This window comes from Phyllobates terribilis, unplaced genomic scaffold (genome assembly GCF_046119375.1).
Source record: "Phyllobates terribilis strain yellow unplaced genomic scaffold, ASM4611937v1 Scaffold_8__6_contigs__length_399053987, whole genome shotgun sequence".
NCBI classification, from domain to species: Eukaryota; Metazoa; Chordata; class Amphibia; order Anura; family Dendrobatidae; genus Phyllobates; species Phyllobates terribilis.
The window spans coordinates 224,829,506-224,973,684 of NW_027362768.1; positions in this window are offsets into that span (position 1 = coordinate 224,829,506).

Here is a 144,179-nt window from a genome sequence, read left to right on the forward strand (position 1 = left end):
GGAACTGAAATCGGAACGCTCACTGACATTTGCCCTATCTGAAAGTCTGATGAACGCCGGAAAAATGACTGAGTCCCAAAAAAATTGTTTTTCAACTTTTTTCAATTTTACCCCTGTGGGATATATATTCTACCCACACACATTTGGAACTCTCCTGGGGTACCCTCACACATATTATTCCCTCATTTAGTGGATATTTTCACAAAAAAGTGAAATTTTCAAAAATCCAGAAAATTGGCTGAAAACGACTAAATATCAAGGACTCATTGGGCGAATCGCTCTGGAACTGAAATCGGAACGCTCACTGACATTTGCCCTATCTGAAAGTCTGATAAACGCCGGAAAAATGACTGAGTCCAAAAAAATTTTTTTTTTCAACTTTTTTCAATTTTACCCCCGTGGGATATATATTCTACCCACACACATTTGGTACTCTCCTGGGGTACCCTCACACATATTATTCCCTCATTTAGTGGATATTTTCACAAAAAAGTGAAATTTTCAAAAATCCAGAAAATTGGCTGAAAACGACTAAATATCAAGGACTCATCATGCGAATCACTCTGGAACTGAAATTGGAACGCCCACTGACATTTCCCCTATCTGAAAGTCTGATAAACGCCGGAAAAATGACTGATTCCAAAAAAAAATTTTTTTCAACTTTTTTCAATTTTACCCCCGTGGGATATATATTCTACTCACACACATTTGGAACTCTCCTGGGGTACCCTCACACATATTATTCCCTCATTTAGTGGATATTTTCACAAAAAAGTGAAATTTTCAAAAGTCCAGAAAATTGGCTGAAAACGTATAAATATCAAGGACTTATTGGGTGAATCGCTCTGGAACTGAAATCGGAACGCTCACTGACATTTGCCCTATCTGAAAGTCTGATAAACGCCGGAAAAATGACTAAGTCCAAAAAAAAAATTTTTTTCAACTTTTTTCAATTTTAACCCCGTGGGATATATATTCTACCCACACACATTTGGAACTCTCCTGGGGTACCCTCACACATATTATTCCCTCATTTAGTGCATATTTTCACAAAAAAGTGAAATTTTCAAAAATCCAGAAAATTGGCTGAAAACGTCTAAATATCAAGGACTCATTGGGCGAATCGCTCTGGAACTGAAATCGGAACGCTCACTGACATTTGCCCTATCTGAAAGTCTGATAAACGCCGGAAAAATGACTGAGTCCAAAAAAATTTTTTTTTTCAACTTTTTTCAATTTTACCCCCGTGGGATATATATTCTACTCACACACATTTGGAACTCTCCTGGGGTACCCTCACACATATTATTCCCTCATTTAGTGGATATTTTCACAAAAAAGTGAAATTTTCAAAAGTCCAGAAAATTGGCTGAAAACGTATAAATATCAAGGACTTATTGGGTGAATCGCTCTGGAACTGAAATCGGAACGCTCACTGACATTTGCCCTATCTGAAAGTCTGATAAACGCCGGAAAAATGACTAAGTCCAAAAAAAAAATTTTTTTCAACTTTTTTCAATTTTACCCCCGTGGGATATATATTCTACCCACACACATTTGGAACTCTCCTGGGGTACCCTCACACATATTATTCCCTCATTTAGTGCATATTTTCACAAAAAAGTGAAATTTTCAAAAGTCCAGAAAATTGGCTGAAAACGAATAAATATCAAGGACTCATTGGGCGAATCGCTCTGGAACTGAAATCGGAACACTCACTGACATTTGCCCTATCTGAAAGTCTGATAAACGCCGGAAAAATGACTAAGCCCCAAAAAAAATTTTTTTTCATCTTTTTTCAATTTTACCCCCGTGGAATATATATTCTACTCACACACATTTGGAACTCTCCTGGGGTACCCTCACACATATTATTCCCTCATTTAGTGGATATTTTCACAAAAAAGTGAAATTTTCAAAAGTCCAGAAAATTGGCTGAAAACGACTAAATATCAAGGACTTATCAGGCGAATCACTCTGGAACTGAAATTGGAACGCTCACTGACATTTCCCCTATCTGAAAGTCTGATAAACGCCAGAAAAATGATTGATTCCAAAAAAAAATTTTTTTCAACTTTTTTCAATTTTACCCCCGTGGGATATATATTCTACTCACACACATTTGGAACTCTCCTGGGGTACCCTCACACATATTATTCCCTCATTTAGTGGATATTTTCACAAAAAAGTGAAATTTTCAAAAGTCCAGAAAATTGGCTGAAAACGTATAAATATCAAGGACTTATTGGGTGAATCGCTCTGGAACTGAAATCGGAACGCTCACTGACATTTGCCCTATCTGAAAGTCTGATAAACGCCGGAAAAATGACTGAGTCCCAAAAAAATTGTTTTTCAACTTTTTTCAATTTTACCCCCGTGGGATATATATTCTACCCACGCACATTTGGAACTCTCCTGGGGTACCCTCACACATATTATTCCCTCATTTAGTGGATATTTTCGCAAAAAAGTGAAATTTTCAAAAATCCAGAAAATTGGCTGAAAAGGACTAAATATCAAGGACTCATTGGGCGAATCGCTCTGGAACTGAAATCGGAACGCTCACTGACATTTGCCCTATCTGAAAGTCTGATAAACGCCGGAAAAATGACTAAGTCCAAAAAAAAAATTTTTTTCAACTTTTTTCAATTTTACCCCCGTGGGATATATATTCTACCCACACACATTTGGAACTCTCCTGGGGTACCCTCACACATATTATTCCCTCATTTAGTGCATATTTTCACAAAAAAGTGAAATTTTCAAAAGTCCAGAAAACTGGCTGAAAACGAATAAATATCAAGGACTCATTGCGTGATTCGCTCTGGAACTGAAATCGGAACGCTCACTGACATTTGCCCTATCTGAAAGTCTGATGAACGCCGGAAAAATGACTGAGTCCCAAAAAAATTGATTTTCAACTTTTTTCAATTTTACCCCCGTGGGATATATATTCTACCCACACACATTTGGAACTCTCCTGGGGTACCCTCACACATATTATTCCCTCATTTAGTGGATATTTTCACAAAAAAGTGAAATTTTCAAAAATCCAGAAAATTGGCTGAAAACGACTAAATATCAAGGACTCATTGGGCGAATCGCTCTGGAACTGAAATCGGAACGCTCACTGACATTTGCCCTATCTGAAAGTCTGATAAACGCCGGAAAAATGACTGAGTCCAAAAAAATTTTTTTTTCAACCTTTTTCAATTTTACCCCCGTGGGATATATATTCTACCCACACACATTTGAAACTCTCCTGGGGTACCCTCACACATATTATTCCCTCATTTAGTGGATATTTTCACAAAAAAGTGAAATTTTCAAAAATCCAGAAAATTGGCTGAAAACGACTAAATATCAAGGACTCATCAGGCGAATCACTCTGGAACTGAAATTGGAATGCTCACTGACATTTCCCCTATCTGAAAGTCTGATAAACGCCGGAAAAATGACTGATTCCAAAAAAAATTTTTTTTCAACTTTTTTCAATTTTACCGCCGTGGGATATATATTCTACTCACACACATTTGGAACTCTCCTGGGGTACCCTCACACATATTATTCCCTCATTTAGTGGATATTTTCACAAAAATGTGAAATTTTCAAAAGTCCAGAAAATTGGCTGAAAACGTATAAATATCAAGGACTTATTGGGTGAATCGCTCTGGAACTGAAATCGGAACGCTCACTGACATTTGCCCTATCTGAAAGTCTGATAAACGCCGGAAAAATGACTAAGTCCAAAAAAAAAATTTTTTTCAACTTTTTTCAATTTTACCCCCGTGGGATATATATTCTACCCACACACATTTGGAACTCTCCTGGGGTACCCTCACACATATTATTCCCTCATTTAGTGCATATTTTCACAAAAAAGTGAAATTTTCAAAAATCCAGAAAATTGGCTGAAAACGACTAAATATCAAGGACTCATTGGGCGAATCGCTCTGGAACTGAAATCGGAACGCTCACTGACATTTGCCCTATCTGAAAGTCTGATAAATGCCGGAAAAATGACTAAGCCCCAAAAATTTTTTTTTCATCTATTTTCAATTTTACCCCCGTGGAATATATAATCTACTCACACACATTTGGAACTCTCCTGGGGTACCCTCACACATATTATTCCCTCATTTAGTGGATATTTTCACAAAAAAGTGAAATTTTCAAAAATCCAGAAAATTGGCTGAAAACGACCAAATATCAAGGACTCATCACGCGAATCACTCTGGAACTGAAATTGGAACGCTCACTGACATTTCCCCTATCTGAAAGTCTGATAAACGCCGGAAAAATGACTGATTCCAAAAAAAAATTTTTTTCAACTTTTTTCAATTTTACCCCCGTGGGATATATATTCTACTCACACACATTTGGAACTCTCCTGGGGTACCCTCACACAGATTATTCCCTCATTTAGTGGATATTTTCACAAAAAAGTGAAATTTTCAAAAGTCCAGAAAATTGGCTGAAAACGTATAAATATCAAGGACTTATTGGGTGAATCGCTCTGGAACTGAAATCGGAACGCTCACTGACATTTGCCCTATCTGAAAGTCTGATAAACGCCGGAAAAATGACTAAGTCCAAAAAAAAAATTTTTTTCAACTTTTTTCAATTTTACCCCCGTGGGATATATATTCTACCCACACACATTTGGAACTCTCCTGGGGTACCCTCACACATATTATTCCCTCATTTAGTGCATATTTTCACAAAAAAGTGAAATTTTCAAAAGTCCAGAAAATTGGCTGAAAACAAATAAATATCAAGGACTCATTGGGTGAATCGCTCTGGAACTGAAATCGGAACACTCACTGACATTTGCCCTATCTGAAAGTCTGATAAACGCCAGAAAAATGACTAAGCCCCAAAAATTTTTTTTTCATCTATTTTCAATTTTACCCCCGTGGAATATATAATCTACTCACACACATTTGGAACTCTCCTGGGGTACCCTCACACATATTATTCCCTCATTTAGTGGATATTTTCACAAAAAAGTGAAATTTTCAAAAATCCAGAAAATTGGCTGAAAACGACTAAATATCAAGGAGTCATTGGGCGAATCGCTCTGGAACTGAAATCGGAACGCTCACTGACATTTGCCCTATCTGAAAGTCTGATAAACGCCGGAAAAATGACTGAGTCCCAAAAAAATTGTTTTTCAACTTTTTTCAATTTTACCCCCGTGGGATATATATTCTACCCACACACATTTGGAACTCTCCTGGGGTACCCTCACACATATTATTCCCTCATTTAGTGGATATTTTCACAAAAAAGTGAAATTTTCAAAAATCCAGAAAATTGGCTGAAAACGACTAAATATCTAGGACTCATTGGGCGAATCGCTCTGGAACTGAAATCGGAACGCTCACTGACATTTGCCCTATCTGAAAGTCTGATAAACGCCGGAAAAATGACTAAGTCCAAAAAAAAAATTTTTTTCAACTTTTTTCAATTTTACCCCCGTGGGATATATATTCTACCCACACACATTTGGAACTCTCCTGGGGTACCCTCACACATATTATTCCCTCATTTAGTGCATATTTTCACAAAAAAGTGAAATTTTCAAAAGTCCAGAAAATTGGCTGAAAACGACTAAATATCAAGGACTCATTGGGCGAATCGCTCTGGAACTGAAATCGGAACGCTCACTGACATTTGCCCTATCTGAAAGTCTGATAAACGCCGGAAAAATGACTAAGCCCCAAAAAAAATTTTTTTTCATCTTTTTTCAATTTTACCCCCGTGGAATATATATTCTACTCACACACATTTGGAACTCTCCTGGGGTACCCTCACACATATTATTCCCTCATTTAGTGGATATTTTCACAAAAAAGTGAAATTTTCAAAAATCCAGAAAATTGGCTGAAAACGACTAAATATCAAGGAGTCATTGGGCGAATCGCTCTGGAACTGAAATCGGAACGCTCACTGACATTTGCCCTATCTGAAAGTCTGATAAACGCCGGAAAAATGACTGAGTCCCAAAAAAATTGTTTTTCAACTTTTTTCAATTTTACCCCCGTGGGATATATATTCTACCCACACACATTTGGAACTCTCCTGGGGTACCCTCACACATATTATTCCCTCATTTAGTGCATATTTTAACAAAAAAGTGAAATTTTCAAAAGTCCAGAAAATTGGCTGAAAACGACTAAATATCAAGGACTCATTGGGCGAATTGCTCTGGAACTGAAATCGGAACGCTCACTGACATTTGCCCTATCTGAAAGTCTGATAAACGCCGGAAAAATGACTAAGCCCCAAAAAAAATTTTTTTTCATCTTTTTTCAATTTTACCCCCGTGGAATATATATTCTACTCACACACATTTGGAACTCTCCTGGGGTACCCTCACACATATTATTCCCTCATTTAGTGGATATTTTCACAAAAAAGTGAAATTTTCAAAAATCCAGAAAATTGGCTGAAAACGACTAAATATCAAGGAGTCACTGGGCGAATCGCTCTGGAACTGAAATCGGAACGCTCACTGACATTTGCCCTATCTGAAAGTCTGATAAACGCCGGAAAAATGACTGAGTCCCAAAAAAATTGTTTTTCAACTTTTTTCAATTTTACCCCCGTGGGATATATATTCTACCCACACACATTTGGAACTCTCCTGGGGTACCCTCACACATATTATTCCCTCATTTAGTGGATATTTTCACAAAAAAGTGAAATTTTCAAAAATCCAGAAAATTGGCTGAAAATGACTAAATATCAAGGACTCATTGGGCGAATCGCTCTGGAACTGAAATCGGAACGCTCACTGACATTTGCCCTATCTGAAAGTCTGATAAACGCCGGAAAAATGACTAAGTCCAAAAAAAAAATTTTTTTCAACTTTTTTCAATTTTACCCACGTGGGATATATATTCTACCCACACACATTTGGAACTCTCCTGGGGTACCCTCACACATATTATTCCCTCATTTAGTGCATATTTTCACAAAAAAGTGAAATTTTCAAAAGTCCAGAAAATTGGCTGCAAACGAATAAATATCAAGGACTCATTGGGTGAATCGCTCTGGAACTGAAATCAGAACACTCACTGACATTTGCCCTATCTGAAAGTCTGATAAACGCCGGAAAAATGACTGATTCCAAAAAAAAATTTTTTTCAACTTTTTTCAATTTTACCCCCGTGGGATATATATTCTACCCACACACATTTGGAACTGTCCTGGGGTACCCTCACACATATTATTCCATCATTTAGTGGATATTTTCACAAAAAAGTGAAATTTTCAAAAATCCAGAAAATTGGCTGAAAACGACTAAATATCAAGGACTCATTATGTGAATCACTCTGGAACTGAAATCGGAACGCTCACTGACATTTGTCCTATCTGAAAGTCTGATAAACGCCAGAAAAATGACTAAGTCCAAAAAAAATTTTTTTTCAACTTTTTTCAATTTTACCCCCGTGAGATATATATTCTACCCACACACATTTGGAACTCTCATGGGGTGCCCTCACACACATTATTCCCTCATTTAGTGGATATTTTCACAAAAAAGTGAAATTTTCAAAAATCCAGAAAATTGGCTGAAAACGACTAAATATCAAGGACTCATTGGGCGAATCGCTCTGGAACTGAAATCGGAACGCTCACTGACATTTGCCCTATCTGAAAGTCTGATAAACGCCGGAAAAATGACTAAGCCCCCAAAAAAATGTTTTTTCATCTTTTTTCAATTTTACCCCCGTGGGATATATATTCTACTCACACACATTTGGAACTCTCCTGGGGTACCCTCACACATATTATTCCCTCATTTAGTGGATATTTTCACAAAAAAGTGAAATTTTCAAAAGTCCAGAAAATTGGCTGAAAACGAATAAATATCAAGGACTCATTGGGTGAATCGCTCTGGAACTGAAATCGGAACGATCACTGACATTTGCCATATCTGAAAGTCTGATAAACGCCGGAAAAATGACTAAGCCCCCCAAAAAATTTTTTTTTAACTTTTTTCAATTTTACCTCCGTGGGATATATATTCTACTCACACACATTTGGAACTCTCCTGGAGTACCCTCACACATATTATTCCTTCATTTAGTGGATATTTTCACAAAAAAGTGAAATTTTCAAAAATCCAGAAAATTGGCTGAAAACGACTAAATATCAAGGACTCATTGGGCGAATCGCTCTGGAACTGAAATCGGAACGATCACTGACATTTGCCATATCTGAAAGTCTGATAAACACCGGAAAAATGACTGAGTCCCCCAAAAAATTTTTTTCAACTTTTTTCAATTTTACCCCCGTGGGAGATATATTCTACCCACACACATTTGAAACTCTCCTGGGGTACCCTCACACATATTATTCCCTCATTTAGTGGATATTTTCACAAAAAAGTGAAATTTTCAAAAGTACAGAAAATTGGCTGAAAACGACTAAATATCACGGAGTCATTGGGCGAATCGCTCTGGAAGTGAAATCGGAACGCTCACTGACATTTGCCCTATCTGAAAGTCTGATAAACACCGGAAAAATGACTGAGTCCCAAAAAAAATTTTTTTCAACTTTTTTCAATTTTACCCCCGTGGGATATATATTCTACCCACACACATTTGGAACTCTCCTGGGGTACCCTCACACATATTATTCCCTCATTTAGTGGATATTTTCACAAAAAAGTGAAATTTTCAAAAATCCAGAAAATTGGCTGAAAACGACTAAATATCAAGGATTCATAGGGCGAATCGCTCTGGAACTGAAATCGGAACGCTCACTGACATTTGCCCTATCTGAAAGTCTGATAAACGCCGGAAAAATGACTACGTCCAAAATAAAAATTTTTTCAATTTTACCCCCGTGGGATATATATTCTACTCACACACATTTGGAACTCTCCTGGGGTACCCTCACACATATTATTCCCTCATTTAGTGGATGTTTTCACAAAAAATTGAAATTTTCAAAAATCCAGAAAATTGGCTGAAAACGACTAAATATCAAGGACTCATTGGGCGAATCGCTCTGGAACTGAAATCGGAATGCTCACTGACATTTGCCCTATCTGAAAGTCTGATAAACGCCGGAAAAATGACTGAGTCTAAAAAAAATTTTTTTTCAACTTTTTTCAATTTTACCCCCGTGAGATATATATTCTACCCACACACATTTGGAACTCTCATGGGGTACCCTCACACATATTATTCCCTCATTTAGTGGATATTTTCACAAAAAAGTGAAATTTTCAAAAATCCAGAAAATTGGCTGAAAACGACTAAATATCAAGGACTCATTGGGCGAATCGCTCTGGAACTGAAATCGGAACGCTCACTGACATTTGCCCTATCTGAAAGTCTGATAAACGCCGGAAAAATGACTAAGCCCCAAAAAAAATTTTTTTTAACTTTTTTCAATTTTACCCCGTGGGATATATATTCTACTCACACACATTTGGAACTCTCCTGGAGTACCCTCACACATATTATTCCCTCATTTAGTGGATATTTTCACAAAAAAGTGAAATTTTCAAAAATCCAGAAAATTGGCTGAAAACGACTAAATATCAAGGACTCATCGGGCGAATCGCTCTGGAACTGAAATCGGAATGCTCACTGACATTTGCCCTATCTGAAAGTCTGATAAATGCCGGAAAAATGACTAATTCCAAAAAAATTTTTTTTTAACTTTTTTCAATTTTACCCCGTGGGATATATATTCTACTCACACACATTTGGAACTCTCCTGGAGTACCCTCACACATATTATTCCCTCATTTAGTGGATATTTTCACAAAAAAGTGAAATTTTCAAAAATCCAGAAAATTGGCTGAAAACGACTAAATATCAAGGACTCATCGGGCGAATCGCTCTGGAACTGAAATCGGAATGCTCACTGACATTTGCCCTATCTGAAAGTCTGATAAATGCCGGAAAAATGACTAATTCCAAAAAAATTTTTTTTTAACTTTTTTCAATTTTACCCCCGTGGGATATATATTCTACCCACACACATTTGGAACTCTCCTGGGGTACCCTCACACATATTATTCCCTCATTTAGTGGATATTTTCACAAAAAAGTGAAATTTTCAAAAATCCAGAAAATTGGCTGAAAACGACTAAATATCAAGGACTGATTGGGCAAATCGCTCTGGAACTGAAATCAGAACGCTCACTGACATTTCCCCTATCTGAAAGTCTGATAAACGCCGGAAAAAAAAAAAAAACGCCGAAAAAAAAAAAAAGTCCAAAAAAAAAAATTTTTCAACTTTCTTCAATCTTACCCCCGTGGGATATATATTCTACTCACACACATTTGGAACTCGCCTGGGGTACCCTCACACATATTATTTCCTCAATTAGTGGATATTTTCACAAAAAAGTGAAATTTTCAAAAGTCCAGAAAATTGGCTGAAAACGACTAAATATCAAGGACTCATTGGGCGAATCGCTCTGGAACTGAAATCGGAATGCTCACTGACATTTGCCTATCTGAAAGTCTGATAAACGCCAGAAAAATGACTTGAGTACTAAAAAAAATTTTTTTTAAACTTTTTTCAATTTTACCCCCGTGGGATATATATTCTACCCACACACATTTGGAACTCTCCTGGGGTACCCTCACACATATTATTCCCTCATTTAGTGGATATTTTCACAAAAAAGTGAAATTTTCAAAAATCCAGAAAATTGGCTGAAAACGACTAAATATCAAGGACTCATCGGGCGAATCGCTCTGGAACTGAAATCGGAACGCTCACTGACATTTGCCCTATTTGAAAGTATGATAAACGCCGGAAAAATGACTAAGCCCCCCCAAAAAATTTTTTTCAACTTTTTTAAATTTTACCCCCTTGGGATATATATTCTACTCACACACATTTGGAACTCTCCTGGGGTACCCTCACACATATTATTCCCTCATTTAGTGGATATTTTCACAAAAAAGTGAAATTTTCAAAAATCCAGAAAATTGGCTGAAAACGACTAAATATCAAGGACTCATTGGGTGAATCGCTCTGGAACTGAAATCGGAACGCTCACTGACATTTGCCCTATCTGAAAGTCTGATAAACTCTGGAAAAATGACGAAGTCCAAAAAAAAAAAATTTTCAACTTTTTCAATTTTACCTCCGTGGGATATATATTCTACTCACACACATTTGGAACTCTCCTGGGGTACCCTCACACATATTATTCCCTCATTTAGTGGATATTTTCACAAAAAAGTGAAATTTTCAAAAATCCAGAAAATTGGCTGAAAACGACTAAACATCAAGGACTCATCGGGCGAATCGCTCTGGAACTGAAATCGGAACGCTCACTGACATTTGTCCTATCTGAAAGTCTGATAAACACCGGAAAAATGACTAAGCCCCCACAAAAATTTTTTTTTTACTTTTTTCAATTTTACCCCCGTGGGATACATATTCTACTCATACACATTTGGAACTCTCCTGGGGTACCCTCACACATATTATTCCCTCATTTAGTGGATATTTTCACAAAAAAGTGAAATTTTCAAAAGTCCAGAAAAATTGGCTGAAAACGTCTAAATATCAAGGACTCATTGGGCGAATCGCTCTGGAACTGAAATCGGAACGCTCACTGACATTTGCCCTATCTGAAAGTCTGATAAACGCCGGAAAAATGACTAATTCCCAAAAAAATTTTTTTTCAATTTTACCCCCGTGGAATATATATTCTACCCACACACAATTGGAACTCTCCGGGGGTACCCTCACACATATTATTCCCTCATTTAGTGGATATTTTCACAAAAAAGTGAAAATTTCAAAAATCCAGAAAATTGGCTGAAAACGACAAAATATCAAGGACTCATTGGGTGAATCGCTCTGGAACTGAAATCAGAACGCTCACTGACATTTCCTCTATTTGAAAGTCTGATAAACGCCGGAAAAATGACTGAGTCCCAAAAAAAATTTTTTTAAACTTTTTTGAATTTTACCCCTGCGGGATATATATTCTACCCACACACATTTGGAACACTCCTGGGGTACCCTCACACATATTATTCCCTCACTTAGTGGATATTTTCACAAACAAGTGAAATTTTCAAAAATCCAGAAAATTGGCTGAAAACGACTAAATATCAAGGACTCATTGGGCGAATCGCTCTGGAACTGAAATCGGAACGCTCACTGACATTACCCTATCTGAAAGTCTGATAAACGCCGGAAAAATGACTGAGTCCAAAAAAAATTTTTTTTTCAATTTTACTCCCGTGGGATATACATTCTACCCACACACATTTGGAACTCTCCTGGGGTACCCTCACACATATTATTCCCTCATTTAGTGCATATTTTCACAAAAAAGTGAAATTTTCAAAAATTCAGAAAATTGGCTGAAAATGACTAAATATCAAGGACTCATTGGGCGAATCGCTCTGGAACTGAAAAAGGAACGCTCACTGACATTTGCCCTATCTGAAAGTCTGATAAACGCCAGAAAAATGACTAAGCCCCCCAAAAAATTTTTTTTAACTTTTTTCAATTTTACCACCGTGGGATATATATTCTACTCACACACATTTGGAACTCTCCTGGGGTACCCTCACACATATTATTCCCTCATTTAGTGGATATTTTCACAAAAAAGTGAAATTTTCAAAAATCCAGAAAATTGGCTGAAAACGACTAAATATCAAGGTCTCATTGGGTGAATCGCTCTGGAACTGAAATCGGAACGCTCACTGACATTTGCCCTATCTGAAAGTCTGATAAACGTCGGAAAAATGACTGAGTCCAAAAAAAATTTTTTTTCAATTTTACCACCGTGGGATATATATTCTACCCACTCACATTTGGAACTCTCCTGGGGTACCCTCACACATATTATTCCCTCATTTAGTGGATATTTTCACAAAAAAGTGAAATTTTCAAAAATCCAGAAAATTGGCTGAAAACGACTAAATATCAAGGACTCATCGCGTGAATCGCTCTGGAACTGAAATCGGAACGCTCACTGACATTTGCCCTATCTGAAAGTCTGATAAACGCCGGAAAAATGACTAATTCCCAAAAAAATTTTTTTTCAATTTTACCCCCCGTGGAATATATATTCTACCCAAACACAATTGGAACTCTCCGGGGGTACCCTCACACATATTATTCCCTCATTTAGTGGATATTTTCACAAAAAAGTGAAAATTTCAAAAATCCAGAAAATTGGCTGAAAACGACAAAATATCAAGGACTCATTGGGTGAATCGCTCTGGAACTGAAACCAGAACGCTCACTGACATTTCCTCTATTTGAAAGTGTGATAAACGCCGGAAAAATGACTAAGTCCAAAATAAATTTTTTTTCAACTTTTTTCAATTTTACCCCCGTGGAATTTATATTCTACCCACACACATTTATAACTCTCCTGGGGTACCCTCACACATATTATTCCATCATTTAGTGGATATTTTCACAAAAAAGTGAAATTTTCAAAAGTCCAGAAAAATTGGCTGAAAACGACTAAATATCAAGGACTCATTGGGCGAATCGCTCTGGAACTGAAATCGGAACGCTCACTGACATTTGCCCTATCTGAAAGTCTGATAAACGCCGGAAAAATGACTGAGTCCCAAAAAAAAATTTTTTAAACTTTTTTGAATTTTACCCCTGCGGGATATATATTCTACCCACACACATTTGGAACACTCCTGGGGTACCCTCACACATATTATTCCCTCATTTAGTGGATATTTTCACAAAAAAGTGAAATTTTCAAAAATCCAGAAAATTGGCTGAAAACGACTAAATATCAAGGATTCATTGGGCGCATGGCTCTGGAACTGAAATCGGAACGCTCACTGACATTTGCCCTCTCTGAAAGTCTGATAAACGCCGGAAAAATGACTAAGCCCCCAAAAAAATTTTTTTTCAACTTTTTTCAATTTTACCCCCGTGGGATATATATTCTACTCACACACATTTGGAACTCTCCTGGGGTACCCTCACACATTTTATTCCCTCATTTAGTGGATATTTTCACAAAAAAGTGAAATTTTCAAAAGTCCAGAAAATTTCCTGAAAACGACTAAATATCAAGGACTCATTGGGTGAACAGCTTTGGAACTGAAATCGGAACGCTCACTGACATTTGCCCTATCTGAAAGTCTGATAAACGCCGGAAAAATGACTGAGTCCCAAAAAAATTTTTTTAAGCTTTTTTCAATTTTACCCCCGTGGGATATATATTCTACCCACACACATTTGGAACTCTCCTGGGGTACCCTCACACATATTATTCCCTCACTTAGTGGATATTTTCACAAAAAAGTGAAATTTTCAAAAATCCAGACGATTGGCTGAAAACGACTAAATATCATGGACTCATTGGGCGAATCGCTCTGGAACTGAAATCGGAACGCTCACTGACATTTGCCCTATCTGAAAGTCTGATAAACGCCGGAAAAATGACTGAGTCCAAAAAAAATTTTTTTTTCAATTTTACCCCCGTGGGATATATATTCTACCCACACACATTTGGAACTCTCCTGGGGTACCCTCACACATATTATTCCCTCACTTAGTGGATATTTTCACAAACAAGTGAAATTTTCAAAAATCCAGAAGATTGGCTGAAAACGACTAAATATCATGGACTCATTGGGCGAATCGCTCTGGAACTGAAATCGGAACGCTCACTGACATTTGCCCTATCTGAAAGTCTGATAAACGCCGGAAAAATGACTGAGTCCCAAAAAAATTTTTTTTCAATTTTACCCCCGTGGGATATATATTCTACCCACACACATTTGGAACTCTCCTGGGGTACCCTCACACATATTATTCCCTCATTTAGTGGATATTTTCACAATAAATTGAAATTTTCAAAAATCCAGAAAATTGGCTGAAAACGACTAAATATCAAGGATTCATCGGGCGAATCGCTCTGGAACTGAAATCGGAACGCTCACTGACATTTGTCCTATCTGAAAGTCTGATAAACACCGGAAAAATGACTAAGCCCCCACAAAAATTTTTTTTTAACTTTTTTCAATTTTACCCCCGTGGGATACATATTCTGCTCACACACATTTGGAACTCTCCTGGGGTACCCTCACACATATTATTCCCTCATTTAGTGGATATTTTCACAAAAAAGTGAAATTTTCAAAAGTCCAGAAAAATTGGCTGAAAACGTCTAAATATCAAGGACTCATTGGGCGAATCGCTCTGGAACTGAAATCGGAACGCTCACTGACATTTGCCCTCTCTGAAAGTCTGATAAACGCCGGAAAAATGACTAATTCCCAAAAAAAATTTTTTTCAATTTTACCCCCGTGGAATATATATTCTACCCACACACAATTGGAACTCTCCGGGGGTACCCTCACACATATTATTCCCTCATTTAGTGGATATTTTCACAAAAAAGTGAAAATTTCAAAAATCCAGAAAATTGGCTGAAAACGACAAAATATCAAGGACTCATTGGGTGAATCGCTCTGGAACTGAAATCAGAACGCTCACTGACATTTCCTCTATTTGAAAGTCTGATAAACGCCGGAAAAATGACTAAGTCCAAAAAAAATTTTTTTTCAACTTTTTTAAATTTTACCCCCGTGGAATATATATTCTACCCACACACATTTATAACTCTCCTGGGGTACCCTCACACATATTATTCCATCATTTAGTGGATATTTTCACAAAAAAGTGAAATTTTCAAAAGTCCAGAAAAATTGGCTGAAAACGACTAAATATCAAGGACTCATTGGGCGAATTGCTCTGGAACTGAAATCGGAACGCTCACTGACATTTGCCCTATCTGAAAGTCTGATAAACGCCGGAAAAATGACTGAGTCCCAAAAAAAAAATTTTTTAAACTTTTTTGAATTTTACCCCTGCGGGATATATATTCTACCCACACACATTTGGAACACTCCTGGGGTACCCTCACACATATTATTCCCTCACTTAGTGGATATTTTCACAAACAAGTGAAATTTTCAAAAATCCAGAAAATTTGCTGAAAACGACTAAATATCAAGGACTCATTGGGTGAACAGCTTTGGAACTGAAATCGGAACGCTCACTGACATTTGCCCTATCTGAAAGTCTGATAAACGCCGGAAAAATGACTGAGTCCCAAAAAAATTTTTTTAAACTTTTTTCAATTTTACCACCGTGGGATATATATTCTACCCACACACATTTGGAACTCTCCTGGGGTACCCTCACACATATTATTCCCTCACTTAGTGTATATTTTCACAAAAAAGTGAAATTTTCAAAAATCCAGAAGATTGGCTGAAAACGACTAAATATCATGGACTCATTGGGCGAATCGCTCTGGAACTGAAATCGGAACGCTCACTGACATTTGCCCTATCTGAAAGTCTGATAAACGCCGGAAAAATGACTGAGTCCAAAAAAAATTTTTTTTTCAATTTTACTCCCGTGGGATATACATTCTACCCACACACATTTGGAACTCTCCTGGGGTACCCTCACACATATTATTCCCTCATTTAGTGCATATTTTCACAAAAAAGTGAAATTTTCAAAAATTCAGAAAATTGGCTGAAAACGACTAAATATCAAGGACTCATTGGGCGAATCGCTCTGGAACTGAAAAAGGAACGCTCACTGACATTTGCCCTATCTGAAAGTCTGATAAACGCCAGAAAAATAACTAAGCCCCCCAAAAAAATTTTTTCAACTTTTTTCAATTTTACCACCGTGGGATATATATTCTACTCACACACATTTGGAACTCTCCTGGGGTACCCTCACACATATTATTCCCTCATTTAGTGGATATTTTCACAAAAAAGTGAAATTTTCAAAAATCCAGAAAATTGGCTGAAAACGACTAAATATCAAGGTCTCATTGGGTGAATCGCTCTGGAACTGAAATCGGAACGCTCACTGACATTTGCCCTATCTGAAAGTCTGATAAACGCCGGAAAAATGACTGAGTCCAAAAAAAATTTTTTTTCAACTTTTTTCAATTTTACCACCGTGGGATATATATTCTACCCACTCACATTTGGAACTCTCCTGGGGTACCCTCACACATATTATTCCCTCATTTAGTGGATATTTTCACAAAAAAGTGAAATTTTCAAAAATCCAGAAAATTGGCTGAAAATGACTAAATATCAAGGACTCATCGGGCGAATCGCTCTGGAACTGAAATCGGAACGCTCACTGACATTTCCCCTATCTGAAAGTCTGATAAATGCCGGAATAATGACTGAGTCCCAAAAAATTTTTTTTAAACTTTTTTCAATTTTACCCCCGTGGGATATATATTCTACCCACACACATTTGGAACTCTCCTGGGGTACCCTCACACATATTATTCCCTCACTTAGTGGATATTTTCACAAAAAAGTGAAATTTTCAAAAATCCAGACGATTGGCTGAAAACGACTATATATCATGGACTCATTGGGCGAATCGCTCTGGAACTGAAATCGGAACGCTCACTGACATTTGCCCTATCTGAAAGTCTGATAAACGCCGGAAAAATGACTGAGTCCAAAAAAAATTTTTTTTTCAATTTTACCCCCGTGGGATATATATTCTACCCACACACATTTGGAACTCTCCTGGGGTACCCTCACACCTATTATTCCCTCACTTAGTGGATATTTTCACAAAAAAGTGAAATTTTCAAAAATCCAGAAAATTGGCTGAAAACGACTAAATATCAAGGACTCATTGGGTGAACAGCTTTGGAACTGAAATCGGAACGCTCACTGACATTTGCCCTATCTTAAAGTCTGATAAACGCCGGAAAAATGACTGAGTCCAAAAAAATTTTTTTTTTCAATTTTACCCCCGTGGGATATACATTCTACCGACACACATTTGGAACTCTCCTGGGGTACCCTCACACATATTATTCCCTCATTTAGTGCATATTTTCACAAAAAAGTGAAATTTTCAAAAATTCAGAAAATTGGCTGAAAATGACTAAATATCAAGGACTCATTGGGCGAATCGCTCTGGAACTGAAAAAGGAACGCTCACTGACATTTGCCCTATCTGAAAGTCTGATAAACGCCGGAAAAATGACTAAGCCCCCAAAAAAATTTTTTTTCAACTTTTTTCAATTTTACCCCCGTGGGATATATATTCTACTCACACACATTTGGAACTCTCCTGGGGTACCCTCACACATATTATTCCCTCATTTAGTGGATATTTTCACAAAAAAGTGAAATTTTCAAAAGTCCAGAAAATTTGCTGAAAACGACTAAATATCAAGGACTCATTGGGTGAACAGCTTTGGAACTGAAATCGGAACGCTCACTGACATTTGCCCTATCTGAAAGTCTGATAAACGCCGGAAAAATGACTGAGTCCCAAAAAAATTTTTTTAAACTTTTTTCAATTTTACCCCCGTGGGATATATATTCTACCCACACACATTTGGAACTCTCCTGGGGTACCCTCACACATATGATTCCCTCACTTAGTGGATATTTTCACAAAAAAGTGAAATTTTCAAAAATCCAGACGATTGGCTGAAAACGACTAAATATCATGGACTCATTGGGCGAATCGCTCTGGAACTGAAATAGGAACGCTCACTGACATTTGCCCTATCTGAAAGTCTGATAAACGCCGGAAAAATGACTGAGTCCAAAAAAAATTTTTTTTTCAATTTTACCCCCGTGGGATATACATTCTACCCACACACATTTGGAACTCTCCTGGGGTACCCTCACACATATTATTCCCTCATTTAGTGCATATTTTCACAAAAAAGTGAAATTTTCAAAAATTCAGAAAATTGGCTGAAAACGACTAAATATCAAGGACTCATTGGGCGAATCGCTCTGGAACTGAAATCGGAACGCTCACTGACATTTGCCCTATCTGAAAGTCTGATAAACGCCAGAAAAATGACTAAGCCCCCCAAAAAATTTTTTTCAACTTTTTTCAATTTTACCACCGTGGGATATATATTCTACCCACTCACATTTGGAACTCTCCTGGGGTACCCTCACACATATTATTCCCTCATTTAGTGGATATTTTCACAAAAAAGTGAAATTTTCAAAAATCCAGAAAATTGGCTGAAAACGACAAAATATCAAGGACTCATTGGGTGAATCGCTCTGGAACTGAAATCAGAACGCTCACTGACATTTCCTCTATTTGAAAGTCTGATAAACGCTGGAAAAATGACTAAGTCCAAAAAAAATTTTTTTTCAACTTTTTTCAATTTTACCCCCGTGGAATATATATTCTACCCACACACATTTATAACTCTCCTGGGGTACCCTCACACATATTATTCCATCATTTAGTGGATATTTTCACAAAAAAGTGAAATTTTCAAAAGTCCAGAAAAATTGGCTGAAAACGACTAAATATCAAGGACTCATTGGGCGAATCGCTCTGGAACTGAAATCGGAACGCTCACTGACATTTGCCCTATCTGAAAGTCTGATAAACGCCGGAAAAATGACTGAGTCCCAAAAAAAAATTTTTTAAACTTTTTTGAATTTTACCCCTGCGGGATATATATTCTACCCACACACATTTGGAACACTCCTGGGGTATCCTCACACATATTATTCCCTCACTTAGTGGATATTTTCACAAACAAGTGAAATTTTCAAAAATCCAGAAAATTGGCTGAAAACGACTAAATATCAAGGACTCATTGGGCGAATCGCTCTGGAACTGAAATCGGAACGCTCACTGACATTTCCCCTATCTGAAAGTCTGATAAACGCCGGAAAAATGACTAAGTCCAAAAAAAAATTTTTTCAACTTTTTTCAATTTTACCCCAGTGGGATATATATTCTACCGACACACATTTGGAACTCTCCTGGGCTGCCCTCACACATATTATTCCCTCATTTAGTGGATATTTTCACAAAAAAGTGAAATTTTCAAAAATCCAGAAAATTGGCTGAAAACGACTAAATATCAAGGATTCATTGGGCGCATGGCTCTGGAACTGAAATCGGAACGCTCACTGACATTTGCCCTCTCTGAAAGTCTGATAAACGCCGGAAAAATGACTGAGTCCCAAAAAAATTTTTTTAAACTTTTTTCAATTTTACCACCGTGGGATATATATTCTACCCACACACATTTGGAACTCTCCTGGGGTACCCTCACACATATTATTCCCTCACTTAGTGTATATTTTCACAAAAAAGTGAAATTTTCAAAAATCCAGAAAATTGGCTGAAAACGACTAAATATCAAGGATTCATTGGGCGCATGGCTCTGGAACTGAAATCGGAACGCTCACTGACATTTGCCCTCTCTGAAAGTCTGATAAACGCCGGAAAAATGACTGAGTCCCAAAAAAATTTTTTTAAACTTTTTTCAATTTTACCACCGTGGGATATATATTCTACCCACACACATTTGGAACTCTCCTGGGGTACCCTCACACATATTATTCCCTCACTTAGTGTATATTTTCACAAAAAAGTGAAATTTTCAAAAATCCAGAAGATTGGCTGAAAACGACTAAATATCATGGACTCATTGGTCGAATCGCTCTGGAACTGAAAAAGGAACGCTCACTGACATTTGCCCTATCTGAAAGTCTGATAAACGCCGGAAAAATGACTAAGCCCCCAAAAAAATTTTTTTTCAACTTTTTTCAATTTTACCCCCGTGGGATATATATTCTACTCACACACATTTGGAACTCTCCTGGGGTACCCTCACACATATTATTCCCTCATTTAGTGGATATTTTCACAAAAAAGTGAAATTTTCAAAAGTCCAGAAAATTTGCTGAAAACGACTAAATATCAAGGACTCATTGGGTGAACAGCTTTGGAACTGAAATCGGAACGCTCACTGACATTTGCCCTATCTGAAAGTCTGATAAACGCCGGAAAAATGACTGAGTCCCAAAAAAATTTTTTTAAACTTTTTTCAATTTTACCCCCGTGGGATATATATTCTACCCACACACATTTGGAACTCTCCTGGGGTACCCTCACACATATTATTCCCTCACTTAGTGGATATTTTCACAAAAAAGTGAAATTTTCAAAAATCCAGACGATTGGCTGAAAACGACTAAATATCATGGACTCATTGGGCGAATCGCTCTGGAACTGAAATAGGAACGCTCACTGACATTTGCCCTATCTGAAAGTCTGATAAACGCCGGAAAAATGACTGAGTCCAAAAAAAATTTTTTTTTCAATTTTACCCCCGTGGGATATACATTCTACCCACACACATTTGGAACTCTCCTGGGGTACCCTCACACATATTATTCCCTCATTTAGTGCATATTTTCACAAAAAAGTGAAATTTTCAAAAATTCAGAAAATTGGCTGAAAACGACTAAATATCAAGGACTCATTGGGCGAATCGCTCTGGAACTGAAATCGGAACGCTCACTGACATTTGCCCTATCTGAAAGTCTGATAAACGCCAGAAAAATGACTAAGCCCCCCAAAAAATTTTTTTCAACTTTTTTCAATTTTACCACCGTGGGATATATATTCTACCCACTCACATTTGGAACTCTCCTGGGGTACCCTCACACATATTATTCCCTCATTTAGTGGATATTTTCACAAAAAAGTGAAATTTTCAAAAATCCAGAAAATTGGCTGAAAACGACAAAATATCAAGGACTCATTGGGTGAATCGCTCTGGAACTGAAATCAGAACGCTCACTGACATTTCCTCTATTTGAAAGTCTGATAAACGCTGGAAAAATGACTAAGTCCAAAAAAAATTTTTTTTCAACTTTTTTCAATTTTACCCCCGTGGAATATATATTCTACCCACACACATTTATAACTCTCCTGGGGTACCCTCACACATATTATTCCATCATTTAGTGGATATTTTCACAAAAAAGTGAAATTTTCAAAAGTCCAGAAAAATTGGCTGAAAACGACTAAATATCAAGGACTCATTGGGCGAATCGCTCTGGAACTGAAATCGGAACGCTCACTGACATTTGCCCTATCTGAAAGTCTGATAAACGCCGGAAAAATGACTGAGTCCCAAAAAAAAATTTTTTAAACTTTTTTGAATTTTACCCCTGCGGGATATATATTCTACCCACACACATTTGGAACACTCCTGGGGTATCCTCACACATATTATTCCCTCACTTAGTGGATATTTTCACAAACAAGTGAAATTTTCAAAAATCCAGAAAATTGGCTGAAAACGACTAAATATCAAGGACTCATTGGGCGAATCGCTCTGGAACTGAAATCGGAACGCTCACTGACATTTCCCCTATCTGAAAGTCTGATAAACGCCGGAAAAATGACTAAGTCCAAAAAAAAATTTTTTCAACTTTTTTCAATTTTACCCCAGTGGGATATATATTCTACCGACACACATTTGGAACTCTCCTGGGCTGCCCTCACACATATTATTCCCTCATTTAGTGGATATTTTCACAAAAAAGTGAAATTTTCAAAAATCCAGAAAATTGGCTGAAAACGACTAAATATCAAGGATTCATTGGGCGCATGGCTCTGGAACTGAAATCGGAACGCTCACTGACATTTGCCCTCTCTGAAAGTCTGATAAACGCCGGAAAAATGACTGAGTCCCAAAAAAATTTTTTTAAACTTTTTTCAATTTTACCACCGTGGGATATATATTCTACCCACACACATTTGGAACTCTCCTGGGGTACCCTCACACATATTATTCCCTCACTTAGTGTATATTTTCACAAAAAAGTGAAATTTTCAAAAATCCAGAAAATTGGCTGAAAACGACTAAATATCAAGGATTCATTGGGCGCATGGCTCTGGAACTGAAATCGGAACGCTCACTGACATTTGCCCTCTCTGAAAGTCTGATAAACGCCGGAAAAATGACTGAGTCCCAAAAAAATTTTTTTAAACTTTTTTCAATTTTACCACCGTGGGATATATATTCTACCCACACACATTTGGAACTCTCCTGGGGTACCCTCACACATATTATTCCCTCACTTAGTGTATATTTTCACAAAAAAGTGAAATTTTCAAAAATCCAGAAGATTGGCTGAAAACGACTAAATATCATGGACTCATTGGTCGAATCGCTCTGGAACTGAAATCAGAACGCTCACTGACATTTGCCCTATCTGAAAGTCTGATAAACGCCGGAAAAATGACTGAGTCCAAAAAAAATTTTTTTTTCAATTTTACCCCCGTGGGATATACATTCTACCCACACACATTTGGAACTCTCCTGGGGTACCCTCACACATATTATTCCCTCATTTAGTGCATATTTTCACAAAAAAGTGAAATTTTCAAAAATTCAGAAAATTGGCTGAAAACGACTAAATATCAAGGACTCATTGGGCGAATCGCTCTGGAACTGAAAAAGGAACGCTCACTGACATTTACCCTATCTGAAAGTCTGATAAACGCCAGAAAAATGACTAAGCCCCCTAAAAAATTTTTTTCAACTTTTTTCAATTTTACCACCGTGGGATATATATTCTACTCACACACATTTGGAACTCTCCTGGGGTACCCTCACACATATTATTCCCTCATTTAGTGGATATTTTCACAAAAAAGTGAAATTTTCAAAAATCCAGAAAATTGGCTGAAAACGACTAAATATCAAGGTCTCATTGGGTGAATCGCTCTGGAACTGAAATCGGAACGCTCACTGACATTTGCCCTATCTGAAAGTCTGATAAACGTCGGAAAAATGACTGAGTCCAAAAAAAATTTTTTTTCAACTTTTTTCAATTTTACCACCGTGGGATATATAGTCTACCCACTCACATTTGGAACTCTCCTGGGGTACCCTCACACATATTATTCCCTCATTTAGTGGATATTTTCACAAAAAAGTGAAATTTTCAAAAATCCAGAAAATTGGCTGAAAACGACTAAATATCAAGGACTCATCGGGCGAATCGCTCTGGAACTGAATTCGGAACGCTCACTGACATTTCCCCTATCTGAAAGTCTGATAAATGCCGGAAAAATGACTGAGTCCCAAAAAAATTTTTTTAAACTTTTTTCAATTTTACCCCCGTGGGATATATATTCTACCCACACACATTTGGAACTCTCCTGGGGTACCCTCACACATATTATTCCCTCACTTAGTGTATATTTTCACAAAAAAGTGAAATTTTCAAAAATCCAGAAGATTGGCTGAAAACGACTAAATATCATGGACTCATTGGGCGAATCGCTCTGGAACTGAAATCGGAACGCTCACTGACATTTGCCCTATCTGAAAGTCTGATAAACGCCGGAAAAATGACTGAGTCCCAAAAAAATTTTTTTTTCAATTTTACCCCCGTGGGATATATATTCTACTCACACACATTTGGAACTCTCCTGGGGTACCCTCACACATATTATTCCCTCATTTAGTGGATATTTTCACAAAAAAGTGAAATTTTCAAAAATCCAGAAAATTGGCTGAAAACGACTAAATATCAAGGTCTCATTGGGTGAATCGCTCTGGAACTGAAATCGGAACGCTCACTGACATTTGCCCTATCTGAAAGTCTGATAAACGTCGGAAAAATGACTGAGTCCAAAAAAAATTTTTTTTCAACTTTTTTCAATTTTACCACCGTGGGATATATATTCTACCCACTCACATTTGGAACTCTCCTGGGGTACCCTCACACATATTATTCCCTCATTTAGTGGATATTTTCACAAAAAAGTGAAATTTTCAAAAATCCAGAAAATTGGCTGAAAACGACTAAATATCAAGGACTCATCGGGCGAATCGCTCTGGAACTGAAATCGGAACGCTCACTGACATTTCCCCTATCTGAAAGTCTGATAAATGCCGGAAAAATGACTGAGTCCCAAAAAAATTTTTTTAAACTTTTTTCAATTTTACCCCCGTGGGATATATATTCTACCCACACACATTTGGAACTCTCCTGGGGTACCCTCACACATATTATTCCCTCACTTAGTGTATATTTTCACAAAAAAGTGAAATTTTCAAAAATCCAGAAGATTGGCTGAAAACGACTAAATATCTTGGACTCATTGGGCGAATCGCTCTGGAACTGAAATCGGAACGCTCACTGACATTTGCCCTATCTGAAAGTCTGATAAACGCCAGAAAAATGACTAAGCCCCCAAAAAAATTTTTTTCAACTTTTTTCAATTTTACCACCGTGGGATATATATTCTACCCACTCACATTTGGTACTCTCCTGGGGTACCCTCACACATATTATTCCCTCATTTAGTGGATATTTTCACAAAAAAGTGAAATTTTCAAAAATCCAGAAAATTGGCTGAAAACGACTAAATATCAAGGACTCATCGGGCGAATCGCTCTGGAACTGAAATCGGAACGCTCACTGACATTTCCCCTATCTGAAAGTCTGATAAATGCCGGAAAAATGACTAAGTCCAAAAAAAAATTTTTTTCAACTTTTTTCAATTTTACCCCCGTGGGATATATATTCTACCCACACACATTTGGAACTCTCCTGGGGTACCCTCACACCTATTATTCCCTCACTTAGTGGATATTTTCACAAAAAAGTGAAATTTTCAAAAATCCAGAAAATTGGCTGAAAACGACTAAATATCAAGGACTCATTGGGTGAACAGCTTTGGAACTGAAATCGGAACGCTCACTGACATTTGCCCTATCTGAAAGTCTGATAAACGCCGGAAAAATGACTGAGTCCCAAAAAAATTTTTTTAAACTTTTTTCAATTTTACCACCGTGGGATATATATTCTACCCACACACATTTGGAACTCTCCTGGGGTACCCTCACACATATTATTCCCTCACTTAGTGTATATTTTCACAAAAAAGTGAAATTTTCAAAAATCCAGAAGATTGGCTGAAAACGACTAAATATCATGGACTCATTGGGCGAATCGCTCTGGAACTGAAATCGGAACGCTCACTGACATTTGCCCTATCTGAAAGTCTGATAAACGCCGGAAAAATGACTGAGTCCCAAAAAAATTTTTTTAAACTTTTTTCAATTTTACCACCGTGGGATATATATTCTACCCACACACATTTGGAACTCTCCTGGGGTACCCTCACACATATTATTCCCTCACTTAGTGTATATTTTCACAAAAAAGTGAAATTTTCAAAAATCCAGAAGATTGGCTGAAAACGACTAAATATCATGGACTCATTGGGCGAATCGCTCTGGAACTGAAATCGGAACGCTCACTGACATTTGCCCTATCTGAAAGTCTAATAAACGCCGGAAAAATGACTGAGTCCAAAAAAAATTTTTTTTTCAATTTTACCCCCATGGGATATACATTCTACCGACACACATTTGGAACTCTCCTGCGGTACCCTCACACAAATTATTCCCTCATTTAGTGCATATTTTCACAAAAAAGTGAAATTTTCAAAAATTCAGAAAATTGGCTGAAAACGACTAAATATCAAGGACTCATTGGGCGAATCGCTCTGGAACTGAAATCGGAACGCTCACTGACATTTGCCCTATCTGAAAGTCTGATAAACGCCAGAAAAATGACTAAGCCCCCAAAAAAAATTTTTTCAACTTTTTTCAATTTTACCACCGTGGGATATATATTCTACCCACTCACATTTGGAACTCTCCTGGGGTACCCTCACACCTATTATTCCCTCACTTAGTGGATATTTTCACAAAAAAGTGAAATTTTCAAAAATCCAGAAAATTGGCTGAAAACGACTAAATATCAAGGACTTATTGAGCGAATCGCTCTGGAACTGAAATCGGAATGCTCACTGACATTTGCCCTATCTGAAAGTCTGATAAACGCCGGAAAAATGACTGAGTCCAAAAAAAATTTTTTTTCACCTTTTTTCAATTTTACCCCCGTGGGATATATATTCTACCCACACACATTTGGAACTCTCCTGGGGTACACTCACACATATTATTCCCTCATTTAGTGGATATTTTCACAAAAAAGTGAAATTTTCAAAAATCCAGAAAATTGGCTGAAAACGACTAAATATCAAGGACTCATTGGGCGAATCGCTCTGGAACTGAAATCGGAACGCTCACTGACATTTGCCCTATCTGAAAGTCTGATAAACGCCGGAAAAATGACTGAGTCCCCAAAATATTTTTTTAAACTTTTTTCAATTTTACCCCCGTGGGATATATATTCTACCCACACACATTTGGAACTCTCCTAGGGTACACTCAAACATATTATTCCCTCACTTAGTGGATATTTTCACAAAAAAGTGAAATTTTCAAAAATCCAGACGATAGGCTGAAAACGACTAAATATCATGGACTCATTGGGCAAATCGCTCTGGAACTGAAATCGGAACGCTCACTGACATTTGCCCTATCTGAAAGTCTGATAAACGCCAGAAAAATGACTAAGCCCCCAAAAAAATTTTTTTTCAACTTTTTTCAATTTTACCACCGTGGGATATATATTCTACTCATACACATTTGGAACTCTCCTGGGGTACCCTCACACATATTATTCCCTCATTTAGTGGATATTTTCACAAAAAAGTGAAATTTTCAAAAGTCCAGAAAAATTGGCTGAAAACGACTAAATATCAAGGACTCATTGGGCGAATCGCTCTGGAACTGAAATCGGAACGCTCACTGACATTTGCCCTATCTGAAAGTCTGATAAACGCCGGAAAAATGACTGAGTCCCAAAAAAAAATTTTTTAAACTTTTTTGAATTTTACCCCTGCGGGATATATATTCTACCCACACACATTTGGAACTCTCCTGGGGTACCCTCACACATATTATTCCCTCACTTAGTGGATATTTTCACAAACAAGTGAAATTTTCAAAAATCCAGAAGATTGGCTGAAAACGACTAAATATCATGGACTCATTGGGCGAATCGCTCTGGAACTGAAATCGGAACGCTCACTGACATTTGCCCTATCTGAAAGTCTGATAAACGCCGGAAAAATGACTGAGTCCAAAAAAAATTTTTTTTTCAATTTTACCCCCATGGGATATACATTCTACCGACACACATTTGGAACTCTCCTGGGGTACCCTCACACATATTATTCCCTCATTTAGTGCATATTTTCACAAAAAAGTGAAATTTTCAAAAATTCAGAAAATTGGCTGAAAACGACTAAATATCAAGGACTCATTGGGCGAATCGCTCTGGAACTGAAATCGGAAAGCTCACTGACATTTGCCCTATCTGAAAGTCTGATAAACGCCAGAAAAATGACTAAGCCCCCAAAAAAAATTTTTTCAACTTTTTTCAATTTTACCACCGTGGGATATATATTCTACCCACTCACATTTGGAACTCTCCTGGGGTACCCTCACACCTATTATTCCCTCACTTAGTGGATATTTTCACAAAAAAGTGAAATTTTCAAAAATCCAGAAAATTGGCTGAAAACGACTAAATATCAAGGACTCATTGAGCGAATCGCTCTGGAACTGAAATCGGAACGCTCACTGACATTTGCCCTATCTGAAAGTCTGATAAACGCCGGAAAAATGACTGAGTCCAAAAAAAATTTTTTTTTCAATTTTACCCCCATGGGATATACATTCTACCGACACACATTTGGAACTCTCCTGGGGTACCCTCACACATATTATTCCCTCATTTAGTGCATATTTTCACAAAAAAGTGAAATTTTCAAAAATTCAGAAAATTGGCTGAAAACGACTAAATATCAAGGACTCATTGAGCGAATCGCTCTGGAACTGAAATCGGAACGCTCACTGACATTTGCCCTATCTGAAAGTCTGATAAACGCCGGAAAAATGACAGTCCAAAAAAAATTTTTTTTCACCTTTTTTCAATTTTACCCCCGTGGGATATATATTCTACCCACACACATTTGGAACTCTCCTGGGGTACACTCACACATATTATTCCCTCATTTAGTGGATATTTTCACAAAAAAGTGAAATTTTCAAAAATCCAGAAAATTGGCTGAAAACGACTAAATATCAAGGACTCATTGGGCGAATCGCTCTGGAACTGAAATCGGAACGCTCACTGACATTTGCCCTATCTGAAAGTCTGATAAACGCCGGAAAAATGACTGAGTCCCCAAAAAATTTTTTTAAACTTTTTTCAATTTTACCCCCGTGGGATATATATTCTACCCACACACATTTGGAACTCTCCTAGGGTACACTCAAACATATTATTCCCTCACTTAGTGGATATTTTCACAAAAAAGTGAAATTTTCAAAAATCCAGACGATTGGCTGAAAACGACTAAATATCATGGACTCATTGGGCAAATCGCTCTGGAACTGAAATCGGAACGCTCACTGACATTTGCCCTATCTGAAAGTCTGATAAACGCCAGAAAAATGACTAAGCCCCCAAAAAAATTTTTTTTCAACTTTTTTCAATTGTACCACCGTGGGATATATATTCTACTCATACACATTTGGAACTCTCCTGGGGTACCCTCACACATATTATTCCCTCATTTAGTGGATATTTTCACAAAAAAGTGAAATTTTCAAAAGTCCAGAAAAATTGGCTGAAAACGAATAAATATCAAGGACTCATTGGGCGAATCGCTCTGGAACTGAAATCGGAACGCTCACTGACATTTGCCCTATCTGAAAGTCTGATAAACGCCGGAAAAATGACTGAGTCCCAAAAAAAATTTTTTTAAACTTTTTTGAATTTTACCCCTGCGGGATATATATTCTACCCACACACATTTGGAACTCTCCTGGGGTACCCTCACACATATTATTCCCTCACTTAGTGGATATTTTCACAAACAAGTGAAATTTTCAAAAATCCAGAAAATTGGCTGAAAACGACTAAATATCATGGACTCATTGGGCGAATCGCTCTGGAACTGAAATCGGAACGCTCACTGACATTTGCCCTATCTGAAAGTCTGATAAACGCCGGAAAAATGACTGAGACCAAAAAAAATTTTTTTTTCAATTTTACCCCCGTGGGATATATATTCTACCCACACACATTTGGAACTCTCCTAGGGTACCCTCACACATATTATTCCCTCATTTAGTGGATATTTTCACAAAAAAGTGAAATTTTCAAAAATTCAGAAAATTGGCTGAAACCGACTAAATATCAAGGACTCATTGGGCGAATCGCTCTGGAACTGAAAAAGGAACGCTCACTGACATTTGCCCTATCTGAAAGTCTGATAAACGCCAGAAAAATGACTAAGCCCCCAAAAAAATTTTTTTCAACTTTTTTCAATTTTACCACCGTGGGATATATATTCTACCCACACACATTTGGAACTCTACTGGGGTACCCTCACACATATTATTCCCTCATTTAGTGGATCTTTTCACAAAAAAGTGAAATTTTCAAAAATCCAGAAAATTGGCTGAAAACGACTAAATATCAAGGACTCATTGGGTGAATCGCTCTGGAACTGAAATCGGAACGCTCACTGACATTTGCCCTATCTGAAAGTCTGAAAACGCCGGAAAAATGACTGAGTCCCAAAAAAATTTTTTTTCAACTTTTTTCAATTTTACCACCGTGGGATATATATTCTACCCACTCACATTTGGTACTCTCCTGGGGTACCCTCACACATATTATTCCCTCATTTAGTGGATATTTTCACAAAAAAGTGAAATTTTCAAAAATCCAGAAAATTGGCTGAAAACGACTAAATATCAAGGACTCATCGGGCGAATCGCTCTGGAACTGAAATCGGAACGCTCACTGACATTTGCCCTATCTGAAAGTCTGATAAACGCCGGAAAAATGACTGAGTCCCAAAAAAATTTTTTTAAACTTTTTTCAATTTTACCACCGTGGGATATATATTCTACCCACACACATTTGGAACTCTCCTGGGGTACCCTCACACATATTATTCCCTCACTTAGTGTATATTTTCACAAAAAAGTGAAATTTTCAAAAATCCAGAAGATTGGCTGAAAACGACTAAATATCATGGACTCATTGGGCGAATCGCTCTGGAACTGAAATCGGAACGCTCACTGACATTTGCCCTATCTGAAAGTCTAATAAACGCCGGAAAAATGACTGAGTCCAAAAAAAATTTTTTTTTTCAATTTTACCCCCATGGGATATACATTCTGCCGACACACATTTGGAACTCTCCTGGGGTACCCTCACACATATTATTCCCTCATTTAGTGCATATTTTCACAAAAAAGTGAAATTTTCAAAAATTCAGAAAATTGGCTGAAAACGACTAAATATCAAGGACTCATTGGGCGAATCGCTCTGGAACTGAAATCGGAACGCTCACTGACATTTGCCCTATCTGAAAGTCTGATAAACGCCAGAAAAATGACTAAGCCCCCAAAAAAAATGTTTTCAACTTTTTTCAATTTTACCACCGTGGGATATATATTCTACCCACTCACATTTGGAACTCTCCTGGGGTACCCTCACACCTATTATTCCCTCACTTAGTGGATATTTTCACAAAAAAGTGAAATTTTCAAAAATCCAGAAAATTGGCTGAAAACGACTAAATATCAAGGACTCATTGAGCAAATCGCTCTGGAACTGAAATCGGAACGCTCACTGACATTTGCCCTATCTGAAAGTCTGATAAACGCCAGAAAAATGACTAAGCCCCCAAAAAAATTTTTTTTCAACTTTTTTCAATTTTACCACCGTGGGATATCTATTCTACTCATACACATTTGGAACTCTCCTGGGGTACCCTCACACATATTATTCCCTCATTTAGTGGATATTTTCACAAAAAAGTGAAATTTTCAAAAGTCCAGAAAAATTGGCTGAAAACGACTAAATATCAAGGACTCATTGGGCGAATCGCTCTGGAACTGAAATCGGAACGCTCACTGACATTTGCCCTATCTGAAAGTCTGATAAACGCCGGAAAAATGACTGAGTCCCAAAAAAAATTTTTTTTAACTTTTTTGAATTTTACCCCTGCGGGATATATATTCTACCCACACACATTTGGAACTCTCCTGGGGTACCCTCACACATATTATTCCCTCACTTAGTGGATATTTTCACAAACAAGTGAAATTTTCAAAAATCCAGAAGATTGGCTGAAAACGACTAAATATCATGGACTCATTGGGCGAATCGCTCTGGAACTGAAATCGGAACGCTCACTGACATTTGCCCTATCTGAAAGTCTGATAAACGCCGGAAAAATGACTGAGTCCCAAAAAAATTTTTTATTCAATTTTACCCCCGTGGGATATATATTCTACCCACACACATTTGGAACTCTCCTGGGGTACCCTCACACATATTATTCCCTCATTTAGTGGATATTTTCACAAAAAAGTGAAATTTTCAAAAATCCAGAAAATTGGCTGAAAATGACTAAATATCAAGGACTCATTGGGTGAATCGCTCTGGAACTGAAATCGGAACGCTCACTGACATTTGCCCTATCTGAAAGTCTGATAAACGACGGAAAAATGACTGAGTCCCAAAAAAATTTTTTTTCAACTTTTTTCAATTTTACCACCGTGGGATATATATTCTACCCACTCACATTTGGAACTCTCCTGGGGTACCCTCACACATATTATTCCCTCATTTAGTGGATATTTTCACAAAAAAGTGAAATTTTCAAAAATCCAGAAAATTGGCTGAAAACGACTAAATATCAAGGACTCATCTGGCGAATCGCTCTGGAACTGAAATCGGAACGCTCACTGACATTTCCCCTATCTGAAAGTCTGATAAATGCCGGAAAAATGACTAAGTCCAAAAAAAAATTTTTTTCAACTTTTTTCAATTTTACCCCCGTGGGATATATATTCTACCCACACACATTTGGAACTCTCCTGGGGTACCCTCACACATATTATTCCCTCACTTAGTGGATATTTTCACAAAAAAGTGAAATTTTCAAAAATCCAGACGATTGGCTGAAAACGACTAAATATCATGGACTCATTGGGCGAATCGCTCTGGAACTGAAATCGGAACGCTCACTGACATTTGCCCTATCTGAAAGTCTAATAAACGCCGGAAAAATGACTGAGTCCAAAAAAAATTTTTTTTTTCAATTTTTCCCCCGTGGGATATATATTCTACCCACACACATTTGGAACTCTCCTGGGGTACCCTCACACATATTATTCCTTCATTTAGTGGATATTTTCACAAAAAAGTGAAATTTTCAAAAATTCAGAAAATTGGCTGAAAACGACTAAATATCAAGGACTCATTGGGCGAATCGCTCTGGAACTGAAAAAGGAACGCTCACTGACATTTGCCCTATCTGAAATTCTGATAAACGCCAGAAAAATGACTAAGCCCCCAAAAAATTTTTTTTTCAACTTTTTTCAATTTTACCACCGTGGGATATATATTCTGCTCACACACATTTGGAACTCTCCTGGGGTACCCTCACACATATTATTCCCTCATTTAGTGGATATTTTCACAAAAAAGTGAAATTTTCAAAAGTCCAAAAAATTGGCTGAAAACGACTAAATATCAAGGAATCATTGGTTGAACCGCTCTGGAACTGAAATCGGAATGCTCTCTGACATTTGCCCTATCTGAAAGTCTGATAAACGCCGGAAAAATGACTGAGTCCCAAAAAAAATTTTTTAAAACTTTTTTTAATTTTACCCCTGTGGGATATATATTCTACCCACACACATTTGGAACTCTACTGGGGTACCCTCACACATATTATTCCCTCATTTAGTGGATATTTTCACAAAAAAGTGAAATTTCCAAAAATCCAGAAAATTGGCTGAAAATGACTAAATATCAAGGACTCATTGGGTGAATCGCTCTGGAACTGAAATCGGAACGCTCACTGACATTTGCCCTATCTGAAAGTCTGATAAACGCCGGAAAAATGACTGAGTCCAAAAAAAAATTTTTTTAAACTTTTTTGAATTTTACCCCTGCGGGATATATATTCTACCCACACACATTTGGAACTCTCCTGGGGTACCCTCACACATATTATTCCCTCACTTAGAGGATATTTTCACAAACAAGTGAAATTTTCAAAAATCCAGAAGATTGGCTGAAAACGACTAAATATCATGGACTCATTGGGCGAATCGCTCTGGAACTGAAATCGGAACGCTCACTGACATTTGCCCTATCTGAAAGTCTGATAAACGCCGGAAAAATGACTGAGTCCAAAAAAAATTTTTTTTTCAATTTTACCCCCGTGGGATATATATTCTACCCACACACATTTGGAACTCTCCTGGGGTACCCTCACACATATTATTCCCTCATTTAGTGGATATTTTCACAAAAAAGTGAAATTTTCAAAAATTCAGAAAATTGGCTGAAAACGACTAAATATCAAGGACTCATTGGGCGAATCGCTCTGGAACTGAAAAAGGAACGCTCACTGACATTTGCCCTATCTGAAAGTCTGATAAACGCCAGAAAAATGACTAAGCCCCCAAAAAAATTTTTTTCAACTTTTTTCAATTTTACCACCGTGGGATATATATTCTACTCACACACATTTGGAACTCTCCTGGGGTACCCTCACACATATTATTCCCTCATTTAGTGGATATTTTTTAAAAAAAAAGTGAAATTTTCAAAAGTCCAGAAAATTGGCTGAAAACGACTAAATATCAAGGACTCATTGGGTGAAGCGCTCTGGAACTGAAATCGGAATGCTCACTGACATTTGCCCTATCTGAAAGTCTGATAAACGCCGGAAAAATGACTGAGTCCCAAAAAAATTTTTTTAAAACTTTTTTCAATTTTACCCCCGTGGGATATATATTCTACCCACACACATTTGGAACTCTCCTGGGGTACCCTCACACCTATTATTCCCTCACTTAGTGGATATTTTCACAAAAAAGTGAAATTTTCAAAAATCCAGAAAATTGGCTGAAAACGACTAAATATCAAGGACTCATTGGGTGAACAGCTTTGGAACTGAAATCGGAACGCTCACTGACATTTGCCCTATCTGAAAGTCTGATAAACGCCGGAAAAATGACTGAGTCCCAAAAAAATTTTTTTAAACTTTTTTCAATTTTACCACCGTGGGATATATATTCTACCCACACACATTTGGAACTCTCCTGGGGTACCCTCACACATATTATTCCCTCACTTAGTGTATATTTTCACAAAAAAGTGAAATTTTCAAAAATCCAGAAGATTGGCTGAAAACGACTAAATATCATGGACTCATTGGGCGAATCGCTCTGGAACTGAAATCGGAACGCTCACTGACATTTGCCCTATCTGAAAGTCTAATAAACGCCGGAAAAATGACTGAGTCTAAAAAAAATTTTTTTTTCAATTTTACCCCCATGGGATATACATTCTACCGACACACATTTGGAACTCTCCTGGGGTACCCTCACACATATTATTCCCTCATTTAGTGCATATTTTCACAAAAAAGTGAAATTTTCAAAAATTCAGAAAATTGGCTGAAAACGACTAAATATCAAGAACTCATTGGGCGAATCGCTCTGGAACTGAAATCGGAACGCTCACTGACATTTGCCCTATCTGAAAGTCTGATAAACGCCAGAAAAATGACTAAGCCCCCAAAAAAAATTTTTTCAACTTTTTTCAATTTTACCACCGTGGGATATATATTCTACCCACTCACATTTGGAACTCTCCTGGGGTACCCTCACACCTATTATTCCCTCACTTAGTGGATATTTTCACAAAAAAGTGAAATTTTCAAAAATCCAGAAAATTGGCTGAAAACGACTAAATATCAAGGACTCATTGAGCGAATCGCTCTGGAACTGAAATCGGAACGCTCACTGACATTTGCCCTATCTGAAAGTCTGATAAACGCCGGAAAAATGACTGAGTCCAAAAAAAATTTTTTTTCAACTTTTTTCAATTTTACCCCCGTGGGATATATATTCTACCCACACACATTTGGAACTCTCCTGGGGTACACTCACACATATTATTCCCTCATTTAGTGGATATTTTCACAAAAAAGTGAAATTTTCAAAAATCCAGAAAATTGGCTGAAAACGACTAAATATCAAGGACTCATTGGGCGAATCGCTCTGGAACTGAAATGGGAACGCTCACTGACATTTGCCCTATCTGAAAGTCTGATAAACGCCGGAAAAATGACTGAGTCCCCAAAAAATTTTTTTAAACTTTTTTCAATTTTACCCCCGTGGGATATATATTCTACCCACACACATTTGGAACCCTCCTAGGGTACACTCAAACATATTATTCCCTCACTTAGTGGATATTTTCACAAAAAAGTGAAATTTTCAAAAATCCAGACGATTGGCTGAAAACGACTAAATATCATGGATTCATTGGGCAAATCGCTCTGGAACTGAAATCGGAACGCTCACTGACATTTGCCCTATCTGAAAGTCTGATAAACGCCAGAAAAATGACTAAGCCCCCAAAAAAATTTTTTTTCAACTTTTTTCAATTTTACCACCGTGGGATATATATTCTACTCATACACATTTGGAACTCTCCTGGGGTACCCTCACACATATTATTCCCTCATTTAGTGGATATTTTCACAAAAAAGTGAAATTTTCAAAAGTCCAGAAAAATTGGCTGAAAACGACTAAATATCAAGGACTCATTGGGCGAATCGCTCTGGAACTGAAATCGGAACGCTCACTGACATTTGCCCTATCTGAAAGTCTGATAAACGCCGGAAAAATGACTGAGTCCCAAAAAAAATTTTTTTAAACTTTTTTGAATTTTACCCCTGCGGGATATATATTCTACCCACACACATTTGGAACTCTCCTGGGGTACCCTCACACATATTATTCCCTCACTTAGTGGATATTTTCACAAACAAGTGAAATTTTCAAAAATCCAGAAGATTGGCTGAAAACGACTAAATATCATGGACTCATTGGGCGAATCGCTCTGGAACTGAAATCGGAACGCTCACTGACATTTGCCCTATCTGAAAGTCTGATAAACGCCGGAAAAATGACTGAGTCCAAAAAAAATTTTTTTTTCAATTTTACCCCCGTGGGATATATATTCTACCCACACACATTTGGAACTCTCCTGGGGTACCCTCACACATATTATTCCTTCATTTAGTGGATATTTTCACAAAAAAGTGAAATTTTCAAAAATTCAGAAAATTGGCTGAAAACGACTAAATATCAAGGACTCATTGGGCGAATCGCTCTGGAACTGAAAAAGGAACGCTCACTGACATTTGCCCTATCTGAAATTCTGATAAACGCCAGAAAAATGACTAAGCCCCCAAAAAAATTTTTTTTCAACTTTTTTCAATTTTACCACCGTGGGATATATATTCTACTCACACACATTTGGAACTCTCCTGGGGTACCCTCACACATATTATTCCCTCATTTAGTGGATATTTTCACAAAAAAGTGAAATTTCCAAAAATCCAGAAAATTGGCTGAAAACGACTAAATATCAAGGACTCATTGGGTGAATCGCTCTGGAACTGAAATCAGAACGCTCACTGACATTTGCCCTATCTGAAAGTCTGATAAACGCCGGAAAAATGACTGAGTCCAAAAAAAATTTTTTTCAACTTTTTTCAATTTTACCCCCGTGGGATATATATTCTACCCACTCACATTTGGAACTCTCCTGGGGTACCCTCACACATATTATTCCCTCATTTAGTGGATATTTTCACAAAAAAGTGAAATTTTCAAAAATCCAGAAAATTGGCTGAAAACGACTAAATATCAAGGACTCATCGGGCAAATCGCTCTGGAACTGAAATCGGAACGCTCACTGACATTTCCCCTATCTGAAAGTCTGATAAATGCCGGAAAAATGACTAAGTCCAAAAAAAAATTTTTTTCAACTTTTTTCAATTTTACCCCCGTGGGATATATATTCTACCCACACACATTTGGAACTCTCCTGGGGTACCCTCACACATATTATTCCCTTACTTAGTCGATATTTTCACAAAAAAAGTGAAATTTTCAAAAATCCAGAAAATAGGCTGAAAACGATTAAATATCAAGGACTCATTGGGCGAATCGCTCTGGAACTGAAATCGGAACGCTCACTGACATTTGCCCTATTTGAAAGTCTGATAAACGCCGGAAAAATGACTGAGTCCCCAAAAAAATTTTTTTAAACTTTTTTCAATTTTACCCCCGTGGGATATATATTCTACCCACACACATTTGGAACCCTCCTGGGGTACCCTCACACATATTATTACCTCACTTAGTGGATATTTTCACAAAAAAGTGAAATTTTCAAAAATCCAGAAAATTGGCTGAAAACGACTAAATATCAAGGACTCATTGGGCGAATCGCTCTGGAACTGAAATCGGAACGCACACTGACATTTGCCCTATCTGAAAGTCTGATAAACGTCGGAAAAATGACTGAGTCCCAAAAAAATTTTTTTTAAACATTTTTCAATTTTACCCCCGTGGGATAAATATTCTACTCACACACATTTGGAACTCTCCTGGGGTACCCTCACACATATTATTCCCTCATTTAGTGGATATTTTCACAAAAAAGTGAAATTTTCAAAAATCCAGAAAATTAGCTGAAAACGACTAAATATCAAGGACTCATCGGGCGAATCGCTCTGGAACTGAAATCGGAACGCTCACTGACATTTCCCCTATCTGAAAGTCTGATAAACGCCGGAAAAATGACTGAGTCCAAAAAAAAATTTTTTTAAACTTATTTAAATTATACCCCCGTGGGATATATATTCTACCCACACACATTTGGAACTCTCCTGGGGTACCCTCACACATATTATTCCCTCATTTAGTGGATATTTTCACAAAAAAATGAAATTTTCAAAAATCCAGAAAATTGGCTGAAAATGACTAAATATCAAGGACTCATTGGGCGAATCGCTCTGGAACTGAAATCGGAACGCTCACTGACATTTGCCCTATCTGAAAGTCTGATAAACGCCGGAAAAATGAGTTCAAAAAAAAATTTTTTTCAACTTTTTTCAATTTTACCCCCGTGGGATATATATTCTACCCACACACATTTGGAACTCTCCTGGGGTACCCTCACACATATTATTCCCTCATTTAGTGGATCTTTTCACAAAAAAGTGAAATTTTCAAAAATCCAGAAAATTGGCTGAAAACGACTAAATATCAAGGACTCATTGGGCGAATCGCTCTGGAACTGAAATCGTAACGCTCACTGACATTTGCCCTATCTGAAAGTCTGATAAACGCTGGAAAAATGACTAAGTCCAAAAAAAATAATTTTTCAACTTTTTTCAATTTTACCCCCGTGGGATATATATTCTACCCACACACATTTGGAACTCTCCTGGGGTACACTCATACATATTATTCCCTCATTTGGTGGATATTTTCACAAACAAGTGAAATTTTCAAAAATCCAGAAAATTGGCTGAAAATGACTAAATATCAAGGACTCATTGGGCGAATCGCTCTGGAACTGAAATCGGAACGCTCACTGACATTTGCCCTATCTGAAAGTCTGATAAACGCTGGAAAAATGACTAAGCCCCCAAAAAAATTTTTTTTCAACTTTTTTGAATTTTACCCCCGTGGGATATATATTCTACCCACACACATTTGGAACTCTCCTGGAGTACCCTCACACATATTACTCCCTCATTTAGTGGATATTTTCACAAAAAAGTGAAATTTTCAAAAATCCAGAAAATTGGCTGAAAACGACTAAATATCAAGGACTCATTTGGCGAATCGCTCTGGAACTGAAATCGGAACGCTCACTGACATTTGCCCTATCTGAAAGTCTGATCAACGCCGGAAAAATGAGTCCAAAAAAAAATTTTTTTCAACTTTTTTCAATTTTACCCCCGTGGGATATATATTCTACTCACACACATTTGGAACTCTCCTGGGGTACCCTCACACATATTATTCCCTCATTTAGTGGATATTTTCACAAAAAAGTGAATTTTTCAAAAGTCCAGAAAATTGGCTGAAAACGACTAAATATCAAGGACTCATTGGGCGAATCGCTCTGGAACTGAAATCGGAACGCTCACTGACATTTGCCCTATCTGAAAGTCTGATAAACGCCGGAAAAATGACTGAGTCCCAAAAAAAATTTTTTAAACTTTTTTCAATTTTACCCCCGTGGGATATATATTCTACCCACACACATTTGGAACTCTCCTGGGGTACCCTCACACATATTATTCCCTCACTTAGTGGATATTTTCACAAAAAAGTGAAATTTTCAAAAATCCAGAAAATTGGCTGAAAATGACTAAATATCAAGGACTCATTGGGCGAATCGCTCTGGAACTGAAATCGGAACGCTCACTGTCATTTACCCTATCTGAAAGTCTGATAAACGCCGGAAAAATGACTAAGTCCAAAAAAAAATTTTTTTAAACTTTTTTCAATTTTACCCCCGTGGGATATATATTCTACTCACACACATTTGGAACTCTCCTGGGGTACCCTCACACATATTATTCCCTCATTTAGTGGATATTTTCACAAAAAAGTGAAATTTTCAAAAATCCAGAAATTTGGCTGAAAATTACTAAATATCAAGGACTCATTGGGTGAATTGCTCTGGAACTGAAATCGGAACGATTGCTGACATTTGCCCTATCTGAAAGTCTGATAAACGCCGGAAAAATGACTGAGTCCAAAAAAAATTTTTTTTAAACTTTTTTGAATTTTACCCCCGTGGGATATATATTCTACCCACACACATTTGGAACTCTCCTGGGGTACCCTCACACATATTATTCCCTCATTTAGTGGATATTTTCACAAAAAAGTGACATTTTCAAAAATCCAGAAAATTGACTGAAAACGACTAAATATCAAGGACTCATTGGGCGAATCGCTCTGGAACTGAAATCGGAACGCTCACTGACATTTCCCCTATCTGAAAGTCTGATAAACGCCGGAAAAATGACTGAGTCCAAAAAAAAATTTTTTTAAACTTATTTGAATTATACCCCAGTGGGATATATATTCTACCCACACACATTTGGAACTCTCCTGGGGTACCCTCACACATATTATTCCCTCATTTAGTGGATATTTTCACAAAAAAAGTGAAATTTTCAAAAATCCAGAAAATTGGCTGAAAACGACTAAATATCAAGGACTCATTGGGCGAATCGCTCTGGAACTGAAATCGGAACGCTCACTGTCATTTACCCTATCTGAAAGTCTGATAAACGCCGGAAAAATGACTAAGTCCAAAAAAAAATGTTTTTAAACTTTTTTTAATTTTACCCCCGTGGGATATATATTCTACCCACACACATTTGGAACTCTCCTGGGGTACCCTCACACATATTATTCCCTCATTTAGTGGATATTTTCACAAAAAAATGAAATTTTCAAAAATCCAGAAAATTGGCTGAAAATGACTAAATATCAAGGACTCATTGGGCGAATCGCTCTGGAACTGAAATCGGAACGCTCACTGACATTTGCCCTATCTGAAAGTCTGATAAACGCCGGAAAAATGAGTCCAAAAAAAAATTTTTTTCAACTTTTTTCAATTTTACCCCCGTGGGATATATATTCTACCCACACACATTTGGAACTCTCCTGGGGTACCCTCACACATATTATTCCCTCATTTAGTGGATCTTTTCACAAAAAAATGAAATTTTCAAAAATCCAGAAAATTGGCTGAAAATGACTAAATATCAAGGACTCATTGGGCGAATCGCTCTGGAACTGAAATCGGAACGCTCACTGACATTTGCCCTATCTGAAAGTCTGATAAACGCCGGAAAAATGAGTCCAAAAAAAAATTTTTTTCAACTTTTTTCAATTTTACCCCCGTGGGATATATATTCTACCCACACACATTTGGAACTCTCCTGGGGTACCCTCACACATATTATTCCCTCATTTAGTGGATCTTTTCACAAACAAGTGAAATTTTCAAAAATCCAGAAAATTGGCTGAAAATGACTAAATATCAAGGACTCATTGGGCGAATCGCTCTGGAACTGAAATCGGAACGCTCACTGACATTTGCCCTATCTGAAAGTCTGATAAACGCTGGAAAAATGACTAAGTCCAAAAAAAATAATTTTTCAACTTTTTTCAATTTTACCCCCGTGGGATATATATTCTACCCACACACATTTGGAACTCTCCTGGGGTACACTCATACATATTATTCCCTCATTTGGTGGATATTTTCACAAACAAGTGAAATTTTCAAAAATCCAGAAAATTGGCTGAAAATGACTAAATATCAAGGACTCATTGGGCGAATCGCTCTGGAACTGAAATCGGAACGCTCACTGACATTTGCCCTATCTGAAAGTCTGATCAACGCCGGAAAAATGAGTCCAAAAAAAAATTTTTTTCAACTTTTTTCAATTTTACCCCCGTGGGATATATATTCTACTCACACACATTTGGAACTCTCCTGGGGTACCCTCACACATATTATTCCCTCATTTAGTGGATATTTTCACAAAAAAGTGAATTTTTCAAAAGTCCAGAAAATTGGCTGAAAACGACTAAATATCAAGGACTCATTGGGCGAATCGCTCTGGAACTGAAATCGGAACGCTCACTGACATTTGCCCTATCTGAAAGTCTGATAAACGCCGGAAAAATGACTGAGTCCCAAAAAAAATTTTTTAAACTTTTTTCAATTTTACCCCCGTGGGATATATATTCTACCCACACACATTTGGAACTCTCCTGGGGTACCCTCACACATATTATTCCCTCACTTAGTGGATATTTTCACAAAAAAGTGAAATTTTCAAAAATCCAGAAAATTGGCTGAAAATGACTAAATATCAAGGACTCATTGGGCGAATCGCTCTGGAACTGAAATCGGAACGCTCACTGTCATTTACCCTATCTGAAAGTCTGATAAACGCCGGAAAAATGACTAAGTCCAAAAAAAAATTTTTTTAAACTTTTTTCAATTTTACCCCCGTGGGATATATATTCTACTCACACACATTTGGAACTCTCCTGGGGTACCCTCACACATATTATTCCCTCATTTAGTGGATATTTTCACAAAAAAGTGAAATTTTCAAAAATCCAGAAATTTGGCTGAAAATTACTAAATATCAAGGACTCATTGGGTGAATTGCTCTGGAACTGAAATCGGAACGATTGCTGACATTTGCCCTATCTGAAAGTCTGATAAACGCCGGAAAAATGACTGAGTCCAAAAAAAATTTTTTTTAAACTTTTTTGAATTTTACCCCCGTGGGATATATATTCTACCCACACACATTTGGAACTCTCCTGGGGTACCCTCACACATATTATTCCCTCATTTAGTGGATATTTTCACAAAAAAGTGACATTTTCAAAAATCCAGAAAATTGGCTGAAAACGACTAAATATCAAGGACTCATTGGGCGAATCGCTCTGGAACTGAAATCGGAACGCTCACTGACATTTCCCCTATCTGAAAGTCTGATAAACGCCGGAAAAATGACTGAGTCCAAAAAAAAATTTTTTTAAACTTATTTGAATTATACCCCAGTGGGATATATATTCTACCCACACACATTTGGAACTCTCCTGGGGTACCCTCACACATATTATTCCCTCATTTAGTGGATATTTTCACAAAAAAAGTGAAATTTTCAAAAATCCAGAAAATTGGCTGAAAACGACTAAATATCAAGGACTCATTGGGCGAATCGCTCTGGAACTGAAATCGGAACGCTCACTGTCATTTACCCTATCTGAAAGTCTGATAAACGCCGGAAAAATGACTAAGTCCAAAAAAAAATGTTTTTAAACTTTTTTTAATTTTACCCCCGTGGGATATATATTCTACCCACACACATTTGGAACTCTCCTGGGGTACCCTCACACATATTATTCCCTCATTTAGTGGATATTTTCACAAAAAAATGAAATTTTCAAAAATCCAGAAAATTGGCTGAAAATGACTAAATATCAAGGACTCATTGGGCGAATCGCTCTGGAACTGAAATCGGAACGCTCACTGACATTTGCCCTATCTGAAAGTCTGATAAACGCCGGAAAAATGAGTCCAAAAAAAAATTTTTTTCAACTTTTTTCAATTTTACCCCCGTGGGATATATATTCTACCCACACACATTTGGAACTCTCCTGGGGTACCCTCACACATATTATTCCCTCATTTAGTGGATCTTTTCACAAAAAAATGAAATTTTCAAAAATCCAGAAAATTGGCTGAAAATGACTAAATATCAAGGACTCATTGGGCGAATCGCTCTGGAACTGAAATCGGAACGCTCACTGACATTTGCCCTATCTGAAAGTCTGATAAACGCCGGAAAAATGAGTCCAAAAAAAAATTTTTTTCAACTTTTTTCAATTTTACCCCCGTGGGATATATATTCTACCCACACACATTTGGAACTCTCCTGGGGTACACTCATACATATTATTCCCTCATTTGGTGGATATTTTCACAAACAAGTGAAATTTTCAAAAATCCAGAAAATTGGCTGAAAACGACTAAATATCAAGGACTCATTGGGCGAATCGCTCTGGAACTGAAATCGGAACGCTCACTGACATTTGCCCTATCTGAAAGTCTGATAAACGCCGGAAAAATGACTAAGCCCCCAAAAAAATTTTTTTTCAACTTTTTTGAATTTTACCCCCGTGGGATATATATTCTACCCACACACATTTGGAACTCTCCTGGAGTACCCTCACACATATTATTCCCTCATTTAGTGGATATTTTCACAAAAAAGTGAAATTTTCAAAAATCCAGAAAATTGGCTGAAAACGACTAAATATCAAGGACTCATTTGGTGAATCGCTCTGGAACTGAAATCGGAACGCTCACTGACATTTGCCCTATCTGAAAGTCTGATAAACGCCGGAAAAATGAGTCCAAAAAAAAATTTTTTTCAACTTTTTTCAATTTTACCCCCGTGGGATATATATTCTACCCACACACATTTGGAACTCTCCTGGGGTACCCTCACACATATTATTCCCTCATTTAGTGGATCTTTTCACAAAAAAGTGAAATTTTCAAAAATCCAGAAAATTGGCTGAAAATTACTAAATATCAAGGACTCATTGGGTGAATTGCTCTGGAACTGAAATCGGAACGATTGCTGACATTTGCCCTATCTGAAAGTCTGATAAACGCCGGAAAAATGACTGAGTCCAAAAAAAATGTTTTTAAACTTTTTTTAATTTTACCCCCGTGGGATATATATTCTACCCACACACATTTGGAACTCTCCTGGGGTACCCTCACACATATTATTCCCTCATTTAGTGGATATTTTCACAAAAAAATGAAATTTTCAAAAATCCAGAAAATTGGCTAAAAATGACTAAATATCAAGGACTCATTGGGCGAATCGCTCTGGAACTGAAATCGGAACGCTCACTGACATTTGCCCTATCTGAAAGTCTGATAAACGCCGGAAAAATGAGTCCAAAAAAAATTTTTTTTCAACTTTTTTCAATTTTACCCCCGTGGGATATATATTCTACCCACACACATTTGGAACTCTCCTGGGGTACCCTCACACATATTATTCCCTCATTTAGTGGATATTTTCACAAAAAAGTGAAATTTTCAAAAATCCAGAAATTTGGCTGAAAATTACTAAATATCAAGGACTCATTGGGTGAATTGCTCTGGAACTGAAATCGGAACGATTGCTGACATTTGCCCTATCTGAAAGTCTGATAAACGCCGGAAAAATGACTGAGTCCAAAAAAAATTTTTTTTAAACTTTTTTGAAATTTACCCCCGTGGGATATATATTCTACCCACACACATTTGGAACTCTCCTGGGGTACCCTCACACATATTATTCCCTCATTTAGTGGATATTTTCACAAAAAAGTGACATTTTCAAAAATCCAGAAAATTGGCTGAAAACGACTAAATATCAAGGACTCATTGGGCGAATCGCTCTGGAACTGAAATCGGAACGCTCACTGACATTTCCCCTATCTGAAAGTCTGATAAACGCCGGAAAAATGACTGAGTCCCAAAAAAAATTTTTTAAACTTTTTTCAATTTTACCCCCGTGGGATATATATTCTACCCACACACATTTGGAACTCTCCTGGGGTACCCTCATACATATTATTCCCTCATTTGGTGGATATTTTCACAAACAAGTGAAATTTTCAAAAATCCAGTAAATTGGCTGAAAATGACTAAATATCAAGGACTCATTGGGTGAATCGCTGTGGAACTGAAATCAGAACGTTCACTGACATTTGCCCTATCTGAAAGTCTGATAAACGCCGGAAAAATGACTAAGCCCCCCAAAAGAATTTTTTTCAACTTTTTTGAATTTTACCCCCGTGGGATATATATTCTACCCACACACATTTGGAACTCTCCTGGAGTACCCTCACACATATTATTCCCTCATTTAGTGGATATTTTCACAAAAAAGTGAAATTTTCAAAAATCCAGAAAATTGGCTGAAAACGACTAAATATCAAGGACTCATTTGGCGAATCGCTCTGGAATTGAAATCGGAACGCTCACTGTCATTTACCCTATCTGAAAGTCTGATAAACGCCGGAAAAATGAGTAAGTCCAAAAAAATAATTTTTTCAACTTTTTTCAATTTTACCCCCGTGGGATATATATTCTACTCACACACATTTGGAACTCTCCTGGGGTACCCTCACACATATTATTCCCTCATTTAGTGGATATTTTCACAAAAATGTGAAATTTTCAAAAGTCCAGAAAATTGGCTGAAAACGACTAAATATCAAGGACTCATTGGGCGAATCGCTCTGGAACTGAAATCGGAACGCTCACTGACATTTACCCTATCTGAAAGTCTGATAAACGTCGGGAAAATGACTGAGTCCCAAAAAAAAATTTTTTCAACTTTTTTCAATTTTACCCCCGTGGGATATATATTCTACCCACACACATTTGGAACTCTCCTGGGGTACCCTCACACATATTATTCCCTCACTTAGTGGATATTTTCACAAACAAGTGAAATTTTCAAAAATCCAGAAAATTGGCTGAAAATGACTAAATATCAAGGACTCATTGGGTGAATCGATCTGGAACTGAAATCGGAACGCTCACTGACATTTGCCCTATCTGAAAGTCTGATAAACGCCGGAAAAATGACTAAGCCCCAAAAAAAATTTTTTTCAACTTTTTTGAATTTTACCCCCGTGGGATATATATTCTACCCACACACATTTGGAACTCTCCTGGAGTACCCTCACACATATTATTCCCTCATTTAGTGGATCTTTTCACAAAAAAGTGAAATTTTCAAAAATCCAGAAAATTGGCTGAAAACGACTAAATATCAAGGACTCATTGGGCGAATCGCTCTGGAACTGAAATCGTAACGCTCACTGACATTTGCCCTATCTGAAAGTCTGATAAACGCTGGAAAAATGACTAAGTCCAAAAAAAAAATTTTTTCAACTTTTTTCAATTTTACCCCCGTGGGATATATATTCTACCCACACACATTTGGAACTCTCCTGGGGTACACTCATACATATTATTCCCTCATTTGGTGGATATTTTCACAAACAAGTGAAATTTTCAAAAATCCAGAAAATTGGCTGAAAATGACTAAATATCAAGGACTCATTGGGCGAATCGCTCTGGAACTGAAATCGGAACGCTCACTGACATTTGCCCTATCTGAAAGTCTGATAAACGCCGGAAAAATGACTAAGCCCCCAAAAAAATTTTTTTTCAACTTTTTTGAATTTTACCACCGTGGGATATATATTCTACCCACACACATTTGGAACTCTCCTGGAGTACCCTCACACATATTATTCCCTCATTTAGTGGATATTTTCACAAAAAAGTGAAATTTTCAAAAATCCAGAAAATTGGCTGAAAACGACTAAATATCAAGGACTCATTTGGCGAATCGCTCTGGAACTGAAATCGGAACGCTCACTGACATTTGCCCTATCTGAAAGTCTGATAAACGCCGGAAAAATGAGTCCAAAAAAAAAATTTTTTTCAACTTTTTTCAATTTTACCCCCGTGGGATATATATTCTACTCACACACATTTGGAACTCTCCTGGGGTACCCTCACACATATTATTCCCTCATTTAGTGAATATTTTCACGAAAAAGTGAATTTTTCAAAAGTCCAGAAAATTGGCTGAAAACGACTAAATATCAAGGACTCATTGGGCGAATCGCTCTGGAACTGAAATCGGAACGCTCACTGACATTTGCCCTATCTGAAAGTCTGATAAACGCCGGAAAAATGACTGAGTCCCAAAAAAAATTTTTTAAACTTTTTTCAATTTTACCCCCGTGGGATATATATTCTACCCACACACATTTGGAACTCTCCTGGGGTACACTCACACATATTCCCTCAGTGGATATTTTCACAAAAAAGTGAAATTTTCAAAAATCCAGAAAATTGGCTGAAAACGAATAAATATCAAGGACTCATTGGGCGAATCGCTCTGGAACTGAAATCGGAACGCTCACTGACATTTGCCCTATCTGAAAGTCTGATAAACGCCGGAAAAATGACTGAGTCCAAAAAAAATTTTTTTTCAACTTTTTTCAATTTTACCCCCGTGGGATATATATTCTACTCACACACATTTGGAACTCTCCTGGGGTACCCTCACACATATTATTCCCTCATTTAGTGGATATTTTCACAAAAAAGTGAAATTTTCAAAAATCCAGAAATTTGGCTGAAAATTACTAAATATCAAGGACTCATTGGGTGAATTGCTCTGGAACTGAAATCGGAACGATTGCTGACATTTGCCCTATCTGAAAGTCTGATAAACGCCGGAAAAATGACTGAGTCCAAAAAAAATTTTTTTTAAACTTTTTTGAATTTTACCCCCGTGGGATATATATTCTACCCACACACATTTGGAACTCTCCTGGGGTACCCTCATACATATTATTCCCTCATTTGGTGGATATTTTCACAAACAAGTGAAATTTTCAAAAATCCAGTAAATTGGCTGAAAATGACTAAATATCAAGGACTCATTGGGTGAATCGCTCTGGAACTGAAATCAGAACGTTCACTGACATTTGCCCTATCTGAAAGTCTGATAAACGCCGGAAAAATGACTAAGCCCCCCAAAAGAATTTTTTTCAACTTTTTTGAATTTTACCCCCGTGGGATATATATTCTACCCACACACATTTGGAACTCTCCTGGAGTACCCTCACACATATTATTCCCTCATTTAGTGGATATTTTCACAAAAAAGTGAAATTTTCAAAAATCCAGAAAATTGGCTGAAAACGACTAAATATCAAGGACTCATTTGGCGAATCGCTCTGGAATTGAAATCGGAACGCTCACTGTCATTTACCCTATCTGAAAGTCTGATAAACGCCGGAAAAATGACTAAGTCCAAAAAAAAAATTTTTTCAACTTTTTTCAATTTTACCCCCGTGGGATATATATTCTACTCACACACATTTGGAACTCTCCTGGGGTACCCTCACACATATTATTCCCTCATTTAGTGGATATTTTCACAAAAATGTGAAATTTTCAAAAGTCCAGAAAATTGGCTGAAAACGACTAAATATCAAGGACTCATTGGGCGAATCGCTCTGGAACTGAAATCGGAACGCTCACTGACATTTACCCTATCTGAAAGTCTGATAAACGTCGGGAAAATGACTGAGTCCCAAAAAAAAAATTTTTTCAACTTTTTTCAATTTTACCCCCGTGGGATATATATTCTACCCACACACATTTGGAACTCTCCTGGGGTACCCTCACACATATTATTCCCTCACTTAGTGGATATTTTCACAAACAAGTGAAATTTTCAAAAATCCAGAAAATTGGCTGAAAATGACTAAATATCAAGGACTCATTGGGTGAATCGATCTGGAACTGAAATCGGAACGCTCACTGACATTTGCCCTATCTGAAAGTCTGATAAACGCCGGAAAAATGACTAAGCCCCAAAAAAAATTTTTTTCAACTTTTTTGAATTTTACCCCCGTGGGATATATATTCTATCCACACACATTTGGAACTCTCCTGGAGTACCCTCACACATATTATTCCCTCATTTAGTGGATATTTTCACAAAAAAGTGAATTTTTCAAAAGTCCAGAAAATTGGCTGAAAACGACTAAATATCAAGGACTCATTGGGCGAATCGCTCTGGAATTGAAATCGGAACGCTCACTGACATTTGCCCTATCTGAAAGTCTGATAAACGCCGGAAAAATGACTGAGTCCCAAAAAAAATTTTTTAAACTTTTTTCAATTTTACCCCCGTGGGATATATATTCTACCCACACACATTTGGAACTCTCCTGGGGTACCCTCACACATATTCCCTCACTTAGTGGATATTTTCACAAAAAAGTGAAATTTTCAAAAATCCAGAAAATTGGCTGAAAACGACTAAATATCAAGGACTCATTGGGCGAATCGCTCTGGAACTGAAATCGGAACGCTCACTGACATTTGCCCTATCTGAAAGTCTGATAAACGCCGGAAAAATGACTGAGTCCAAAAAAAATTTTTTTTCAACTTTTTTCTATTTTACCCCCGTGGGATATATATTCTACCCACACACATTTGGAACTCTCCTGTGGTACCCTCACACATATTATTCCCTCATTTAGTGGATATTTTCACAAAAAAGTGAAATTTTCAAAAATCCAGAAAATTGGCTGAAAATGACTAAATATCAAGGACTCATTTGGCGAATCGCTCTGGAACTGAAATCGGAACGCTCACTGTCATTTACCCTATCTGAAAGTCTGATAAACGCCGGAAAAATGACTAAGTCCAAAAAAAAATTTTTTTAAACTTTTTTCAATTTTACCCCCGTGGGATATATATTCTACTCACACACATTTGGAACTCTCCTGGGGTACCCTCACACATATTATTCCCTCATTTAGTGGATATTTTCACATAAAAGTGAAATTTTCAAAAATCCAGAAATTTGGCTGAAAATTACTAAATATCAAGGACTCATTGGGTGAATTGCTCTGGAACTGAAATCGGAACGATTGCTGTCATTTGCCCTATCTGAAAGTCTGATAAACGCCGGAAAAATGACTGAGTCCAAAAAAAATTTTTTTTAAACTTTTTTGAATTTTACCCCCGTGGGATATATATTCTACCCACACACATTTGGAACTCTCCTGGGGTACCCTCATACATATTATTCCCTCATTTGGTGGATATTTTCACAAACAAGTGAAATTTTCAAAAATCCAGTAAATTGGCTGAAAATGACTAAATATCAAGGACTCATTGGGTGAATCGCTCTGGAACTGAAATCAGAACGTTCACTGACATTTGCCCTATCTGAAAGTCTGATAAACGCCGGAAAAATGACTAAGCCCCCCAAAAGAATTTTTTTCAACTTTTTTGAATTTTACCCCCGTGGGATATATATTCTACCCACACACATTTGGAACTCTCCTGGAGTACCCTCACACATATTATTCCCTCATTTAGTGGATATTTTCACAAAAAAGTGAAATTTTCAAAAATCCAGAAAATTGGCTGAAAACGACTAAATATCAAGGACTCATTTGGCGAATCGCTCTGGAATTGAAATCGGAACGCTCACTGTCATTTACCCTATCTGAAAGTCTGATAAACGCCGGAAAAATGAGTAAGTCCAAAAAAAAATTTTTTCAACTTTTTTCAATTTTACCCCCGTGGGATATATATTCTACTCACACACATTTGGAACTCTCCTGGGGTACCCTCACACATATTATTCCCTCATTTAGTGGATATTTTCACAAAAATGTGAAATTTTCAAAAGTCCAGAAAATTGGCTGAAAACGACTAAATATCAAGGACTCATTGGGCGAATCGCTCTGGAACTGAAATCGGAACGCTCACTGACATTTACCCTATCTGAAAGTCTGATAAACGTCGGGAAAATGACTGAGTCCCAAAAAAAAATTTTTTCAACTTTTTTCAATTTTACCCCCGTGGGATATATATTCTACCCACACACATTTGGAACTCTCCTGGGGTACCCTCACACATATTATTCCCTCACTTAGTGGATATTTTCACAAACAAGTGAAATTTTCAAAAATCCAGAAAATTGGCTGAAAATGACTAAATATCAAGGACTCATTGGGTGAATCGATCTGGAACTGAAATCGGAACGCTCACTGACATTTGCCCTATCTGAAAGTCTGATAAACGCCGGAAAAATGACTAAGCCCCAAAAAAAATTTTTTTCAACTTTTTTGAATTTTACCCCCGTGGGATATATATTCTACCCACACACATTTGGAACTCTCCTGGAGTACCCTCACACATATTATTCCCTCATTTAGTGGATATTTTCACAAAAAAGTGAATTTTTCAAAAGTCCAGAAAATTGGCTGAAAACGACTAAATATCAAGGACTCATTGGGCGAATCGCTCTGGAATTGAAATCGGAACGCTCACTGACATTTGCCCTATCTGAAAGTCTGATAAACGCCGGAAAAATGACTGAGTCCCAAAAAAAATTTTTTAAACTTTTTTCAATTTTACCCCCGTGGGATATATATTCTACCCACACACATTTGGAACTCTCCTGGGGTACCCTCACACATATTCCCTCACTTAGTGGATATTTTCACAAAAAAGTGAAATTTTCAAAAATCCAGAAAATTGGCTGAAAACGACTAAATATCAAGGACTCATTGGGCGAATCGCTCTGGAACTGAAATCGGAACGCTCACTGACATTTGCCCTATCTGAAAGTCTGATAAACGCCGGAAAAATGACTGAGTCCAAAAAAAATTTTTTTTCAACTTTTTTCAATTTTACCCCCGTGGGATATATATTCTACCCACACACATTTGGAACTCTCCTGTGGTACCCTCACACATATTATTCCCTCATTTAGTGGATATTTTCACAAAAAAGTGAAATTTTCAAAAATCCAGAAAATTGGCTGAAAATGACTAAATATCAAGGACTCATTTGGCGAATCGCTCTGGAACTGAAATCGGAACGCTCACTGTCATTTACCCTATCTGAAAGTCTGATAAACGCCGGAAAAATGACTAAGTCCAAAAAAAAATTTTTTTAAACTTTTTTCAATTTTACCCCCGTGGGATATATATTCTACTCACACACATTTGGAACTCTCCTGGGGTACCCTCACACATATTATTCCCTCATTTAGTGGATATTTTCACAAAAAAGTGAAATTTTCAAAAATCCAGAAATTTGGCTGAAAATTACTAAATATCAAGGACTCATTGGGTGAATTGCTCTGGAACTGAAATCGGAACGATTGCTGACATTTGCCCTATCTGAAAGTCTGATAAACGCCGGAAAAATGACTGAGTCCAAAAAAAATTTTTTTTAAACTTTTTTGAATTTTACCCCCGTGGGATATATATTCTACCCACACACATTTGGAACTCTCCTGGGGTACCCTCATACATATTATTCCCTCATTTGGTGGATATTTTCACAAACAAGTGAAATTTTCAAAAATCCAGTAAATTGGCTGAAAATGACTAAATATCAACGACTCATTGGGTGAATCGCTCTGGAACTGAAATCAGAACGTTCACTGACATTTGCCCTATCTGAAAGTCTGATAAACGCCGGAAAAATGACTAAGCCCTCCAAAAGAATTTTTTTCAACTTTTTTGAATTTTACCCCCGTGGGATATATATTCTACCCACACACATTTGGAACTCTCCTGGAGTACCCTCACACATATTATTCCCTCATTTAGTGGATATTTTCACAAAAAAGTGAAATTTTCAAAAATCCAGAAAATTGGCTGAAAACGACTAAATATCAAGGACTCATTTGGCGAATCGCTCTGGAATTGAAATCGGAACGCTCACTGTCATTTACCCTATCTGAAAGTCTGATAAACGCCGGAAAAATGAGTAAGTCCAAAAAAAAATTTTTTCAACTTTTTTCAATTTTACCCCCGTGGGATATATATTCTACTCACACACATTTGGAACTCTCCTGGGGTACCCTCACACATATTATTCCCTCATTTAGTGGATATTTTCACAAAAATGTGAAATTTTCAAAAGTCCAGAAAATTGGCTGAAAACGACTAAATATCAAGGACTCATTGGGCGAATCGCTCTGGAACTGAAATCGGAACGCTCACTGACATTTACCCTATCTGAAAGTCTGATAAACGTCGGGAAAATGACTGAGTCCCAAAAAAAAATTTTTTCAACTTTTTTCAATTTTACCCCCGTGGGATATATATTCTACCCACACACATTTGGAACTCTCCTGGGGTACCCTCACACATATTATTCCCTCACTTAGTGGATATTTTCACAAACAAGTGAAATTTTCAAAAATCCAGAAAATTGGCTGAAAATGACTAAATATCAAGGACTCATTGGGTGAATCGATCTGGAACTGAAATCGGAACGCTCACTGACATTTGCCCTATCTGAAAGTCTGATAAACGCCGGAAAAATGACTAAGCCCCAAAAAAAATTTTTTTCAACTTTTTTGAATTTTACCCCCGTGGGATATATATTCTACCCACACACATTTGGAACTCTCCTGGAGTACCCTCACACATATTATTCCCTCATTTAGTGGATATTTTCACAAAAAAGTGAATTTTTCAAAAGTCCAGAAAATTGGCTGAAAACGACTAAATATCAAGGACTCATTGGGCGAATCGCTCTGGAATTGAAATCGGAACGCTCACTGACATTTGCCCTATCTGAAAGTCTGATAAACGCCGGAAAAATGACTGAGTCCCAAAAAAAATTTTTTAAACTTTTTTCAATTTTACCCCCGTGGGATATATATTCTACCCACACACATTTGGAACTCTCCTGGGGTACCCTCACACATATTCCCTCACTTAGTGGATATTTTCACAAAAAAGTGAAATTTTCAAAAATCCAGAAAATTGGCTGAAAACGACTAAATATCAAGGACTCATTGGGCGAATCGCTCTGGAACTGAAATCGGAACGCTCACTGACATTTGCCCTATCTGAAAGTCTGATAAACGCCGGAAAAATGACTGAGTCCAAAAAAAATTTTTTTTCAACTTTTTTCAATTTTACCCCCGTGGGATATATATTCTACCCACACACATTTGGAACTCTCCTGTGGTACCCTCACACATATTATTCCCTCATTTAGTGGATATTTTCACAAAAAAGTGAAATTTTCAAAAATCCAGAAAATTGGCTGAAAATGACTAAATATCAAGGACTCATTTGGCGAATCGCTCTGGAACTGAAATCGGAACGCTCACTGTCATTTACCCTATCTGAAAGTCTGATAAACGCCGGAAAAATGACTAAGTCCAAAAAAAAATTTTTTTAAACTTTTTTCAATTTTACCCCCGTGGGATATATATTCTACTCACACACATTTGGAACTCTCCTGGGGTACCCTCACACATATTATTCCCTCATTTAGTGGATATTTTCACAAAAAAGTGAAATTTTCAAAAATCCAGAAATTTGGCTGAAAATTACTAAATATCAAGGACTCATTGGGTGAATTGCTCTGGAACTGAAATCGGAACGATTGCTGACATTTGCCCTATCTGAAAGTCTGATAAACGCCGGAAAAATGACTGAGTCCAAAAAAAATTTTTTTTAAACTTTTTTGAATTTTACCCCCGTGGGATATATATTCTACCCACACACATTTGGAACTCTCCTGGGGTACCCTCATACATATTATTCCCTCATTTGGTGGATATTTTCACAAACAAGTGAAATTTTCAAAAATCCAGTAAATTGGCTGAAAATGACTAAATATCAAGGACTCATTGGGTGAATCGCTCTGGAACTGAAATCAGAACGTTCACTGACATTTGCCCTATCTGAAAGTCTGATAAACGCCGGAAAAATGACTAAGCCCCCCAAAAGAATTTTTTTCAACTTTTTTGAATTTTACCCCCGTGGGATATATATTCTACCCACACACATTTGGAACTCTCCTGGAGTACCCTCACACATATTATTCCCTCATTTAGTGGATATTTTCACAAAAAAGTGAAATTTTCAAAAATCCAGAAAATTGGCTGAAAACGACTAAATATCAAGGACTCATTTGGCGAATCGCTCTGGAATTGAAATCGGAACGCTCACTGTCATTTACCCTATCTGAAAGTCTGATAAACGCCGGAAAAATGAGTAAGTCCAAAAAAAAATTTTTTCAACTTTTTTCAATTTTACCCCCGTGGGATATATATTCTACTCACACACATTTGGAACTCTCCTGGGGTACCCTCACACATATTATTCCCTCATTTAGTGGATATTTTCACAAAAATGTGAAATTTTCAAAAGTCCAGAAAATTGGCTAAAAACGACTAAATATCAAGGACTCATTGGGCGAATCGCTCTGGAACTGAAATCGGAACGCTCACTGACATTTACCCTATCTGAAAGTCTGATAAACGTCGGGAAAATGACTGAGTCCCAAAAAAAAATTTTTTCAACTTTTTTCAATTTTACCCCCGTGGGATATATATTCTACCCACACACATTTGGAACTCTCCTGGGGTACCCTCACACATATTATTCCCTCACTTAGTGGATATTTTCACAAACAAGTGAAATTTTCAAAAATCCAGAAAATTGGCTGAAAATGACTAAATATCAAGGACTCATTGGGTGAATCGATCTGGAACTGAAATCGGAACGCTCACTGACATTTGCCCTATCTGAAAGTCTGATAAACGCCGGAAAAATGACTAAGCCCCCAAAAAAATTTTTTTCAACTTTTTTGAATTTTACCCCCGTGGGATATATATTCTACCCACACACATTTGGAACTCTCCTGGAGTACCCTCACACATATTATTCCCTCATTTAGTGGATATTTTCACAAAAAAGTGAAATTTTCAAAAATCCAGAAAATTGGCTGAAAACGACTAAATATCAAGGACTCATTTGGCGAATCGCTCTGGAACTGAAATCGGAACGCTCACTGACATTTGCCCTATCTGAAAGTCTGATAAACGCCGGGAAAATGACTGAGTCCCAAAAAAATTTTTTTTCAACTTTTTTCAATTTTACCCCCGTGGGATATATATTCTACCCACACACATTTGGAACTCTCCTGGGGTACCCTCACATATATTATTCCCTCATTTAGTGGATATTTTCACAAAAAAGTGAAATTTTCAAAAATCCAGAAAATTGGCTGAAAACGAATAAAATATCGAGGACTCATTGGGTGAATAGATCTGGAACTGAAATCGGAACACTCATTGACATTTGCCCTATCTGAAAGTCTGATAAACGCCGGAAAAATGACTGAGTCCCCAAAAAAATTTTTTTTCAACTTTTTTCAATTTTACCACCATGGGATATATATTCTACTCACACACATTTGGAACTCTCCTGGAGTACCCTCACACATATTATTCCCTCATTTAGTGGATATTTTCACAAAAAAGTGAAATTTTCAAAAATCCAGAAAATTGGCTGAAAACAACTAAATATCAAGGACTCATTGGGCGAATCGCTCTGGAACTGAAATCGGAACGCTCACTGACATTTGCCCTATCTGAAAGTCTGATAAACGCCGGAAAAATGACTAAGCCCCCCAAAAAATTTTTTTTCAACTTTTTTGAATTTTACCCCCGTGGGATATATATTCTACCCACACACATTTGGAACTCTCCTGGAGTACGCTCACACATATTATTCCCTCATTTAGTGGATATTTTCACAAAAAAGTGAAATTTTCAAAAATCCAGAAAATTGGCTGAAAACGACTAAATATCAAGGACGCATTTGGCGAATCGCTCTGGAACTGAAATTGGAATGCTCACTGTTATTTACTCTATCTGAAAGTCTGATAAACGCCGGAAAAATGACTAAGTCCAAAAAAAAAATTTTTTCAACTTTTTTCAATTTTACCCCCGTGGGATATATATTCTACTCACACACATTTGGAACTCTCCTGGGGTACCCTCACACATATTATTCCCTCATTTAGTGCATATTTTCACAAAAAAGTGATATTTTCAAAAGTTCAGAAAATTGGCTGAAAACGACTAAATATCAAGGACTCATTGGGCGAATCGCTCTGGAACTGAAATCGGAACGCTCACTGACATTTGCCCTTTCTAAAAGTCTGATAAACGCCGGAAAAATGACTGAGTCCCAAAAATTTTTTTAAACTTTTTTCAATTTTACCCCCGTGGGATATATATTCTACCCACACACATTTGGAACTCTCCTGGGGTACCCTCACACATATTATTCCCTCACTTAGTGGATATTTTCACAAAAAAGTGAAATTTTCAAAAATCCAGAAAATTGGCTGAAAACGACTAAATATCAAGGACTCATTGGGCGAATCGCTCTGGAACTGAAATCGTAACGCTCACTGACATTTGCCCTATCTGAAAGTCTGATAAACGCCGGAAAAATGACTAAGTCCAAAAAAAAAATTTTTTCAACCTTTTTTCAATTTTACCCCCGTGGGATATAAATTCTACCCACACACATTTGGAACTCTCCTGTGGTACCCTCACACATATTATTCCCTCATTTAGTGGATATTTTCACAAAAAAGTGAAATTTTCAAAAATCCAGAAAATTGGCTGAAAACTACTAAATATCAAGGACTCATTGGGCGAATCGCTCTGGAACTGAAATCGGAAAGCTCACTGACATTTGCCCTATCTGAAAGTCTGATAAACGCCGGAAAAATGACTAAGCCCCCAAAAAAAATTTTTTTCAACTTTTTTGAATTTTACCCCCGTGGGATATATATTCTACCCACACACATTTGGAACTCTCCTGGAGTACCCTCACACATATTATTCCCTCATTTAGTGGATATTTTCACAAAAAAGTGAAATTTTCAAAAATCCAGAAAATTGGCTGAAAACGACTAAATATCAAGGACTCATTTGGCGAATCGCTCTGGAACTGAAATCGGAACGCTCACTGTCATTTACCCTATCTGAAAGTCTGATAAACGCCGGGAAAATGACTGAGTCCCAAAAAAATTTTTTTTCAACTTTTTTCAATTTTACCCCCGTGGGATATATATTCTACTCACACACATTTGGAACTCTCCTGGGGTACCCTCACACATATTATTCCCTCATTTAGTGGATATTTTCACAAAAAAGTGAAATTTTCAAAAATCCAGAAAATTGGCTGAAAACGACTAAATATCAAGGACTCATTGGGCGAATCGCTCTGGAACTGAAATCGGAACGCTCACTGACATTTGCCCTATCTGAAAGTCTGATAAACGCCGGAAAAATGACTGAGTCCCAAAAAAAAATTTTTTCAACTTTTTTCAATTTTACCCCCGTGGGATATATATTCTACCCACACACATTTGGAACTCTCCTGGGGTACCCTCACACATATTATTCCCTCATTTAGTGGATATTTTCACAAAAAAGTGAAATTTTCAAAAATCCAGAAAATTGGCTGAAATCGACTAAATATCAAGGACTCATTGGGCGAATCGCTCTGGAACTGAAATCGGAACGCTCACTGACATTTGCCCTATCTGGAAGTCTGATAAACGCCGCAAAAATGACTGAGCCCCCCCAAAAAAATTTTTTCAACTTTTTTGAATTTTACCCCCGTGGGATATAGATTCTACCCACACACATTTGGAACTCTCCTGGAGTACCCTCACACATATTATTCCCTCATTTAGTGGATATTTTCACAAAAAAGTGAATTTTTCAAAAGTCCAGAAAATTTCCTGAAAACGACTAAATATCAAGGACTCATTGGGCGAATCGCTCTGGAACTGAAATCGGAACGCTCACTGACATTTGCCCTATCTGAAAGTCTGATAAACGCCGGGAAAATGACTAAGCCCCCAAAAAAATTTTTTTTCAACTTTTTTGAATTTTACCCCCATGGGATATATATTCTACCCACACACATTTGGAACTCTCCTGGAGTACCCTCACACATATTATTCCCTCATTTAGTGCATATTTTCACAAAAAAGTGAAATTTTCAAAAGTCCAGAAAAATTGGCTGAAAACGACTAAATATCAAGGACTCATTGGGCGAATCGCTCTGGAACTGAAATCGGAACGCTCACTGACATTTGCCCTATCTGAAAGTCTGATAAACGCCGGAAAAATGACTAAGCCCCCCAAAAAATTTTTTTTCAACTTTTTTGAATTTTACCCCCGTGGGATATATATTCTACCCACACACATTTGGAACTCTCCTGGAGTACCCTCACACATATTATTCACTCATTTAGTGGATATTTTCACAAAAAAGTGAAATTTTCAAAAATCCAGAAAATTGGCTGAAAACAACTAAATATCAAGGACTCATTGGGCGAATCGCTCTGGAACTGAAATCGGAACGCTCACTGACATTTGCCCTATCTGAAAGTTTGATAAACGCCGGGAAAATGTCTGAGTCCAAAAAAAATTTTTTTTTCAACTTTTTTCAATTTTACCCCCGTGGGATATATATTCTACCCACACACATTTGGAACTCTCCTAGGGTACCCTCACACATATTATTCCCTCATTTAGTGGATATTTTCACAAAAAAGTGAAATTTTCAAAAATCCAGAAAATTGGCTGAAAACGACTAAATATCAAGGACGCATTTGGCGTATCGCTCTGGAACTGAAATCGGAATGCTCACTGTCATTTACTCTATCTGAAAGTCTGATAAACGCCGGAAAAATGACTAAGTCCAAAAAAAAAATTTTTTCAACTTTTTTCAATTTTACCCCCGTGGGATATATATTCTACTCAAACACATTTGGAACTCTCCTGGGGTACCCTCACACATATTATTCCCTCATTTAGTGCATATTTTCACAAAAAAGTGATATTTTCAAAAGTTCAGAAAATTGGCTGAAAACGACTAAATATCAAGGACTCATTGGGCGAATCGCTCTGGAACTGAAATCGGAACGCTCACTGACATTTGCCCTATCTGAAAGTCTGATAAACGCCGGAAAAATGACTAAGCCCCCCAAAAAATTTTTTTTCAACTTTTTTGAATTTTACCCCCGTGGGATATATATTCTACCCACACACATTTGGAACTCTCCTGGAGTACCCTCACACATATTATTCACTCATTTAGTGGATATTTTCACAAAAAAGTGAAATTTTCAAAAATCCAGAAAATTGGCTGAAAACAACTAAATATCAAGGACTCATTGGGCGAATCGCTCTGGAACTGAAATCGGAACGCTCACTGACATTTGCCCTATCTGAAAGTTTGATAAACGCCGGGAAAATGTCTGAGTCCAAAAAAAATTTTTTTTTCAACTTTTTTCAATTTTACCCCCGTGGGATATATATTCTACCCACACACATTTGGAACTCTCCTAGGGTACCCTCACACATATTATTCCCTCATTTAGTGGATATTTTCACAAAAAAGTGAAATTTTCAAAAATCCAGAAAATTGGCTGAAAACGACTAAATATCAAGGACGCATTTGGCGTATCGCTCTGGAACTGAAATCGGAATGCTCACTGTCATTTACTCTATCTGAAAGTCTGATAAACGCCGGAAAAATGACTAAGTCCAAAAAAAAAATTTTTTCAACTTTTTTCAATTTTACCCCCGTGGGATATATATTCTACTCAAACACATTTGGAACTCTCCTGGGGTACCCTCACACATATTATTCCCTCATTTAGTGCATATTTTCACAAAAAAGTGATATTTTCAAAAGTTCAGAAAATTGGCTGAAAACGACTAAATATCAAGGACTCATTGGGCGAATCGCTCTGGAACTGAAATCGGAACGCTCACTGACATTTGCCCTATCTGAAAGTCTGATAAACGAAGGAAAAATGACTGAGTCCCAAAAATTTTTTTAAACTTTTTTCAATTTTACCCCCGTGGGATATATATTCTACCCACACACATTTGGAACTCTCCTGGGGTACCCTCACACATATTATTTCCTCATTTAGTGGATATTTTCACAAAAAAGTGAAATTTTCAAAAATCCAGAAAATTGGCTGAAAACTACTAAATATCAAGGACTCATTGGGCGAATCGCTCTGGAACTGAAATCGGAACGCTCACTGACATTTGCCCTATCTGAAAGTCTGATATACGCCGCAAAAATGACTGAGCCCCCAAAAAAAATTTTTTTCAACTTTTTTGAATTTTACCCCCGTGGGATATATATTCTACCCACACACATTTGGAACTCTCCTGGAGTACCCTCACACATATTATTCCCTCATTTAGTGGATATTTTCACAAAAAAGTGAATTTTTCAAAAGTCCAGAAAATTTCCTGAAAACCACTAAATATCAAGGACTCATTGGGCGAATCGCTCTGGAACTGAAATCGGAACGCTCACTGACATTTGCCCTATCTGAAAGTCTGATAAACGCCGGAAAAATGACTAAGCCCCCCAAAAAAATTTTTTTCAACTTTTTTGAATTTTACCCCCGTGGGATATATATTCTACCCACACACATTTGGAACTCTCCTGGAGTACCTTCACACATATTATTCCCTCATTTAGTGCATATTTTCACAAAAAAGTGAAATTTTCAAAAGTCCAGAAAATTGGCTGAAAACGACTAAATATCAAGGACTCATTGGGCGAATCGCTCTGGAACTGAAATCGGAACGCTCACTGACATTTGCCCTATCTGAAAGTCTGATAAACGCCGGGAAAATGACTGAGTCCCAAAAAAATTTTTTTTCAACTTTTTTCAATTTTACCCCCGTGGGATATATATTCTACCCACACACATTTGGAACTCTCCTGGGGTACCCTCACATATATTATTCCCTCATTTAGTGGATATTTTCACAAAAAAGTGAAATTTTCAAAAATCCAGAAAATTGGCTGAAAACGAATAAAATATCGAGGACTCATTGGGTGAATAGATCTGGAACTGAAATCGGAACACTCATTGACATTTGCCCTATCTGAAAGTCTGATAAACGCCGGAAAAATGACTGAGTCCCTAAAAAAATTTTTTTTCAACTTTTTTCAATTTTACCACCATGGGATATATATTCTACTCACACACATTTGGAACTCTCCTGTGGTACCCTCACACATATTATTCCCTCATTTAGTGGATATTTTCACAAAAAAGTGAAATTTTCAAAAATCCAGAAAATTGGCTGAAAACTACTAAATATCAAGGACTCATTGGGCGAATCGCTCTGGAACTGAAATCGGAAAGCTCACTGACATTTGCCCTATCTGAAAGTCTGATAAACGCCGGAAAAATGACTAAGCCCCCAAAAAAAATTTTTTTCAACTTTTTTGAATTTTACCCCCGTGGGATATATATTCTACCCACACACATTTGGAACTCTCCTGGAGTACTCTCACACATATTATTCCCTCATTTAGTGGATATTTTCACAAAAAAGTGAAATTTTCAAAAATCCAGAAAATTGGCTGAAAACGACTAAATATCAAGGACTCATTTGGCGAATCGCTCTGGAACTGAAATCGGAACGCTCACTGTCATTTACCCTATCTGAAAGTCTGATAAACGCCGGGAAAATGACTGAGTCCCAAAAAAATTTTTTTTCAACTTTTTTCAATTTTACCCCCGTGGGATATATATTCTACTCACACACATTTGGAACTCTCCTGGGGTACCCTCACACATATTATTCCCTCATTTAGTGGATATTTTCACAAAAAAGTGAAATTTTCAAAAATCCAGAAAATTGGCTGAAAACGACTAAATATCAAGGACTCATTGGGCGAATCGCTCTGGAACTGAAATCGGAACGCTCACTGACATTTGCCCTATCTGAAAGTCTGATAAACGCCGGAAAAATGACTGAGTCCCAAAAAAAAATTTTTTCAACTTTTTTCAATTTTACCCCCGTGGGATATATATTCTACCCACACACATTTGGAACTCTCCTGGGGTACCCTCACACATATTATTCCCTCATTTAGTGGATATTTTCACAAAAAAGTGAAATTTTCAAAAATCCAGAAAATTGGCTGAAATCGACTAAATATCAAGGACTCATTGGGCGAATCGCTCTGGAACTGAAATCGGAACGCTCACTGACATTTGCCCTATCTGAAAGTCTGATAAACGCCGCAAAAATGACTGAGCCCCCCCAAAAAAATTTTTTCAACTTTTTTGAATTTTACCCCCGTGGGATATAGATTCTACCCACACACATTTGGAACTCTCCTGGAGTACCCTCACACATATTATTCCCTCATTTAGTGGATATTTTCACAAAAAAGTGAATTTTTCAAAAGTCCAGAAAATTTCCTGAAAACGACTAAATATCAAGGACTCATTGGGCGAATCGCTCTGGAACTGAAATCGGAACGCTCACTGACATTTGCCCTATCTGAAAGTCTGATAAACGCCGGGAAAATGACTAAGCCCCCAAAAAAATTTTTTTTCAACTTTTTTGAATTTTACCCCCATGGGATATATATTCTACCCACACACATTTGGAACTCTCCTGGAGTACCCTCACACATATTATTCCCTCATTTAGTGCATATTTTCACAAAAAAGTGAAATTTTCAAAAGTCCAGAAAATTGGCTGAAAACGACTAAATATCAAGGACTCATTGGGCGAATCGCTCTGGAACTGAAATCGGAACGCTCACTGACATTTGCCCTATCTGAAAGTCTGATAAACGCCGGGAAAATGACTAAGCCCCCAAAAAAATTTTTTTTCAACTTTTTTGAATTTTACCCCCATGGGATATATATTCTACCCACACACATTTGGAACTCTCCTGGGGTACCCTCACACATATTATTCCCTCATTTAGTGGATATTTTCACAAAAAAGTGAAATTTTCAAAAGTCCAGAAAAATTGGCTGAAAACGACTAAATATCAAGGACTCATTGGGCGAATCGCTCTGGAACTGAAATCGGAACGCTCACTGACATTTGCCCTATCTGAAAGTCTGATAAACGCCGGAAAAATGACTAAGCCCCCCAAAAAATTTTTTTTCAACTTTTTTGAATTTTACCCCCGTGGGATATATATTCTACCCACACACATTTGGAACTCTCCTGGAGTACCCTCACACATATTATTCACTCATTTAGTGGATATTTTCACAAAAAAGTGAAATTTTCAAAAATCCAGAAAATTGGCTGAAAACGACTAAAGATCAAGGACTCATTGGGCGAATCGCTCTGGAACTGAAATCGGAACGCTCACTGACATTTGCCCTATCTGAAAGTTTGATAAACGCCGGGAAAATGTCTGAGTCCAAAAAAAATTTTTTTTTCAACTTTTTTCAATTTTACCCCCGTGGGATATATATTCTACCCACACACATTTGGAACTCTCCTAGGGTACCCTCACACATATTATTCCCTCATTTAGTGGATATTTTCACAAAAAAGTGAAATTTTCAAAAATCCAGAAAATTGGCTGAAAACGACTAAATATCAAGGACGCATTTGGCGTATCGCTCTGGAACTGAAATCGGAATGCTCACTGTCATTTACTATATCTGAAAGTCTGATAAACGCCGGAAAAATGACTAAGTCCAAAAAAAAAATTTTTTCAACTTTTTTCAATTTTACCCCCGTGGGATATATATTCTACTCAAACACATTTGGAACTCTCCTGGGGTACCCTCACACATATTATTCCCTCATTTAGTGCATATTTTCACAAAAAAGTGATATTTTCAAAAGTTCAGAAAATTGGCTGAAAACGACTAAATATCAAGGACTCATTGGGCGAATCGCTCTGGAACTGAAATCGGAACGCTCACTGACATTTGCCCTATCTGAAAGTCTGATAAACGAAGGAAAAATGACTGAGTCCCAAAAATTTTTTTAAACTTTTTTCAATTTTACCCCCGTGGGATATATATTCTACCCACACACATTTGGAACTCTCCTGGGGTACCCTCACACATATTATTTCCTCATTTAGTGGATATTTTCACAAAAAAGTGAAATTTTCAAAAATCCAGAAAATTGGCTGAAAACTACTAAATATCAAGGACTCATTGGGCGAATCGCTCTGGAACTGAAATCGGAATGCTCACTGACATTTGCCCTATCTGAAAGTCTGATATACGCCGCAAAAATGACTGAGCCCCCAAAAAAAATTTTTTTCAACTTTTTTGAATTTTACCCCCGTGGGATATATATTCTACCCACACACATTTGGAACTCTCCTGGAGTACCCTCACACATATTATTCCCTCATTTAGTGGATATTTTCACAAAAAAGTGAAATTTTCAAAAGTCCAGAAAAATTGGCTGAAAACGACTAAATATCAAGGACTCATTGGGCGAATCGCTCTGGAACTGAAATCGGAACGCTCACTGACATTTGCCCTATCTGAAAGTCTGATAAACGCCGGAAAAATGACTAAGCCCCCCAAAAAATTTTTTTTCAACTTTTTTGAATTTTACCCCCGTGGGATATATATTCTACCCACACACATTTGGAACTCTCCTGGAGTACCCTCACACATATTATTCACTCATTTAGTGGATATTTTCACAAAAAAGTGAAATTTTCAAAAATCCAGAAAATTGGCTGAAAACGACTAAAGATCAAGGACTCATTGGGCGAATCGCTCTGGAACTGAAATCGGAACGCTCACTGACATTTGCCCTATCTGAAAGTTTGATAAACGCCGGGAAAATGTCTGAGTCCAAAAAAAATTTTTTTTTCAACTTTTTTCAATTTTACCCCCGTGGGATATATATTCTACCCACACACATTTGGAACTCTCCTAGGGTACCCTCACACATATTATTCCCTCATTTAGTGGATATTTTCACAAAAAAGTGAAATTTTCAAAAATCCAGAAAATTGGCTGAAAACGACTAAATATCAAGGACGCATTTGGCGTATCGCTCTGGAACTGAAATCGGAATGCTCACTGTCATTTACTATATCTGAAAGTCTGATAAACGCCGGAAAAATGACTAAGTCCAAAAAAAAAATTTTTTCAACTTTTTTCAATTTTACCCCCGTGGGATATATATTCTACTCAAACACATTTGGAACTCTCCTGGGGTACCCTCACACATATTATTCCCTCATTTAGTGCATATTTTCACAAAAAAGTGATATTTTCAAAAGTTCAGAAAATTGGCTGAAAACGACTAAATATCAAGGACTCATTGGGCGAATCGCTCTGGAACTGAAATCGGAACGCTCACTGACATTTGCCCTATCTGAAAGTCTGATAAACGAAGGAAAAATGACTGAGTCCCAAAAATTTTTTTAAACTTTTTTCAATTTTACCCCCGTGGGATATATATTCTACCCACACACATTTGGAACTCTCCTGGGGTACCCTCACACATATTATTTCCTCATTTAGTGGATATTTTCACAAAAAAGTGAAATTTTCAAAAATCCAGAAAATTGGCTGAAAACTACTAAATATCAAGGACTCATTGGGCGAATCGCTCTGGAACTGAAATCGGAACGCTCACTGACATTTGCCCTATCTGAAAGTCTGATATACGCCGCAAAAATGACTGAGCCCCCAAAAAAAATTTTTTTCAACTTTTTTGAATTTTACCCCCGTGGGATATATATTCTACCCACACACATTTGGAACTCTCCTGGAGTACCCTCACACATATTATTCCCTCATTTAGTGGATATTTTCACAAAAAAGTGAATTTTTCAAAAGTCCAGAAAATTTCCTGAAAACCACTAAATATCAAGGACTCATTGGGCGAATCGCTCTGGAACTGAAATCGGAACGCTCACTGACATTTGCCCTATCTGAAAGTCTGATAAACGCCGGAAAAATGACTAAGCCCCCCAAAAAAATTTTTTTCAACTTTTTTGAATTTTACCCCCGTGGGATATATATTCTACCCACACACATTTGGAACTCTCCTGGAGTACCTTCACACATATTATTCCCTCATTTAGTGCATATTTTCACAAAAAAGTGAAATTTTCAAAAGTCCAGAAAATTGGCTGAAAACGACTAAATATCAAGGACTCATTGGGCGAATCGCTCTGGAACTGAAATCGGAACGCTCACTGACATTTGCCCTATCTGAAAGTCTGATAAACGCCGGGAAAATGACTAAGCCCCCAAAAAAATTTTTTTTCAACTTTTTTGAATTTTACCCCCATGGGATATATATTCTACCCACACACATTTGGAACTCTCCTGGAGCACCCTCACACATATTATTCCCTCATTTAGTGCATATTTTCACAAAAAAGTGAAATTTTCAAAAGTCCAGAAAATTGGCTGAAAACGACTAAATATCAAGGACTCATTGGGCGAATCGCTCTGGAACTGAAATCGGAACGCTCACTGACATTTGCCCTATCTGAAAGTCTGATAAACGCCGGGAAAATGACTAAGCCCCCCAAAAAATTTTTTTTCAACTTTTTGGAATTTTACCCCCATGGGATATATATTCTACCCACACACATTTGGAACTCTCCTGGAGTACCCTCACACATATTATTCCCTCATTTAGTGGATATTTTCACAAAAAAGTGAAATTTTCAAAAGTCCAGAAAAATTGGCTGAAAACGACTAAATATCAAGGACTCATTGGGCGAATCGCTCTGGAACTGAAATCGGAACGCTCACTGACATTTGCCCTATCTGAAAGTCTGATAAACGCCGGAAAAATGACTAAGCCCCCCAAAAAAATTTTTTTCAACTTTTTTGAATTTTACCCCCGTGGGATATATATTCTACCCACACACATTTGGAACTCTCCTGGAGTACCTTCACACATATTATTCCCTCATTTAGTGCATATTTTCACAAAAAAGTGAAATTTTCAAAAGTCCAGAAAATTGGCTGAAAACGACTAAATATCAAGGACTCATTGGGCAAATCGCTCTGGAACTGAAATCGGAACGCTCACTGACATTTGCCCTATCTGAAAGTCTGATAAACGCCGGGAAAATGACTAAGCCCCCAAAAAAATTTTTTTTCAACTTTTTTGAATTTTACCCCCATGGGATATATATTCTACCCACACACATTTGGAACTCTCCTGGAGCACCCTCACACATATTATTCCCTCATTTAGTGCATATTTTCACAAAAAAGTGAAATTTTCAAAAGTCCAGAAAATTGGCTGAAAACGACTAAATATCAAGGACTCATTGGGCGAATCGCTCTGGAACTGAAATCGGAACGCTCACTGACATTTGCCCTATCTGAAAGTCTGATAAACGCCGGGAAAATGACTAAGCCCCCCAAAAAATTTTTTTTCAACTTTTTTGAATTTTACCCCCATGGGATATATATTCTACCCACACACATTTGGAACTCTCCTGGAGTACCCTCACACATATTATTCCCTCATTTAGTGGATATTTTCACAAAAAAGTGAAATTTTCAAAAGTCCAGAAAAATTGGCTGAAAACGACTAAATATCAAGGACTCATTGGGCGAATCGCTCTGGAACTGAAATCGGAACGCTCACTGACATTTGCCCTATCTGAAAGTCTGATAAACGCCGGAAAAATGACTAAGCCCCCCAAAAAATTTTTTTTCAACTTTTTTGAATTTTACCCCCGTGGGATATATATTCTACCCACACACATTTGGAACTCTCCTGGAGTACCCTCACACATATTATTCACTCATTTAGTGGATATTTTCACAAAAAAGTGAAATTTTCAAAAATCCAGAAAATTGGCTGAAAACGACTAAATATCAAGGACTCATTGGGCGAATCGCTCTGGAACTGAAATCGGAACGCTCACTGACATTTGCCCTATCTGAAAGTCTGATAAACGCCGGAAAAATGACTGAGTCCCAAAAATTTTTTTAAACTTTTTTCAATTTTACCCCCGTGGGATATATATTCTACCCACACACATTTGGAACTCTCCTGGGGTACCCTCACACATATTATTCCCTCACTTAGTGGATATTTTCACAAAAAAGTGAAATTTTCAAAAATCCAGAAAATTGGCTGAAAACGACTAAATATCAAGGACTCATTGGGCGAATCGCTCTGGAACTGAAATTGGAACGCTCACTGACATTTGCCCTATCTGAAAGTCTGATAAACGCCGGAAAAATGACTGAGCCCCCAAAAAAAATTTTTTTCAACTTTTTTGAATTTTACCCCCGTGGGATATATATTCTACCCACACACATTTGGAACTCTCCTGGAGTACCCTCACACATATTATTCCCTCATTTAGTGGATATTTTCACAAAAAAGTGAATTTTTCAAAAGTCCAGAAAATTGGCTGAAAACGACTAAATATCAAGGACTCATTGGGCGAATCGCTCTGGAACTGAAATCGGAACGCTCACTGACATTTGCCCTATCTGAAAGTCTGATAAACGCCGGAAAAATGACTAAGCCCCCCAAAAAAAATTTTTTCAACTTTTTTGAATTTTACCCCCGTGGGATATATATTCTACCCACACACATTTGGAACTCTCCTGGAGTACCCTCACACATATTATTCCCTCATTTAGTGCATATTTTCACAAAAAAGTGAAATTTTCAAAAGTCCAGAAAATTGGCTGAAAACGACTAATTATCAAGGACTCATTGGGCGAATCGCTCTGGAACTGAAATCGGAACGCTCACTGACATTTGCCCTATCTGAAAGTTTGATAAACGCCGGGAAAATGTCTGAGTCCAAAAAAAATTTTTTTTTCAACTTTTTTCAATTTTACCCCCGTGGGATATATATTCTACCCACACACATTTGGAACTCTCCTAGGGTACCCTCACACATATTATTCCCTCATTTAGTGGATATTTTCACAAAAAAGTGAAATTTTCAAAAATCCAGAAAATTGGCTGAAAACGACTAAATATCAAGGACGCATTTGGCGAATCGCTCTGGAACTGAAATCGTAACGCTCACTGACATTTGCCCTATCTGAAAGTCTGATAAACGCCGGAAAAATGACTAAGTCCAAAAAAAAAAATTTTTCAACTTTTTTCAATTTTACCCCCGTGGGATATATATTCTACCCACACACATTTGGAACTCTCCTGGGGTACCCTCATACATATTATTCCCTCATTTGGTGGATATTTTCACAAACAAGTGAAATTTTCAAAAATCCAGAAAATTGGTTGAAAATGACTAAATATCAAGGACTCATTGGGTGAATCGATCTGGAACTGAAATCGGAACGCTCACTGACATTTGCCCTATCTGAAAGTCTGATAAACGCCGGAAAAATGACTGAGTCCAAAAAAAATTTTTTTTCAACTTTTTTCAATTTTACCCCCGTGGGATATATATTCTACCCACACACATTTGGAACTCTCCTGTGGTACCCTCACACATATTATTCCCTCATTTAGTGGATATTTTCACAAAAAAGTGAAATTTTCAAAAATCCAGAAAATTGGCTGAAAACTACTAAATATCAAGGACTCATTGGGCGAATCGCTCTGGAACTGAAATCGGAACGCTCACTGACATTTGCCCTATCTGAAAGTCTGATAAACGCCGGAAAAATGACTAAGCCCCCAAAAAAAATTTTTTTCAACGTTTTTGAATTTTACCCCCGTGGGATATATATTCTACCCACACACATTTGGAACTCTCCTGGAGTACCCTCACACATATTATTCCCTCATTTAGTGGATATTTTCACAAAAAAGTGAAATTTTCAAAAATCCAGAAAATTGGCTGAAAACGACTAAATATCAAGGACTCATTGGGCAAATCGCTCTGGAACTGAAATCGGAACGCTCACTGACATTTGCCCTATCTGAAAGTCTGATAAACGCCGGGAAAATGACTAAGCCCCCAAAAAAATTTTTTTTCAACTTTTTTGAATTTTACCCCCATGGGATATATATTCTACCCACACACATTTGGAACTCTCCTGGAGCACCCTCACACATATTATTCCCTCATTTAGTGCATATTTTCACAAAAAAGTGAAATTTTCAAAAGTCCAGAAAATTGGCTGAAAACGACTAAATATCAAGGACTCATTGGGCGAATCGCTCTGGAACTGAAATCGGAACGCTCACTGACATTTGCCCTATCTGAAAGTCTGATAAACGCCGGGAAAATGACTAAGCCCCCCAAAAAATTTTTTTTCAACTTTTTTGAATTTTACCCCCATGGGATATATATTCTACCCACACACATTTGGAACTCTCCTGGAGTACCCTCACACATATTATTCACTCATTTAGTGGATATTTTCACAAAAAAGTGAAATTTTCAAAAATCCAGAAAATTGGCTGAAAACGACTAAAGATCAAGGACTCATTGGGCGAATCGCTCTGGAACTGAAATCGGAACGCTCACTGACATTTGCCCTATCTGAAAGTTTGATAAACGCCGGGAAAATGTCTGAGTCCAAAAAAAATTTTTTTTTCAACTTTTTTCAATTTTACCCCCGTGGGATATATATTCTACCCACACACATTTGGAACTCTCCTAGGGTACCCTCACACATATTATTCCCTCATTTAGTGGATATTTTCACAAAAAAGTGAAATTTTCAAAAATCCAGAAAATTGGCTGAAAACGACTAAATATCAAGGACGCATTTGGCGTATCGCTCTGGAACTGAAATCGGAATGCTCACTGTCATTTACTATATCTGAAAGTCTGATAAACGCCGGAAAAATGACTAAGTCCAAAAAAAAAATTTTTTCAACTTTTTTCAATTTTACCCCCGTGGGATATATATTCTACTCAAACACATTTGGAACTCTCCTGGGGTACCCTCACACATATTATTCCCTCATTTAGTGCATATTTTCACAAAAAAGTGATATTTTCAAAAGTTCAGAAAATTGGCTGAAAACGACTAAATATCAAGGACTCATTGGGCGAATCGCTCTGGAACTGAAATCGGAACGCTCACTGACATTTGCCCTATCTGAAAGTCTGATAAACGAAGGAAAAATGACTGAGTCCCAAAAATTTTTTTAAACTTTTTTCAATTTTACCCCCGTGGGATATATATTCTACCCACACACATTTGGAACTCTCCTGGGGTACCCTCACACATATTATTTCCTCATTTAGTGGATATTTTCACAAAAAAGTGAAATTTTCAAAAATCCAGAAAATTGGCTGAAAACTACTAAATATCAAGGACTCATTGGGCGAATCGCTCTGGAACTGAAATCGGAACGCTCACTGACATTTGCCCTATCTGAAAGTCTGATATACGCCGCAAAAATGACTGAGCCCCCAAAAAAAATTTTTTTCAACTTTTTTGAATTTTACCCCCGTGGGATATATATTCTACCCACACACATTTGGAACTCTCCTGGAGTACCCTCACACATATTATTCCCTCATTTAGTGGATATTTTCACAAAAAAGTGAATTTTTCAAAAGTCCAGAAAATTTCCTGAAAACCACTAAATATCAAGGACTCATTGGGCGAATCGCTCTGGAACTGAAATCGGAACGCTCACTGACATTTGCCCTATCTGAAAGTCTGATAAACGCCGGAAAAATGACTAAGCCCCCCAAAAAAATTTTTTTCAACTTTTTTGAATTTTACCCCCGTGGGATATATATTCTACCCACACACATTTGGAACTCTCCTGGAGTACCTTCACACATATTATTCCCTCATTTAGTGCATATTTTCACAAAAAAGTGAAATTTTCAAAAGTCCAGAAAATTGGCTGAAAACGACTAAATATCAAGGACTCATTGGGCGAATCGCTCTGGAACTGAAATCGGAACGCTCACTGACATTTGCCCTATCTGAAAGTCTGATAAACGCCGGGAAAATGACTAAGCCCCCAAAAAAATTTTTTTTCAACTTTTTTGAATTTTACCCCCATGGGATATATATTCTACCCACACACATTTGGAACTCTCCTGGAGCACCCTCACACATATTATTCCCTCATTTAGTGCATATTTTCACAAAAAAGTGAAATTTTCAAAAGTCCAGAAAATTGGCTGAAAACGACTAAATATCAAGGACTCATTGGGCGAATCGCTCTGGAACTGAAATCGGAACGCTCACTGACATTTGCCCTATCTGAAAGTCTGATAAACGCCGGGAAAATGACTAAGCCCCCCAAAAAATTTTTTTTCAACTTTTTGGAATTTTACCCCCATGGGATATATATTCTACCCACACACATTTGGAACTCTCCTGGAGTACCCTCACACATATTATTCCCTCATTTAGTGGATATTTTCACAAAAAAGTGAAATTTTCAAAAGTCCAGAAAAATTGGCTGAAAACGACTAAATATCAAGGACTCATTGGGCGAATCGCTCTGGAACTGAAATCGGAACGCTCACTGACATTTGCCCTATCTGAAAGTCTGATAAACGCCGGAAAAATGACTAAGCCCCCCAAAAAAATTTTTTTCAACTTTTTTGAATTTTACCCCCGTGGGATATATATTCTACCCACACACATTTGGAACTCTCCTGGAGTACCTTCACACATATTATTCCCTCATTTAGTGCATATTTTCACAAAAAAGTGAAATTTTCAAAAGTCCAGAAAATTGGCTGAAAACGACTAAATATCAAGGACTCATTGGGCAAATCGCTCTGGAACTGAAATCGGAACGCTCACTGACATTTGCCCTATCTGAAAGTCTGATAAACGCCGGGAAAATGACTAAGCCCCCAAAAAAATTTTTTTTCAACTTTTTTGAATTTTACCCCCATGGGATATATATTCTACCCACACACATTTGGAACTCTCCTGGAGCACCCTCACACATATTATTCCCTCATTTAGTGCATATTTTCACAAAAAAGTGAAATTTTCAAAAGTCCAGAAAATTGGCTGAAAACGACTAAATATCAAGGACTCATTGGGCGAATCGCTCTGGAACTGAAATCGGAACGCTCACTGACATTTGCCCTATCTGAAAGTCTGATAAACGCCGGGAAAATGACTAAGCCCCCCAAAAAATTTTTTTTCAACTTTTTTGAATTTTACCCCCATGGGATATATATTCTACCCACACACATTTGGAACTCTCCTGGAGTACCCTCACACATATTATTCCCTCATTTAGTGGATATTTTCACAAAAAAGTGAAATTTTCAAAAGTCCAGAAAAATTGGCTGAAAACGACTAAATATCAAGGACTCATTGGGCGAATCGCTCTGGAACTGAAATCGGAACGCTCACTGACATTTGCCCTATCTGAAAGTCTGATAAACGCCGGAAAAATGACTAAGCCCCCCAAAAAATTTTTTTTCAACTTTTTTGAATTTTACCCCCGTGGGATATATATTCTACCCACACACATTTGGAACTCTCCTGGAGTACCCTCACACATATTATTCACTCATTTAGTGGATATTTTCACAAAAAAGTGAAATTTTCAAAAATCCAGAAAATTGGCTGAAAACGACTAAATATCAAGGACTCATTGGGCGAATCGCTCTGGAACTGAAATCGGAACGCTCACTGACATTTGCCCTATCTGAAAGTCTGATAAACGCCGGAAAAATGACTGAGTCCCAAAAATTTTTTTAAACTTTTTTCAATTTTACCCCCGTGGGATATATATTCTACCCACACACATTTGGAACTCTCCTGGGGTACCCTCACACATATTATTCCCTCACTTAGTGGATATTTTCACAAAAAAGTGAAATTTTCAAAAATCCAGAAAATTGGCTGAAAACGACTAAATATCAAGGACTCATTGGGCGAATCGCTCTGGAACTGAAATTGGAACGCTCACTGACATTTGCCCTATCTGAAAGTCTGATAAACGCCGGAAAAATGACTGAGCCCCCAAAAAAAATTTTTTTCAACTTTTTTGAATTTTACCCCCGTGGGATATATATTCTACCCACACACATTTGGAACTCTCCTGGAGTACCCTCACACATATTATTCCCTCATTTAGTGGATATTTTCACAAAAAAGTGAATTTTTCAAAAGTCCAGAAAATTGGCTGAAAACGACTAAATATCAAGGACTCATTGGGCGAATCGCTCTGGAACTGAAATCGGAACGCTCACTGACATTTGCCCTATCTGAAAGTCTGATAAACGCCGGAAAAATGACTAAGCCCCCCAAAAAAAATTTTTTCAACTTTTTTGAATTTTACCCCCGTGGGATATATATTCTACCCACACACATTTGGAACTCTCCTGGAGTACCCTCACACATATTATTCCCTCATTTAGTGCATATTTTCACAAAAAAGTGAAATTTTCAAAAGTCCAGAAAATTGGCTGAAAACGACTAATTATCAAGGACTCATTGGGCGAATCGCTCTGGAACTGAAATCGGAACGCTCACTGACATTTGCCCTATCTGAAAGTTTGATAAACGCCGGGAAAATGTCTGAGTCCAAAAAAAATTTTTTTTTCAACTTTTTTCAATTTTACCCCCGTGGGATATATATTCTACCCACACACATTTGGAACTCTCCTAGGGTACCCTCACACATATTATTCCCTCATTTAGTGGATATTTTCACAAAAAAGTGAAATTTTCAAAAATCCAGAAAATTGGCTGAAAACGACTAAATATCAAGGACGCATTTGGCGAATCGCTCTGGAACTGAAATCGTAACGCTCACTGACATTTGCCCTATCTGAAAGTCTGATAAACGCCGGAAAAATGACTAAGTCCAAAAAAAAAAATTTTTCAACTTTTTTCAATTTTACCCCCGTGGGATATATATTCTACCCACACACATTTGGAACTCTCCTGGGGTACCCTCATACATATTATTCCCTCATTTGGTGGATATTTTCACAAACAAGTGAAATTTTCAAAAATCCAGAAAATTGGTTGAAAATGACTAAATATCAAGGACTCATTGGGTGAATCGATCTGGAACTGAAATCGGAACGCTCACTGACATTTGCCCTATCTGAAAGTCTGATAAACGCCGGAAAAATGACTGAGTCCAAAAAAAATTTTTTTTCAACTTTTTTCAATTTTACCCCCGTGGGATATATATTCTACCCACACACATTTGGAACTCTCCTGTGGTACCCTCACACATATTATTCCCTCATTTAGTGGATATTTTCACAAAAAAGTGAAATTTTCAAAAATCCAGAAAATTGGCTGAAAACTACTAAATATCAAGGACTCATTGGGCGAATCGCTCTGGAACTGAAATCGGAACGCTCACTGACATTTGCCCTATCTGAAAGTCTGATAAACGCCGGAAAAATGACTAAGCCCCCAAAAAAAATTTTTTTCAACGTTTTTGAATTTTACCCCCGTGGGATATATATTCTACCCACACACATTTGGAACTCTCCTGGAGTACCCTCACACATATTATTCCCTCATTTAGTGGATATTTTCACAAAAAAGTGAAATTTTCAAAAATCCAGAAAATTGGCTGAAAACGACTAAATATCAAGGACTCATTGGGCAAATCGCTCTGGAACTGAAATCGGAACGCTCACTGACATTTGCCCTATCTGAAAGTCTGATAAACGCCGGGAAAATGACTAAGCCCCCAAAAAAATTTTTTTTCAACTTTTTTGAATTTTACCCCCATGGGATATATATTCTACCCACACACATTTGGAACTCTCCTGGAGCACCCTCACACATATTATTCCCTCATTTAGTGCATATTTTCACAAAAAAGTGAAATTTTCAAAAGTCCAGAAAATTGGCTGAAAACGACTAAATATCAAGGACTCATTGGGCGAATCGCTCTGGAACTGAAATCGGAACGCTCACTGACATTTGCCCTATCTGAAAGTCTGATAAACGCCGGGAAAATGACTAAGCCCCCCAAAAAATTTTTTTTCAACTTTTTTGAATTTTACCCCCATGGGATATATATTCTACCCACACACATTTGGAACTCTCCTGGAGTACCCTCACACATATTATTCCCTCATTTAGTGGATATTTTCACAAAAAAGTGAAATTTTCAAAAGTCCAGAAAAATTGGCTGAAAACGACTAAATATCAAGGACTCATTGGGCGAATCGCTCTGGAACTGAAATCGGAACGCTCACTGACATTTGCCCTATCTGAAAGTCTGATAAACGCCGGAAAAATGACTAAGCCCCCCAAAAAATTTTTTTTCAACTTTTTTGAATTTTACCCCCGTGGGATATATATTCTACCCACACACATTTGGAACTCTCCTGGAGTACCCTCACACATATTATTCACTCATTTAGTGGATATTTTCACAAAAAAGTGAAATTTTCAAAAATCCAGAAAATTGGCTGAAAACGACTAAATATCAAGGACTCATTGGGCGAATCGCTCTGGAACTGAAATCGGAACGCTCACTGACATTTGCCCTATCTGAAAGTCTGATAAACGCCGGAAAAATGACTGAGTCCCAAAAATTTTTTTAAACTTTTTTCAATTTTACCCCCGTGGGATATATATTCTACCCACACACATTTGGAACTCTCCTGGGGTACCCTCACACATATTATTCCCTCACTTAGTGGATATTTTCACAAAAAAGTGAAATTTTCAAAAATCCAGAAAATTGGCTGAAAACGACTAAATATCAAGGACTCATTGGGCGAATCGCTCTGGAACTGAAATTGGAACGCTCACTGACATTTGCCCTATCTGAAAGTCTGATAAACGCCGGAAAAATGACTGAGCCCCCAAAAAAAATTTTTTTCAACTTTTTTGAATTTTACCCCCGTGGGATATATATTCTACCCACACACATTTGGAACTCTCCTGGAGTACCCTCACACATATTATTCCCTCATTTAGTGGATATTTTCACAAAAAAGTGAATTTTTCAAAAGTCCAGAAAATTGGCTGAAAACGACTAAATATCAAGGACTCATTGGGCGAATCGCTCTGGAACTGAAATCGGAACGCTCACTGACATTTGCCCTATCTGAAAGTCTGATAAACGCCGGAAAAATGACTAAGCCCCCCAAAAAAAATTTTTTCAACTTTTTTGAATTTTACCCCCGTGGGATATATATTCTACCCACACACATTTGGAACTCTCCTGGAGTACCCTCACACATATTATTCCCTCATTTAGTGCATATTTTCACAAAAAAGTGAAATTTTCAAAAGTCCAGAAAATTGGCTGAAAACGACTAATTATCAAGGACTCATTGGGCGAATCGCTCTGGAACTGAAATCGGAACGCTCACTGACATTTGCCCTATCTGAAAGTTTGATAAACGCCGGGAAAATGTCTGAGTCCAAAAAAAATTTTTTTTTCAACTTTTTTCAATTTTACCCCCGTGGGATATATATTCTACCCACACACATTTGGAACTCTCCTAGGGTACCCTCACACATATTATTCCCTCATTTAGTGGATATTTTCACAAAAAAGTGAAATTTTCAAAAATCCAGAAAATTGGCTGAAAACGACTAAATATCAAGGACGCATTTGGCGAATCGCTCTGGAACTGAAATCGTAACGCTCACTGACATTTGCCCTATCTGAAAGTCTGATAAACGCCGGAAAAATGACTAAGTCCAAAAAAAAAAATTTTTCAACTTTTTTCAATTTTACCCCCGTGGGATATATATTCTACCCACACACATTTGGAACTCTCCTGGGGTACCCTCATACATATTATTCCCTCATTTGGTGGATATTTTCACAAACAAGTGAAATTTTCAAAAATCCAGAAAATTGGTTGAAAATGACTAAATATCAAGGACTCATTGGGTGAATCGATCTGGAACTGAAATCGGAACGCTCACTGACATTTGCCCTATCTGAAAGTCTGATAAACGCCGGAAAAATGACTGAGTCCAAAAAAAATTTTTTTTCAACTTTTTTCAATTTTACCCCCGTGGGATATATATTCTACCCACACACATTTGGAACTCTCCTGTGGTACCCTCACACATATTATTCCCTCATTTAGTGGATATTTTCACAAAAAAGTGAAATTTTCAAAAATCCAGAAAATTGGCTGAAAACTACTAAATATCAAGGACTCATTGGGCGAATCGCTCTGGAACTGAAATCGGAACGCTCACTGACATTTGCCCTATCTGAAAGTCTGATAAACGCCGGAAAAATGACTAAGCCCCCAAAAAAAATTTTTTTCAACGTTTTTGAATTTTACCCCCGTGGGATATATATTCTACCCACACACATTTGGAACTCTCCTGGAGTACCCTCACACATATTATTCCCTCATTTAGTGGATATTTTCACAAAAAAGTGAAATTTTCAAAAATCCAGAAAATTGGCTGAAAACGACTAAATATCAAGGACTCATTTGGCGAATCGCTCGGGAACTGAAATCGGAATGCTCACTGTCATTTACCCTATCTGAAAGTTTGATAAACGCCGGGAAAATGTCTGAGTCCAAAAAAAATTTTTTTTAAACTTTTTTCAATTTTACCCCCGTGGCATTTATATTCTACTCACACACATTTGGAACTCTCCTGGGGTACCCTCACACATATTATTCCCTCATTTAGTGGATATTTTCACAAAAATGTGAAATTTTCAAAAGTTCAGAAAATTGGCTGAAAACTATTAAATATCAAGGACTCATTGGGCGAATCGCTCTGGAACTGAAATCGGAACGCTCATTGACATTTGCCCTATCTGAAAGTCTGATAAACGCCGGAAAAATAACTAAGCCCCCCCAAAAATTTTTTTTCAACTTTTTTGAATTTTACCCCCGTGGGATATATATTCTACCCACACACATTTGGAACTCTCCTGGAGTACCCTCACACATATTATTCCCTCATTTAGTGGATATTTTCACAAAAAAGTGAAATTTTCAAAAGTCCAGAAAAATTGGCTGAAAACGACTAAATATCAAGGACTCATTGGGCGAATCGCTCTGGAACTGAAATCGGAACGCTCACTGACATTTGCCCTATCTGAAAGTCTGATAAACGCCGGAAAAATGACTGAGCCCCCCCAAAAAATTTTTTTCAACTTTTTTGAATTTTACCCCCGTGGGATATATATTCTACCCACACACATTTGGAACTCTCCTGGTGTACCCTCACATATATTATTCCCTCATTTAGTGGATATTTTCACAAAAAAGTGAAATTTTCAAAAATCCAAAAAATTGGCTGAAAACGAATAAAATATCAAGGACTCATTGGGTGAATCGCTCTGGAACTGAAATCGGAACGCTCATTGACATTTGCCCTATCTGAAAGTCTGTTAAACGCCGGAAAAATGACTGAGTCCCAAAAAAAATTTTTTTAAACTTTTTTCAATTTTACCCCCGTGGGATATATATTCTACCCACACACATTTGGAACTCTCCTGGGGTACCCTCACACATATTATTCCCTCATTTAGTGGATATTTTCACAAAAAAGTGAAATTTTCAAAAATCCAGAAAATTGGCTGAAAACGACTAAATATCAAGGACTCATTGGGCGAATCGCTCTGGAACTGAAATCGGAACGCTCACTGACATTTGCCCTATCTGAAAGTCGGATAAACACCGGAAAAATGACTGAGTCCAAAAAAAATTTTTTTAAACTTTTTTCAATTTTACCCCCGTGGGATATATATTCTACCCACACACATTTGGAACTCTCCTGGGGTACCCTCACACATATTATTCCCTCATTTAGTGGATATTTTCATAAAAAAGTGAAAGACTAAATATCAAGGACTCATCGGGCGAATCGCTCTGGAACTGAAACCGGAACGCTCACTGACATTTGCCCTATCTGAAAGTCTGCTAAACGCCGGAAAAATGACTAAGCCCCCCAAAAAATTTTTTTTCAACTTTTTTGAATTTTACCCCCATGGGATATATATTCTACCCACACACATTTGGAACTCTCCTGGAGTACCCTCACACATATTATTCCCTCATTTAGTGGATATTTTCACAAAAAAGTGAAATTTTCAAAAATCCAGAAAATTGGCTGAAAACGACTAAATATCAAGGACTCATTGGGCGAATCGCTCTGGAACTGAAATCGGAACGCTCACTGACATTTGCCCTATCTGAAAGTCTGATAAACGCCGGAAAAATGACTAAGCGCCCCCAAAAAATTTTTTTCAACTTTTTTGAATTTTACCCCCGTGGGATATATATTCTACCCACACATACTTGGAACTCTCCTGGGGTACCCTCACACATATTATTCCCTCACTTAGTGGATATTTTCACAAAAAAGTGAAATTTTCAAAAGTCCAGAAAATTGGCTGAAAACGACTAAATATCAAGGACTCATTGGGCGAATCGCTCTGGAACTGAAATCGGAACGCTCACTGACATTTGCCCTATCTGAAAGTCTGATAAACGCCGGGAAAATGACTAAGCCCCCAAAAAAATTTTTTTTCAACTTTTTTGAATTTTACCCCCATGGGATATATATTCTACCCACACACATTTGGAACTCTCCTGGAGTACCCTCACACATATTATTCCCTCATTTAGTGGATATTTTCACAAAAAAGTGAAATTTTCAAAAGTCCAGAAAAATTGGCTGAAAACGACTAAATATCAAGGACTCATAGGGCGAATCGCTCTGGAACTGAAATCGGAACGCTCACTGACATTTGCCCTATCTGAAAGTCTGATAAACGCCGGAAAAATAACTAAGCCCCCCAAAAATTTTTTTTCAACTTTTTTGAATTTTACCCCCGTGGGATATATATTCTACCCACACACATTTGGAACTCTCCTGGAGTACCCTCACACATATTATTCCCTCATTTAGTGGATATTTTCACAAAAAAGTGAAATTTTCAAAAGTCCAGAAAAATTGGCTGAAAACGACTAAATATCAAGGACTCATTGGGCGAATCGCTCTGGAACTGAAATCGGAACGCTCACTGACATTTGCCCTATCTGAAAGTCTGATAAACGCCGGAAAAATGACTAAGCCCCCCCAAAAAATTTTTTTCAACTTTTTTGAATTTTGCCCCCGTGGGATATATATTCTACCCACACACATTTGGAACTCTCCTGGTGTACCCTCACATATATTATTCCCTCATTTAGTGGATATTTTCACAAAAAAGTGAAATTTTCAAAAATCCAAAAAATTGGCTGAAAACGAATAAAATATCAAGGACTCATTGGGTGAATCGCTCTGGAACTGAAATCGGAACGCTCATTGACATTTGCCCTATCTGAAAGTCTGATAAACGCTGGAAAAATGACTGAGTCCCAAAAAAATTTTTTTTCAACTTTTTTCAATTTTGCCCCCATGGGATATTTATTCTACCCACACACATTTGGAACTCTCCTGGGGTACCCTCACACATATTATTCCCTCACTTAGTGGATATTTTCACAAAAAAGTGAAATTTTCAAAAATACAGAAAATTGGCTGAAAACGAGTAAATATCAAGGACTCATTGGGCGAATCGCTCTGGAACTGAAACCGGAACGCTCACTGACATTTGCCCTATCTGAAAGTCTGATAAACGCCGGAAAAATGACTAAGCCCCCCAAAAAATTTTTTTTCAACTTTTTTGAATTTTACCCCCATGGGATATATATTCTACCCACACACATTTGGAACTCTCCTGGGGTACCCTCACACATATTATTCCCTCACTTAGTGGATATTTTCACAAAGAAGTGAAATTTTCAAAAATCCAGAAAATTGGCTGAAAACGACTAAATATCAAGGACTCATTGGGCGAATCGCTCTGGAACTGAAATCGGAGCGCTCACTGACATTTGCCCTATCTGAAAGTCTGATAAACGCCGGATAAATGACTAAGCCCCCCCCAAAATTTTTTTTCAACTTTTTTGAATTTTACCCCCGTGGGATATATATTCTACCCACACACATTTGGAACTCTCTTGGAGTACCCTCACACATATTATTCCCTCATTTAGTGGATATTTTCACAAAAAAGTGAAATTTTCAAAAATCAAGAAAATTGGCTGAAAACGACTAAATATCAAGAACTCATTTGGCGCATCGCTCTGGAACTGAAATCGGAATGCTCACTGTCATTTACCCTATCTGAAAGTCTGATAAACACCGGAAAAATGACTAAGTCCAAAAAAAAAATTTTTTCAACTTTTTTCAATTTTACCCCCGTGGGATATATATTCTACTCACACACATTTGGAACTCTCCTGGGGTACCCTCACACATATTATTCCCTCATTTAGTGGATATTTTCACAAAAAAGTGAAATTTTCAAAAGTCCAGAAAATTGGCTGAAAACGACTAAATATCAAGGACTCATTGGGTGAATCGCTCTGGAACTGAAATCGGAATGCTCACTGACATTTGCCTTATCTGAAACTCTGATAAACGCCGGAAAAATGACTAAACCCAAAAAATAATTTTTTTTCAACTTTTTTGAATTTTACCCCCGTGGGATATATATTCTACCCACACACATTTGGAACTCTACTGGAGTACCCTCACACATATTATTCCCTCATTTAGTGGATATTTTCACAAAAAAGTGAAATTTTCAAAAGTCCAGAAAATTGGCTGAAAACAACTAAATATCAAAGACTCATTGGGCGAATCGCTCTGTAACTGAAATCGGAACACTCACTGACATTTGCCCTATCTGAAAGTCGGATAAACACCGGAAAAATGACTGAGTCCAAAAAAAATTTTTTTAAACTTTTTTCAATTTTACCCCCGTGGGATATATATTCTACCCACACACATTTGGAACTCTCCTGGGGTACCCTCACACATATTATTCCCTCATTTAGTGGATATTTTCATAAAAAAGTGAAAGACTAAATATCAAGGACTCATCGGGCGAATCGCTCTGGAACTGAAACCGGAACGCTCACTGACATTTGCCCTATCTGAAAGTCTGCTAAACGCCGGAAAAATGACTAAGCCCCCCAAAAAATTTTTTTTCAACTTTTTTGAATTTTACCCCCATGGGATATATATTCTACCCACACACATTTGGAACTCTCCTGGAGTACCCTCACACATATTATTCCCTCATTTAGTGGATATTTTCACAAAAAAGTGAAATTTTCAAAAATCCAGAAAATTGGCTGAAAACGACTAAATATCAAGGACTCATTGGGCGAATCGCTCTGGAACTGAAATCGGAACGCTCACTGACATTTGCCCTATCTGAAAGTCTGATAAACGCCGGAAAAATGACTAAGCGCCCCCAAAAAATTTTTTTCAACTTTTTTGAATTTTACCCCCGTGGGATATATATTCTACCCACACATACTTGGAACTCTCCTGGGGTACCCTCACACATATTATTCCCTCACTTAGTGGATATTTTCACAAAAAAGTGAAATTTTCAAAAGTCCAGAAAATTGGCTGAAAACGACTAAATATCAAGGACTCATTGGGCGAATCGCTCTGGAACTGAAATCGGAACGCTCACTGACATTTGCCCTATCTGAAAGTCTGATAAACGCCGGGAAAATGACTAAGCCCCCAAAAAAATTTTTTTTCAACTTTTTTGAATTTTACCCCCATGGGATATATATTCTACCCACACACATTTGGAACTCTCCTGGAGTACCCTCACACATATTATTCCCTCATTTAGTGGATATTTTCACAAAAAAGTGAAATTTTCAAAAGTCCAGAAAAATTGGCTGAAAACGACTAAATATCAAGGACTCATAGGGCGAATCGCTCTGGAACTGAAATCGGAACGCTCACTGACATTTGCCCTATCTGAAAGTCTGATAAACGCCGGAAAAATAACTAAGCCCCCCAAAAATTTTTTTTCAACTTTTTTGAATTTTACCCCCGTGGGATATATATTCTACCCACACACATTTGGAACTCTCCTGGAGTACCCTCACACATATTATTCCCTCATTTAGTGGATATTTTCACAAAAAAGTGAAATTTTCAAAAGTCCAGAAAAATTGGCTGAAAACGACTAAATATCAAGGACTCATTGGGCGAATCGCTCTGGAACTGAAATCGGAACGCTCACTGACATTTGCCCTATCTGAAAGTCTGATAAACGCCGGAAAAATGACTAAGCCCCCCCAAAAAATTTTTTTCAACTTTTTTGAATTTTGCCCCCGTGGGATATATATTCTACCCACACACATTTGGAACTCTCCTGGTGTACCCTCACATATATTATTCCCTCATTTAGTGGATATTTTCACAAAAAAGTGAAATTTTCAAAAATCCAAAAAATTGGCTGAAAACGAATAAAATATCAAGGACTCAGTGGGTGAATCGCTCTGGAACTGAAATCGGAACGCTCATTGACATTTGCCCTATCTGAAAGTCTGATAAACGCTGGAAAAATGACTGAGTCCCAAAAAAATTTTTTTTCAACTTTTTTCAATTTTGCCCCCATGGGATATTTATTCTACCCACACACATTTGGAACTCTCCTGGGGTACCCTCACACATATTATTCCCTCACTTAGTGGATATTTTCACAAAAAAGTGAAATTTTCAAAAATACAGAAAATTGGCTGAAAACGAGTAAATATCAAGGACTCATTGGGCGAATCGCTCTGGAACTGAAACCGGAACGCTCACTGACATTTGCCCTATCTGAAAGTCTGATAAACGCCGGAAAAATGACTAAGCCCCCCAAAAAATTTTTTTTCAACTTTTTTGAATTTTACCCCCATGGGATATATATTCTACCCACACACATTTGGAACTCTCCTGGGGTACCCTCACACATATTATTCCCTCACTTAGTGGATATTTTCACAAAGAAGTGAAATTTTCAAAAATCCAGAAAATTGGCTGAAAACGACTAAATATCAAGGACTCATTGGGCGAATCGCTCTGGAACTGAAATCGGAGCGCTCACTGACATTTGCCCTATCTGAAAGTCTGATAAACGCCGGATAAATGACTAAGCCCCCCCCAAAATTTTTTTTCAACTTTTTTGAATTTTACCCCCGTGGGATATATATTCTACCCACACACATTTGGAACTCTCTTGGAGTACCCTCACACATATTATTCCCTCATTTAGTGGATATTTTCACAAAAAAGTGAAATTTTCAAAAATCAAGAAAATTGGCTGAAAACGACTAAATATCAAGAACTCATTTGGCGCATCGCTCTGGAACTGAAATCGGAATGCTCACTGTCATTTACCCTATCTGAAAGTCTGATAAACACCGGAAAAATGACTAAGTCCAAAAAAAAAATTTTTTCAACTTTTTTCAATTTTACCCCCGTGGGATATATATTCTACTCACACACATTTGTAACTCTCCTGGGGTACCCTCAAACATATTATTCCCTCATTTAGTGGATATTTTCACAAAAAAGTGAAATTTTCAAAAGTCCAGAAAATTGGCTGAAAAAGACTAAATATCAAGGACTCATTGGGTGAATCGCTCTGGAACTGAAATCGGAATGCTCACTGACATTTGCCTTATCTGAAACTCTGATAAACGCCGGAAAAATGACTAAACCCAAAAAATAATTTTTTTTCAACTTTTTTGAATTTTACCCCCGTGGGATATATATTCTACCCACACACATTTGGAACTCTACTGGAGTACCCTCACACATATTATTCCCTCATTTAGTGGATATTTTCACAAAAAAGTGAAATTTTCAAAAGTCCAGAAAATTGGCTGAAAACAACTAAATATCAAAGACTCATTGGGCGAATTGCTCTGTAACTGAAATCGGAACACTCACTGACATTTGCCCTATCTGAAAGTCTGTTAAACGCCGGAAAAATGACTGAGTCCCAAAAAAAATTTTTTTAAACTTTTTTCAATTTTACCCCCGTGGGATATATATTCTACCCACACACATTTGGAACTCTCCTGGGGTACCCTCACACATATTATTCCCTCATTTAGTGGATATTTTCACAAAAAAGTGAAATTTTCAAAAATCCAGAAAATTGGCTGAAAACGACTAAATATCAAGGACTCATTGGGCGAATCGCTCTTGAACTGAAATCGGAACGCTCACTGACATTTGCCTATCTGAAAGTCTGATAAACGCCGGAAAAATGACTGAGTCTCGAAAAAAAATTTTTAAACTTTTTTCAATTTTACCCGCGTGGGATATATATTCTACCCACACACATTTGGAACTCTCCTGGGGTACAACCACACATATTATTCCCTCATTTAGTGGATATTTTCACAAAAAAGTGAAATTTTCAAAAATCCAGAAATTTTGCTGAAAACGACTAAATATCAAGGACTCATTGGGTGAATCGCTCTGGAACTGAAATCGGAACGCTCACTGACATTTGCCCTATCTGAAAGTCTGATAAACGCCGGAAAAATGACTGAGTCCAAAAAAATTTTTTTTTCAACTTTTTTCAATTTTACCCCCGTGGGATATATATTCTACCCACACACATTTGGAACTCTCCTGGGGTACCCTCACACATATTATTCCCTCATTTAGTGGATATTTTCATAAAAAAGTGAAAGACTAAATATCAAGGACTCATCGGGCGAATCGCTCTGGAACTGAAACCGGAACGCTCACTGACTTTTGCCCTATCTGAAAGTCTGCTAAACGCCGGAAAAATGACTAAGCCCCCCAAAAAATTTTTTTTAAACTTTTTTGAATTTTACCCCCATGGGATATATATTCTACCCACACACATTTGGAACTCTCCTGGAGTACCCTCACACATATTATTCCCTCATTTAGTGGATATTTTCACAAAAAAGTGAAATTTTCAAAAATCCAGAAAATTGGCTGAAAACGACTAAATATCAAGGACTCATTGGGCGAATCGCTCTGGAACTGAAATCGGAACGCTCACTGACATTTGCCCTATCTGAAAGTCTGATAAACGCCGGAAAAATGACTAAGCGCCCCCAAAAAATTTTTTTCAACTTTTTTGAATTTTACCCCCGTGGGATATATATTCTACCCACACATACTTGGAACTCTCCTGGGGTACCCTCACACATATTATTCCCTCACTTAGTGGATATTTTCACAAAAAAGTGAAATTTTCAAAAATCCAGAAAATTGGCTGAAAACGACTAAATATCAAGGACTCATTGGGCGAATCGCTCTGGAACTGAAATCGTAACGCTCACTGACATTTTCTCTATCTGAAAGTCTGATAAACGCCGGAAAAATGACTAAGCCCCCCAAAAAAATTTTTTTCAACTTTTTTGAATTTTACCCCCGTGGGATATATATTCTACCCACACACATTTGGAACTCTCCTGGAGTACCCTCACACATATTATTCCCTCATTTAGTGCATATCTTCACAAAAAAGTGAAATTTTCAAAAGTCCAGAAAATTGGCTGAAAACGACTAAATATCAAGGACTCATTGGGCGAATCGCTCTGGAACTGAAATTGGAACGCTCACTGACATTTGCCCTATCTGAAAGTTTGATAAACGCCGGGAAAATCACTGAGTCCAAAAAAAATTTTTTTTCAACTTTTTTCAATTTTACCCCCGTGGGATATATATTCTACCCACACACATTTGGAACTCTCCTGGGGTACCCTCACACATATTATTCCCTCATTTAGTGGATATTTTCACAAAAAAGTGAAATTTTCAAAAATCCAGAAAATTGGCTGAAAACGAATAAATATCAAGGACTCATTGGGTGAATCGCTCTGGAACTGAAATCGGAACGCTCACTGACATTTGCCCTATCTGAAAGTCTGATAAACGCCGAAAAAATGACTAAGCCCCCCAAAAAAATTTTTTTCAACTTTTTAAAATTTTACCCCCGTGGGATATATATTCTACCCACACACATTTGGAACTCTCCTGGAGTACCCTCACACATATTATTCCCTCATTTAGTGGATATTTTCACAAAAAAGTGAAATTTTCAAAAATCCAGAAAAATTGGCTGAAAACGACTAAATATCAAGAACTCATTTGGCGAATCGCTCTGGAACTGAAATCGGAACGCTCACTGTCATTTACACTATCTGAAAGTCTGATAAACACCGGAAAAATGACTAAGTCCAAAAAAAAAATTTTTTCAACTTTTTTCAATTTTACCCCCGTGGGATATATATACTACTCAGACACATTTGGAACTCTCCTGGGGTACCCTCACACATATTATTCCCTCATTTAGTGGATATTTTCACAAAAAAGTGAAATTTTCAAAAGTCCAGAAAATTTGCTGAAAACGACTAAATATCAAGGACTCATTGGGCGAATCGCTCTGGAACTGAAATCGGAACGCTCACTGACATTTGCCCTATCTGAAAGTCTGATAAACGCCGGAAAAATGACTAAGCCCCCCCAAAAATTTTTTTTAAACTTTTTTGAATTTTACCCCCGTGGGATATTTATTCTACCCACACACATTTGGAACTCTCCTGGAGTACCATCACACATATTATTCCCTCATTTAGTCGATATTTTCACAAAAAAGTGAAATTTTCAAAAATCAAAAAAATTGGCTGAAAACGACTAAATATCAAGGACTCATTGGGCGAATCGCTCTGGAACTGAAATCGGAACGCTCACTGACATTTGCCCTATCTGAAAGTCTGATAAACGCCGGAAAAATGACTAAGCGCCCCCAAAAAATTTTTTTCAACTTTTTTGAATTTTACCCCCGTGGGATATATATTCTACCCACACATACTTGGAACTCTCCTGGGGTACCCTCACACATATTATTCCCTCACTTAGTGGATATTTTCACAAAAAAGTGAAATTTTCAAAAATCCAGAAAATTGGCTGAAAACGACTAAATATCAAGGACTCATTGGGCGAATCGCTCTGGAACTGAAATCGTAACGCTCACTGACATTTTCTCTATCTGAAAGTCTGATAAACGCCGGAAAAATGACTAAGCCCCCCAAAAAAATTTTTTTCAACTTTTTTGAATTTTACCCCCGTGGGATATATATTCTACCCACACACATTTGGAACTCTCCTGGAGTACCCTCACACATATTATTCCCTCATTTAGTGCATATCTTCACAAAAAAGTGAAATTTTCAAAAGTCCAGAAAATTGGCTGAAAACGACTAAATATCAAGGACTCATTGGGCGAATCGCTCTGGAACTGAAATTGGAACGCTCACTGACATTTGCCCTATCTGAAAGTTTGATAAACGCCGGGAAAATCACTGAGTCCAAAAAAAATTTTTTTTCAACTTTTTTCAATTTTACCCCCGTGGGATATATATTCTACCCACACACATTTGGAACTCTCCTGGGGTACCCTCACACATATTATTCCCTCATTTAGTGGATATTTTCACAAAAAAGTGAAATTTTCAAAAATCCAGAAAATTGGCTGAAAACGAATAAATATCAAGGACTCATTGGGTGAATCGCTCTGGAACTGAAATCGGAACGCTCACTGACATTTGCCCTATCTGAAAGTCTGATAAACGCCGAAAAAATGACTAAGCCCCCCAAAAAAATTTTTTTCAACTTTTTTAAATTTTACCCCCGTGGGATATTTATTCTACCCACACACATTTGGAACTCTCCTGGAGTACCATCACACATATTATTCCCTCATTTAGTCGATATTTTCACAAAAAAGTGAAATTTTCAAAAATCAAAAAAATTGGCTGAAAACGACTAAATATCAAGAACTCATTTGGCGAATCGCTCCGGAACTGAAATCGGAACGCTCACTGTCATTTACCCTATCTGAAAGTCTGATAAACACCGGAAAAATGACTAAGTCCAAAAAAAAAATTTTTTCAACTTTTTTCAATTTTACCCCCGTGGGATATATATTCTACTCACACACATTTGGAACTCTCCTGGGGTACCCTCACACATATTATTCCCTCATTTAGTGGATATTTTCACAAATAAGTGAAATTTTCAAAAGTCCAGAAAATTGGCTGAAAACAACTAAATATCAAGGACTCATTGGGTGAATCGCTCTGGAACTGAAATCGGAACGCTCACTGACATTTGCCCTATCTGAAAGTCTGATAAACGCCGGAAAAATGACTGAGTCCAAAAAAATTTTTTTTTCAACTTTTTTCAATTTTACCCCCGTGGGATATATATTCTACCCACACACATTTGGAACTCTCCTGGAGTACCCTCACACATATTATTCCCTCATTTAGTGGATATTTTCATAAAAAAGTGAAAGACTAAATATCAAGGACTCATCGGGCGAATCGCTCTGGAACTGAAACCGGAACGCTCACTGACATTTGCCCTATCTGAAAGTCTGCTAAACGCCGGAAAAATGACTAAGCCCCCCAAAAAATATTTTTTCAACTTTTTTGAATTTTACCCCCATGGGATATATATTCTACCCACACACATTTGGAACTCTCCTGGAGTACCCTCACACATATTATTCCCTCATTTAGTGGATATTTTCACAAAAAAGTGAAATTTTCAAAAGTCCAGAAAATTGGCTGAAAACAACTAAATATCAAGGACTCATTGGGCGAATCGCTCTGGAACTGAAATCGGAACACTCACTGACATTTGCCCTATCTGAAAGTCTGTTAAACGCCGGAAAAATGACTGAGTCCCAAAAAAATTTTTTTTAAACTTTTTTCAATTTTACCCCCGTGGGATATATATTCTACCCACACACATTTGGAACTCTCCTGGGGTACCCTCACACATATTATTCCCTCATTTAGTGGATATTTTCACAAAAAAGTGAAAGACTAAATATCAAGGACTCATCGGGCGAATCGCTCTGGAACTGAAATCGGAACACTCACTGACATTTCCCCTATCTGAAAGTCTGATAAACGCCGGAAAAATGACTGAGTCCCAAAAAAAATTTTTTTAAACTTTTTTCAATTTTACCCGCGTGGGATATATATTCTACCCACACACATTTGGAACTCTCCTGGGGTACAACCACACATATTATTCCCTCATTTAGTGGATATTTTCACAAAAAAGTGAAATTTTCAAAAATCCAGAAATTTGGCTGAAAACGACTAAATATCAAGGACTCATTGGGTGAATCGCTCTGGAACTGAAATTGGAACGCTCACTGACATTTGCCCTATCTGAAAGTCTGATAAACGCCGGAAAAATGACTGAGTCCAAAAAAATTTTTTTTTCAACTTTTTTCTATTTTACCCCTGTGGGATATATATTCTACCCACACACATTTGGAACTCTCCTGGAGTACCCTCACACATATTATTCCCTCATTTAGTGGATATTTTCACAAAAAAGTGAAATTTTCAAAAGTCCAGAAAATTGGCTGAAAACGACTAAATATCAAGGACTCATTGGGCGAATCGCTCTGGAACTGAAATCGGAACGCTCACTGACATTTGGCCTATCTGAAAGTCTGATAAACGCCGGAAAAATGACTGAGTCCCAAAAAAAATTTTTTTAAACTTTTTTCAATTTTACCACCGTGGGATATATATTCTACCCACACACATTTGGAACTCTCCTGGGGTACCCTCACACATATTATTCCCTCATTTAGTGGATATTTTCATAAAAAAGTGAAAGACTAAATATCAAGGACTCATCGGGCGAATCGCTCTGGAACTGAAATCGGAACGATCACTGACATTTGCCCTATCTGAAAGTCTGATAAACGCCGGAAAAATGACTGAGTCCCAAAAAAAAATTTTTCAACTTTTTTCAATTTTACCCCCGTGGGATATATATTCTACCCACACACATTTGGAACTCTCCTGGGGTACCATCACACATATTATTCCCTCAATTAGTGGATATTTTCACTAAAAAGTGAAATTTTCAAAAATCCAGAAAATTGGCTGAAAACGACTAAATATCAAGGACTCATTGGGCCAATCGCTCTGGAACTGAAATCGGAACGCTCACTGACATTTGCCCTATCTGAAAGTCTGATAAACGCCGGAAAAATAACTAAGTCCAAAAAAATTTTTTTTCAACTTTTTTCAATTTTACCCCCGTGGGATATATATTCTACCGACACACATTTGGAACTCTCATGCTGTACCCTCACACATATTATTCCCTCATTTAGTGGATATTTTCACAAAAAAGTGAAATTTTCAAAAATCCAGAAAATTGGCTGAAAACGACTAAATATCAAGGACTCATTTGGCGAATCGCTCTGGAACTGAAATCGGAACGCTCACTGACATTTACCCTATCTGAAAGTCTGATAAACGCCGGAAAAATGACTGAGTCCAAAAAAATTTTTTTTTCAACTTTTTTCAATTTTACCCCTGTGGGATGTATATTCAACCCGCACACATTTGGAACTCTCCTGGGGTACCCTCACACATATTATTCCCTCATTTAGTGGATATTTTCACAAAAAAGTGAAATTTTCAAAAGTCCAGAAAATTGGCTGAAAACGACTAAATATCAAGGACTCATTGGGTGAATCACTCTGGAACTGAAATCGGAACGCTCACTGACATTTCCCCTATCTGAAAGTCTGATAAACGCCGGAAAAATGACTAAGTCCAAAAAAAATTTTTTTTCAACTATTTTCAATTTTACCCCCGTGGGATATATATTCTACCCACACACATTTGGAACTCTCCTGGGGTACCCTCACACATATTATTCCCTCATTTAGTGGATATTTTCACAAAAAAGTGAAATTTTCAAAAATCCAGAAAATTGGCTGAAAACGACTAAATATCACGGACTCATTGGGCGAATCGCTCTTGAACTGAAATCGGAACGCTCACTGACATTTGCCTATCTGAAAGTCTGATAAACGCCGGAAAAATGACTGAGTCCCGAAAAAAAATTTTTAAACTTTTTTCAATTTTACCCGCGTGGGATATATATTCTACCCACACACATTTGGAACTCTCCTGGGGTACAACCACACATATTATTCCCTCATTTAGTGGATATTTTCACAAAAAAGTGAAATTTTCAAAAATCCAGAAATTTTGCTGAAAACGACTAAATATCAAGGACTCATTGGGTGAATCGCTCTGGAACTGAAATCGGAACGCTCACTGACATTTGCCCTATCTGAAAGTCTGATAAACGCCGGAAAAATGACTGAGTCCAAAAAAATTTTTTTTTCAACTTTTTTCAATTTTACCCCCGTGGGATATATATTCTACCCACACACATTTGGAACTCTCCTGGGGTACCCTCACACATATTATTCCCTCATTTAGTGGATATTTTCATAAAAAAGTGAAAGACTAAATATCAAGGACTCATCGGGCGAATCGCTCTGGAACTGAAACCGGAACGCTCACTGACATTTGCCCTATCTGAAAGTCTGCTAAACGCCGGAAAAATGACTAAGCCCCCCAAAAAATTTTTTTTCAACTTTTTTGAATTTTACCCCCATGGGATATATATTCTACCCACACACATTTGGAACTCTCCTGGAGTACCCTCACACATATTAGTCCCTCATTTAGTGGATATTTTCACAAAAAAGTGAAATTTTCAAAAATCCAAAAAATTGGCTGAAAACGACTAAATATCAAGGACTCATTGGGCGAATCGCTCTGGAACTGAAATCGGAACGCTCACTGACATTTGCCCTATCTGAAAGTCTGATAAACGCCGGAAAAATGACTAAGCGCCCCCAAAAAATTTTTTTCAACTTTTTAGAATTTTACCCCCGTGGGATATATATTCTACCCACACATACTTGGAACTCTCCTGGGGTACCCTCACAAATATTATTCCCTCACTTAGTGGATATTTTCACAAAAAAGTGAAATTTTCAAAAATCCAGAAAATTGGCTGAAAACGACTAAATATCAAGGACTCATTGGGCGAATCGCTCTGGAACTGAAATTGGAACGCTCACTGACATTTGCCCTATCTGAAAGTTTGATAAACGCCGGGAAAATCACTGAGTCCAAAAAAAATTTTTTTTCAACTTTTTTCAATTTTACCCCCGTGGGATATATATTCTACCCACACACATTTGGAACTCTCCTGGAGTACCCTCACACATATTATTCCCTCATTTAGTGGATATTTTCACAAAAAAGTGAAATTTTCAAAAATCCAGAAAATTGGCTGAAAACGACTAAATATCAAGAACTCATTTGGCGAATCGCTCTGGAACTGAAATCGGAACGCTCACTGTCATTTACACTATCTGAAAGTCTGATAAACACCGGAAAAATGACTAAGTCCAAAAAAAAATTTTTTTCAACTTTTTTCAATTTTACCCCCGTGGGATATATATACTACTCAGACACATTTGGAACTCTCCTGGGGTACCCTCACACATATTATTCCCTCATTTAGTGGATATTTTCACAAAAAAGTGAAATTTTCAAAAGTCCAGAAAATTTGCTGAAAACGACTAAATATCAAGGACTCATTGGGCGAATCGCTCTGGAACTGAAATCGGAACGCTCACTGACATTTGCCCTATCTGAAAGTCTGATAAACGCCGGAAAAATGACTAAGCCCCCCCAAAAATTTTTTTTCAACTTTTTTGAATTTTACCCCCGTGGGATATATATTCTACTCACACACATTTGGAACTCTCCTGGGGTACCCTCACACATATTATTCCCTCATTTAGTGGATATTTTCACAAATAAGTGAAATTTTCAAAAGTCCAGAAAATTGGCTGAAAACAACTAAATATCAAGGACTCATTGGGCGAATCGCTCTGGAACTGAAATCGGAACACTCACTGACATTTGCCCTATCTGAAAGTCTGTTAAACGCCGGAAAAATGACTGAGTCCCAAAAAAAATTTTTTTAAACTTTTTTCAATTTTACCCCCGTGGGATATATATTCTACCCACACACATTTGGAACTCTCCTGGGGTACCCTCACACATATTATTCCCTCATTTAGTGGATATTTTCACAAAAAAGTGAAAGACTAAATATCAAGGACTCATCGGGCGAATCGCTCTGGAACTGAAATCAGAACACTCACTGACATTTCCCCTATCTGAAAGTCTGATAAACGCCGGAAAAATGACTAAGTCCAAAAAAAAAATTTTTTCAACTTTTTTCAATTTTACCCCCGTGGGATATATATTCTACTCACACACATTTGGAACTCTCCTGGGGTACCCTCACACATATTATTCCCTCATTTAGTGGATATTTTCACAAAAAAGTGAAATTTTCAAAAATCCAGAAAATTGGCTGAAAACGACTAAATATCAAGGACTCATTGGGCGAATCGCTCTTGAACTGAAATCGGAACGCTCACTGACATTTGCCTATCTGAAAGTCTGATAAACGCCGGAAAAATGACTGAGTCCCAAAAAAAATTTTTTTAAACTTTTTTCAATTTTACCCGCGTGGGATATATATTCTACCCACACACATTTGGAACTCTCCTGGGATACAACCACACATATTATTCCCTCATTTAGTGGATATTTTCACAAAAAAGTGAAATTTTCAAAAATCCAGAAATTTGGCTGAAAACGACTAAATATCAAGGACTCATTGGGTGAATCGCTCTGGAACTGAAATTGGAACGCTCACTGACATTTGCCCTATCTGAAAGTCTGATAAACGCCGGAAAAATGACTGAGTCCAAAAAAATTTTTTTTTCAACTTTTTTCTATTTTACCCCTGTGGGATATATATTCTACCCACACACATTTGGAACTCTCCTGGAGTACCCTCACACATATTATTCCCTCATTTAGTGGATATTTTCACAAAAAAGTGAAATTTTCAAAAGTCCAGAAAATTGGCTGAAAACGACTAAATATCAAGGACTCATTGGGCGAATCGCTCTGGAACTGAAATTGGAACGCTCACTGACATTTGCCCTATCTGAAAGTCTGATAAACGCCGGAAAAATGACTGAGTCCAAAAAAATTTTTTTTTCAACTTTTTTCTATTTTACCCCTGTGGGATATATATTCTACCCACACACATTTGGAACTCTCCTGGAGTACCCTCACACATATTATTCCCTCATTTAGTGGATATTTTCATAAAAAAGTGAAAGACTAAATATCAAGGACTCATCGGGCGAATCGCTCTGGAACTGAAATCGGAACGATCACTGACATTTGCCCTATCTGAAAGTCTGATAAACGCCGGAAAAATGACTGAGTCCCAAAAAAAAATTTTTCAACTTTTTTCAATTTTACCCCCGTGGGATATATATTCTACCCACACACATTTGGAACTCTCCTGGGGTACCATCACACATATTATTCCCTCAATTAGTGGATATTTTCACAAAAAAGTGAAATTTTCAAAAATCCAGAAAATTGGCTGAAAACGACTAAATATCAAGGACTCATTGGGCCAATCGCTCTGGAACTGAAATCGGAACGCTCACTGACATTTGCCCTATCTGAAAGTCTGATAAACGCCGGAAAAATAACTAAGTCCAAAAAAAATTTTTTTTCAACTTTTTTCAATTTTACCCCCGTGGGATATATATTCTACCGACACACATTTGGAACTCTCATGCTGTACCCTCACACATATTATTCCCTCATTTAGTGGATATTTTCACAAAAAAGTGAAATTTTCAAAAATCCAGAAAATTGGCTGAAAACGACTAAATATCAAGGACTCATTTGGCGAATCGCTCTGGAACTGAAATCGGAACGCTCACTGACATTTACCCTATCTGAAAGTCTGATAAACGCCGGAAAAATGACTGAGTCCCAAAAAAATTTTTTTTAAACTTTTTTCAATTTTACCCCCGTGGGATATATATTCTACCCACACACATTTGGAACTCTCCTGGTGTACCCTCACACATATTATTCCCTCATTTAGTGGATATTTTCACAAAAAAGTGAAAAACTAAATATCAAGGACTCATTGGGTGAATCGCTCTGGAACTGAAATCGGAACGCTCACTGACATTTGCCCTATCTGAAAGTCTGATAAACGCCGGAAAAATGACTGAGTCCAAAAAAATTTTTTTTTCAACTTTTTTCAATTTTACCCCTGTGGGATGTATATTCAACCCGCACACATTTGGAACTCTCCTGGGGTACCCTCACACATATTATTCCCTCATTTAGTGGATATTTTCACAAAAAAGTGAAATTTTCAAAAGTCCAGAAAATTGGCTGAAAACGACTAAATATCAAGGACTCATTGGGTGAATCACTCTGGAACTGAAATCGGAACGCTCACTGACATTTCCCCTATCTGAAAGTCTGATAAACGGCGGAAAAATGACTAAGTCCAAAAAAAATTTTTTTTCAACTATTTTCAATTTTACCCCCGTGGGATATATATTCTACCCACACACATTTGGAACTCTCCTGGGGTACCCTCACACATATTATTCCCTCATTTAGTGGATATTTTCACAAAAAAGTGAAATTTTCAAAAATCCAGAAAATTGGCTGAAAACGACTAAATATCAAGGACTCATTGGGCGAATCGCTCTGGAACTGAAATCGGAACGCTCACTGACATTTGCCCTATCTGAAAGTCTGATAAACGCCGGAAAAATGACTAAGCCCCGAAAAAAAATTTTTTTTCAACTTTTTTGAATTTTACCCCCGTGGGATATATATTCTACCCACACACATTTGGAACTCTCCTGGAGTACCCTCACACATATTATTCCCTCATTTAGTGGATATTTTCACAAAAAAGTGAAATTTTCAAAAATCCAGAAAATTGGCTGAAAATGACTAAATATCAAGGACTCAATTGGCGAATCGCTCAGGAACTGAAATCGGAACGCTCACTGACATTTACCCTATCTGAAAGTCTGATAAACGCCGGAAAAATGACTAAGTCCCCAAAAAAATTTTTTTCAACTTTTTTTAATTTTACCCCCGTGGGATATATATTCTGCCCACAGACATTTGGAACTCTCCTGGGGTACCCTCACACATATTATTCCCTCATTTAGTGGATATTTTCACAAATAAGTGAAATTTTCAAAAGTCCAGAAAATTGGCTGAAAACAACTAAACATCAAGGACTCATTGGGCGAATCGCTCTGGAACTGAAATCGGAACACTCACTGACATTTGCCCTATCTGAAAGTCTGTTAAACGCCGGAAAAATGACTGAGTCCCAAAAAAAATTTTTTTAAACTTTTTTCAATTTTACCCCCGTGGGATATATATTCTACCCACACACATTTGGAACTCTCCTGGGGTACCCTCACACATATTATTCCCTCATTTAGTGGATATTTTCACAAAAAAGTGAAATTTTCCAAAATCCAGAAAATTGGCTGAAAACGACTAAATATCAAGGACTCATTGGGCGAATCGCTCTTGAACTGAAATCGGAACGCTCACTGACATTTGCCTATCTGAAAGTCTGATAAACGCCGGAAAAATGACTGAGTCCCAAAAAAAATTTTTTTAAACTTTTTTCAATTTTACCCGCGTGGGATATATATTCTACCCACACACATTTGGAACTCTCCTGGGGTACAACCACACATATTATTCCCTCATTTAGTGGATATTTTCACAAAAAAGTGAAATTTTCAAAAATCCAGAAATTTGGCTGAAAACGACTAAATATCAAGGACTCATTGGGTGAATCGCTCTGGAACTGAAATTGGAACGCTCACTGACATTTGTCCTATCTGAAAGTCTGATAAACGCCGGAAAAATGACTGAGTCCAAAAAAAATTTTTTTTCAACTTTTTTCTATTTTACCCCTGTGGGATATATATTCTACCCACACACATTTGGAACTCTCCTGGAGTACCCTCACACAAATTATTCCCTCATTTAGTGGATATTTTCACAAAAAAGTGAAATTTTCAAAAGTCCAGAAAATTGGCTGAAAACGACTAAATATCAAGGACTCATTGGGCGAATCGCTCTGGAACTGAAATCGGAAAGCTCACTGACATTTGGCCTATCTGAAAGTCTGATAAACGCCGGAAAAATGACTGAGTCCCAAAAAAATTTTTTTTAAACTTTTTTCAATTTTACCACCGTGGGATATATATTCTACCCACACACATTTGGAACTCTCCTGGGGTACCCTCACACATATTATTCCCTCATTTAGTGGATATTTTCATAAAAAAGTGAAAGACTAAATATCAAGGACTCATCGGGCGAATCGCTCTGGAACTGAAATCGGAACGATCACTGACATTTGCCCTATCTGAAAGTCTGATAAACGCCGGAAAAATGACTGAGTCCCAAAAAAAAATTTTTCAACTTTTTTCAATTTTACCCCCGTGGGATATATATTCTACCCACACACATTTGGAACTCTCCTGGGGTACCATCACACATATTATTCCCTCAATTAGTGGATATTTTCACAAAAAAGTGAAATTTTCAAAAATCCAGAAAATTGGCTGAAAACGACTAAATATCAAGGACTCATTGGGCCAATCGCTCTGGAACTGAAATCGGAACGCTCACTGACATTTGCCCTATCTGAAAGTCTGATAAACGCCGGAAAAATAACTAAGTCCAAAAAAAATTTTTTTTCAACTTTTTTCAATTTTACCCCCGTGGGATATATATTCTACCGACACACATTTGGAACTCTCATGCTGTACCCTCACACATATTATTCCCTCATTTAGTGGATATTTTCACAAAAAAGTGAAATTTTCAAAAATCCAGAAAATTGGCTGAAAACGACTAAATATCAAGGACTCATTTGGCGAATCGCTCTGGAACTGAAATCGGAACGCTCACTGACATTTACCCTATCTGAAAGTCTGATAAACGCCGGAAAAATGACTGAGTCCCAAAAAAATTTTTTTTAAACTTTTTTCAATTTTACCCCCGTGGGATATATATTCTACCCACACACATTTGGAACTCTCCTGGTGTACCCTCACACATATTATTCCCTCATTTAGTGGATATTTTCACAAAAAAGTGAAAAACTAAATATCAAGGACTCATTGGGTGAATCGCTCTGGAACTGAAATCGGAACGCTCACTGACATTTGCCCTATCTGAAAGTCTGATAAACGCCGGAAAAATGACTGAGTCCAAAAAAATTTTTTTTTCAACTTTTTTCAATTTTACCCCTGTGGGATATATATTCTACTCACACACATTTGGAACTCTCCTGGGGTACCCTCACACATATTATTCCCTCATTTAGTGGATATTTTCACAAAAAAGTGAAATTTTCAAAAGTCCAGAAAATTGGCTGAAAACGACTAAATATCAAGGACTCATTGGGTGAATCGCTCTGGAACTGAAATCGGAACGCTCACTGACATTTCCCCTATCTGAAAGTCTGATAAACGCCGGAAAAATGACTAAGTCCAAAAAAAATTTTTTTTCAACTATTTTCAATTTTACCCCCGTGGGATATATATTCTACCCACACACATTTGGAACTCTCCTGGGGTACCCTCACACATATTATTCCCTCTTTTAGTGGATATTTTCACAAAAAAGTGAAATTTTCAAAAATCCAGAAAATTGGCTGAAAACGACTAAATATCAAGGACTCATTGGGCGAATCGCTCTGGAACTGAAATCGGAACGCTCACTGACATTTGCCCTATCTGAAAGTCTGATAAACGCCGGAAAAATGACTAAGCCCCCAAAAAAATTTTTTTTCAACTTTTTTGAATTTTACCCGCGTGGGATATATATTCTACCCACACACATTTGGAACTCTCCTGGGGTACCCTCACACATATTATTCCCTCATTTAGTGGATATTTTCACAAAAAAGTGAAATTTTCAAAAATCCAGAAAATTGGATGAAAATCACTAAATATCAAGGACTCAATTGGCGAATCGCTCAGGAACTGAAATCGGAATGCTCACTGACATTTACCCTATCTGAAAGTCTGATAAACGCCGGAAAAATGACTGAGTCCAAAAAAAAATTTTTTTCAACTTTTTTCAATTTTACCCCCGTGGGATATATATTCTACCCACACACATTTGGAACTCTCCTGCTGTACCCTCACACATATTATTCCCTCATTTAGTGGATATTTTCACATAAAAGTGAAATTTTCAAAAATCCAGAAAATTGGCTGAAAACGACTAAATATCAAGGACTCATTGGGCGATTCGCTCTGGAACTGAACTCGGAACGCTAACTGACATTTGCCCTATCTGAAAGTCTGATAAACGCCGGAAAAATAACTAAGTCCAAAAAAATTTTTTTTCAACTTTTTTCAATTTTACCCCCGTGGGATATATATTCTACCCACACACATTTGGAACTCTCATGCTGTACCCTCACACATATTATTCCCTCATTTAGTGGATATTTTCACAAAAAAGTGAAATTTTCAAAAATCCAGAAAATTGGCTGAAAACGACTAAATATCAAGGACTCATTTGGCGATTCGCTCTGGAACTGAAATCGGAACGCTCACTGACATTTGCCCTATCTGAAAGTCTGATAAACGCCGGAAAAATGACTAAGTCCCCAAAAATATTTTTTTCAACTTTTTTTAATTTTACCCCCGTGGGATATATATTCTGCCCACAGACATTTGGAACTCTCCTGGGGTACCCTCACACATATTATTCCCTCATTTAGTGGATATTTTCACAAAAGAGTGAAATTTTCAAAAATCCAGAAAATTGGCTGAAAACGACTAAATATCAAGGACTCATTTGGCGAATCGCTCTGGAACTGAAATCGGAACGCTCACTGACATTTGCCCTATGTGAAAGTCGGATAAAAGCCGGAAAAATGACTAAGCCCCCAAAAAAATTTTTTTTCATCTTTTTTGAATTTTACCCCCGTGGGATATATATTCTACCCACACACATTTGGAACTCTCCTGGAGTACCCTCACACATATTATTCCCTCATTTAGTGGATATTTTCACAAAAAAGTGAAAAACTAAATATCAAGGACTCATCGGGCGAATCGCTCTGGAACTGAAATCGGAACACTCACTGACATTTCCCCTATCTGAAAGTCTGATAAACGCCGGACAAATGACTAAGTCCAAAAAAAAATTTTTTTCAACTTTTTTCAATTTTACCCCGTGGGATATATATTCTACCCACACACATTTGGAACTCTCCTGGGGTACCCTCACACATATTATTCCCTCAATTAGTGGATATTTTCACAAAAAAGTGAAATTTTCAAAAATCCAGAAAATTGGCTGAAAATGACTAAATATCAAGGACTCATTGGGTGAATCGCTCTGGAACTGAAATCGGAACGTTCACTGACATTTGCCCTATCTGAAAGTCTGATAAACGCCGGAAAAATGACTGATTCCCAAAAAATTTTTTTTTCAACTTTTTTTAATTTTACCCCCGTGGGATATATATTCTACCCACACACATTTGGAACTCTCCTGGGGTACCATCACACATATTATTCCCTCAATTAGTGGATATTTTCACAAAAAAGTGAAATTTTCAAAAATCCAGAAAATTGGCTGAAAACGACTAAATATCAAGGACTCATTGGGCCAATCGCTCTGGAACTGAAATCGGAACGCTCACTGACATTTGCCCTATCTGAAAGTCTGATAAACGCCGGAAAAATAACTAAGTCCAAAAAAAATTTTTTTTCAACTTTTTTCAATTTTACCCCCGTGGGATATATATTCTACCGACACACATTTGGAACTCTCATGCTGTACCCTCACACATATTATTCCCTCATTTAGTGGATATTTTCACAAAAAAGTGAAATATTCAAAAATCCAGAAAATTGGCTGAAAACGACTAAATATCAAGGACTCATTTGGCGAATCGCTCTGGAACTGAAATCGGAACGCTCACTGACATTTACCCTATCTGAAAGTCTGATAAACGCCGGAAAAATGACTGAGTCCCAAAAAAATTTTTTTTAAACTTTTTTCAATTTTACCCCCGTGGGATATATATTCTACCCACACACATTTGGAACTCTCCTGGTGTACCCTCACACATATTATTCCCTCATTTAGTGGATATTTTCACAAAAAAGTGAAAAACTAAATATCAAGGACTCATTGGGTGAATCGCTCTGGAACTGAAATCGGAACGCTCACTGACATTTGCCCTATCTGAAAGTCTGATAAACGCCGGAAAAATGACTGAGTCCAAAAAAATTTTTTTTTCAACTTTTTTCAATTTTACCCCTGTGGGATGTATATTCAACCCGCACACATTTGGAACTCTCCTGGGGTACCCTCACACATATTATTCCCTCATTTAGTGGATATTTTCACAAAAAAGTGAAATTTTCAAAAGTCCAGAAAATTGGCTGAAAACGACTAAATATCAAGGACTCATTGGGTGAATCACTCTGGAACTGAAATCGGAACGCTCACTGACATTTCCCCTATCTGAAAGTCTGATAAACGGCGGAAAAATGACTAAGTCCAAAAAAAATTTTTTTTCAACTATTTTCAATTTTACCCCCGTGGGATATATATTCTACCCACACACATTTGGAACTCTCCTGGGGTACCCTCACACATATTATTCCCTCATTTAGTGGATATTTTCACAAAAAAGTGAAATTTTCAAAAATCCAGAAAATTGGCTGAAAACGACTAAATATCAAGGACTCATTGGGCGAATCGCTCTGGAACTGAAATCGGAACGCTCACTGACATTTGCCCTATCTGAAAGTCTGATAAACGCCGGAAAAATGACTAAGCCCCCAAAAAAATTTTTTTTCAACTTTTTTGAATTTTACCCCCGTGGGATATATATTCTACCCACACACATTTGGAACTCTCCTGGAGTACCCTCACACATATTATTCCCTCATTTAGTGGATATTTTCACAAAAAAGTGAAATTTTCAAAAATCCAGAAAATTGGCTGAAAATGACTAAATATCAAGGACTCAATTGGCGAATCGCTCAGGAACTGAAATCGGAACGCTCACTGACATTTACCCTATCTGAAAGTCTGATAAACGCCGGAAAAATGACTAAGTCCCCAAAAAAATTTTTTTCAACTTTTTTTAATTTTACCCCCGTGGGATATATATTCTGCCCACAGACATTTGGAACTCTCCTGGGGTACCCTCACACATATTATTCCCTCATTTAGTGGATATTTTCACAAATAAGTGAAATTTTCAAAAGTCCAGAAAATTGGCTGAAAACAACTAAACATCAAGGACTCATTGGGCGAATCGCTCTGGAACTGAAATCGGAACACTCACTGACATTTGCCCTATCTGAAAGTCTGTTAAACGCCGGAAAAATGACTGAGTCCCAAAAAAAATTTTTTTAAACTTTTTTCAATTTTACCCCCGTGGGATATATATTCTACCCACACACATTTGGAACTCTCCTGGGGTACCCTCACACATATTATTCCCTCATTTAGTGGATATTTTCACAAAAAAGTGAAATTTTCCAAAATCCAGAAAATTGGCTGAAAACGACTAAATATCAAGGACTCATTGGGCGAATCGCTCTGGAACTGAAATCGGAACGCTCACTGACATTTGCCCTATCTGAAAGTCTGATAAACGCCGGAAAAATGACTAAGCCCCCAAAAAAATTTTTTTTCAACTTTTTTGAATTTTACCCCCGTGGGATATATATTCTACCCACACACATTTGGAACTCTCCTGGAGTACCCTCACACATATTATTCCCTCATTTAGTGGATATTTTCACAAAAAAGTGAAATTTTCAAAAATCCAGAAAATTGGCTGAAAATGACTAAATATCAAGGACTCAATTGGCGAATCGCTCAGGAACTGAAATCGGAACGCTCACTGACATTTACCCTATCTGTAAGTCTGATAAACGCCGGAAAAATGACTAAGTCCCCAAAAAAATTTTTTTCAACTTTTTTTAATTTTACCCCCGTGGGATATATATTCTGCCCACAGACATTTGGAACTCTCCTGGGGTACCCTCACACATATTATTCCCTCATTTAGTGGATATTTTCACAAATAAGTGAAATTTTCAAAAGTCCAGAAAATTGGCTGAAAACAACTAAACATCAAGGACTCATTGGGCGAATCGCTCTGGAACTGAAATCGGAACACTCACTGACATTTGCCCTATCTGAAAGTCTGTTAAACGCCGGAAAAATGACTGAGTCCCAAAAAAAATTTTTTTAAACTTTTTTCAATTTTACCCCCGTGGGATATATATTCTACCCACACACATTTGGAACTCTCCTGGGGTACCCTCACACATATTATTCCCTCATTTAGTGGATATTTTCACAAAAAAGTGAAATTTTCCAAAATCCAGAAAATTGGCTGAAAACGACTAAATATCAAGGACTCATTGGGCGAATCGCTCTTGAACTGAAATCGGAACGCTCACTGACATTTGCCTATCTGAAAGTCTGATAAACGCCGGAAAAATGACTGAGTCCCAAAAAAAATTTTTTTAAACTTTTTTCAATTTTACCCGCGTGGGATATATATTCTACCCACACACATTTGGAACTCTCCTGGGGTACAACCACACATATTATTCCCTCATTTAGTGGATATTTTCACAAAAAAGTGAAATTTTCAAAAATCCAGAAATTTGGCTGAAAACGACTAAATATCAAGGACTCATTGGGTGAATCGCTCTGGAACTGAAATTGGAACGCTCACTGACATTTGCCCTATCTGAAAGTCTGATAAACGCCGGAAAAATGACTGAGTCCAAAAAAAATTTTTTTTCAACTTTTTTCTATTTTACCCCTGTGGGATATATATTCTACCCACACACATTTGGAACTCTCCTGGAGTACCCTCACACATATTATTCCCTCATTTAGTGGATATTTTCACAAAAAAGTGAAATTTTCAAAAGTCCAGAAAATTGGCTGAAAACGACTAAATATCAAGGACTCATTGGGCGAATCGCTCTGGAACTGAAATCGGAAAGCTCACTGACATTTGGCCTATCTGAAAGTCTGATAAACGCCGGAAAAATGACTGAGTCCCAAAAAAAATTTTTTTAAACTTTTTTCAATTTTACCACCGTGGGATATATATTCTACCCACACACATTTGGAACTCTCCTGGGGTACCCTCACACATATTATTCCCTCATTTAGTGGATATTTTCATAAAAAAGTGAAAGACTAAATATCAAGGACTCATCGGGCGAATCGCTCTGGAACTGAAATCGGAACGATCACTGACATTTGCCCTATCTGAAAGTCTGATAAACGCCGGAAAAATGACTGAGTCCCAAAAAAAAATTTTTCAACTTTTTTCAATTTTACCCCCATGGGATATATATTCTACCGACACACATTTGGAACTCTCATGCTGTACCCTCACACATATTATTCCCTCATTCAGTGGATATTTTCACAAAAAAGTGAAATTTTCAAAAATCCAGAAAATTGGCTGAAAACGACTAAATATCAAGGACTCATTTGGCGAATCGCTCTGGAACTGAAATCGGAACGCTCACTGACATTTACCCTATCTGAAAGTCTGATAAACGCCGGAAAAATGACTGAGTCCCAAAAAAATTTTTTTTAAACTTTTTTCAATTTTACCCCCGTGGGATATATATTCTACCCACACACATTTGGAACTCTCCTGGTGTACCCTCACACATATTATTCCCTCATTTAGTGGATATTTTCACAAAAAAGTGAAAAACTAAATATCAAGGACTCATTGGGTGAATCGCTCTGGAACTGAAATCGGAACGCTCACTGACATTTGCCCTATCTGAAAGTCTGATAAACGCCGGAAAAATGACTGAGTCCAAAAAAATTTTTTTTTCAACTTTTTTCAATTTTACCCCTGTGGGATATATATTCTACTCACACACATTTGGAACTCTCCTGGGGTACCCTCACACATATTATTCCCTCATTTAGTGGATATTTTCACAAAAAAGTGAAATTTTCAAAAGTCCAGAAAATTGGCTGAAAACGACTAAATATCAAGGACTCATTGGGTGAATCGCTCTGGAACTGAAATCGGAACGCTCACTGACATTTCCCCTATCTGAAAGTCTGATAAACGCCGGAAAAATGACTAAGTCCAAAAAAAATTTTTTTTCAACTATTTTCAATTTTACCCCCGTGGGATATATATTCTACCCACACACATTTGGAACTCTCCTGGGGTACCCTCACACATATTATTCCCTCTTTTAGTGGATATTTTCACAAAAAAGTGAAATTTTCAAAAATCCAGAAAATTGGCTGAAAACGACTAAATATCAAGGACTCATTGGGCTAATCGCTCTGGAACTGAAATCGGAACGCTCACTGACATTTGCCCTATCTGAAAGTCTGATAAACGCCGGAAAAATGACTAAGCCCCCAAAAAAATTTTTTTTCAACTTTTTTGAATTTTACCCCCGTGGGATATATATTCTACCCACACACATTTGTAACTCTCCTGGAGTACCCTCACACATATTATTCCCTCATTTAGTGGATATTTTCACAAAAAAGTGAAATTTTCAAAAATCCAGAAAATTGGCTGAAAATGACTAAATATCAAGGACTCAATTGGCGAATCGCTCAGGAACTGAAATCGGAACGCTCACTGACATTTACCCTATCTGAAAGTCTGATAAACGCCGGAAAAATGACTGAGTCCAAAAAAAAATTTTTTTCAACTTTTTTCAATTTTACCCCCGTGGGATATATATTCTACCCACACACATTTGGAACTCTCCTGCTGTACCCTCACACATATTATTCCCTCATTTAGTGGATATTTTCACATAAAAGTGAAATTTTCAAAAATCCAGAAAATTGGCTGAAAACGACTAAATATCAAGGACTCATTGGGCGATTCGCTCTGGAACTGAACTCGGAACGCTAACTGACATTTGCCCTATCTGAAAGTCTGATAAACGCCGGAAAAATAACTAAGTCCAAAAAAAATTTTTTTTCAACTTTTTTCAATTTTACCCCCGTGGGATATATATTCTACCCACACACATTTGGAACTCTCATGCTGTACCCTCACACATATTATTCCCTCATTTAGTGGATATTTTCACAAAAAAGTGAAATTTTCAAAAATCCAGAAAATTGGCTGAAAACGACTAAATATCAAGGACTCATTTGGCGAATCGCTCTGGAACTGAAATCGGAACGCTCACTGACATTTGCCCTATCTGAAAGTCTGATAAACGCCGGAAAAATGACTAAGTCCCCAAAAAAATTTTTTTCAACTTTTTTTAATTTTACCCCCGTGGGATATATATTCTGCCCACAGACATTTGGAACTCTCCTGGGGTACCCTCACACATATTATTCCCTCATTTAGTGGATATTTTCACAAAAGAGTGAAATTTTCAAAAATCCAGAAAATTGGCTGAAAACGACTAAATATCAAGGACTCATTGGGCGAATCGCTCTGGAACTGAAATCAGAACGCTCACTGACATTTGCCCTATCTGAAAGTCTGATAAACGCCGGAAAAATAACTAAGTCCCAAAAAAAATTTTTTTCAACTTTTTTCAATTTTACCCCCGTGGGATATATATTCTACAGACACACATTTGGAACTCTCCTGCTGTACCCTCACACATATTATTCCCTCATTTAGTGGATATTTTCACAAAAAAGTGAAAAACTAAATATCAAGGACTCATCGGGCGAATCGCTCTGGAACTGAAATCGGAACGTTCACTGTCATTTCCCCTATCTGCAAGTCTGATAAGCGCCGGAAAAATGACTAAGTCCAAAAAAATTTTTTTTCAACTTTTTTCAATTTTACCCCCGTGGGATATATATTCTACCCACACACATTTGGAACTCTCCTGGGGTACCCTCACACATATTATTCCCTCATTTAGTGGATATTTTCACAAAAAAGTGAAATTTTCAAAAATCCAGAAAATTGGCTGAAAATCACTAAATATCAAGGACTCAATTGGCGAATCGCTCAGGAACTGAAATCGGAACGCTCACTGACATTTACCCTATCTGAAAGTCTGATAAACGCCGGAAAAATGACTGAGTCCAAAAAAAAATTTTTTTCAACTTTTTTCAATTTTACCCCCGTGGGATATATATTCTACCCACACACATTTGGAAGTCTCCTGCTGTACCCTCACACATATTATTCCCTCATTTAGTGGATATTTTCACATAAAAGTGAAATTTTCAAAAATCCAGAAAATTGGCTGAAAACGACTAAATATCAAGGACTCATTGGGCGATTCGCTCTGGAACTGAACTCGGAACGCTAACTGACATTTGCCCTATCTGAAAGTCTGATAAACGCCGGAAAAATAACTAAGTCCAAAAAAATTTTTTTTCAACTTTTTTCAATTTTACCCCCGTGGGATATATATTCTACCCACACACATTTGGAACTCTCATGCTGTACCCTCACACATATTATTCCCTCATTTAGTGGATATTTTCACAAAAAAGTGAAATTTTCAAAAATCCAGAAAATTGGCTGAAAACGACTAAATATCAAGGACTCATTTGGCGAATCGCTCTGGAACTGAAATCGGAACGCTCACTGACATTTGCCCTATCTGAAAGTCTGATAAACGCCGGAAAAATGACTAAGTCCCCAAAAAAATTTTTTTCAACTTTTTTTAATTTTACCCCCGTGGGATATATATTCTGCCCACAGACATTTGGAACTCTCCTGGGGTACCCTCACACATATTATTCCCTCATTTAGTGGATATTTTCACAAAAGAGTGAAATTTTCAAAAATCCAGAAAATTGGCTGAAAACGACTAAATATCAAGGACTCATTTGGCGAATCGCTCTGGAACTGAAATCGGAACGCTCACTGACATTTGCCCTATGTGAAAGTCGGATAAAAGCCGGAAAAATGACTAAGCCCCCAAAAAAATTTTTTTTCATCTTTTTTGAATTTTACCCCCGTGGGATATATATTCTACCCACACACATTTGGAACTCTCCTGGAGTACCCTCACACATATTATTCCCTCATTTAGAGGATATTTTCACAAAAAAGTGAAAAACTAAATATCAAGGACTCATCGGGCGAATCGCTCTGGAACTGAAATCGGAACACTCACTGACATTTCCCCTATCTGAAAGTCTGATAAACGCCGGACAAATGACTAAGTCCAAAAAAAAAATTTTTTCAATTTTTTTCAATTTTACCCCGTGGGATATATATTCTACCCACACACATTTGGAACTCTCCTGGGGTACCCTCACACATATTATTCCCTCAATTAGTGGATATTTTCACAAAAAAGTGAAATTTTCAAAAATCCAGAAAATTGGCTGAAAATGACTAAATATCAAGGACTCATTGGGTGAATCGCTCTGGAACTGAAATCGGAACGTTCACTGACATTTGCCCTATCTGAAAGTCTGATAAACGCCGGAAAAATGACTGATTCCCAAAAAATTTTTTTTTCAACTTTTTTTAATTTTACCCCCGTGGGATATATATTTTACCCACACACATTTGGAACTCTCCTGGGGTACCCTCACACATATTATTCCCTCATTTAGTAGATATTTTCACAAAAAAGTGAAATTTTCAAAAATCCAGAAAATTAGCTGAAAACGACTAAATATCAAGGACTCATCGGGCGAATCGCTCTGGAACTGAAATCGGAACGCTCACTGACATTTCCCCTATCTGAAAGTCTGATAAACACCGGAAAAATGACTAAGTCCAAAAAAAAAATTTGTTCAACTCTTTTCAATTTTACCCCCGTGGGATATATATTCTACCCACACACATTTGGAACTCTCCTGGGGTACCCTCACACATATTATTCGCTCTTTTAGTGGATATTTTCACAAAAAAGTGAAATTTTCAAAAATCCAGAAAATTGGCTGAAAACGACTAAATATCAAGGACTCATTGGGCGAATCGCTCTGGAACTGAAATCGGAACGCTCACTGACATTTGGCCTATCTGAAAGTCTGATAAACGCCGGAAAAATGACTGAGTCCCAAAAAAATTTTTTTTAAACTTTTTTCAATTTTACCACCGTGGGATATATATTCTACCCACACACATTTGGAACTCTCCTGGTGTACCCTCACACATATTATTCCCTCATTTAGTGGATATTTTCACAAAAAAGTGAAAAACTAAATATCAAGGACTCATTGGGTGAATCGCTCTGGAACTGAAATCGGAACGCTCACTGACATTTCCCCTATCTGAAAGTCTGATAAACGCCGGAAAAATGACTAAGTCCAAAAAAAATTTTTTTTCAACTATTTTCAATTTTACCCCCGTGGGATATATATTCTACCCACACACATTTGGAACTCTCCTGGAGTACCCTCAAACATATTATTCCCTCATTTAGTGGATATTTTCACAAAAAAGTGAAATTTTCAAAAATCCAGAAAATTGGCTGAAAATGACTAAATATCAAGGACTCAATTGGCGAATCGCTCAGGAACTGAAATCGGAACACTCACTGACATTTCCCCTATCTGAAAGTCTGATAAACGCCGGACAAATGACTAAGTCCAAAAAAAAAATTTTTCAACTTTTTTCAATTTTACCCCCGTGGGATATATATTCTACGCACACTCATTTGGAACTCTCCTGGGGTACCCTCGCACATATTATTCCCTCATTTGGTGGATATTTTCACAAAAAAGTGAAATTTTCAAAAATCCAGAAAATTGGCTGAAAATGACTAAATATCAAGGACTCATTGGGTGAATCGCTCTGGAACTGAAATCGGAACGTTCACTGTCATTTCCCCTATCTGCAAGTCTGATAAACGCCGGAAATATGACTAAGTCCAAAAAAATTTTTTTTCAACTTTTTTCAATTTTACCCCCGTGGGATATATATTCTAGCCACACACATTTGGAACTCTCCTGGGGTACCCTCACACATATTATTCCCTCATTTAGTGGATATTTTCACAAAAAAGTGAAATTTTCAAAAATCCAGAAAATTGGCTGAAAATCACTAAATATCAAGGACTCAATTGGCGAATCGCTCAGGAACTGAAATCGGAACGCTCACTGACATTTACCCTATCTGAAAGTCTGATAAACGCCGGAAAAATGACTGAGTCCAAAAAAAAATTTTTTTCAACTTTTTTCAATTTTACCCCCGTGGGATATATATTCTACCCACACACATTTGGAACTCTCCTGCTGTACCCTCACACATATTATTCCCTCATTTAGTGGATATTTTCACATAAAAGTGAAATTTTCAAAAATCCAGAAAATTGGCTGAAAACGACTAAATATCAAGGACTCATTGGGCGATTCGCTCTGGAACTGAACTCGGAACGCTAACTGACATTTGCCATATCTGAAAGTTTGATAAACGCCGGAAAAATAACTAAGTCCAAAAAAAATTTTTTTTCAACTTTTTTCAATTTTACCCCCGTGGGATATATATTCTACCCACACACATTTGGAACTCTCATGCTGTACCCTCACACATATTATTCCCTCATTTAGTGGATATTTTCACAAAAAAGTGAAATTTTCAAAAATCCAGAAAATTGGCTGAAAACGACTAAATATCAAGGACTCATTTGGCGAATCGCTCTGGAACTGAAATCGGAACGCTCACTGACATTTGCCCTATGTGAAAGTCGGATAAAAGCCGGAAAAATGACTAAGCCCCCAAAAAAATTTTTTTTCATCTTTTTTGAATTTTACCCCCGTGGGATATATATTCTACCCACACACATTTGGAACTCTCCTGGAGTACCCTCACACATATTATTCCCTCATTTAGTGGATATTTTCACAAAAAAGTGAAAAACTAAATATCAAGGACTCATCGGGCGAATCGCTCTGGAACTGAAATCAGAACACTCACTGACATTTCCCCTATCTGAAAGTCTGATAAACGCCGGAAAAATGACTGAGTCCCAAAAAAAAATTTTTTAAACTTTTTTAAATTTTACCCCCGTGGGATATATATTCTACCCACACACATTTGGAACTCTCCTGGGGTACCCTCACACATATTATTCCCTCATTTAGTGGATATTTTCATAAAAAAGTGAAAGACTAAATATCAAGGACTCATCGGGTGAATCGCTCTGGAACTGAAATCGGAACGTTCACTGACATTTGCCCTATCTGAAAGTCTGATAAACGCCGGAAAAATGACTGATTCCCCAAAAATTTTTTTTTCAACTTTTTTTAATTTTACCCCCGTGGGATATATATTTTACCCACACACATTTGGAACTCTCCTGGGGTACCCTCACACATATTATTCCCTCATTTAGTGGATATTTTCACAAAAAAGTGAAATTTTCAAAAATCCAGAAAATTGGCTGAAAACGACTAAATATCAAGAACTCATTGGGCGAATCGCTCTGGAACTGAAATCGGAACGCTCACTGACATTTGCCCTATGTGAAAGTCGGATAAAAGCCGGAAAAATGACTAAGCCCCCCAAAAAATTTTTTTTCAACTTTTTTCAATTTTACCCCCGTGGGATATATATTCTACCCACACACATTTGGAACTCTCCTGGGGTACCCTCACACATATTATTCCCTCAATTAGTGGATATTTTCACAAAAAAGTGAAATTTTCAAAAATCCAGAAAATTGGCTGAAAATGACTAAATATCAAGGACTCATTGGGTAAATCGCTCTGGAACTGAAATCGGAACGCTCACTGACATTTGCCCTATCTGAAAGTCTGATAAATGCCGGAAAAATGACTAAGTCCAAAAAAAAAATTTTTTCAACTTTTTTCAATTTTACCCCCGTGGGATATATATTCTACCCACACACATTTGGAACTCTCCTGGGGTACCCTCACACATATTATTCCCTCATTTGGTGGATATTTTCACAAAAAAGTGAAATTTTCAAAAATCCAGAAAATTGGCTGAAAATGACTAAATATCAAGGACTCATTGGGTGAATCGCTCTGGAACTGAAATCGGAACGCTCACTGACATTTGCCCTATCTGAAAGTCTGATAAATGCAGGAAAAATGACTAAGTCCAAAAAAAAATTTTTTTCAACTTTTTTCAATTTTACCCCTGTGGGATATATATTCTACCCGCACACATATGGAACTCTCCTGGGGTACCCTCACACATATTATTCCCTCATTTAGTGGATATTTTCACAAAAAAGTGAAATTTTCAAAAATCCAGAAAATTGGCTGAAAACGACTAAATATCAAGGACTCATCGGGCGAATCGCTCTGGAACTGAAATCGGAACGCTCACTGACATTTCCCCTATCTGAAAGTCTGATAAACGCCGGAAAAATTACTGAGTCCAAAAAAATTTTTTTTTCAACTTTTTTTAATTTTACCCCCGTGGGATATATATTCTACCAACACACATTTGGAACTCTCCTGGGGTACCCTCACACATATTATTCCCTCATTTAGTAGATATTTTCACAAAAAAGTGAAATTTTCAAAAATCCAGAAAATTGGCTGAAAACGACTAAATATCAAGGACTCATCGGGCGAATCGCTCTGGAACTGAAATCGGAACGCTCACTGACATTTCCCCTATCTGAAAGTCTGATAAACGCCGGAAAAATGACTAAGTCCAAAAAAAAAATTTGCTCAACTATTTTCAATTTTACACCCGTGGGATATATATTCTACCCACACACATTTGGAACTCTCCTGGGGTACCCTCACACATATTCCCTCATTTAGTGGATATTTTCACAAAAAAGTGAAATTTTCAAAAATCCAGAAAATTGGCTGAAAACGACTAAATATCAAGAACTCATTGGGCGAATCGCCCTGGAACTGAAATCGGAACGCTCACTGACATTTGCCCTATGTGAAAGTCGGATAAAAGCCGGAAAAATGACTAAGCCCCCCAAAAAATTTTTTTTCAACTTTTTTCAATTTTACCCCCGTGGGATATATATTCTACCCACACACATTTGGAACTCTCCTGGGGTACCCTCACACATATTATTCCCTCAATTAGTGGATATTTTCACAAAAAAGTGAAATTTTCAAAAATCCAGAAAATTGGCTGAAAACGACTAAATATCAAGGACTCATCGGGCGAATCGCTCTGGAACTGAAATCGGAACGCTCACTGACATTTCCCCTATCTGAAAGTCTGATAAACGCCGGAAAAATGACTAAGTCCAAAAAAAAAATTTGCTCAACTATTTTCAATTTTACACCCGTGGGATATATATTCTACCCACACACATTTGGAACTCTCCTGGGGTACCCTCACACATATTATTCCCTCATTTAGTGGATATTTTCACAAAAAAGTGAAATTTTCAAAAATCCAGAAAATTGGCTGAAAACGACTAAATATCAAGAACTCATTGGGCGAATCGCCCTGGAACTGAAATCGGAACGCTCACTGACATTTGCCCTATGTGAAAGTCGGATAAAAGCCGGAAAAATGACTAAGCCCCCCAAAAATTTTTTTTTCAACTTTTTTCAATTTTACCCCCGTGGGATATATATTCTACCCACACACATTTGGAACTCTCCTGGGGTACCCTCACACATATTATTCCCTCAATTAGTGGATATTTTCACAAAAAAGTGAAATTTTCAAAAATCCAGAAAATTGGCTGAAAACGACTAAATATCAAGTACTCATTGGGCGAATCGCTCTGGAACTGAAATCGGAACGCTCACTGACATTTGCCCTATCTGAAAGTCTGATAAATGCCGGAAAAATGACTAAGTCCAAAAAAAAAATTTTTTCAACTTTTTTCAATTTTACCCCCGTGGGATATATATTCTACCCACACACATTTGGAACTCTCCTGGGGTACCCTCACACATATTATTCCCTCATTTGGTGGATATTTTCACAAAAAAGTGAAATTTTCAAAAATCCAGAAAATTGGCTGAAAATGACTAAATATCAAGGACTCATTGGGTGAATCGCTCTGGAACTGAAATCGGAACGCTCACTGACATTTGCCCTATCTGAAGGTCTGATAAATGCCGGAAAAATGACTAAGTCCAAAAAAAAAAATTTTTCAACTTTTTTCAATTTTACCCCCGTGGGATATATATTCTACCCACACACATTTGGAACTCTCCTGGGGTACCCTCACACATATTATTCCCTCATTTGGTGGATATTTTCACAAAAAAGTGAAATTTTCAAAAATCCAGAAAATTGGCTGAAAATGACTAAATATCAAGGACTCATTGGGTGAATCGCTCTGGAACTGAAATCGGAACGCTCACTGACATTTGCCTATCTGAAAGTCTGATAAACGCCGGAAAAATGACTGAGTCCAAAAAAATTTTTTTTTCAACTTATTTCAATTTTACCCCCGTGGGATATATATTCTACCCACACACATTTGGAACTCTCCTGGTGTACCCTCACACATATTATTCCCTCATTTAGTGGATATTTTCACAAAAAAGTGAAAAACTAAATATCAAGGACTTATTGGGTGAATCGCTCTGGAACTGAAATCGGAACGCTCACTGACATTTGCCCTACCTGAAAGTCTGATAAACGCCGGAAAAATGACTGAGTCCAAAAAAATTTTTTTTTCAACTTTTTTCAATTTTACCCCTGTGGGATATATATTCTACCCACACACATTTGGAACTCTCATGCTGTACCCTCACACATATTATTCCCTCATTTAGTGGATATTTTCACAAAAAAGTGAAATTTTCAAAAATCCAGAAAATTGGCTGAAAATGACTAAATATCAAGGACTCATTGGGCGAATCGTTCTGGAACTGAAATCGTAACGCTCACTGTCATTAGACCTATCTGAAAGTCTGATAAACGCCGGAAAAATGACTAAGTCAAAAAAATTTTTTTTTTTAACTTTTTTTAATTTTACCCCTGTGGGATATATATTCTACCCACACACATTTGGAACTCTCCTGGGGTACCCTCACACATATTATTCCCTCATTTAGTGGATATTTTCACAAAAAAGTGAAATTTTCAAAAATCCAGAAAATTGGCTGAAAACGACTAAATATCAAGGACTCATTGGGCGAATCGCTCTGGAACTGAAATCGGAACGCTCACTGACATTTGCCCTATCTGAAAGTCTGATAAACGCCGGAAAAATGACTAAGTCCCAAAAAAATTTTTTTCAACTTTTTTTAATTTTACCCCCGTGGGATATATATTCTGCCCACAGACATTTAGAACTCTCCTGGGGTACCCTCACAGATATTATTCCCTCATTTAGTGGATATTTTCACAAAAAAAGTGAAATTTTCAAAAATCCAGAAAATTTGCTGAAAACGACTAAATATCAAGGACTCATTGGGCGAATCGCTCTGGAACTGAAATCGGAACGCTCACTGACATTTGCCCTATCTGAAAGTCTGATAAACGCCGGAAAAATGACTAAGTCCAAAAAAAATTTTTTTTAAACTTTTTTCAATTTTACCCCCGTGGGATATATATTCTACTGACACACATTTGGAACTCTCCTGGGGTAACCTCACACATTTTATTCCCTCATTTAGTGGATATTTTCACAAAAAAGTGAAATTTTCAAAATTCCAGAAAATTGGCTGAAAACGACTAAATATCAAGGACTCATTGGGCGAATTGCTCTGGAACTGAAATCGGAATGCTCACTGACATTTCCCCTATCTGAAAGTTTGATAAACGCCGGAAAAATGACTAAGTCCAAAAAAAAAATGTTTTCAACTTTTTTCAATTTTACCCCCGTGGGATATATATTCTACCCACACACATTTGGAACTCTCCTGGGGTATCCTCACACAGTTTATTCCCTCATTTAGTGGATATTTTCACAAAAAAGTGAAATTTTCAAAAATCCAGAAAATTGGCTGAAAACGACTAAATATAAAGGACTCATTGGGCGATTCGCTCTGGAACTGAAATCGGAACGCTCACTGACATTTGCCCTATCTGAAAGTCTGATAAACGCCGGAAAAATAACTAAGTCCCAAAAAAATTTTTTTAAAACTTTTTTCAATTTTACCCCCGTGGGATATGTATTCTACCCACACACATTTGGAACTCTCATGCTGTACCCTCACACATATTATTCCCTCATTTAGTGGATATTTTCTCAAAAAAGTGAAATTTTAAAAAATCCAGAAAATTGGCTGAAGACGACTAAATATCAAGGACTCATTGGGCGAATCGCTCTGGAACTGAAATCGGAACGCTCACTGACATTTGCCCTATCTGAAAGTCTGATAAACGCTGGAAAAATAACTAAGTCCAAAAAAAAATTTTTTTCAACTTTTTTCAATTTTACCCCCGTGGGATATATATTCTACCCACACACATTTGGAACTCTCCTGCTGTACCCTCACACATATTATTCCCTCATTTAGTGGATATTTTCACAAAAAAGTGAAATTTTCAAAAATCCAGAAAATTGGCTGAAAACGACTAAATATCAATGACTCATTGGGATAATCGCTCTGGAACTGAAATCGGAATGCTCACTGACATTTCCCCTATTTGAAAGTTTGATAAACGCCGGAAAAATGACTAAGTCCAAAAAAAAAATGTTTTCAACTTTTTTCAATTTTACCCCCGTGGGATATATATTCTACCCACACACATTTGAAACTCTCCTGGGGTACCCTCACACATATTATTCCCTCATTTAGTGGATATTTTCACAAAAAAGTGAAAAACTAAATATCAAGGACTCATCGGGCGAATCACTCTGGAACTGAAATCGGAACACTCAATGACATTTCCCCTATGTGAAAGTCTGATAAACGCCGGAAAAAGGACTAAGTCCAAAAAAAAATTTTTTTCAACTTTTTTCAATTTTACCCCCGTGGGATATATATTCTACCCACACACATTTGGAACTCTCCTGGGGTACCCTCACATATATTATTCCCTCATTTAGTGGATATTTTCACAAAAAAGTGAAATTTTCAAAAATTCAGAAAATTGGCTGAAAATGACTAAATATCAAGGACTCATTGGGTGAATCGCTCTGGAACTCAAATCGGAACGCTCACTGACATTTCCCCTATCTGAAAGTTTGATAAACGCCGGAAAAATGACTAAGTCCAAAAAAAAAATGTTTTCAACTTTTTTCAATTTTACCCCCGTGGGATATATATTCTACCCACACACATTTGGAACTCTCATGCTGTACCCTCACACATATTATTCCCTCATTTAGTGGATATTTTCACAAAAAAGTGAAATTTTCAAAAATCCAGAAAATTGGCTGAAAACGACTAAATATCAAGGACTCATTGGGTGAATCGCTCTGGAACTCAAATCGGAACGCTCACTGACATTTCCCCTATCTGAAAGTTTGATAAACGCAGGAAAAATAACTAAGTCCAAAAAAAAAATGTTTTCAACTTTTTTCAATTTTACCCCCGTGGGATATATATTCTACTCACAAACATTTGGAGCTCTCCTGGGGTATCCTCACACATTTTATTCCCTCATTTAGTGGATATTTTCACAAAAAAGTGAAATTTTCAAAAATCCAGAAAATTGGCTGAAAATGAATAAATATCAAGGACTCATTGGGTGAATCGCTCTGGAACTGAAATCGGAACGCTCACTGACATGTCCCCTATCTAAAAGTCTGATAAACGCATGAAAAATAACTAAGTCCAAAAAAAATTTTTTTTCAACTTTTTTCAATTTTACCCCCGTGGGATATATATTCTACCCACACACATTTGGAACTCTCATGCTGTACCCTCACACATATTATTCCCTCATTTAGTGGATATTTTCACAAAAAAGTGAAATTTTCAAAAATCCAGAAAATTGGCTGAAAATGACTAAATATCAAGGACTCATTGGGCGAATCGTTCTGGAACTGAAATCGTAACGCTCACTGTCATTAGACCTATCTGAAAGTCTGATAAACGCCGGAAAAATGACTAAGTCAAAAAAAAATTTTTTTTTAACTTTTTTTAATTTTACCCCTGTGGGATATATATTCTACCCACACACATTTGGAACTCTCCTGGGGTACCCTCACACATATTATTCCCTCATTTAGTGGATATTTTCACAAAAAAGTGAAATTTTCAAAAATCCAGAAAATTGGCTGAAAACGACTAAATATCAAGGACTCATTGGGCGAATCGCTCTGGAACTGAAATCGGAACGCTCACTGACATTTGCCCTATCTGAAAGTCTGATAAACGCCGGAAAAATGACTAAGTCCCAAAAAAAATTTTTTCAACTTTTTTTAATTTTACCCCCGTGGGATATATATTCTGCCCACAGACATTTAGAACTCTCCTGGGGTACCCTCACAGATATTATTCCCTCATTTAGTGGATATTTTCACAAAAAAAGTGAAATTTTCAAAAATCCAGAAAATTTGCTGAAAACGACTAAATATCAAGGACTCATTGGGCGAATCGCTCTGGAACTGAAATCGGAACGCTCACTGACATTTGCCCTATCTGAAAGTCTGATAAACGCCGGAAAAATGACTAAGTCCAAAAAAAATTTTTTTTAAACTTTTTTCAATTTTACCCCCGTGGGATATATATTCTACCGACACACATTTGGAACTCTCCTGGGGTAACCTCACACATTTTATTCCCTCATTTAGTGGATATTTTCACAAAAAAGTGAAATTTTCAAAATTCCAGAAAATTGGCTGAAAACGACTAAATATCAAGTACTCATTGGGCGAATTGCTCTGGAACTGAAATCGGAATGCTCACTGACATTTCCCCTATCTGAAAGTTTGATAAACGCCGGAAAAATGACTAAGTCCAAAAAAAAAATGTTTTCAACTTTTTTCAATTTTACCCCCGTGGGATATATATTCTACCCACACACATTTGGAACTCTCCTGCTGTACCCTCACACATATTATTCCCTCATTTAGTGGATATTTTCACAAAAAAGTGAAATTTTCAAAAATCCAGAAAATTGGCTGAAAACGACTAAATATCAATGACTCATTGGGATAATCGCTCTGGAACTGAAATCGGAATGCTCACTGACATTTCCCCTATTTGAAAGTTTGATAAACGCCGGAAAAATGACTAAGTCCAAAAAAAAAATGTTTTCAACTTTTTTCAATTTTACCCCCGTGGGATATATATTCTACCCACACACATTTGGAACTCTCCTGGGGTATCCTCACACAGTTTATTCCCTCATTTAGTGGATATTTTCACAAAAAAGTGAAATTTTCAAAAATCCAGAAAATTGGCTGAAAACGACTAAATATAAAGGACTCATTGGGCGATTCGCTCTGGAACTGAAATCGGAACGCTCACTGACATTTGCCCTATCTGAAAGTCTGATAAACGCCGGAAAAATAACTAAGTCCCAAAAAAATTTTTTTAAAACTTTTTTCAATTTTACCCCGTGGGATATGTATTCTACCCACACACATTTGGAACTCTCATGCTGTAACCTCACACATATTATTCCCTCATTTAGTGGATATTCTCACAAAAAAGTGAAATTTTAAAAAATCCAGAAAATTGGCTGAAGACGACTAAATATCAAGGACTCATTGGGCGAATCGCTCTGGAACTGAAATCGGAACGCTCACTAACATTTGCCCTATCTGAAAGTCTGATAAACGCCGGAAAAATGACTGAGTCCAAAAAAAATTTTTTTTCAACTTTTTTCAATTTTACCCCCGTGGGATATATATTCTACCCACACACATTTGGAACTCTCCTGGGGTACCCTCACACATATTATTCCCTCATTTAGTGGATATTTTCACAAAAAAGTGAAATTTTCAAAAATCCAGGAAATTGGCTGAAAACGACTAAATATCAAGGACTCATTGGGCGAATCGCTCTGGAACTGAAATCGGAACGCTCACTGACATTTACCCTATCTGAAAGTCTGATAAACGCCGGAAAAATGACTGAGTCCAAAAAAAAATTTTTTTCAACTTTTTTCAATTTTACCCCCGTGGGATATATATTCTACCCACACACATTTGGAACTCTCCTGGGGTACCCTCACACATATTATTCCCTCATTTGGTGGATATTTTCACAAAAAAGTGAAATTTTCAAAAATCCAGAAAATTGGCTGAAAATGACTAAATATCAAGGACTCATTGGGTGAATCGCTCTGGAACTGAAATCGGAACGCTCACTGACATTTGCCTATCTGAAAGTCTGATAAACGCCGGAAAAATGACTGAGTCCCAAAAAAATTTTTTTTAAACTTTTTTCAATTTTACCCCCGTGGGATATATATTCTACCCACACACATTTGGAACTCTCCTGGTGTACCCTCACACATATTATTCCCTCATTTAGTGGATATTTTCACAAAAAAGTGAAAAACTAAATATCAAGGACTCATCGGGCGAATCACTCTGGAACTGAGATCGGAACACTCAATGACATTTCCCCTATGTGAAAGTCTGATAAACGCCGGAAAAAGGACTAAGTCCAAAAAAAAATTTTTTTCAACTTTTTTCAATTTTACCCCCGTGGGATATATATTCTACCCACACACATTTGGAACTCTCCTGGGGTACCCTCACATATATTATTCCCTCATTTAGTGGATATTTTCACAAAAAAGTGAAATTTTCAAAAATTCAGAAAATTGGCTGAAAATGACTAAATATCAAGGACTCATTGGGTGAATCGCTCTGGAACTGAAATCGGAACGCTCACTGACATTTGCCTATCTGAAAGTCTGATAAACGCCGGAAAAATGACTGAGTCCCAAAAAAATTTTTTTTAAACTTTTTTCAATTTTACCCCCGTGGGATATATATTCTACCCACACACATTTGGAACTCTCCTGGTGTACCCTCACACATATTATTCCCTCATTTAGTGGATATTTTCACAAAAAAGTGAAAAACTAAATATCAAGGACTCATCGGGCGAATCACTCTGGAACTGAAATCGGAACACTCAATGAAATTTCCCCTATGTGAAAGTCTGATAAACACCGGAAAAAGGACTAAGTCCAAAAAAAAATTTTTTTCAACTTTTTTCAATTTTACCCCCGTGGGATATATATTCTACCCACACACATTTGGAACTCTCCTGGGGTACCCTCACATATATTATTCCCTCATTTAGTGGATATTTTCACAAAAAAGTGAAATTTTCAAAAATTCAGAAAATTGGCTGAAAATGACTAAATATCAAGGACTCATTGGGTGAATCGCTCTGGAACTCAAATCGGAACGCTCACTGACATTTCCCCTATCTGAAAGTTTGATAAACGCCGGAAAAATGACTAAGTCCAAAAAAAAAATGTTTTCAACTTTTTTCAATTTTACCCCCGTGGGATATATATTCTACCCACACACATTTGGAGCTCTCCTGGGGTATCCTCACACATTTTATTCCCTCATTTAGTGGATATTTTCACAAAAAAGTGAAATTTTCAAAAATCCAGAAAATTGGCTGAAAATGAATAAATATCAAGGACTCATTGGGTGAATCGCTCTGGAACTGAAATCGGAACGCTCACTGACATGTCCCCTATCTGAAAGTCTGATAAACGCATGAAAAATAACTAAGTCCAAAAATAATTTTTTTTCAACTTTTTTCAATTTTACCCCCGTGGGATATATATTCTACCCACACACATTTGGAACTCTCATGCTGTACCCTCACACATATTATTCCCTCATTTAGTGGATATTTTCACAAAAAAGTGAAATTTTCAAAAATCCAGAAAATTGGCTGAAAACGACTAAATATCAAGGACTCATTGGGTGAATCGCTCTGGAACTCAAATCGAAACGCTCACTGACATTTCCCCTATCTGAAAGTTTGATAAACGCAGGAAAAATAACTAAGTCCAAAAAAAAAATGTTTTCAACTTTTTTCAATTTTACCCCCGTGGGATATATATTCTACTCACAAACATTTGGAGCTCTCCTGGGGTATCCTCACACATTTTATTCCCTCATTTAGTGGATATTTTCACAAAAAAGTGAAATTTTCAAAAATCCAGAAAATTGGCTGAAAATGAATAAATATCAAGGACTCATTGGGTGAATCGCTCTGGAACTGAAATCGGAACGCTCACTGACATGTCCCCTATCTAAAAGTCTGATAAACGCATGAAAAATAACTAAGTCCAAAAAAAATTTTTTTTCAACTTTTTTCAATTTTACCCCCGTGGGATATATATTCTACCCACACACATTTGGAACTCTCATGCTGTACCCTCACACATATTATTCCCTCATTTAGTGGATATTTTCACAAAAAAGTGAAATTTTCAAAAATCCAGAAAATTGGCTGAAAATGACTAAATATCAAGGACTCATTGGGCGAATCGTTCTGGAACTGAAATCGTAACGCTCACTGTCATTAGACCTATCTGAAAGTCTGATAAACGCCGGAAAAATGACTAAGTCAAAAAAATTTTTTTTTTTAACTTTTTTTAATTTTACACCTGTGGGATATATATTCTACCCACACACATTTGGAACTCTCCTGGGGTACCCTCACACATATTATTCCCTCATTTAGTGGATATTTTCACAAAAAAGTGAAATTTTCAAAAATCCAGAAAATTGGCTGAAAACGACTAAATATCAAGGACTCATTGGGCGAATCGCTCTGGAACTGAAATCGGAACGCTCACTGACATTTGCCCTATCTGAAAGTCTGATAAACGCCGGAAAAATGACTAAGTCCCAAAAAAAATTTTTTCAACTTTTTTTAATTTTACCCCCGTGGGATATATATTCTGCCCACAGACATTTAGAACTCTCCTGGGGTACCCTCACAGATATTATTCCCTCATTTAGTGGATATTTTCACAAAAAAAGTGAAATTTTCAAAAATCCAGAAAATTTGCTGAAAACGACTAAATATCAAGGACTCATTGGGCGAATCGCTCTGGAACTGAAATCGGAACGCTCACTGACATTTGCCCTATCTGAAAGTCTGATAAACGCCGGAAAAATGACTAAGTCCAAAAAAAATTTTTTTTAAACTTTTTTCAATTTTACCCCCGTGGGATATATATTCTACCGACACACATTTGGAACTCTCCTGGGGTAACCTCACACATTTTATTCCCTCATTTAGTGGATATTTTCACAAAAAAGTGAAATTTTCAAAATTCCAGAAAATTGGCTGAAAACGACTAAATATCAAGGACTCATTGGGCGAATTGCTCTGGAACTGAAATCGGAATGCTCACTGACATTTGCCCTATCTGAAAGACTGATAAACGCCGGAAAAATGACTAAGTCCAAAAAAAAAATGTTTTCAACTTTTTTCAATTTTACCCCCGTGGGATATATATTCTACCGACACACATTTGGAGCTCTCCTGGGGTATCCTCACACATTTTATTCCCTCATTTAGTGGATATTTTCACAAAAAAGTGAAATTTTCAAAAATCCAGAAAATTGGCTGAAAATGAATAAATATCAAGGACTCATTGGGTGAATCGCTCTGGAACTGAAATCGGAACGCTCACTGACATGTCCCCTATCTGAAAGTCTGATAAACGCATGAAAAATAACTAAGTCCAAAAATAATTTTTTTTCAACTTTTTTCAATTTTACCCCCGTGGGATATATATTCTACCCACACACATTTGGAACTCTCATGCTGTACCCTCACACATATTATTCCCTCATTTAGTGGATATTTTCACAAAAAAGTGAAATTTTCAAAAATCCAGAAAATTGGCTGAAAACGACTAAATATCAAGGACTCATTGGGTGAATCGCTCTGGAACTCAAATCGAAACGCTCACTGACATTTCCCCTATCTGAAAGTTTGATAAACGCAGGAAAAATAACTAAGTCCAAAAAAAAAATGTTTTCAACTTTTTTCAATTTTACCCCCGTGGGATATATATTCTACTCACAAACATTTGGAGCTCTCCTGGGGTATCCTCACACATTTTATTCCCTCATTTAGTGGATATTTTCACAAAAAAGTGAAATTTTCAAAAATCCAGAAAATTGGCTGAAAATGAATAAATATCAAGGACTCATTGGGTGAATCGCTCTGGAACTGAAATCGGAACGCTCACTGACATGTCCCCTATCTAAAAGTCTGATAAACGCATGAAAAATAACTAAGTCCAAAAAAAATTTTTTTTCAACTTTTTTCAATTTTACCCCCGTGGGATATATATTCTACCCACACACATTTGGAACTCTCATGCTGTACCCTCACACATATTATTCCCTCATTTAGTGGATATTTTCACAAAAAAGTGAAATTTTCAAAAATCCAGAAAATTGGCTGAAAATGACTAAATATCAAGGACTCATTGGGCGAATCGTTCTGGAACTGAAATCGTAACGCTCACTGTCATTAGACCTATCTGAAAGTCTGATAAACGCCGGAAAAATGACTAAGTCAAAAAAATTTTTTTTTTTAACTTTTTTTAATTTTACACCTGTGGGATATATATTCTACCCACACACATTTGGAACTCTCCTGGGGTACCCTCACACATATTATTCCCTCATTTAGTGGATATTTTCACAAAAAAGTGAAATTTTCAAAAATCCAGAAAATTGGCTGAAAACGACTAAATATCAAGGACTCATTGGGCGAATCGCTCTGGAACTGAAATCGGAACGCTCACTGACATTTGCCCTATCTGAAAGTCTGATAAACGCCGGAAAAATGACTAAGTCCCAAAAAAAATTTTTTCAACTTTTTTTAATTTTACCCCCGTGGGATATATATTCTGCCCACAGACATTTAGAACTCTCCTGGGGTACCCTCACAGATATTATTCCCTCATTTAGTGGATATTTTCACAAAAAAAGTGAAATTTTCAAAAATCCAGAAAATTTGCTGAAAACGACTAAATATCAAGGACTCATTGGGCGAATCGCTCTGGAACTGAAATCGGAACGCTCACTGACATTTGCCCTATCTGAAAGTCTGATAAACGCCGGAAAAATGACTAAGTCCAAAAAAAATTTTTTTTAAACTTTTTTCAATTTTACCCCCGTGGGATATATATTCTACCGACACACATTTGGAACTCTCCTGGGGTAACCTCACACATTTTATTCCCTCATTTAGTGGATATTTTCACAAAAAAGTGAAATTTTCAAAATTCCAGAAAATTGGCTGAAAACGACTAAATATCAAGGACTCATTGGGCGAATTGCTCTGGAACTGAAATCGGAATGCTCACTGACATTTGCCCTATCTGAAAGACTGATAAACGCCGGAAAAATGACTAAGTCCAAAAAAAAATTTTTTTCAACTTTTTTCAATTTTACCCCCGTGGGATATATATTCTACCGACACACATTTGGAACTCTCCTGGGGTAACCTCACACATTTTATTCCCTCATTTAGTGGATATTTTCACAAAAAAGTGAAATTTTCAAAAATCCAGAAAATTTGCTGAAAACGACTAAATATCAAGGACTCATTGGGCGAATCGCTCTGGAACTGAAATCGGAATGCTCACTGACATTTCCCCTATCTGAAAGTCTGATAAACGCCGGAAAAATGACTAAGTCCAAAAAAAATTTTTTTAAAACTTTTTTCAATTTTACCCCCGTGGGATATATATTCTACCGACACACATTTGGAACTCTCCTGGTGTTCCCTCACCCATATTGTTCCCTCATTTAGTGGATATTTTCACAAAAAAGTGAAATTTTCTAAAATCCAGAAAATTGGCTGAAAACGACTAAATATCAAGGACTCATTGGGCGAATCGCTCTGGAACTGAAATCGGAACGCTCACTGACATTTGCCCTATCTGAAAGTCTGATAAACGCCGGAAAAATGACTAAATCCCAAAAAAAATTTTTTCAACTTTTTTCAATTTTACCCCCGTGGGATATATATTCTACTGACACACATTTGGAACTCTCCTGGGATAACCTCACACATTTTATTCCCTCATTTAGTGGATATTTTCACAAAAAAGTGAAATTTTCAAAAATCCAGAAAATTGGCTGAAAACGACTAAATATCAAGGACTCATTGGGCGAGTTGCTCTGGAACTGAAATCGGAATGCTCACTGACATTTGCCCTATCTGAAAGACTGATAAACGCCGGAAAAATGACTAAGTCCAAAAAAAAATTTTTTTCAACTTTTTTCAATTTTACCCCCGTGGGATATATATTCTACCCACACACATTTGGAACTCTCCTGGGGTACCCCCACACATATTATTCCCTCATTTAGTGGATATTTTCACTAAAAAGTGAAATTTTCAAAAATCCAGAAAATTTGCTGAAAACGACTAAATATCAAGGACTCATTGGGCGAATCGCTCTGGAGCTGAAATCGGAACGCTCACTGACATTTCCCCTATCTGAAAGTCTGATAAACGCCGGAAAAATGACAAAGTCCAAAAAAAATTTTTTTTAAACTTTTTTCAATTTTACCCCCGTGGGATATATATTCTACCGACACACATTTGGAACTCTCCTGGGGTAACCTCAAACATTTCATTCCCTCATTTAGTGGATATTTTCACAAAAAAGTGAAATTTTCAAAAATTCAGAAAATTGGCTGAAAACGACTAAATATCAAGGACTCATTGGGTGAATCGCTCTGGAACTGAAATCGGAACGCTCACTGACATTTCCACTATCTGAAAGTCTGATAAACGCCGGAAAAATGACTAAGTCCAAAAAAAAATTTTTTTCAACTTTTTTCAATTTTACCCCCGTGGGATATATATTCTACCGACACACATTTGGAACTCTCCTGGGGTAACCTCACACATTTTATTCCCTCATTTAGTGGATATTTTCACAAAAAAGTGAAATTTTCAAAAATACAGAAAATTGGCTGAAAACGACTAAATATCAAGGACTCATTGGGTGAATCGCTCTGGAACTGAAATCGGAATGCTCACTGACATTTCCCCTATCTGAAAGTCTAATAAACGCCGGAAAAATGACTAAGTCCAAAAAAAAATTTTTTTAAACTTTTTTCAATTTTACCCCCGTGGGAGATATATTCTACCGACACACATTTGGAACTCTCCTGGGGTAACCTCACACATTTCATTCCCTCATTTAGTGGATATTTTCACAAAAAAGTGAAATTTTCAAAAATCCAGAAAATTTGCTGAAAACGACTAAATATCAAGAACTCATTGGGCGAATCGCTCTGGAACTGAAATCGGAACGCTCACTGACATTTCCCCTATCTGAAAGTCTGATAAACGCCGGAAAAATGACTAAGTCCAAAAAAAAATTTTTTTAAACTTTTTTCAATTTTACCCCCGTGGGATATATATTCTACCGACACACATTTGGAACTCTCCTGGGGTAACCTCACACATTTCATTCCCTCATTTAGTGGATATTTTCACAAAAAAGTGAAATTTTCAAAAATCCAGAAAATTGGCTGAAAATGACTAAATATCAAGGACTCATTGGGCGAATCGCTCTGGAACTGAAATCGGAACGCTCACTGATATTTGCCCTATCTGAAAGACTGATAAACGGCGGAAAAATGACTAAGTCCAAAAAAAAAATTTTTTCAACTTTTTTCAATTTTACCCCCGTGGGATATATATTCTACTGACACACATTTGGAACTCTCCTGGGGTACCCTCACACATTTTATTCCCTCATTTAGTGGATATTTTCACAAAAAAAGTGAAATTTTCAAAAATCCAGAAAATTGGCTGAAAACGACTAAATATCAAGGACTCATTGGGCGAATCGCTCTGGAACTGAAATCGGAACGCTCACTGACATTTGCCCTATCTGAAAGTCTGATAAACGCCGGAAAAATGACTAAGTCCAAAAAAAAATTTTTTCAACTTTTTTCAATTTTACCCCCGTGGGATATATATTCTACCCACACACATTTGGAACTCTCCTGGGGTACCCTCACACATATTATTCCCTCATTTAGTGGATATTTTCACAAAAAAGTGAAATTTCCAAAAATCCAGAAAATTTGCTGAAAACGACTAAATATCAAGGACTCATTGGGCGAATCGCTCTGGAACTGAAATCGGAACGCTCACTGACATTTGCCCTATCTGAAAGTCTGATAAACGCCGGAAAAATGACTAAGTCCAAAAAAAAAATTTTTTCAACTTTTTTCAATTTTACCCCTGTGGGATATATATTCTACCCACACACATTTGGAACTCTCCTGGGGTACCCTCACACATTTTATTCCCTCATTTAGTGGATATTTTCACAAAAAAGTGAAATTTTCAAAAATCCAGAAAATTGGCTGAAAACGACTAAATATCAAGGACTCATTGGGCGAATCGCTCTGGAACTGAAATCGGAACGCTCACTGACATTTCCCCTATCTGAAAGTCTGATAAACGCCGGAAAAATGACTAAGTCCAAAAAAAATTTTTTTAAAACTTTTTTCTATTTTACCCCCGTGGGATATATATTCTACCGACACACATTTGGAACTCTCCTGGGGTAACCTCACACATTTCATTCCCTCATTTAGTGGATATTTTCACAAAAAAAGTGAAATTTTCAAAATCCAGAAAATTGGCTGAAAACGACTAAATATCAAGGACTCATTGGGCGAATCGCTCTGGAACTGAAATCGGAACGCTCACTGACATTTGCCCTATCTGAAAGTCTGATAAAAGCCGGAAAAATGAATAAGTCCAAAAAATAAATTTTTTTCAACTTCTTTCAATTTTACCCCCGTGGGATATATATTCTACCGACACACATTTGGAACTCTCCTGGGGTAACCTCACACATTTTATTCCCTCATTTAGTGGATATTTTCACAAAAAAGTGAAATTTTCAAAAATCCAGAAAATTGGCTGAAAACGACTAAATATCAAGGACCCATTGGGCGAATCGCTCTGGAACTGAAATCAGAACGCTCACTGACATTTGCCCTTTCTGAAAGACTGATAAACGCCGGAAAAATGACTAAGTCCATAAAAAAATTGTTTTCAACTTTTTTCAATTTTATCCCCGTGGGACATATATTCTACCGACACACATTTGGAACTCTCCTGGGGTAACCTCACACATTTTATTCCCTCATTTAGTGGATATTTTCACAAAAAAGTGAAATTTTCAAAAATCCAGAAAATTGGCTGAAAACGACTAAATATCAAGGACTCATTGGACGAATCGCTCTGGAACTGAAATCGGAACTCTCACTGACATTTGCCCTATCTGAAAGTCTGATAAACGCCGGAAAAATGAATAAGTCCAAAAAATAAATTTTTTAAATTTTTTCAATTTAACCCCCGTGGGATATATATTCTACCCACACACATTTGGAACTCTCCTGGGGTACCCTCACACATTTTATTCCCTCATTTAGTGGATATTTTCACAAAAAAGTGAAATTTTCAAAAATCCAGTAAATTGGCTGAAAACGACTAAATATCAAGGACTCATTGGGCGAATTGCTCTGGAACTGAAATCGGAACGCTCACTGACATTTGCACTATCTGAAAGACTGATAAACGCCGGAAAATGAGTAAGTCCAAAAAAAAATTTTTTTCAACTTTTTTCAATTTTACCCCCGTGGGATATATATTCTGCCGACACACATTTGGAACTCTCCTGGGGTAACCTCACACATTTTATTCCCTCATTTAGTGGATATTTTCACAAAAAAGTGAAATTTTCAAAAATCCAGAAAATTGGCTGAAAACGACTAAATATCAAGGACTCATTGGGCGAATCGCTCTGGAACTGAAATCGGAACGCTCACTGACATTTGCCCTATCTGAAAGAATGATAAACATCGGAAAAATGACTAAGTCCAAAAAAAAATGTTTTCAACTTTTTTCAATTTTACCCCCGTGGGATATATATTCTACCCACACACATTTGGAACTCTCCTGGGGTACCCTCACACATTTTATTCCCTCATTTAGTGGATATTTTCACAAAAAAGTGAAATTTTCAAAAATCCAGAAAATTGGCTGAAAACGACTAAATATCAAGGACTCATTGGACGAATCGCTCTGGAACTGAAATCGGAACTCTCACTGACATTTGCCCTATCTGAAAGTCTGATAAACGCCGGAAAAATGAATAAGTCCAAAAAATAAATTTTTTAAACTTTTTTCAATTTAACCCCCGTGGGATATATATTCTACCCACACACATTTGGAACTCTCCTGTGGTACCCTCACACATTTTATTCCCTCATTTAGTGGATATTTTCACAAAAAAGTGAAATTTTCAAAAATCCAGAAAATTGGCTGAAAACGACTAAATATCAATGACTCATTGGGCGAATCGCTCTGGAACTGAAATCGGAACGCTCACTGACATTTGCATTATCTGAAAGACGGAAAAATGACTAAGTCCAAAAAAAAATGTTTTCAACTTTTTCAATTTTACCCCCGTGGGATATATATTCTACCCACACACATTTGGAACTCTCCTGGGGTACCCTCACACATTTTATTCCCTCATTTAGTGGATATTTTCACAAAAAAGTGAAATTTTCAAAAATCCAGAAAATTGGCTGAAAACTACTAAATATCAAGGACTCATTGGGCGAATTGCTCTGGAACTGAAATCGTAATGCTCACTGACATTTGCATTATCTGAAAGACTGATAAACGCCGGAAAAATGACTAAGTCCAAAAAAAAATTTTTTTCAACTTTTTTCAATTTTACTACCGTGGGATATATATTCTACCCACACACATTTGGAACTCTCATGCTGTACCCTCACACATATTATTCCCTCATTTAGTGGATATTTTCACAAAAAAGTGAAATTTTCAAAAATCCAGAAAAATTGGCTGAAAACGACTAAATATCAAGGACTCATTGGGTGAATCGCTCTGGAACTCAAATTGGAACGCTCACTGACATTTCCCCTATCTGAAAGTTTGATAAACGCCGGAAAAATAACTAAGTCCAAAAAAAAAATGTTTTCAACTTTTTTCAATTTTACCCCCGTGGGATATATATTCTACCCACAAACATTTGGAGCTCTCCTGGGGTATCCTCACACATTTTATTCCCTCATTTAGTGGATATTTTCACAAAAAAGTGAAATTTTCAAAAATCCAGAAAATTGGCTGAAAATGAATAAATATCAAGGACTCATTGGGTGAATCGCTCTGGAACTGAAATCGGAACGCTCACTGACATGTCCCCTATCTGAAAGTCTGATAAACGCATGAAAAATAACTAAGTCCAAAAAAAATTTTTTTTCAACTTTTTTCAATTTTACCCCCGTGGGATATATATTCTACCCACACACATTTGGAACTCTCATGCTGTTCCCTCACACATATTATTCCCTCATTTAGTGGATATTTTCACAAAAAAGTGAAATTTTCAAAAATCCAGAAAATTGGCTGAAAACGACTAAATATCAAGGACTCATTGGGTGAATCGCTCTGGAACTCAAATCGGAACGCTCACTGACATTTCCCCTATCTGAAAGTTTGATAAACGCCGGAAAAATGACTAAGTCCAAAAAAAAAATGTTTTCAACTTTTTTCAATTTTACCCCCGTGGGATATATATTCTACCCACACACATTTGGAGCTCTCCTGGGGTATCCTCACACATTTTATTCCCTCATTTAGTGGATATTTTCACAAAAAAGTGAAATTTTCAAAAATCCAGAAAATTGGCTGAAAATGAATAAATATCAAGGACTCATTGGGTGAATCGCTCTGGAACTGAAATCGGAACGCTCACTGACATGTCCCCTATCTAAAAGTCTGATAAACGCATGAAAAATAACTAAGTCCAAAAAAAATTTTTTTTCAACTTTTTTCAATTTTACCCCCGTGGGATATATATTCTACCCACACACATTTGGAACTCTCATGCTGTACCCTCACACATATTATTCCCTCATTTAGTGGATATTTTCACAAAAAAGTGAAATTTTCAAAAATCCAGAAAATTGGCTGAAAATGACTAAATATCAAGGACTCATTGGGCGAATCGTTCTGGAACTGAAATCGTAACGCTCACTGTCATTAGACCTATCTGAAAGTCTGATAAACGCATGAAAAATAACTAAGTCCAAAAAAAAAATTTTTTCAACTTTTTTCAATTTTACCCCCGTGGGATATATATTCTACTGACACACATTTGGAACTCTCCTGGGGTACCCTCACACATTTTATTCCCTCATTTAGTGGATATTTTCACAAAAAAAGTGAAATTTTCAAAAATCCAGAAAATTGGCTGAAAACGACTAAATATCAAGGACTCATTGGGCGAATCGCTCTGGAACTGAAATCGGAACGCTCACTGACATTTGCCCTATCTGAAAGTCTGATAAACGCCGGAAAAATGACTAAGTCCAAAAAAAAATTTTTTCAACTTTTTTCAATTTTACCCCCGTGGGATATATATTCTACCCACACACATTTGGAACTCTCCTGGGGTACCCTCACACATATTATTCCCTCATTTAGTGGATATTTTCACAAAAAAGTGAAATTTCCAAAAATCCAGAAAATTTGCTGAAAACGACTAAATATCAAGGACTCATTGGGCGAATCGCTCTGGAACTGAAATCGGAACGCTCACTGACATTTGCCCTATCTGAAAGTCTGATAAACGCCGGAAAAATGACTAAGTCCAAAAAAAAAATTTTTTCAACTTTTTTCAATTTTACCCCTGTGGGATATATATTCTACCCACACACATTTGGAACTCTCCTGGGGTACCCTCACACATTTTATTCCCTCATTTAGTGGATATTTTCACAAAAAAGTGAAATTTTCAAAAATCCAGAAAATTGGCTGAAAACGACTAAATATCAAGGACTCATTGGGCGAATCGCTCTGGAACTGAAATCGGAACGCTCACTGACATTTCCCCTATCTGAAAGTCTGATAAACGCCAGAAAAATGACTAAGTCCAAAAAAAATTTTTTTAAAACTTTTTTCTATTTTACCCCCGTGGAATATATATTCTACCGACACACATTTGGAACTCTCCTGGGGTAACCTCACACATTTCATTCCCTCATTTAGTGGATATTTTCACAAAAAAGTGAAATTTTCAAAATCCAGAAAATTGGCTGAAAACGACTAAATATCAAGGACTCATTGGGCGAATCGCTCTGGAACTGAAATCGGAACGCTCACTGACATTTGCCCTATCTGAAAGTCTGATAAAAGCCGGAAAAATGAATAAGTCCAAAAAATAAATTTTTTTCAACTTCTTTCAATTTTACCCCCGTGGGATATATATTCTACCGACACACATTTGGAACTCTCCTGGGGTAACCTCACACATTTTATTCCCTCATTTAGTGGATATTTTCACAAAAAAGTGAAATTTTCAAAAATCCAGAAAATTGGCTGAAAACGACTAAATATCAAGGACTCATTGGACGAATCGCTCTGGAACTGAAATCGGAACTCTCACTGACATTTGCCCTATCTGAAAGTCTGATAAACGCCGGAAAAATGAATAAGTCCAAAAAATAAATTTTTTAAATTTTTTCAATTTAACTCCCGTGGGATATATATTCTACCCACACACATTTGGAACTCTCCTGGGGTACCCTCACACATTTTATTCCCTCATTTAGTGGATATTTTCACAAAAAAGTGAAATTTTCAAATATCCAGAAAATTGGCTGAAAACGACTAAATATCAAGGACTCATTGGGCGAATTGCTCTGGAACTGAAATCGGAACGCTCACTGACATTTGCACTATCTGAAAGACTGATAAACGCCGGAAAATGAGTAAGTCCAAAAAAAAATTTTTTTCAACTTTTTTCAATTTTACCCCCGTGGGATATATATTCTGCCGACACACATTTGGAACTCTCCTGGGGTAACCTCACACATTTTATTCCCTCATTTAGTGGATATTTTCACAAAAAAGTGAAATTTTCAAAAATCAAGAAAATTGGCTGAAAACGACTAAATATCAAGGACTCATTGGGCGAATCGCTCTGGAACTGAAATCGGAACGCTCACTGACATTTGCCCTATCTGAAAGACTGATAAACGTCGGAAAAATGACTAAGTCCAAAAAAAAATGTTTTCAACTTTTTTCAATTTTACCCCCGTGGGATATATATTCTACCCACACACATTTGGAACTCTCCTGGGGTACCCTCACACATTTTATTCCCTCATTTAGTGGATATTTTCACAAAAAAGTGAAATTTTCAAAAATCCAGAAAATTGGCTGAAAACGACTAAATATCAAGGACTCATTGGACGAATCGCTCTGGAACTGAAATCGGAACTCTCACTGACATTTGCCCTATCTGAAAGTCTGATAAACGCCGGAAAAATGAATAAGTCCAAAAAATAAATTTTTTAAACTTTTTTCAATTTAACCCCCGTGGGATATATATTCTACCCACACACATTTGGAACTCTCCTGTGGTACCCTCACACATTTTATTCCCTCATTTAGTGGATATTTTCACAAAAAAGTGAAATTTTCAAAAATCCAGAAAATTGGCTGAAAACGACTAAATATCAATGACTCATTGGGCGAATCGCTCTGGAACTGAAATCGGAACGCTCACTGACATTTGCATTATCTGAAAGACGGAAAAATGACTAAGTCCAAAAAAAAATGTTTTCAACTTTTTCAATTTTACCCCCGTGGGATATATATTCTACCCACACACATTTGGAACTCTCCTGGGGTACCCTCACACATTTTATTCCCTCATTTAGTGGATATTTTCACAAAAAAGTGAAATTTTCAAAAATCCAGAAAATTGGCTGAAAACTACTAAATATCAAGGACTCATTGGGCGAATTGCTCTGGAACTGAAATCGTAATGCTCACTGACATTTGCATTATCTGAAAGACTGATAAACGCCGGAAAAATGACTAAGTCCAAAAAAAAATTTTTTTCAACTTTTTTCAATTTTACTACCGTGGGATATATATTCTACCCACACACATTTGGAACTCTCATGCTGTACCCTCACACATATTATTCCCTCATTTAGTGGATATTTTCACAAAAAAGTGAAATTTTCAAAAATCCAGAAAAATTGGCTGAAAACGACTAAATATCAAGGATTCATTGGGTGAATCGCTCTGGAACTCAAATCGGAACGCTCACTGACATTTCCCCTATCTGAAAGTTTGATAAACGCCGGAAAAATAACTAAGTCCAAAAAAAAAATGTTTTCAACTTTTTTCAATTTTACCCCCGTGGGATATATATTCTACCCACAAACATTTGGAGCTCTCCTGGGGTATCCTCACACATTTTATTCCCTCATTTAGTGGATATTTTCACAAAAAAGTGAAATTTTCAAAAATCCAGAAAATTGGCTGAAAATGAATAAATATCAAGGACTCATTGGGTGAATCGCTCTGGAACTGAAATCGGAACGCTCACTGACATGTCCCCTATCTGAAAGTCTGATAAACTCATGAAAAATAACTAAGTCCAAAAAAAATTTTTTTTCAACTTTTTTCAATTTTACCCCCGTGGGATATATATTCTACCCACACACATTTGGAACTCTCATGCTGTACCCTCACACATATTATTCCCTCATTTAGTGGATATTTTCACAAAAAAGTGAAATTTTCAAAAATCCAGAAAATTGGCTGAAAACGACTAAATATCAAGGACTCATTGGGTGAATCGCTCTGGAACTCAAATCGGAACGCTCACTGACATTTCCCCTATCTGAAAGTTTGATAAACGCCGGAAAAATGACTAAGTCCAAAAAAAAAATGTTTTCAACTTTTTTCAATTTTACCCCCGTGGGATATATATTCTACCCACACACATTTGGAGCTCTCCTGGGGTATCCTCACACATTTTATTCCCTCATTTAGTGGATATTTTCACAAAAAAGTGAAATTTTCAAAAATCCAGAAAATTGGCTGAAAATGAATAAATATCAAGGACTCATTGGGTGAATCGCTCTGGAGCTGAAATAGGAACGCTCACTGACATGTCCCCTATCTAAAAGTCTGATAAACGCATGAAAAATAACTAAGTCCAAAAAAAATTTTTTTTCAACTTTTTTCAATTTTACCCCCGTGGGATATATATTCTACCCACACACATTTGGAACTCTCCTGGGGTACCCTCACACATATTATTCCCTCATTTAGTGGATATTTTCACAAAAAAGTGAAATTTTCAAAAATCCAGAAAATTGGCTGAAAACGACTAAATATCAAGGACTCATTGGGCGAATCGCTCTGGAACTGAAATCGGAACGCTCACTGACATTTGCCCTATCTGAAAGTCTGATAAACGCCGGAAAAATGACTAAGTCCCCAAAAAAATTTTTTCAACTTTTTTTAATTTTACCCCCGTGGGATATATATTCTGCCCACAGACATTTAGAACTCTCCTGGGGTACCCTCACAGATATTATTCCCTCATTTAGTGGATATTTTCACAAAAAAAGTGAAATTTTCAAAAATCCAGAAAATTTGCTGAAAACGACTAAATATCAAGGACTCATTGGGCGAATCGCTCTGGAACTGAAATCGGAACGCTCACTGAAAGTCTGATAAACGCCGGAAAAATGACTAAATCCAAAAAAAAAATTTTTTTTAAACTTTTTTCAATTTTACCCCCGTGGGATATATATTCTACCGACACACATTTGGAACTCTCCTGGGGTAACCTCAAACATTTCATTCCCTCATTTAGTGGATATTTTCACAAAAAAGTGAAATTTTCAAAAATTCAGAAAATTGGCTGAAAACGACTAAATATCAAGGACTCATTGGGTGAATCGCTCTGGAACTGAAATCGGAACGCTCACTGACATTTCCACTATCTGAAAGTCTGATAAACGCCGGAAAAATGACTAAGTCCAAAAAAAAATTTTTTTCAACTTTTTTCAATTTTACCCCCGTGGGATATATATTCTACCGACACACATTTGGAACTCTCCTGGGGTAACCTCACACATTTTATTCCCTCATTTAGTGGATATTTTCACAAAAAAGTGAAATTTTCAAAAATCCAGAAAATTGGCTGAAAACGACTAAATATCAAGGACTCATTGGGTGAATCGCTCTGGAACTGAAATCGGAATGCTCACTGACATTTCCCCTATCTGAAAGTCTGATAAACGCCGGAAAAATGACTAAGTCCAAAAAAAAATTTTTTTAAACTTTTTTCAATTTTACCCCCGTGGGATATATATTCTACCGACACACATTTGGAACTCTCCTGGGGTAACCTCACACATTTCATTCCCTCATTTAGTGGATATTTTCACAAAAAAGTGAAATTTTCAAAAATCCAGAAAATTTTCTGAAAACGACTAAATATCAAGAACTCATTGGGCGAATCGCTCTGGAACTGAAATCGGAACGCTCACTGACATTTCCCCTATCTGAAAGTCTGATAAACGCCGGAAAAATGACTAAGTCCAAAAAAAAATTTTTTTAAACTTTTTTCAATTTTACCCCCGTGGGATATATATTCTACCGACACACATTTGGAACTCTCCTGGGGTAACCTCACACATTTCATTCCCTCATTTAGTGGATATTTTCACAAAAAAGTGAAATTTTCAAAAATCCAGAAAATTGGCTGAAAATGACTAAATATCAAGGACTCATTGGGCGAATCGCTCTGGAACTGAAATCGGAACGCTCACTGACATTTGCCCTATCTGAAAGACTGATAAACGGCGGAAAAATGACTAAGTCCAAAAAAAAAATTTTTTCAACTTTTTTCAATTTTACCCCCGTGGGATATATATTCTACTGACACACATTTGGAACTCTCCTGGGGTACCCTCACACATTTTATTCCCTCATTTAGTGGATATTTTCACAAAAAAAGTGAAATTTTCAAAAATCCAGAAAATTGGCTGAAAACGACTAAATATCAAGGACTCATTGGGCGAATCGCTCTGGAACTGAAATCGGAACGCTCACTGACATTTGCCCTATCTGAAATTCTGATAAACGCCGGAAAAATGACTAAGTCCAAAAAAAAAATTTTTTCAACTTTTTTCAATTTTACCCCTGTGGGATATATATTCTACCCACACACATTTGGAACTCTCCTGGGGTACCCTCACACATTTTATTCCCTCATTTAGTGGATATTTTCACAAAAAAGTGAAATTTTCAAAAATCCAGAAAATTGGCTGAAAACGACTAAATATCAAGGACTCATTGGGCGAATCGCTCTGGAACTGAAATCGGAACGCTCACTGACATTTCCCCTATCTGAAAGTCTGATAAACGCCGGAAAAATGACTAAGTCCAAAAAAAATTTTTTTAAAACTTTTTTCTATTTTACCCCCGTGGGATATATATTCTACCGACACACATTTGGAACTCTCCTGGGGTAACCTCACACATTTCATTCCCTCATTTAGTGGATATTTTCACAAAAAAGTGAAATTTTCAAAATCCAGAAAATTGGCTGAAAACGACTAAATATCAAGGACTCATTGGGCGAATCGCTCTGGAACTGAAATCGGAACGCTCACTGACATTTGCCCTATCTGAAAGTCTGATAAAAGCCGGAAAAATGAATAAGTCCAAAAAATAAATTTTTTTCAACTTCTTTCAATTTTACCCCCGTGGGATATATATTCTACCGACACACATTTGGAACTCTCCTGGGGTAACCTCACACATTTTATTCCCTCATTTAGTGGATATTTTCACAAAAAAGTGAAATTTTCAAAAATCCAGAAAATTGGCTGAAAACGACTAAATATCAAGGACCCATTGGGCGAATCGCTCTGGAACTGAAATCAGAACGCTCACTGACATTTGCCCTTTCTGAAAGACTGATAAACGCCGGAAAAATGACTAAGTCCAAAAAAAAATTGTTTTCAACTTTTTTCAATTTTATCCCCGTGGGACATATATTCTTCCGACACACATTTGGAACTCTCCTGGGGTAACCTCACACATTTTATTCCCTCATTTAGTGGATATTTTCACAAAAAAGTGAAATTTTCAAAAATCCAGAAAATTGGCTGAAAACGACTAAATATCAAGGACTCATTGGACGAATCGCTCTGGAACTGAAATCGGAACTCTCACTGACATTTCCCCTATCTGAAAGTCTGATAAATGCCGGAAAAATGACTAAGTCCAAAAAAAAATTTTTTTAAACTTTTTTCAATTTTACCCCCGTGGGATATATATTCTACCGACACACATTTGGAACTCTCCTGGGGTAACCTCACACATTTCATTCCCTCATTTAGTGGATATTTTCACAAAAAAGTGAAATTTTCAAAAATCCAGAAAATTGGCTGAAAACGACTAAATATCAAGGACTCATTGGACGAATCGCTCTGGAACTGAAATCGGAACTCTCACTGACATTTGCCCTATCTGAAAGTCTGATAAACGCCGGAAAAATGAATAAGTCCAAAAAATAAATTTTTTAAACTTTTTTCAATTTAACCCCCGTGGGATATATATTCTACCCACACACATTTGGAACTCTCCTGTGGTACCCTCACACATTTTATTCCCTCATTTAGTGGATATTTTCACAAAAAAGTGAAAATTTCAAAAATCCAGAAAATTGGCTGAAAACGACTAAATATCAATGACTCATTGGGCGAATCGCTCTGGAACTGAAATCGGAACGCTCACTGACATTTGCATTATCTGAAAGACGGAAAAATGACTAAGTCCAAAAAAAAATGTTTTCAACTTTTTCAATTTTACCCCCGTGGGATATATATTCTACCCACACACATTTGGAACTCTCCTGGGGTACCCTCACACATTTTATTCCCTCATTTAGTGGATATTTTCACAAAAAAGTGAAATTTTCAAAAATCCAGAAAATTGGCTGAAAACTACTAAATATCAAGGACTCATTGGGCGAATTGCTCTGGAACTGAAATCGTAATGCTCACTGACATTTGCATTATCTGAAAGACTGATAAACGCCGGAAAAATGACTAAGTCCAAAAAAAAAATGTTTTCAACTTTTTTCAATTTTACCCCCGTGGGATATATATTCTACCCACAAACATTTGGAGCTCTCCTGGGGTATCCTCACACATTTTATTCCCTCATTTAGTGGATATTTTCACAAAAAAGTGAAATTTTCAAAAATCCAGAAAATTGGCTGAAAATGAATAAATATCAAGGACTCATTGGGTGAATCGCTCTGGAACTGAAATCGGAACGCTCACTGACATGTCCCCTATCTGAAAGTCTGATAAACGCATGAAAAATAACTAAGTCCAAAAAAAATTTTTTTTCAACTTTTTTCAATTTTACCCCCGTGGGATATATATTCTACCCACACACATTTGGAACTCTCATGCTGTACCCTCACACATATTATTCCCTCATTTAGTGGATATTTTCACAAAAAAGTGAAATTTTCAAAAATCCAGAAAATTGGCTGAAAACGACTAAATATCAAGGACTCATTGGGTGAATCGCTCTGGAACTCAAATCGGAACGCTCACTGACATTTCCCCTATCTGAAAGTTTGATAAACGCCGGAAAAATGACTAAGTCCAAAAAAAAAATGTTTTCAACTTTTTTCAATTTTACCCCCGTGGGATATATATTCTACCCACACACATTTGGAGCTCTCCTGGGGTATCCTCACACATTTTATTCCCTCATTTAGTGGATATTTTCACAAAAAAGTGAAATTTTCAAAAATCCAGAAAATTGGCTGAAAATGAATAAATATCAAGGACTCATTGGGTGAATCGCTCTGGAACTGAAATCGGAACGCTCACTGACATGTCCCCTATCTAAAAGTCTGATAAACGCATGAAAAATAACTAAGTCCAAAAAAAATTTTTTTTCAACTTTTTTCAATTTTACCCCCGTGGGATATATATTCTACCCACACACATTTGGAACTCTCATGCTGTACCCTCACACATATTATTCCCTCATTTAGTGGATATTTTCACAAAAAAGTGAAATTTTCAAAAATCCAGAAAATTGGCTGAAAATGACTAAATATCAAGGACTCATTGGGCGAATCGTTCTGGAACTGAAATCGTAACGCTCACTGTCATTAGACCTATCTGAAAGTCTGATAAACGCCGGAAAAATGACTAAGTCAAAAAATTTTTTTTTTTTAACTTTTTTTAATTTTACCCCTGTGGGATATATATTCTACCCACACACATTTGGAACTCTCCTGGGGTACCCTCACACATATTATTCCCTCATTTAGTGGATATTTTCACAAAAAAGTGAAATTTTCAAAAATCCAGAAAATTGGCTGAAAACGACTAAA